Raw genomic sequence first — 144,179 nt, 5'->3', positions numbered from 1 at the left:
TTACTTTAAACATTATAGGCATTTATGAAGTTATTTCATGAAATCAAGCTTGCCTTTTCTAGCTCCCACACGTTCCAATAGTTTGCCTTTAACTTTGATTGATGAAATTTTAATCACCTGTTAGTATCGTAACATGCCTTTGATTTTGATTAACAGAGATACTGGTTACTTATCAGTATCACAGAATGCCTTTAACTTCGATTGATGAAATTTTAATCACCTGTTAGTATCGTAACATGCCTTTGATTTTGATTAACAGAGATACTGGTTACTTATCAGTATCACAGAATGCCTTTAACTTTGATTGATGAAATTTTAATCACCTGTTAGTATCGTAACATGCCTTTGATTTTGATTAACAGAGATACTGGTTACTTATCAGTATCACAGAATGCCTTTAACTTCGATTGAAGGAATATTAATTATTTGTCGGTATCATAAAATTCTTGATGTGTGGCTGTTTGTAAATTGATGTGTGAAGAGTGTATTGCCAAGTACTACGTGATTAGAAGAAAATAAATCATTCAGTTCTTGCTTTTAAACTGAGGGTTTGGGTAAACTTTATTAAGAGCGATTTAGGTATTTGTTTTAGAATTTTTGAACACAGCTTTACATGGGTTATTTACATAAAGCCATCTCTAATTTTGAGCTCATAGACTAGAAGAAAGACAGCTAACCCACAATACCCACTCTTATAGCTTAGGCTATTCTCGTTCACATAAATAGAAAATGAACGTCACTCTTAAGGTATCTCTATCTTTACTGTTAGATTGCGGGCACACTAACTACAAGGTCACGCTGATTCAGTACATTAAGAAAAAGAAATGTTTTTAAGCCTTAAACGTTACTTAAAAAGTACCTTATGTGATACATGAAATCATTATTTATCTATAATAGTTTGACATCTTCCAGTGGATCAGCGGTAAGTTTACAAACTTACATCGCTAAAATCCGGAAAGAATCCATGTGGTGAACAAAGCACATAAAACCTATTGTGTAGATTAGCGCTAAAATTCATAAATAAACGATCATTGAAACAGTATTACTAGTTAACTTCTTTGTGACCTTACACTTTTTCTTTGGTTTGTTTTTAAAGGTGAAATAAGAAGTAGAAGGCAAACGTTAGTCATTTTATCATCACGGCCCGGCATGGCCAGGTGGTTAAGGCACTCCATTCGTAATCCGAAGGTTGCGGGTTCGAATCTCCGTCACACAAAACATACTCGCCCTTTCAGCCGTGGGGGAGTTATAATGTGACGGTCAATCACATTTACTATTCGTTGGTAAAAGAGTAGCTCAAGAGTTGGCGTTGAGTGGTGATGACTAGCTGCCTTCCCTCTAGTCTTACACTGTTAAATTAGGGACGGCTAGCGCAAATAGCCCTCGAGTAGCTTTGCACGGAATTCTAAACAAACAAACCATTTTACCATGTACAAAGTATGCCGTCGTGTAAACTGGTTCACGTTTGGCGCAACTCAAATGTAAACTGAGCGATCCATAGTGTCTTTTGGACACTAAGAAAAATAATCAAAAACCAAGGAAGCCAATAATTTGAAAATTCAGTTCACAAAAATAACTTTTGACTTCCAGCATATGCACGGGATTTGCTAAAATAACTTAACTGTTGAAACCTTCCCGAACTGCCTGCTCTTTGTTGATCAAATGACTTGTTACTGTCGGCTTAAGATGTAATCCATCTTTTTTGTTGAATATTGTTATCTATAAAAAGTCAAAAGTGAGCTTCTTGCGAACATTGTATATTTTGTACAGTTAAGTTAACACTGTAATATTTCCTAAAGTTAGTTTTAGTTAGTTATCACCATTAGATTCCATCAAAAACATAGGGCCGCAATCGCTTGCGGATTCTTCAACAGGTATTTAAGTGAGTAGGTTGTTAGCCCACTGCACCCAGCCGTCCCTAATTTTGTAGTGTAAGACTAGAGGGAAGGCAGCTAGTCATCACCACCCACCGCCAACTCTTGGGCTACTCTTTTACCAATGAATAGTGGGATTGACCGTCACATTATAACGCCACTACGGCTGGGAGGGCGAGTATGTTTGGCGCGACGCGGGCGCGAACCCGCGACCCTCGGATTACAAGTCGCACGCCTTACGCGCTTGGCCATGCCAAGCCCAATATTTCCTAAAACAAGGACTTTAACTTTTTGAAAACTAACTCTTTTTAAAAAAAAAAAAAAAGTTAAGCACAAGGATACACAATGGGTTATTTGTGTTCTGCCCACTACGGATATCGAAACCCGGTTTCTAGAGTTGTAAGTCTGTTGACATACTGCTATGCCATTGGAGGTCTATTAACAAATAATAACATATAAAATATTATTAAACATTTATTCTAGTAAGCTTAATGTCCAGTTTTTGTTTCTTTCTGATTAAATTTGTAAAGTTACATTCAACCATATAAATATACCTTTTTTTCTGTGTAAAATAAATATTTGAACTATGTTCTGTCAGGCGAACTTACAACTTTCAATACCTACTGGCCTGAACGTACGTCTTCAATACGTACTTGAAAGACAGTCACAACAAATTTGTCAAGAGAACAGGGTTTAACGTTAAGGGTTGTGCGTTTTTTTATAGCAAAGTCATATCAGCCTCTCTGCTGAGTTCACCGAGGAAAATTGAACTCCTGATTTTGGCGTTGTAAATCCGTAGACTTACCGCTGTATCAGCCGGGAATTTAAAGTTATGGTACACTTCGTCAAAGGAACATTGTTTAACGTTAGGGTACAAATACACTTCTCCAAAAGAAAAGAGGACACCTCTGACGTTCAGGTTGTACATTGCCTTTTTCTTGTTTATATATGTTTATTAATTTTAGCACAAAGCCAAACATAGGCTATTCACGCTGTGTCTATGCAGGGACCCAACTTCAAGTTTTAGCGTTATATGACCTGAAACTTATCGCTGAACCACTAGGACACTACTTTATTTATTTGTGCAAGGACAACATATTACATTACATGGAAACACTATCCTTTGAAATATAGTAGTCCAGCGACAGACGATATCTAAAGACATCAAGTAAATGAAGATATCAAACCCTACTCAGGACTTGTCAGATGTAAAGCTTATAACATAACAAGTGCACATTTTCCATTTTAACAGAGAGGACTGAAACAAAATGTTATCCATTTCCTTTTAATGTTGAAAATTCATATAAGTATTAAAACATCTCTACTTTGCTACAAAGAAGAAGCAGATAGTTTGTCATTAAAGGATATTTTAAAATAACTGATTACTTTTGAAGCTTTTGAAAGTTTTAGAATAACGTAATAGCAGAGAAAACAAGTACTAACCGAATTCGGATATTCAGTAATAATTAGGAGAGTATAATATAAACTAAGAGTGCTAAACTGTCAAACAGTTCTAGTTATAATCAGTAATGAAACAGCATATTAGCATAAAACGTCGTAATCTGTATAAAAACAGTACTATGTTGATATCGAATTATAAGAGCATAGTTTACATGAAACTTACTGTCACAAAAAGTAATAGTCTTTGTTTGTGCCACACCTCTTTCCAAGAAAGTATGTCTTTATAGTGAAGCTGTCAAAATCTAAGTTGTAAGTTCTATATGTTGTATTGTCAGAGTGAAGTAATAATCGTATTTTATATACAATTATGACAAATAAAAACAATAAATAATTTCAGATTTTTAGTCATAAAATAATTAAAAGATATTCTAAAATATTCAAATGAAAGTCTTAGAAAACTGTAGTGAAATAGTGTAGAAACTAAAATGTTCAGCACATTTCAAAATAATGCAGAATAAAATTCATTCTTGTTGAATGTTTTAGGATACTACAGAATAGAATGTATATTATACTACTGTGTTGGCACTAAAATATTGTAGTTTATTTTAAAATACTATAGAGTACTATTTATTTTATATTACTGTAATAATAAAATATAAACATTTTAGGATAATCCAGTACAGAAGTCATTTTCGCCTACTATGTTGATGGAGTGTTGTAATATGTTTTATACGTTTTAAAGCAATATGCTGTCAAAAATGTAGTAATCAGTTTTATGATATTCAACTAATAGTTATGAAGTGCATCAGTAATTTGTTAAATAACGTATTATTAACATAAAAGAAAACAGAAGAAAAATGTTGTATTCACTATTAAGAAGAGAGTAGTCAACTTTATACTGACTTAAAATAAAGAGTGATAAAACACTGCAGTCACAGGAAACTATAACACAATGTAACAAAAATTTTACTTGTTCTTGTTTTGGGGTAGAAATGTTATTTCTCAATTGCTTATGCCTAAAGTAAATGGAAAAGACTATTTTTCTCTTCAAACTTTGCTTTTGTGACCTGGGTAATGAAAAAAAAATTCAAATTTAACTATTTTCTAGAAAATTACAGGTAGATTTAGTGTTGAATAACTGATAAAGAATTTTCAAGAACTTTCTAGAATGTTGTACAACTTACAAGAATTTTCTAGAATATTGTAGAACTTACGAGAATTTTCTAGAACTTTCCATAGTAATATAGAAACAGGGACTCACCACTTACCACTTCAGTTTAGTTCTAGCTCCCTAAGTGAACACATAGAACTATCTGATTTTATCAGAGATGGCATCAAGAAGCTGCAAGCATTCTTCAGACGCATTTTGCTATGTATGTGGTCATTTTATCAAGACAAGAGCGACAAACTACTCTGTGACAGCATCTGTTGGCATTTCGGCATGCCTGTCAGGGATCAAGACAAACTCTGGGCACCTCATTTTACCTGCGAGCACTGCAAAAAAACTCTAAAAGGTAAGAGGGACAATTTTTGCTTCTTTGAATAGTAAGATTTTATATTATATGCATTTTAGACCTTATAAAATTTAAATAATTTTAATTTATTTATTTTTAACTTCCAATAGTATAGAAAAAATATCACACAATTTTATTTTGCTCTTTTGCAAGATGGTGCAGAGGGGAAAAGAGAGCCATGAAGTTCGCTATTCCAAGAATTTGGCGTGAACCCACTGACCATTCAAGCAATTGCTACTTCTGTATGGTGGACCCTTCCAAACGTCGGGCTGGCAATAATGCATTTACTATCATGTATCCGAACATTCCATCATCCATCGCTTCAGTGTCACACTGCCCTGAGCTCCCTGTACCCACTTCACTATAGAGAAAGCAGCCATCATAAAAGAGAGTAGCAAATCAGAAGAGGAGGTAGACGTTGAAGATCCAGATTACAATTTCAGGGGTGCAGCTGGTGAGAGAAACCCATACTACCCCAACCAAAGAGCCTTCAATGACCTTATGTAAATAAAAATGTGCAAATTTGCTCGTTTTTACATAAAAAATAGGTTAATTTCTAAATTTAATTGTCCAGGTCACAAAAGCAAAGTTTGAAGGGAATAATGGCCATTTTCTGAACTTTTACAACATAAGCAATTGAGAAATAACACATACTATCCAGGAACAAAATTTGTGTTACATAGTATAATGAAGTAGGGTTCTAACAAGATTACGGAACTGACAAAAGAAGAGTTTTAGTCAGAATATTACATTGACCTAAAGAAAATTTTTATTGAGAAAACAGTATTAGTAGTAAATATGGGGTTTAGTATTGATAATGAAAGATGGTTTTAGTTAAAATGCTCTACTGATAATAAAGAATGGTTTTAGTTTGAATGTTGTACTGATAATGAAGGGTGGTTTTAGTAAGAATGCTGTACTTAAAATAAAGTATGTTTTCATTCATATAGTAAAAGTTGATGGTAGTTAGATTCAAAATAGAGTTTTATATAAAAGAAAAAGTTTGTAGTAATACGAATACGGTCGATTATAATGAAGCATTTAACAAACCGTACAAATAAAAAATAGTGTTTTAAGTAAACTTCTTAGAGACAACATTTACTTACCTATGTTTATCTAATGAACTGTCTTAATATATCTATTCGTACGTGTGTGTGTTTGTATTTTTCTATCTATTTATGTTTCTGTTTGTTTATCAAACAAATGTGTGTGTGTGTGTGTGTGTATTTATTTGTTGCAGATTTATTTGTATGCCATGAAAACGCCTGAACTTGTGATTAAAGTTATGTCTCTGTATTAATCTAGCACTAAAATTGATTGATATAGCTTATGATCAGGGACCCGGCATGGCCAGGTGGGTTAAGGCGTTCGACTCATAATCTGAGGGTCGCGTGTTCGAATCACGGTCGCACCAAACATGTTTGCCCTTTCAGTCGTGGGGGCATTATAATGTGACCGTCAATCCCACTATTCGTTGGTAAAAGAGTAGCCCAAGAGTTGGTGGTGATAACTAGCTGACTTCTCTCTGATCTTACACTGCTAAATTAGGGACGGCTAGCGGAGATAGCCCTCGAGTAGTTTTGCGCGAAATTAAAAAAAAAAACAACTTATGATCAGAGTTATGTTCCTAGATTTATTTAGCACTAAAACTGATTGATATATCTTATGATCAGGGCTGTATCCCTGGATTAATCTTACACTATGAGTCATTGATATTACGTATAACCATACCAAACTTATATAGAGGTTAACATGCTAGCGAGTAAGAATAATCAAAATGTGTTTCTGTTAGCTTTTGTTTATCACAAAGTAAAATATCAATATTATGGAAAAGATATCAGACAACCAACAAAATCCTAGAAAGCCCAAAAAAGTGATCGAATACGTTACCGTATAGCATTATGTCTCATCTCATTATAACCAGGCCTGACAAAATAATTTTATAGGTAATATGTAACTCAATAAACATTTCCGTGAACTCACTTGATACAAACAAAACAATGAGTAATGACTGAAGAAATATATTGTACTTAACCAATAGGAGGTCTCAAAGGAGTGTCTTAAACGATCAAGACTATTATCACATCACTGAAAAGCCCAAGTACAAAGATTTAAGGATTATTCCAAATTGTAAAGCCGGTAGTAGAGTTTAGGCTTTCTCTTGATTTCCATGACAACAACAGTCTTGTGTAGAGACACCCTATAAAACGTCACACTAACTACAAGTAGCAAAATATGAGATGTGAGGAAGGGGCTGTTTTGTTGTGTTTCTTTTGATGTTTTTTGTGGCTATCCTAAAAATGCTGCAGAAATACTGGTTTCAATTTACGTAAGGACCTTCACATTATTAGAAAATGTGCTTTGTCTATGCTGTGTAATACAAGGAAGAGATAACAACTGTGAAGATTTCCACTGGTGCAATCTGATGCTCATTCCCACCATGTAAACCTCCTGCTTTGAACAGACAAATACTGTGAGAATCGATTGATCAGTATTATACGTCGACGTAAACCCCATTTATAACAGCAGGGATCTTTTTTTTTCGGGCAGAATTTACATTTACCTCACCCACGGGACACGAGGGATTATTTTGGAAACGCCTTGACTGAGGGCGGGGAACATTTCCAAGATATTCACGAGGTATGAAACGACGTTATAAAACTGTGATGATTGACCTGGTGTATGCTTATTATAAAAAGGGAAAAAAAAACAGTCTGATAACTTTATTGTCGTTTTTTTACTCCCCCGTCAAGGTGGGAGCTTACAGACGCTCCCAAGTTAATATTTCTGACATCTCGGAAGACCATTCCAGAGTTCGATATAATTACGATATTCCTTTAAAAAGATGGTTAACTTCACTATCATTAATAGTTTGTGAACTTGTATATATAAACAATAGCAATACTAGTACAATAAATGTAATTAGTAGAGGAATTTTCTTCACATGCGAAGGAAAATAATTTGTTAAAGCTCAAAATCACACCAATGACTAACCACCTGAGTACGTGTACTATGTTACAATGAAAAACAATCACATGCCTTCGATGTTAAAATTACTGGTGTAAATCTGATTTATAAAGTAGGTTTGCAAAACACATTTGTTCACAAGTATGGAAAGTTACTGACCAACACTGTCATCAATACTTAATACTAATAAAACACTTAGTCATGGGTTTCCAATATAACTAAGATTATCAGTAATCAAACTGTAATATTATTAAGACATGTAGACGTCAGTTTGTACTATCACTAAGATACTTAAATTGCTTAGCCATCAGTTTGTAGTGTTACTGATATAAGTAGTTAGATACTTATTTCTGTGTAATCTGTTTATCATATTTGAAGTTTGTTGTAGTTGTGAGGTATAAGTACATTTTTAACACGGTATGTGATTGTATTAGATACCAGCTCTTCGTGTTATACAGGGTAGCCCAAAATTATCTCTCTTATTTTAAAATTTAGTTGACTAAGATATTACAACTACGCTGTTCTCAACACCTTGTAGCCCAATGCAAACAGTTTTTAATTGACAATTAAGTAGATTACTACGCGTGCACTCTTAGTGGCCCTTAGCATATCAAACCAGGGTATCATTTCAATTCCCGTTCACTGCAACAGATACAGTAGCGATGAAAGCCAAACGGCGTATTGAGCCTTTCCTTGCACGGTTGTCATTTTATAATGGAAATAGTTATCGTTGGTTTTATATAGTTAAGATAATGCAAAATATCTGTTATTTTGTTGAAATGATCAAACAAAATGAATTACTTTTATTGAAGCTGTCTTTGATGGGGAATAAATGCTTTCATTGCAAATTTTTAGTTGTTTTGTTATGAATTTAAATACCTAGAATGTCAAAAAAGATCGGTTTAAGTATTTGTTTTACAGTCGTGATGCGATATGCTACCTAGAAAACATTAAAATACAACTAACTACAGAAGATTTGAGGAGATTGATGGGAGGAAGTTAATTACCAAGGAAAAGTAGAGACCAAACAGCACTTACAATAAAAAAGAACATTTTGTTTATTTAATACAAGCAGCTAGGCTTGACGGAATTGCTTAACACTTGCCTTAAACCCAGACTACAAAACAAAGTGAAGCAACGTTAATTGATGGATTTCGCGGCATTTTGTTTCTTCTGGTTAATGATCGCGCTTGTTCTTTCAATGGAGTCTTGACAGGTTCAAAAACATATAGGATTGGGCATGGCCCAGTTGTTAATGTGTAAGGTACACCTAAAAGTATAGTTGCTACAGCAGCACACCTATTATGTGAGGTATTCGGTTCAAAACTGTAAACTGTACAATACAACAGCACGTATTAGATAAATATATGCTTTGTGATAAAACAGATATAAAACTACAGACGTCAGTGAAATCTTAACAATCTTTCATTCAAAAATGAGTGTATTTTAAACTACCACAGATGAAACCACTTTTTAAATGATCGCAGGCCCCAAATAGTGCTCTTCAGAACACTTCAAACACAGTCTCCCTCAATATTAATAAATGGTGCATAAATGAAACTTATATATATAATAATCACCGTTTCTAATCACTTAATTAGGCCACAACTGCTGGTAATTTTACACCTCTAAATGTTATTCTAATATTGATATGTAATTACGGACATACGTTGCAAAGGTATCTGTTGTCATGGTTTTTGGCACAGTACAATAATGAAAGGTATCTGAGGCTGTTTGTAAAACTAACGTTACCTCAACTGAACGAAGTAAATATCTCATAATATTTGTAGTTTGTTTCAATGGTGTGATCTTCCATTGGTCCTACAGAACGTAAGGCTGGAGTCCAAGTATTACACTAATGATCCTTAAGTCTCTCCGGAAAATGATTCTTTGGAAGTTACAAGACGCAAGGGCTTGAGAAAATAGAAGAATGCCATACATAACATCCAAGCTACCGATGCAGTTCTATAGGCTTTATAATCGATATGATATTGAAAAACACTGCAGAGACTATATTATAGTATTTGTACTAATCAAAGGAAAAGATTGTTGGATCGGGTAAATATGAGACATGAAGTTACTTTAGTAACTGTTGGCGTTTGATGTTGCAAAGTTTAAGAAAAGTAACTGATATGTGTTGGTCATTTCTAGTTATTCATTTAAATGAGCCCAAACATAACCACTTTCAATACTTTATTTGAGTATTCGATACCATCTTTCAGTGTACCTGAAACAATCTAGATGATTTAAGAGCATACTTTAACAGTCTTACATGCTGAGTTATGACAAGTATTTGGTTTGGTAAAAATACTTACTTTACGATATCACTTTCTCTTGAAAGAGCTGTGCAAACACTCAAGTGGATGATTGATTATAAAGCTTTTAAGTCCATACTGAATCAACTTGGATGACCACTAGTTAGCTGTTATGATAGCATATGGAGTTATGGAGCAACAGTTTGGTAGTTATTCACCAAACTTGTTATGTTTCAGAAAAGATGTGAATGTTTAATGTATGACTACCTACCCAAGCCTAGACGTCCTACAGTTTCTGCAGAGACATGTGGAGTAATTGAGATATATCTCAATTGAAACACATAGAAACCAGCTAGGATAAATGAGCATGCATTAGAAAATAGTATCAGATAATGATATGGGATGTCAGTCGAACAACATGATGGTGCTATAATATTCATTGAGGATGGATGTGACCATATCTTGTCATTTGATAGTTCAACCTAACGAAATACGAGCCTAAATAGTCATTGTTTCTGACTAACTCATACCAGTTGGAGAATAGTTCTAGTAGTTTCTTAATTACTTACGATGAACAAAAAAAAACAAGAATTGATACCAATGCAGAATACTCTTATCATGGCAAGTAGACTTGGTTAACGTCGTGAATAAATTCAACAAAAGTTTTACGATGTAAAATCGATAAAAACTTGTGCGAATTTTAAAAGATATCAAACCTATTCCTTATTTACAAATTTGAACAAAAACAATTTGTAACAATTAAACTGTAGAATTTTTCAATTAACCCTATAACAATGATGTGCTTCAAATTTCGTTATTTCTAATATTTAATAATTGTGGGATTGTTAATGAGAATAACTAAGGGCAAACTATACAAAATTTGCTTTCCGAGCGCTGACCTTATATTCCATGTTAAAAATAATAACCGTTATTCAAATAAGGTTTACCTGAAATGTATTTATTTAACGTGTGTACAGTTTTCAATCATATGTACAGGTATGAGAAAAGTGTGAATATTCCTCTTTGATAAATAATATAATAGTCCTCTCAAAGAGCACTAGAAAGAACCAAATTAAATGTGCAAACTGTGCATAGATACATTATATAAAAACACAACTGAATTATATGTATTAGCAGTTGGTCACAATGAATAAGCTTTAACTGCTGTTCTTTCACTCTACTAACGAGCTATGTTATAATGATATACATACTACGGGTGTGCATATGCAGGTGTTTGTGATTTAATTGCACACAAATATAAATATAGAAAGATGCATACACGTAACTTATGTATCAGTCCATATGTTATGTATTTGTATTTGAATATAATTAATGCAACAACAGAACATTGTCAAACTGCAGTAACAACATAGTCAGAAATTACTGTATAACAGTATATACCACTCACTATATTTATCGTAGGTAGTTCAACTCATCTACATATGCAGTCAAATTCTTACCGAGACTTCCTTTGTTCTTCACTAGGTGGAACCATCAATGCAACTATATCTTAAATATTTTTCAATTTATAGCTTTACGGCATCAAATTCTGTACAACCTTGTGTCTAAGTGCTCTCAGTATCAATCTGTAAAAACTGTTTAAGGAAAGAATTCAAGCCCGCTGTTACAGTATCATTGGTTAATCTGTTTATTTCAGAATACCCTGAATGATAACACGTACGTACATTTGCCTTTCCGCCACACTGTCATAACAAACGCATTACCTCGTGGTACCACCTTTTATTTGGCTAAGATACTGTTATAACAAACATATTTCATGATCTTATTGCTTCTCCTCATACAACTTTTGGCTGTACCATGAAAACCTGTCTATTCACAAAAAGACGGATGACTCATTTGGTATGAATCAGCTCCAACTGGTGGAAACCATGCATCATAGAGTTAAATTTGCTTTCTTTCATAAATGGTATGTTCTTCTAGTGGTGCGGGTTTTGTAGTCTAGATTTTGATATTATAGTCATTTTACAGATACTTTCTACAAGTTTTCAGTGCACTGATAAAAATTTTTTCATATTTGAAGCATTTGTTAGAGTCACAATAAAACATCCTGGAAAGTTGAGGTTATAGTTTAATTTTCTTAGTCACACACAAAACAGTAACAATCGTGAAACTTAGTAAAAATATTCTAGAACATATAATATTAAAGAAAGACTTTTCTGGACCTATTATAGGTCTGCTAAGTTTCCCTTCTTTGTTTTACCGAACGTCTCTTATTATTTGTCATAAGTTCTCTTTAGTAGCAAACATTTTAATATAATGAATGGAATGATACGAGAACTTAGAACTTGCCCAGAAATATGTTAAGCTAATGAAAAGTACATAAGCCTCGAATTTTACACAAACTAAGTCCTTGTTACATCATCAGAATTTATCTATTCAACTTAATTCAACAGTATTTCAGATAGAGAAAGCTGACAGATAAATCCGTAGATTCTCAGTTACACATGATAATGATCAGCTGAACTTAATTGAGACTAACTTAGCCTAAATAAAAAAACAGATTTGTTGGCAATCAATAAACTAACCTTTATTTGTTTAACACGAAGAAAAGAAAAAGTAACACAACTGAGCTGGAATGAATTGCTCCACGCTTGACTCAAACACGATATATGTTATACGTACTACAAAACCAATTAAGTAAACATAAACTCCACAGATCCCAATCGCCATAGAAAATGGATGGAAAATAGCTTATGGGTAGCTGAACACTGACTGGATGGGCGTTCTTCCTACCACAGTAGAACATGTACATGCTTTCATTACAACTTAACCTGATGCATGAAAACGTAACAATGAATGCACAAACTAAGATCACTTCCTACTGATGATGATGCTTATGGTGATTGAAGATGAGTGTGTGTGTGTGTTTTCTTACAGCAAAGCCACATTGAGCTATCTGCTAAGTCCACTGAGGGGAATCGAACCATTGATTTTAGCGTTGTAAATCCGTACACTTACCGCTGTACCAGCGGGGGACGACTGAGATGAATAAATATTTCGACACAACCGGAGCAATTTTTTTATGAAATGCCTGAGAATGTTTGAGAATTTATAGTTTTGCATTAAAATGTTATAGGAATATTTACTTGAAATTCACGACATGATGCTTTATCTAAAATACGTTTCAACAGAAGAACTACAAAAATAGAATTTTAATTTAAATTGTTCTTATAGAGGAAATTTTACTCTCTTATTAGCGTGCATGCAAATACTAGTATTCAGTTTTTCCAATAAAAAATTCAAGGCCATTACAATGACTCTCCACTAATCAATCTTTCGCGATAAAGAGAGAGCGTTGGACGTTATGTAGTTATAAAACACACTGTTTCCATTAAAAACGAGAAGGCCTTGTTTATAGTCTAGCTCACGGACTATGTATGATGTCATTATTTTAAAATACTCAACGTTAATAATGTTGCAGTAGGTATTAAGCTAATTTTCACAACAAATTTTATATTACAGTATCACATTTAACTATATAGCTTCAGTCTTCTATACCGAAATTGGTGCTTTCTCTCTACAAAATTATAGCTTGTGTATAATTCTTAATCTACATGTTAAATTGCTTTAATTTCAAATGTCACGTATTGTCATTATTGTTTTGTGAACATAAGTTAGCACATAATTAACGTTTTTACGACATCGTGACTGGGATCACATTACACAATATTTACAAATGAAATATTATTAAGTACTTTGAAAGGTAGCACGTATGAAAATCATCACAGTATGTATTACTTATTAATCCAAACAAATATAATAGTAGCTTACTATATAATTATAAAGAAAGGCCCCAATCTCAATAACACGTTGCCCTGATCAAAAACCTAGACAAACGAATGAACAAGTTGGTCCTCATCATACATTCTTCTCAGGCCAACAAAATCCTTCACATTCTCCTTCTTCAGAATAAGCAAGGTATTCCTTGTCATAACAGACTTCGTTAGGGTTAACAGGATTCACATTTATAGTTCTTACATTCAAGCTTATGAAAGATAACATCTTGTCTGGTGGTTCCGTGCTACACGAACACGCCCAGAGATAACTATTCTTTTTTTCGTTCACTTCTGAACAAACAGTCTCTAGCTACTAGAAACTGCACGAGAGCTTCTTAAAACAATTCTTGTTCTTCACAACTGTTTAGTCGTAACCTAATATACTGAGCTAAATTTTTCTTTATAAATATAGCGTTTCAAACTACTTTGTTTTTACATACATGTGCACTTAAAAATCTAGTGGTAATGCATGTTTCACACTTCACTTATCTTACAGTTTTTAGTATATTTGTGGATATCCTAATCTAGTAATATAATTTGTTCTCCTAATATGCATGCAAGATACCAAAAACGTAATTAAAACTATTTTTTTACTTTAACTATAATTATTTCGACTATGGGAGGGTTTTTGAAGACCAAGTTATCATCAGTTTCACAATTGACGTGTATCACCAATTTTAGAAGGCTCCTTTAGGAGATTGAATGATTCGCGTCTTGTTACTACAATGTCGCGCTCCGCACGTTTTGGCCATGGAGGTGTTATAAGAGTGACTATCAATCCTCACTATTCAATCGAACAAGACAAGTCCAAGAGTTTGTGGTGAGTGTTTTCATCTAGCTGCCTTCCGTTAACCCTATCTGTTCAAAATTATGGATGACTAGTGTTGATATCCTTTGAATAGCTTTGAGTGAATATCTCAGACAAACAAACAGCCGAAACTAGTGAATCAAGAGACCAATTAATTTAATTTGAGTTGAAGCTGTTAACGAACCCGATACAACAAGGTCTATTAATCCATAGATAATGAAGTTGATCTAGAAATAAAATATCTAAGGAAAGTCGATAGTACAAAATGAATAACTCAACCATTAAAATTCATTAAGCCACATAGATTCAAAGTTAATTAATTCCTGATGATCAAGATAAACTGGAGATTAGTATAAGATTGGCCAGACGACAATGAATTTAGCAGAAATAAAAAATTAAGAAAAAATATTTAAATCATTATTAAATAGATTTGTTATTGTATGAGTCCTAAACAATTAATGTAAACTTATACTATTTCAGAAAATCTAGAATTAATTGTAATATTTTTAATGTTTCCACTTATCACTATAAGATAATTTTAGGCAAAAAATAATTACAGGAACTTCTGATATACAGAAGCAAAAAAATTAAAAACTTGTTTTCAGAAGTTTGTAAAATCAACGAAAAAGGTTTAAAAATATATTATTGTATGTAAATAATATGTTTGAAGCTGTAAAATAACCCACTTCTGGGTGCGGTGTAAATAATTATTTTAATATTATAGCCTACTAGATGGCGCTAATAATTTCTTTAACGAGTTAGGACGAACAAATTAAAATTATTACGTAATACGAGTGTACAATCTGGGTGTAGGTTATCGATTCACTGACAGAAAAACGTATATTTAACACTTAAGTATACAGATGATTCACAGACCTTTAGCCTCCATCTTTATAAAAATATCGTCACGCTAGCTTCTGAGTAACTTAATCCTCCATGTCATATTTTCCTTTCATGTGATTTCCAGATGAGAATTTGGCTGAGAACAAAAATAAAATGTTTTGATCAATTAGGGTCAAGATAATAGCGAAAGACATCAAAGAGATTTTGCGTTAAATACAGACTGAAGTTTCAACATCTAGCTCGTCTTTGATATGGATCATAAACTGCAAAACTGTATCACAATTCAATCAGTATTGCTAAAGTTTAATCTGAAATCAGGATGGTGAACTTTGGAACTATAACTAAATACTATGAAGCTTAATAACAGCACAATAAACATATTTTAAATCTGGATCATGAACTATAGAACTATGATACGACTTAATTTAATGAAGCTTAAAAACTACATAGATAACTCTCATCTTTGGAGCTGAAACAAGAACAAAATTATTTAAAGAGTAAGCCTGATAAATATATAAACTGTGTAATCAATACTATTTTGAATATGGATAAAGAAATTGAGAAGGTTCTATTAATAAACAAGCTGAACTATAGAACTATGACAAGACTTAATTTAATGAAGTTTAAAAACTACAGATAACTCCTACCTTTGAAGCTAAAATAGAACAAAAAAACAAATTTATGTAAAGAGTAAGCCTGATAAAAATATAAACTGTGTAATCAATTACCATTTTAAATATGAATAAATAAATTGGGGAGCTTCTATTAATACATAATCTAAGCCTTTAACAGCTGTATTTTTATTTCTAAGTGTTCAGTTTAGAAAATGGAGTGTAGAAGCTACTAAATTATAATTAATTGATTTTAAAAACTGTTTACTCCATATTAGTATCACAGACAGCAAAACTATGTCGAAAATGTTTAGAACTTGTTTTTCATATTCATTATTTCACGTCATTACAAAAGCGAAATAGTTTCAACGATAAGAGCTACTGACAGTGTTTTACTTTTGAAGAAATTACTACAAGCTTAGTTTAAAATATATCTCTCTTTTAGAGCAAAATCTGATGGCTAGTTTTCCCGAATTTGGATCTGCTGGTTTCTCTATCGTCAGAAAAATATATCCACACTCTACACTTTGGTGTCATGGGTCTTTTATAATCTGATAACTAGTGTAAATACCCTTTAGTAGCTTTGGACTAATACGCAAAAACAAACAAAGAAATCAACGTATTTACTATAAACTAAGCTAAATGTTTCAATGCTATGACTAAATATTGTTTGTTTTGAATTTCGCGCAAAGCTACACGAGGGCTATCTGCGCTAGCCGTCTCTAATTTAGTAGTGTAAAATTAGAGGGGAAGCAACTAGTCATCACCACCCACCGCCAACTTTTGGGCTACTCTTTCACCAACAAATAGTGGGATTGACCGTCACATTATAACGCCCCCACGGCTGAAAGGGCAAGCATGTTTAGTGTGACAGGGATTCGAACTCCCGGCTCTCGGATTACGAGTGGAGTGCCTTATCCACCTGGCCATGCCAGGCCCTGGTTATTTGAGACAGTAATACGTAAGATACATAAAGTAATAAATCAGAAACTCTTCCGAAATAAATTATAATACGTAACAATAACTAAAAATTAACTTCTTAGAGTCCCTCGCTGGTACAGCGGTTAAGTCTACAGATTTACAACGCTAAAATCAGGAGTTTGATCCCCTCAATGGACTTAGTAGATAGACCGATGTGGTTTTGCTATAAAAATTATACACACACACACATACATATATACATACTTCGTTGATCATAGAGACTATTAATCATGACAATGACATGCCACTTCATGTTGTGGTATTTGATCTCGGTTTCTATTAGACATGACAAGAATATTTTACTTGGTGTTGTGATATTTGACTTCGACTTCTATTAACCATGGCGAAGAAAGATTATTCTGTGTTGTGATACTTGACCTTGGTTTTTATTAACCACAATAACGACAGATCACTCCACGTCGCGTTATTCTGATCTCGTTTTCTTTTTTAATCACGCATGAACTAAACTGGCATGTCGTTTATCACAGATCTGTATTTGCATTTGCTTAATATCACAACAGAGATTCTTTACTATCTTATGACTGATCTAAGGTAAACTTCCGATCTTTACCTTAACTATACTTGTAAAAAAGAAAACATTTTAAGACAGACTCTTCATTTACTTTCACTATGTTTAGTGCAACGGGGATTCGAATCCGTGACCTTCAGATTACGACTCGACCGCCTTAATCCACATGGCCCTGCAGAGCCACATGACTACCTATAAAAAAGGCTACTAACGGTATATTACACTAATAGAGACTCGCAAAACACTTACGGTCAAGTTAGTATCTACATTGTAACAATGACTCTTCGAATACTATAATTCTAGAATAATATAAAACAATTCCAATTGCTTAACATTTGTTAAGCCTAAGGGCGGCCGAAATTCAGTAAAGAGAAAAAATAACGCTGTGACTTGTGTGCGTTTTTATCTTTGGTTTTCAGTTACGCCTAAAGTTAACCGTGTATATACTATCAATAAATAAGCTTATAATTTTAATTCTACCATTAGAGATTTGGAAAAAGAACTTTGACAAACTTTTAATTTGTTGTTGTATAAAATATCTACTGCGATATATTTACACCCCCTTTTGCTTATTTCCTCTAAAATGAAATGAGTACACACGCGCATTTAGATAATAAGAAGCACTTGTATTTTCAGCACAGATAAAAATAAAAAAGATATTTTATTATACTGGAGCTTGATATATATAGGTCTAAATCTCAGATCTCGGAATCTATTGCAGTAATCATTACCAATCATAACCAGATAACATTTTTATAAAAGAGCAATAAATAAAAAATAATAATTTAATTTTCCACAAAATGACAAGTTTCACAGTTACCCGTACCCTGCTGATACAGGGGTAAGTCTTCGGATTTACAACGCTAAAATTAGGGGTTCGATTCCCTCGGTAAACTCAGCAAGTAGCCCAATGTGGTTTTGCTACAAAAAACACATACCCAATAAAATAATATAAACAAAATAGAATAAGTTTCAGATTTAAGCGCAGATAGCCCTCGTGTAGCTTTGCTCGAAATTAAAAAAAAACAACAAAAACAAGTTTCAGATTTAACCAATACAAATTACAAAAGAGAGTAAGTTTCAAATATAGAACAATCAAAAAACAAGCTTAAAAATTATTTGCCTTTCGTTAATGAAAATCGCATGAGTGTTGCAATAGAAAAGCAATTTAGTTTTATTAATAACTACAAAAAATACTTCAATAAATTCTACTCTGTGATGTAATGCTCTAGTGTATGCTGTAGTGGTGTTTTTCTCTCGTCATAATATCTTCTGTATCATCAATCTTGCTTATTCTGGAAAATAGGAGTGAGAATAATCTATAGAAAAGACATTTACTATATCTAGAGGTTTTCTGTAAGTTTCTGAGTTATTTATCTTCGTAAAAAACACATCTCTTTATGTCATGGATTCTATCACTGAATGTTATCTGTTAAGGTAATTCATGAATTCTTAAGTTTTGTCTGTACAACGTGGGCCATATTTCTGATACATTCTCATCATATCTCAGCCAAACTTTGGATTACAGAGTTGCTGCTTTTAGGACACTATCATTGAAATGTCTTAAACTGAAAAAACTCCGGACTTTCTAATAAAAACAGGACACAGCATGACCAGTTAGTTAAGGTGCTTTTGACTAGCAATCTGAGGGTTGCGGGTTTGAATCCTCGACACACCAAACATGCTCGCCCTTTCAGCTGTGAGGGCGTTATAACGTTACGGCCAATCCCACTGTTTATTGGTAAAAGAGTAGCTCAAGAGTTGGTGGTGGGTGGTGATGACTAGCTGTTTTCCCTCTAGTCTTACACTGCTGAATTAGAGACGGCTAGCGCAGATAACCCTCGTGTAGCTTTGCGCGAAATTTAAAAATAAACAAACAAACAATAACAATAGCCAGGACTTCTCTGGGGACTTAGCTGTTGCATAGGATATAACGTAGGATATAGACTGACAAGTAATTAGTGTTTAGTTTAATAAAATAATAACTAATTAATAATTAGACTAAAGTGATAATATAGGATACTAATCAACGCCCCATTATGGGCACAAGTACTTATTATGTATTATAATTATTTTCGTACGAGTCTTCAATTTATTATGCTACGTATTACGATTTTAAATAGCCGAAAATTTTAATTTAAATTTAGAAGTTATTTGAATGTTGATATGTATCAAATTTGTATTTGCCATCAAGATTGATACACACAAGTTTATTTTTTAACACAAATACATTTTAACATGCAAACAACAATACAATTTACAATAATGGTTATTATAAATATTTACTACGAATAATGATTTATATACAAACAATATTGAGTCTTCTATATGGTCTGGAACTGAATATTTTAAGGACAGTTCACGATAAGCAAACTAGTTTTGAGTTGATACCAGTAGAGTTGACTTAATGTGTAGCTGGCTATCTAGCTCTATTCTTGGCTGGCCTCACGCCTTTTACAAGCTGACTTTTTTCCAACGAAAATATGTAGTATCTTCATAGAAATACTAACGTCCGATGACAATTCACTGATATTTGTAATGTTCAAATTCTATAAACGTTTCTGGTCAAATATCTGTAGTTTTCTCATTAATAAGCGTTTATCACTGTTATAGCTTCCGACGTTTATTATATACTGACAATATTACCAACAATATTAAACTGTCTCCTCTTGCGTCGATTTATGACCTTTAAGGCGAGGTTCTCGAAAGTTCAGTTAGCAATAATGCTGGCAATTATTAGTATTTTAGATACACACATAGTACGTTGTTTATTTTTACCATCAAGAATTTTCTACAAATTTAGAGAATAGACAGGAATTTCGCAACACAGATTTAACATTATAAGTTACATTCATTTCTAAATATATATTTAACTAAACCAAACGTTGATATTAAAATAAATACATAATAGTAAATCCGTTACATTTTTCATAGAGTGATTTCTGTTAAGTTTTACCTCAGGTCAGAACATGGTTTCTTCATATTCGATGTAATGTCTACATTACAATGTTTCACATTAGTTCAAGGGTGGTTACTTAAACGTTATTTTAAAGTATACGGTACTATGTCTGTTTTTTAAATTGAAATGAAACTTTCAATAAGATCTTAATTATATTCATATTGTATGCAAAATCTGTATTTAAATTCGTAAACGTTGAATTATGTGTCTCATGCCTTGACTAGTATTCTCTCAAGCGATTTAATAAATATGTGGTTTTACGTGCAATTATATTTTAAAATGCTTTACTTACTTTGCCTTTTTCTGCGTTTTATGTTTTTATTACCATTCGAGCGTTATGTTATTTATATTTATCCTTCAATTTAAGTTTCCTATTTTCGCGCTAAATGGTTTATCTTTTAAAACAAAAGTTAGTTTGATAAATTCTTCTATTGGAAAATTAGAATGATTGACGTGAAGCATTATTTATGTATATGTATGTGTGTGAAAAGAATATCTTCTAAAACAATTAAATTATGATAATTTATTTGAATTCTCCAATGAGAAACATAAACCATAATTCCTTTCAAAATCATTATACGTTTTTTTAAAAAAACAAAAGGAATCACCAGTCGTGTAATAATTTACGAAAATTTGCGGCAACCTTGTTGATTTTAAACATTTAAATATATATAATAATACATATAACTGTGCGTGTTCACTTTCCAGAGTTTATCAGCGTTGGTTCATCTGAAAGTGAGATGCGCGGGGAAACAGGGACGCTTTGGGGCGTGACTGCTACAGCAACTCCTGAAAACCGTTAAAAACCTTGGCAACTCGACCAGTTAATGGTTAGATGTCAAAGTTGAAAGGAAATACGATATCGCAAGAGGGTATCTTGACGTTTTTAATTGTTTTATTTGACTGGACAAACAAATCAACCAGTAAAAAAATTACCAAAGAAGGGATCGTGTCGTTGTACTCCTGGGGAATTTGTTTTACTGCAAAATGCTACCTGAACATTACAAGAGAGTTTCACAATGTTTGAGAATTGTTTATCGTGATGAACTGTGATTTTAGGAAAAACGTAAATGACGATAAAACCCGATATACATCATGTTTTAACACTCACATTCTGATCTGACAAGACCTCACTCGGTATAACGGATCTTGTTCTGTTTTAGGGGCACTACCCCTTAGCGATTCTCGGATTTACGCCTAGAAATTCAGTGATCACGTGCTTTCAAGGTTATGAGGCTGGACATTTGACCTATATCGCTCTGTTAGAAGTAAAATAACCAACTTACACTGAAGTCTGTGGGTGGACACAATTTATTACGTAATTAAAATTAACATTTATTGTATTTGTTTACTGCTTTTTCGAAAAATTATCTAATTTCGGGAATTAACTGGACTAGCTGACGATGTTTATTCCAATACGAAATCAACGATTTCCTTAGAAAATTCTGTTTGTTGTTGAAAGTGGCACAAGGCTACCTTTGAAACGTCATTGAGCACGTGACCATCTTCTTGGAAGAAGAGTGTTTCCATTCTTTGTACAATAAACAAAAGTTTGAAGATACTTATAAAAATACACGCGTTACATTTTACCTACATTGAATAGAATTAGATCAGATATATCCAAAGTGAGAGATAAGTAGAAAAAAAAAAAGGGTTTCAGTGTATAATATCTTGTTTCATTTTTGACAACATATAAATTTTATCTGTGATCTGCTTTCGCGATTTAAAATTAGGATCATCTCTAGCGTTCGAGTGTGCAAACATTCGTCGTTATTCAATGATTGTTTAGTTGTGAGCAAATCTTCCAAAGTTGTGTAACATTATGTGCAGTAGATGTCAGTACGTTTTTATATGAAATAAATACTAAATAAAATAGTTAATATGAATAAATATATAATTTAAAATTTTTCTTCATCTGTTACATATGGATTTTATCATTCGCTAACCTAATTGTTCTGAAGTGATTTCTGCCTCCATTCCGTTTATTATATTAAAAGAATAATAACAACAGTTGACAACAACGACTATCTGTTTGTCTTAAGTTTTGTTTAACTTTCCAATTTGTGTCAGTTTAGTGACTCAGTAGTTGTATTTCAGCATATCAGTGAAGTGTGCGGGTCCAATATCGCCAGTTCCTTCTTTATTATAATATACACGTATATTCTTTTTCGTTAATAACATGCACATGTTACTTACAAACTCAGAAAGAAACAATGAAACAAAGCACACTAGTGAGACTCACGTTTGAGAGAGTACCGTTCCATGTTCAGAAATTGTACTGTGTATTAATTGTACTAACTTTTCAAGGAAACTTGGCAGTATTTCAGGGTGAGTGACATGGTGACAGGTGACGTCAGGTTATGCCATATTTTATTACATTTACAACATTTGAACGATGAAGAATAAGAAGTTTAATGAGTTTAAATATCACTTGTGGAGTAATTTTAGATTTGAGTTGGGCACGTGGAATAATTAAGGGTGTTTTAATATCAGGTCTGACAAGACGTGTTAACATGGTCGTCTTTCAACGTATTCATTCCACTTAACGTTCGGTTCCACACGTTCAACGTTGCTTTAAAAAAAAAACACATTAAATAACTTATCTTTTCCTTTGCCTTTTAATATTATTACGAAATAATTTTATCAATTAATGTTTAAAAATGAGATAAAACAATTTATATTCTATCCATATTCTATTCTATTCTTTTAGTTAAAGTGTTAATAATTAAGAAATAAGGAAAAGGTTTTCAACAGTGAAGTTTAGGCGACAGCCTTGTATTGAAATTCCTAAAATAATCAGGCAAAGTTTAAGACAACCTAAAATAAATCGTGATTGTTCGCTATTTCAAAGGATGAATTAAGTTTTACATAAAACGTGAAATTTTCAAGACCACATACAAACAGAAAATTTATCACTGTTAGTAATCTTTATGTAGAGGTATATGTTTCAATAAACAATCATCCGAATTATAATTCTATACACTTCTTCATAAGGTTTATAACTCATGAACTTATGAGGCAAAATAGACCAAATTCTATAAGTTTTGCATAAATATTTTAAAATGTAGCAGTTCCACAAAATGATTTTTCATTTTGTTTTTAATACTTTTAATTGTGTGACTAGAAAACAATGTTCATATCTTAAAGAGTTTTTCTGATAACGCATGCAACGTTTTACATACCATTAACATGCGAATGATAACGTTATATATATATATATATATGATACGATGTCACAGCACATAAATAATGTGATAGAGTTGGAAGCTTATATTACGTAATAGATTACGTAATAGAGGCTAAATGTTTGGATGTTTTCGTGGTTGTTTTGAAATATAACGTCAAAAGTGTTTTCTGGTTTATGCTATAATAAGAGTGTGTGTGTTTGCAAAGCCACATCGGACTGTCTGATGAGTCCATACAGGGGAAATGAACACCTGATTTTAGGGGTTCGAAACCGGGCACTTACTACTGTACCAGCGAGTGACTCTAATAAGATGTCTACCGCATGATGATCGTTCGTATCAATCTGTTTAAGTTTTTATTAACTGGAAGTAGAGGAAAACACATGAAAGGGAAGGAGCAGTATAGGGCGTAGTAAGATAAGACCAGTAAATGAGGTATAGATGTAAGAGGTGGGGTCTAGTGTAGTAATGTAATCTGCCTGACAGCAGCCCATCCACCTAAGTCCAGGTCTCTGTGGTAAGAATGTAATGAAGTGGGCTAGACAGTCGTTAATCTAGCAGCATTCAAGGCCAGAAGAGTGATCAGAACACACTATATGGGTATGAGATTTAGTAACCTGCTCACGCTTTGTTACCGGTCCATAATAAGAATACCGGCACATAATGTCCATTTTTAACATTGTTTCTAGTCCATGGTAAGAGTGCTGGCACACAATGTCCATTTTTAATATTGTCTCTTGTTTCTAGTGAGAATGTGGGCACACAGTATCCGATTTTAATATTGCTTCTGGTTCATAGTAAAAATACTGGTGCACAAAGAATATTTTTGTTCGTTTGTTTGTTTTTTAATTTCGCTCAAAGCCATACGAGGGCTGTCTGCGCTAGTCATCCCTAATTTAGCAATGAAAGACTAGAGGGAAAGCAGTTTGTCATCACCGCCAACTCTTGGGCTAATCTTTTACAAATGAAGAGTGGGATTGATCGTAAAATCATAACACACCCACGGCTTAAAGGGCGAGCATATTTGTTGTGACGGTGATTCAAACCCGCAACCCTCAGATTACGAGTCAAGCGCCCTAACCACCTGGCCGTGCCGGGCCTGCCAATTTTTAATATTTTCTCTTGCCAATAGTACACTATGTGTACACACACCATAAAGATAATGCGCGCCACACAAACACCAGTATTTGCAGATACCATAATATTGCGGTGTACACCCACACTGATGATATACATACAGGATATGAACACAAATTAATGAATGATGATAAGGTTATATCATCTTGTACGAAAAAAGTGCATGAATAAGTGGACAAAATTTTTTTTTTTAAATTAAAGTACACCAAAAAGTGAGGAAACAAGGTAGGAATGGGCATTTGGTAATGAAACTTTCCCTGTAGAACCTCAAAAGAGAGCGTGTCCAACATTGAGTCCGAGCCTACTTTATTTTTCCGTATTCATATTATACAAGTTATAGACATCTACAAAAGTGTGTCTATGATTCTTCTATTTTTTATATTAACAGTAAAGAATTCATGACGTTGATACACAGAAACCTTTTAGAATTTTTTTGTCTTTGTATTTTAATCCATTTATATAGCTAATGTACGAAATCCTGCAAAAGAACAGACAAGTTGTAAAGAAACAAAAACATACAGATTATAGGTCCGCACGAGCATCTGATTCTTCTGCTGTCGTATAAACAGACTTTGTAACACATGTGTTGCCTCCAGTAATTCTGCTTAAAGAAATCTCTAGTCTTTACGTGATAAGCATAACTAAATTTGATAAGTTTCGTCCACCTGGATTATTGTACGAATAAAATAATAAACGAAGTAGGCATTGACAAGATGTTGAATATACCCCTTGTGAGGCTATACAGAGGAAGTTTTATTACACCATTCCTATCTTCTTTCTTCTTTCTGATGCACCCACTCGTACACTTTTATTTTTTATAACTATTTTTCCACTTGTACAAAATGCTAGCCACCCAGGGGCACAGCGGGATGTCTGCGGATTTACAACACTAGAAACTAGGTTTAGGTAGACGTGGTGGGAAGAGCACAGCTAGCCCATTGTGTGGCTTTGTGCTTAACTTCAAACAAACAAACTGCGAAGTACACTAATAGATTCACTATAAGTATCAGTCATGTGTTCTTCTTGAAAGAGATTTTTTACTAATTAATTTCCTACATGAATCAGTTTTGTATTTCTTTTTAAAATATATGAAACGCTAACCAATTTTCTTGAAAGAGAAGTATGTTAACCAGTTCACTGTATAAATCATTCTTCTGTTCTTGAATCTCTTGTATGCTAACCAGTTCATTATATAAACCAGTCTCGTGTTCTTCCTGATATAACGTCTATAACAGTAATATAAGAAGAGAATGCTACACACGTTTTGAAACTGTAACTTCAAAAAGTTTTTGTTCACTAATATTATTTCTAGCTCAAAGACACTACTCATTATTATACTGTCACTATTAATCTGTCATTCAAGATTGACCTAGTCTTCATAATGTAGCCTGCTATGTTATATAAAGCTGGTATCATAGTTTTCTTCCGGCAGCAAGCACTGAAACTAATCGCACATATACAGCATCTGTAGTAAATATAGGTCTTACAAAACACGTAATACTTCTTAATTACCTGTTTCCACGTGCTGCGTCCTTCCCCCCCTCACTACGGCATCTGCAATATGAAAAATGACACTTAATCTGACAGATTTCACAGAGTTTCCTTTGTAAACCACTCTTGGCAGCACAATTAACCAAGTTTATCAGCTGGAAAAATTGGGTTGACATGAGGACCAAAACTTTCAATCAGGAATAAAATATGTTTCTTTTTTTCTTTCTTTTTTTTACAGAATTTCAAGTTGAATGTCTGCTAAGATGTGTACTGAGCTATGTTTGTTAACTTAGGTTGACTCTTTGAAGTAATATCTTCACGCTGTGATTCATATTAAATTTGTAGGATGAGAAAAATTAAGCACTGTCGGAGCTAATAAAATAAAAGAGAGCTGAAGCTTATATCTGTAGGTACAGCATTCGCCTTTCTTGAAAACCCAACATAGCATTTTATAAGTAACTTCATTGTACTGAAGTGCTTACTTTGATTGGAACAATTGTATGCTGCAATATGTATCGTGATGAAAGTTAATCGCTGGTTATAATATGAAACCATACATGTGTGTTTTTTGGGTTTTTTCCTAAACTTTTGTCAGAAAACGTACAAAGCAGTTAATTAGAATACTTCAACTTGTTTGAAGAATAATAGAAACTTGTTTCTCAAGAATGAACAAAGCCTCAATTTGTTCTTTTGGACTGAGATGTGTAATGAGGTTGCGTGGTTTTCCAGCTGCGTGAACAGCTCTTGAAAGTTCTATTAGTACTTGGGAGGTAGCACACACAATAGGCTTACTTCTTATTTCTTCTGGCTAAATATAAGCGATTCAAGACGTTTCAACGGTATATTTCGATTCATATTCCTATATATACCTCTCCACCCTTTTAAAATGTTTAATCTTGTCATTATTCTTAGGTATAAAAATCTCTTAAAAACTTTTTATACGTGTGTGTGTGGGAATGGTTTCAGTTTCAGACTTCTCTAATTACAACATACACGTGCATAGTAAAGTATAGAAACAATTCCAAATTTTTCCTGTTAAAATTTATTCTTAAAGAAGTGACTTTCCGTACCAGCCTTTTTAAAGATATCGATAAAGATTTAACTGCTTTTGTATAGTTGAATTTCCACAATTAAACTGGTTGATGAAGGTTTCACCAGTCATTCTACATGAATACATGAGTTGATAATGATTAACTTAAACACATTAACGTAACCTGTTCTCTTTAAACTACATAGTAAAACTTCTCTTGTGTAAATGAGGTTTACGTTCAACAGAGATTGTAGAAAATAATTATCATCACACATTTGTTTAGCCTGTAGAACGTTACAATAAATTAATCCTGCAATACACAGGCCAGCGTACTACATACATATAAAATATGTCTGTAATATCTCTTATATACAGTGAACTGGGAAAAACGTATTTTGAATTAAATTCTCCACACAACATAAACATGACAGAAAATAAAGTTAATATATTCTACAATGGTTTAAAGTTGAGTGTAACGGCAAACAGTGATATATTTGTTTTTCAAACATAACAGTTAAGTACTGTTTCTGTGAATATTAAATATAAGGACTTGGAGGGGGGGGGTAACATAATAACTTACTGTTCTGTGAATATTAAATATAAGGACTTGGAGGGGGGTAACATAATAACTTACTGTTCTGTGAATATTAAATATAAGGACTTGGGGGGTAACATAATAACTTACTGTTCTGTGAATAACATTCTTCCAAGATTTTGACAGTTTCTTGGCTGGCAATATATGGTTTAAGATTTTTTAATTTTACCAGTATATAAACACTGCTGTTTACTGTAAAAACGTTATAACACATTTCATGTATTCATCCATGATTTATAGCAATCACCTAACAAAGCAAGCGGGACACTCACACACTCTACTTTAAATGTCTTGATTAGCTAGTAACACCACAGTATTGTTCTATAGGTACGTGATCCTTATGGCCTGTAGAAATGCCCTGTTGATTGTACAGTTTATGAGATTACTTCAAAAATAATTTTTCTTCAGAAATATTGTTTTCGCCCTCTATATTCACACAAGTCTTTTACTGAATGATAATGGATAATTAATTGTGACAGAGTATCACATGATATCCAAAACCTTAAAGTATTTTTTATTGTAAATGGTGAGCAAAAACTCAAACAAAGTGTTCAAATTGCTTACTTTTTTCGCTCTCCCAATCAGCACTGATTAGCTGTAAATTCAGTGAAACCATGCTGCTGCAGTGGAAATAGTGAATCGCAGAGTAAGTTAGGCCTCTATGTTATGTTTTCTTCACTAAGATTAACGTTTTCATGAGGAAAAGAAATTCACAAATAAATTAATAACCTGTTAGTCCGCTGAATAATAACGGATAATTAATTGTAACTGTGTGTCACATTTTATCCAAACACCTAAGGTATTTTAGATTATAAGAGTAAGTAAAGGACTATACGTCTAAACCAAATAAAGTATTTTGGAAATTGAGTAAATATGAGTTTTGTGACTCAGCTATAATCTACACACTCTACACAACAGTGTGACTAATTCGGTGACTGAAATGTTAAGCACCTTGAACTTGTTTGTGACGTGATCTTGTATTTCTAGAATATGCCCACATGTTTAGTACTGTTTTCTTCTTCCTTATAGCCTACTTATATAATTATTTAAAACAGAGACTCCTTTTAGGACACTATTTAATTTCAGAAGACTCTGATGTAGGCAAATGGAAAGACGAAGATGCTCCTAATACAGATAGAAGTTCTTAGAATATCATAATTTAATCAGATATATATCTATACATAAAACTTCACTAAACAAAGACGCCTTGTTAATGTTCTAGTATCTAAGATAATCTTTAGTTTAAACTTGTTTCCATTAATCATCGCTGAAATTTCAACGATTATTATCAAATCTCCATTCCGAATAGCAAAACCTATTACCTTAGATGCGCAATTAGACTCATTACCAGTTTTTAGGTCCTTAAAAGTGTTATTTCTTTTATAGCTCTAAAATAGCTGAAAACGCCTATACAAAGAACCAAAGCTTAGCCCTAATAAATAATTTGATGATCATCTGACTACCAGATGAACAAGCAACAGATTTCACTGGTTCTAAAGAAACCCCGAATATTACTAGAATTTTTTTATTTGATTATTGTTCATTTGGAATTAAGCGCAAAGCTACACAATTAGTTAGGTGAGTTCTGTCCACCACGGGTATTGAAACCCGGTTCCTATTGGTGTGAGTCCGCAAACATGCCACTGGAGAGCACGAAATATTGATAAGGTAATTATTCATCAATAACACTATTTAACCAACTGTAGAATTGTCACAATATAATGAAATAGGTTGTTGTTTGAAAGGAAAAAATATATTTTACTTTTCTAAGGCTTTAAGTAGCGGAGCAAAGCTTCAATTTTAAAGTATGTTATGTGTGACATAAAACTAAACGTACGCTTGCATCTACAAAAACCTCGAAAATTCTGCGAGACCTTGGTAGAAATTTGTATCGATAAATTATTTTAACGTTTCCACAAAGACTATTGTTTGTTTGTTTGTTTTAATTTCGCGCAAAGCTACACGAGGGTTATCTGCACTAGCTGTCCCTAATTGAGCAGTGTAAGACTGGAGGGAAAGCAGCTAGTCATCACCACCCACCGTCAGCTCTTGGGCTACTTTTTTACCAACAAGTAGTGGACTGACCGTCAAATTATAACACCCTCACGGTTGAAAAGCCAAGCATGTGTGGTGTTACAAGAATTCGAACCTGCGTCCCTCGGATCAAGCGCCCTAATCACCTGGCTATGCCGCTCCTACAAAGGCTGATCACAGTTATTGCAACTAAGTGATATGTAGGTATAGCACATTTTACAAAGTTCTAACTTAAATATAATTTATCATTCAACTATAGTGTTTGTAAGATTTTTGTGAATCTTTTGAAGCCATGGTAATAAAAATGTTGTTTTTAAAATAATAAACTGAAATAGATGGTTTTTTAAACATCTATATTAACCCGATTAGGAAGTGCATTAGCTTTCAGTAGCAGAGGTATATTCAGCACCGCTGAAAGATTATTATTTAGAATTTCGCACAAAGCTACACGAGGGCTACCTGCGCTAGCCATCCTTAATTTAGCAGCGTAAGACTAGAGGGAAGGCAGCCAGTCATCATCATCCACCGCCAAATCTTGGGCTAATGTTTTACCAACAAATAGTGGGGTTTACTGTCACATGATAACGCCTCACAGCTAAAAGGGAGAGCATGCTTGGTGTGAGAGGGATTCGAACCCGCAACTCTCAGATTACGAGTCGAAAGTCCTAATTACCTAGCCATGTTGGGCCCAAATAAAAGGAAGATGGTCCTCCCGAATTATATAGTGGTATATGTTATGTGCAAAGACGCCTAGCGGGTTAGTAGTAAATCAGTGAACTTATAATATTAAAGCCTCGGATTCGACTCCGTGCTGTGGATGTGGTATAGCTAGCCCATCGTGCGAATTTGCACTAGAAAGCAACAACAGCATCTCGTTTAAAAAAAGTTATGGTGTTGGTCACAGTAATCTCGGTGATTGTTGAATGAAGGGTCTCAGTTAGTTGTTAAGAATACAGAAAAGATTACCGTTTTGAAAAGGCTTTCTCACATCACAAGTCTTTGTTTTTACAATGTCGATAAACTCTTGTAGTTATGTGTGATTTATACACGCTTTGTAAAAAGGTACATGAACCACTTTTCTGGAGAACATAACTGTGATAAGTTAGTTTCTTGGAGACTTAATACATATTTTAAGTTTATGTGGACTTGGGTTATTACATGTTGGTTTCTTGGGAACTTGATACTTATCTGTCGATTTTAATTTTACTTGAAAAGACCACGAATACAAACTCAATTTTTTAAATTTATAATTTTACATATCTTCTTCCAAAAATGCAATTTCAACCTTAAAAAACAGTTTTTTATAATTATTTACTACTTTTATTTAATCAACATCGAACAGGATAAATGAATATTTTTAACAACATGCCTCACTCTCTAATATTACTTTTGTTTATTTGAGAGCAAAACCAAACTGGACTATCTGCTGTGTCCACTGCGGGAAATCTATCGTCGGATTTTATCGTTGTGAGTCCGCAGAATTACAACTGTTTAATAGCGAGACTAAACAAGCGAGCCAAATAACAGAAGACGAAACTTTAAACCATTACAAACTAAAGAACGATAACAACGTTGTAAATATAAACTATAGCATTATTCATACTTTAAAACGCTGTTTCCATGCTTAGGTTTAGTAGATATGAGCATTAATGAGCATTTATATTCGCTTAAATTTCTATTTAATTATTCTAATAATTCTAATAATTATTCCACAACATAACTTAAAGTGTATTTTCTTATAGTAAAGCCACATCGGGCTATCTGTTGTACTTCACTTCAAAGGGGAATATTTTGTCTCTCATTCTCCCTCTAATTAAGTCTTCCGATATTTATTTTTATTGTATTGTATACACCTCAGTTAATGATTATATTAGTAAATTATCTATACAAGCAGGAATACCCGCCTTACGGACAGATATAATTGCTAGTTCCTGCAGAAGATTTTTGGACCTGCTGCCTTTTCTAGAATCGTCTGACAGTTTTACAACGTTTTCATGCTTAACATTCAATAATGCTCACTATCCATTAAACAAATATTTTATTGAAACTTTAACTTAAAAATTGTTTGTTTGTTTTGAATTTCGCGCAAAGCTATACGAGGGTTATCTGCGCTAGCCGTCCCCAATTTAGCAGTGTAAGACTAGAGGGAAGGCAACTAGTCATCACCGCCCACCGCCAACTCTTGGGCTACTCTTTTACCAACTAATAGTGGGATTGACCGTCACATTATAACAGCACCACAGCTGAAAGGGCGAGCATGTTTGGTGTGACGGGGATTCGAACTCCCAACCCTCGGATTACGAGTCGAGTGCTTTAACCACCTGGCTATGCTGGGCCTAATTTAAAAATGAGCTATCATTACAGCATTACAGAACAGAGTAGAATGTATTAAAGTATTTCTCTGTAGACACAATTATTAATGAAAGTGCCTCGGTTTTCTATTGCAACACTTATGAGATTTTTTCACTAAGAATAAAACAATTTCTTAAATTTGTTTATCGATTGTTTTATATTTTAAACTTACTCCGTTTTCTTTATAATTTTTATTGGTTAAATCTGGAATATATCATTTTTATGGAAATTTCAATTGTTTTATTTATTGCTATAATATTATCTAGTTATTAAAATATGACCCAGTTATGATTAGTCATGATTGATGCGGAAGTTTTCGAGTTCTGAGTTTTGGGCTTATAGCATAGCAAGCTCCAGTAGAATAAGATTACCAGCAAGGAAAATAAACATATCGAGAGTATAATTATGCGCTTCGTGAAACGTTATATAATAATTAGCATTTTAATTTTTCTGATTGAAAGTATATTTATTTGTGAAATGCCCTGACTTGAAAATACGTGAACATATATTTAATTTTGCGAAGTTCCAGTATTCGTGAGAATATGTTACAAGAAGTGTAACAGCTTTCCACTATTTTCTATATGCTAATTATTACGTCAAGGTGTTTATTATGGTTTTGTTTCATCAATGACTGACTCAAGCAATTACTGGAAAGGTGTCTCAGAAATTCGGATTTTTTAAGAAAGGTATTTCTGGAAGGAAAAGAAGTGTGGACATTCAAGACTGCTTTTCTTTCAGAAACTAAAGAAATATAGTTAAGTAACAAAGATACCTATTAACATTGTATAACAGTGAATACCCTAAAACTTAAAAAAAAACTTTCAATTTTCTAGTCCCTTAGGGTCAGCTTCTTCTCTCGTGTTGATGGTTAAAAAAAAGCGAACATTTTTAATAACTTTTGATAACATCTTGTTCGAGAAATGCGTGATTCACCAAACGTAATTTATTGCACGTGCGCACACACCCACTTCAGCTTTCCGGTACCCTGTTGGCTACTTTTATAGTTGAATACTGCACTTGTGTCTGTTCAATAACGTCAAAGAAAGGTCACTATCACGACGCTCGCTAAACGATGACGAGCGAGCCAAGTCGCATCCAACAGGAACTTGTATATAATGATCGCGGAAAGGCTAGGCATTCGTGCATTCTCTTCAGTGCTTGTCAAGTACATATAATCTCATCGAGCAATAAACCTTTTCCTAGCTTTAGGAAATAAAAAGGGTGAATAACACTTCGGTTACTGTGTATAATGTTCGTGTAATTAATAAAGTGTTTCTAACTAATAATTACATAACTATGACCTCTATATGTGCTTAGAGTTTTACTAACATGTACAAAAAGCAATAGGATGGGTGTGATCTAGTGGTTAGCCTGCTCTTACTTCGGGACCGTGGATGAGTTACAAGAGTGACAGTCAATTCCCACTATTCAGTCATAGGGGCAGCACAAGCGTGAGAGATAAACGTTGTTGTTAGCTTCCTTCTCTTCACTCTGTCAGTGTAAAATTAGTGACGGCTAAACTGTCTACTCGAAGATTCTAAAGAACAGAAAGCAAGTCAACATAGAAACAATATGTACTCAGAATGAGTTCTAATTAAAACTTTTTCTGATGTTCATAACCTCTATATAAAAGAAGTTTTCTCTTAGATTTGATTTGGTTGTTGTTAAATCCAGAACTATACAACTGGCTACCTGTGTTCTACTTACCATGGGTATCGAACCCAATTTTTTAATATGGGAAGCCTGCTGAATTACTGCTTATCCAGTGGAATGCTTCTCTTAGGCATATTAGTTTGTAGTATTTTCATAATGTTTGAATTGCGTCTGGGAATTTATTTTGTGATGGGTTTTAATTAATTTAATTATGTAGTATTCAGAACGTTGTAGTATTTGAGGTTATTTTTCCTCTCTTGTTAGAATAACGACTGAAACTAATTTTAACATTGTGATCAAGATTCAATTTTGAAAAATAACTCTATGTTGTAAACGTATAAATTTTCTGTTATTTATCTAGATATTGAAAATCAAGATTAGATTAAATTATCCTTTCTACAGAATGATAATCCTTTTACCTTCATTTGTGACTTCATATGAACAATGCAAACTAGCTTGGTTCACGATTTTACTACCAGATGGCAATGTAATGCTTATTATTTTCGTCATCAGGCGGGGCTACAAGTTTATATTGTACTTACTTTTATAACATGCTGAGGAACATTTTTGTCCAAATGATATTCTAGTTAATTATTTGACCGAGATATATTTCTAACTAGATATTAATGTTTTAATTATGTGTTTGATTAGGTTTTTTATCTAATCAACTGATAAATTAATGAAGATAAGAAAACAATTTTCGATATTTTTATTTCATACGTTATCATTGTATATATTATTATTGTTACGTATGCTGTATGAAGTATGTGTATGATCCCTTTTGTTGCTAATACTCTTGATATGTTATCGTTTCAGTGAAAGCAAAATAAATTATGTAGTAGCTGCTAATGTGTATCAGTCTATCAGAAGCAATATTTCACGTTGTTATCATATGCTTAATCACACATACCTTACACTCATCTGGGCATGTATTAATGATTGATGTTGTTATTGTAAAAATTGGAACAAACATTCTTTTATACTAAATATTGGTCTGCAATTATAAACTAAGTGTAAAAGTTTCAGTATTAATATCATTTTATCAAATACTGCCTCTACCTGTTGTTGTTTGGTTTTTCCAATTTCACATTATAATTCAAGTAATCAGCAGCAAGAACTTTTTTAAATCAGCTACAATCCAACAACAACAACAAATCATGATTCATACTCATATTTATTTAAAATAATGAGATAACCGGCTAGATTGAACTCCCAGTGAAGCCTCGCTAAGAATTGCTACGAACCTTATCCTTTACATAGTAGAATAAAGTATTCTCTTGACGTTCCAGAGGTACCAAGTATAAACTCGAAAAGTACTAAAAATGGGATTACTGTAAGAAAAAATTGACGTCCAATTAGTGGTCGTCCCACCACACTGAGGTTAAGCCTAAGGACAAGACTTTTAGTTGTTGATGAAAAGATTATGGATACCAGGTAGTTTGGTTTTTAAAAACTAAAGTGCCTAAAGGGCAATTACTAGGAGATATCACTAATGGTAGTTCTTGCGGTTTACATATAAAAGAAAGCAACTTTGATCCTGAAACATACTGAACATTAGTTCATTATAAAAGCTAAGGTAATTTTCAAAACATTTTCAATAATATGAAAACCAGACCAATAAAACTGATTCATTCACATTTAGAACGACCCGCAATTAGAATTGCATAAGTAGCAGAGTTTTAACATATTAGCTGTATCTAAGAGTTTTAACATATTAGCTGTATCTAAGAGTTAACTACATATCTTAGCTATTACATAAACATTCTCATTGTAAACTATATCGACTTATGAGGCTATTAAATTCATTTTCAATAATCCCTGCATGGCCAGGTGGTTAAGGCACTTGCCTCGTAATTCGATGGCCACGGGTTTGAATCTCCGTCACATCAAACATGCTCGCTCCTTCAGCTGTAGGGGCATTATAATGTGACGGTCAATCCCGCTATTCGTTGGTAAAAGAGTAGCCCATGAGTTGGCGGTGGGTGGTAATGACTAACTGCCTTCCCTCTACTAGCCTTATACTGCTAAATTAGGGTCGGTTAGCGCAGATAGCCCTCGTGTAATTTTCTGTGAAATTCAAACAATTTTCGATAAATGTTTCGCAAGATAGCGATATGATACTCCGTAAATAAAAGAAAGTCAAGCGTAATATTTACTGCTGTTTTCGAACTATTTCTTAGATATATAACATTTCTTGGTAAAACAGCATATGATAATAATAATAATAACATAATGTTAATCATACTGAAACCATAGCAAAAAGTTGTTAGCCAGGTAAATAGGTAAATTACATAAGACTTAATACTTATTAATCAAAGTTTTTAATATTTGTTACTTGTGTTTGTGTTTTTTTTTGCTATCCATGTACGAGTTAATCTCTACAGCATTTCCTGAATCCTTGTTTTACGGATATTTTATCTGTTGGATATTAATGTATCTGAATACCACGCACTCGTCTCACATCTTCTGTATATTCGAGTACAGCACAGAAAACTTATTGCGTAGTTTTGTGCTAACAAACCAAACGTACTTGGTTTCTTCGAAATTTCTTCATGGCCATACACAGTTGTTAATAACTTTCTCATCTCATACGTAGAAAATGTGTTTATACAGAAGTTTCTTGGCACGTTTTAGAAACCATACATAGAACATTTCTTTACTTGTAAATTCTTGCCAGACGAAACTTAAGTCTGAAGCTAGTATAATTTTGTCATCTCCTAACAGTAACGTTCTCTGCCACGGATTTGTGTTTTAAAACGTAGCTAGACAGTGGTTATGCTAAACAATTTACCGTTTATTTTTTGTCGTTATAAGATTAAATACCAGAAAATTATTGGGTGGTTAATATGATTAATTAACCAAAAAAACTGTTTATGGCTATCACTCCAGTCCAAAAATAGCAAGAATTGGGTTAACGATTTGCCGCAAAGTCAGTCTCAACGCGAACGTGTTTAACGAACGTTTAGCTGAACAACAATTAATCATAGTTCATGACAGTCTAGCAGCAGCGACACCTACAACAGCACTGAAATGATCTAAAAATGGGTGTAAAACATACCCAAGTGTAGAAATAACTGAGTAATAAAAGTAATAATTGTATCATCACTTATCTATTTCTGTTTTATTTTCGAAAACAAGCAAACTTTTTATTTATTTTTGTTGTTGGTTTTACCCTTGTCGAGTATACATCTTTTAAGCAAAACCTTCTTATTTTGTTTTTAAGTTTTGTGTTCACCCTCTATGGTTCGAAGGTGAACAAATCGCGGTTGGGATTAAACCATCTTCTCGCGACGCTCCTTAAATGTTTTTCCTTGATGTTAAAGTTCATCCTTTAAAATTACTACGTTAAGCAGTGGCAAAACTATGAGGAAGCATATGTTTCTGGTGTTATATTATTAGCACTAAGAAATACAAGCGCCCCCTATTTGTTTCTTTGCATTTTCCTTTAGCGAAACAAATGAAAACAAAGGAAAGAGGACACAAATTAAAGAAAACGAAAAGTATGGCGAATGAACGTTGTGGATGACGTATTGTTGTTTTATTTATCACTAAGTTATAGTTCTCAAAATTCAAAAAAGAAAAATAAAGAACTCAGTGGACGAACCACAAGATAACTGTTCTTGTATAATAAGTGTGTGTTTTTTTTTAAGTAAAACAAGGAGGAAAATAAATAATTGTTAGAAAATATTCATGTTAAAAGTTCGTATTTATTCATCAAACTTTTCCAAGTCAACTCAAAACAAAAGTTAAGCTCAAGGAGATAAACATTAGATTATAAATGTTTTATTTTTTGAGTAATGAACAAAAGAAATGAAAAAAAACATCAAATTTTAACTGGTCTCGTTTATTAAGTCAATGTCTTCCATGAATACAAAAGACAATTTAAACCTGTTTATCTGTTTTAAAGGCTTTTAAAACAACAAACCTTTACTATCATCTAAGCTTTAAAAGAACAAAATTAATAGAACAGAACAAAATAGAGATTTTTACCTCAGCAACCCATTACATATATATAACAAATAGAGTTTTGCAACTTAATTCTACGTTTGTAAACTTAAGAACTGCCACTGAGCTCGAAAATATTGGTAACAGCAACGATAACCAACTAATTATATAATGCTATCTAAGTTAATTACTAAACATTCTTATTTAATGTTATATGGTATTTAAAAGTAAATCGTTTTAGCTTGTTTATTATACACAATTGTGTTCATTAAGTACATCTTATTTTAAGTTTCTTTCAGTTTTGATTTTTACTCTAAACTTACTTTGATTAGAAGTTCTTAACAAAGTAATCCCAACAGATCATTCTTATAATTTAAAAACAGATTTTAAAAAATGATGGCTAAATGAAGGATAAACTTTGATACATGCAGCAGACTTAAACATTATGTTTCTGAAAAGAAAAGTATTCAAAAACAATATTATTGTACCAAAACTTAAGCAGACAACTGTTTGAAGTTTGTATCGCCCTCACGTGGCCTTTGAGTGAAATCAAGGTATAATACCATTATGCTGTTAGATAGCTTGACTCGATCAGTATTTTTATACATTAATTGCTCTAATACATCTTGTTGTTATTTGTTATTGAGCACAAAGCTACACGAAAAGCTATCTGTGCTCTGCCCCCTAAGGGTATCAAATCACGTTTACTAGCAGTATATGACTGTACACATTCCACTGTACCACTGAGGGTGGGCCCTAACACATGTTATCAGGAAGTTTGTTTAACATAACTCCCAAGTTTATCCTTTATTAGAGCTACTCTCTGAAGTTTACTGTATAACTATTAATCATTCGCAATTCCCTAGCTTAGTAGAAATGGAAAGAATTAACAGTTAAACAGTACACTCCAGAGAGTTGCTCTTATAAAGGATAAACTTGGGAGTTATGTTGACCAAACTTCCTAATAGCATGTATTAGAATAAATAATAAGTAAAGTTATTTAACATTCTGTTATGATTTGTTCAGAATTTTGTCCAAAGATACGAATAAGCTAGCTCTGCTAGCCGTTCCTAATCTCGCAATGATAGACACGAGGGAAGGCCCGGCATGGCCAAGCGCGTAAGGCGCGCGACTCGTAATCCGAGGGTCGCGAGTTCGCGCCTGCGTCGCGCTAAACATGCTCGCCCTCCCAGCCGTGGGGGCGTTATAATGTTACGGTCAATCCCACTTTTCGTTGGTAAAAGAGTAGCCCAAGAGTTGGCGGTGGGTGGTGATGACTAGCTGCCTTCCCTCTAGTCTTACACTGCTAAATTAGGGACGGCTAGCACAGATAGCCCTCGAGTAGCTTTGTGCGAAATTCCAAAACAAACAAAGACACGAGGGAAAACGTATAATAAGCAACAACTGTTGACGGATATTCGAACCCGCGAACCGTTTCGTTGTGTGTTATAATAAGAATAAATTATGTTTCAGAATCTTACCCTTATTTCACTGTATTTCTTTTACAAAAAAAGAAACTTAAAGTGTCATTAAGAGGTAAGTAACCCACACTTATATAAATACTTTATTTAAGAAATAATAATAACACAAAGACGCGAGTGGCGTAAAGAAAATTAAAAAATGCTGCATTTTTGTGGAACCAAAAAAAAAAATTTATGAAATAGTTTACGCCATTCTTAAATACCGAATTGATATAATTACGGTGTGTTGGCCTCAAATATATATATATCGGCCCATATACTGTAAAGACATCTTTGTAGCACAGAAACAAGAACCTTGACATGTGTTTAAAAACATAATATCTGTTTTTAAAATACAATTATTACCGTTTATGCCCCCCAGTGACACAGCGGTATATCTGCGGACTCATACAGCTAAAAACCAGGTTTCGATACCTGTGGTGGGCAGATCACAGATAGTCCATTGTGTAACTTTGTGCTTAGTTACAACTACACTAAACCAATTGCCGTTTATTAACCAAAAACTATTCAATACATTTCTAGAAAAAATCATTTGCTAGAAAGGAGTATTCGCATTATTTATTTCTCTACAATTTATTCACAATCTTATTAAAATATCATGTTTACAACTTATATATCATAAACCTCCAATCCTGCAAAACTAGAAGCTCGTGAAATTATACACATTATAGATTAGAAGTTCTTCAAAAATTATAACTAAAACTTGCTTAATAGATTTTAAACTACTTTTAAAACGAATATCTTCAGATGTTTCTTTTCATCTTTTGCTGAGTTATTTGGTTGGATATCAGACCAACAATAACAATTTTTATAAAGGTTCCAAAACATTAAAAAGCGCCAATAACGTTGTGATTATGTTAAAATATTTCTACAAATACTGGTTTTAAAAGGAAAAATGTTGAAAGCCAACTACAAATGTCACATATCAACGTTTGTAATGTTTATTTCATGAAGGATATAGCTTTCCCCGTAGTTTCAAGATTTCTTTTCTGCTGTTGTGGTTCAATAAGATTAACTTGGATATTTTTATTCTAAAGACAGCTGTAATGGATATTAATAATTTAATTAAAATTAAGTACAGAACAACATTCCATCCTTTTAAGGTCATCTTCAGGTCAACAAGGAGAGTTTGATACTGACCATTGCAAACTCTCTTTGTTAACCTGAATATGATCTAAGAAAGTCGAAACATTGTTCTGTACTTTATTTTAATGAAAGTCTTTTAGAGTACATTTTTACTTCAAGTATGTTTCTCGTCATCATGAATAACCTGCATATTCTTGTTTAAAGCCTTTCTCCGTCGCGTTTCGATAAAACTTTAAAGAATGTAGATTAGCTGTGCTGAGTAAATGACAATAGACATTATATACTCCGTCAATACTGTTATGTCTTGTTTTCAGTGAATTAGAGCATTATTATTATTTGCGACTTTTCTCTGTTGTGTTTCGATAAAACCGTTCTCTAACAACACTAACCTTAATAACTGTTTATCTCAGTTTGATTTCACTCAGCAGGTTTCTTTATTATGTCACTTACTGATATATTTCTCGCTCTGATCAAGCTAAGTAGTAAGTAACATAAACGCTCACATCAGACTACATATTAATCATAAGCTTAAGGTAAGCTAAGTCATGGATGTAAAACTGAAGTTTTGATTAAGATCTTCTACACTGAATAAAATACTCGCAAAATAACTTAGAATATTATTATATAACAGTAAAAACAGTTTTAACAGTCAAAGGAAGCTAAACATAATCACTTCGGTGTTAGGAAATGAAACACAACGGATGCTGGATGTTCGCTATCATTCATGTTTATCGATTTGATAATGGCTGCAACTCCATTTTCTTTGAAGTACATTAAACGAACTAAAAACCAGTAATAAATAAGTCCATTATTTGATATAGTCAAACGAGAAGTACTTATCTCTGATATTAGGTTTAGTGAAAACTTTGTCACATTATAATCTCCCAATAAGTCAATTTCGAGAACTGACCAAATGATTATACAATACATTACTGCCTTTACCAACTGTTACTTTTTAAAACTAAGTGACATTTATCACTTACCAATTTCTTGATTTTTATTAAACTTCATTTATTTAATTTACACATAATAACTATTAGATTCATTTAATAGTTTCCCAACTGCTCTAGTAATCTAATATTTATTGACTTTTCCAAATAACTAACTACTAGTATAGATAAAAGTTAGTTCTCCAAATACTGTAATAACTTTAATTGAATTTCTCAACTTTTTTAATTAAGTTCATAAAGTTTAAAGGAAGTACAGTGATTTCATGGGTGTTTCAATTAAGGCAACTTTACAGATAGATAAATAGATGCAAATATCTAACTGCCTAACTTCGTACTTTCATAACCACAACATAAGCACCAACTGTCGGTTTTCTCAACCACCTCAAAGCTACTGTTTCTTTTCCTTGAACCAGTTTCTATCGTCATGTATACGAACCTGGAACTCTGCCAAGTCCTCCATTGCTGCTGTAAATAGAGAGTGAGTCACGAAAAAAGTTGGTTCAGCGAGACAGCTGGGCCACAAAATCAAAACAGGTCTGATCAGAGAAAAAAAATCTCATAATTCTGTCACTTCTCATCCTATTTGGTAATGGAATGACCATAAGTTACGTTCTTTTTCAGGCGGTGCTGCAGCTATAGAGTTTTTTATACAAATTACAATTGCAGTTGGCCTCGTGGTGGCGGCGGTACTAGTGAAGAATCTAAGTCTGCTAAACAGCATCGAAAACCTAAATCAAACAAACTTTAAGAAAAGGCTTGGTGAACTCCTCAGTTGCAAGTAAAATAAATTTATTTCAATAGCAATATTATTTGTAGTTTTTTAAAACAACAGGAAACATTTTGGCTGTTGTTCTAACTAACAGCTAGCCTGCACGTACTCTACGAACACTTAAAATATTTTTTTCTTCTAACAATTAAGATATTAACAACTACTGTTAGGGGAGTAAGAAATTAATAGCTCATATTTTGTGAAATAAAATATCAATATTACCTTCTCGTCTACTAAACGAAGTTAACTTTTTGTTTTATCCAAAGTAAACATTTATCTGTCTACCGATAAAAAATATTAACCGTTTCTCTACTACTAAAAACAACATTAGTTGCTAGTTTCTACTGAAATGTGTTAACTTCTGCATTTCGAAAAACAAACGAGAACGTTTTTCTTTTGTAAAGTAAAAAAGTGAACTACTTGTCTGGAGTGTTTCATTACTGTTAAATAAAGTTTTGGCTACTTACGCAGTGAAAAAGATATTAACTGTTTAGCTTCTGCTAAAATGCATTTGTTGCTTGTTTAAGACTCAAATATATAAAATGTTTCTATACTTCTAAAATATACTTTTTTCGTATTATTACAATGGTGTTAATTTCCTGAATAATACTAAAAATGTTTAATCATCTATACTGCTAAATCAAATTTTAACAAAATAATATATTAAATATTTGAGGATTTCTATAAAAATTGTAGTTGTTTTTATACTTTTGGGGACGAGGGTGACATCGTAGTTAGAGTGTTCGGACGGTGAATCATAGCGTTCATGGTTCGTGTCCGGTTACTGCAAAAACACAACCAGTACTCTGAGGCCGTGAATGATCTATAAGAGTGACTGTCAAACTCCACCATTTGGCCGAACAAGAGTAGCCCCAGAATTTGTGGTAAGTGAATTTACTTGCTGTCGTTTCTCTGGTACATCAATCGTAAATTAGAGATGGCTATACGCATATAGCTCTTTCTGCAGTCCTGTGCACAAAATCTGACACAAACAAACAAAATATACAGCGGAATAAGATATTAACCGCTTGCCTAATGTTACATAAAATATTGCTCTCTAGTTGTTCGGCTATTAGACTGAATGCCGAAATTAGGGATTTTGTCATGCGGTGGGCATTGCTTTGCTCATTACAACAGACAGAAAGGCATAATTTAGTATTAAATGTTTATCTACTGCTAAAAACATGAAATATTGTCTGCAATCGAGTAAAATATTTAATATCAAAGGATAGCCGTTTGCTAAGTAAGATCTCAACTGCCTCTCTTTTGCTAGAGACAGTTTCGAATGCTTATCTACTGCTTACATTATATTAACAGCTTTTCTCTTGTTGAATAACGTATAATCTACTCATGTCTTCTTTTAAGCACACATCGTCTTTCTTCCCTCTGTTAACAACAAAAAATCTGGCATGGCCTGGTGGTCAGGCAATTTGTAGGTGACGAATTCGAATGCCTTCCCCGAATATGCTCACTCTTTCAGCTGTGGAGGCATCAAAATTTCACGGTCAATCTCACATTTTGTTTGTAAAAGAGTTAGCGGTGGGTGCTTTTGACTATCTGCCTTCCTCTAGCCTCTTACATTTACATTAGGACTGGCTAGCTTAACTTTTAAATAGCTTTGATCAAAGTTTCAAAACAAACAAAAGCAAATAGTATATTATCTTCTCTACTGTTTAAAACGTAACATCTTCTTGTCTATTGGTAATATTTATACTATCTTCTTGTCTTCTACTAGAAATATGCTTCTTAACACCTAAAAATGTACTATATTTTTATCTTCTTATCAATATATACTATCTTCATGTCTGCTGATAAAAATATCCTATATTCTTGTCAACTGATAAGATACACTACATTTTTATATACTGTGAAAAACCTACTATCTTTTTGCCTATCGTTAATAATATACATATTATTTTTTTATCCACTGGTAAAATATATTAAACTATTGTTTACATAAGAATAACAAATATATATTTTTTCTAGAGCAACATGAAATACTAGTTGCTTGTTTACTGGTTAATAAAGTATTTCCTACTTACTATAAATAAGTATGATATGAACTGCTTGTACACCACAAGACAAAAAGACGTGTTGAAAGTAAAATAGAAGTTATATGCTTGGTTAAAACTAATCTTATATTAACAGCTCCGCTATTGAAAATAACTCTTTTTATTCTTCCTACTATCAAATAAAGTACCAACTACTATATTACCAGCTCGTGTACTACAAATTAGCTATTTTATTTCTGTCTACTATCAAATAACTCGGTGAACTCAGCAGATAGCCCGATGTGGCTTTGCTATAAAAAAAATAAGAAAACACACACACACTATCAAGTAAAGTACCAACTACTTGTTTGTGATAAATGTAATATTAACATTCTATTTTCTACCAAATAGAGTATCAACCTTTTATCTACCGCTAAGATGCATTGATTGTTTGTCTACTGTAAAAATACCATTTAATTTGTTTTTTATTTCTAAAAATATTAACAAATTGTCCACTGTCGAATAAATTATTTATTGTTTGTCTGCAATGATAAAGATAATAGCTGATCGCCATTAATTAAGATATACTTACTTGTTGCGTACTGTTAAAAATATAGCTTGACTTGTAGAAGATAAGAAAAAGTTTGTTTGTTTAACAATTTTTGTTGTTTCCTCAGTACAAAGCTATCTACATCTTGATTAACGTAAGGAATAGATAAAACTCCATATTTTAGTGTGCTAAAGCTGTAAATATATCGCTGACACACTAAGAAACAAGCACAATGTTACACAAATGGTTATCTGCTCTTCCTATCGTGGGTGTCGAACTCCTATTTTGAGTGCTATTAGCTCTTACACTTACCACTTATGTACTGAGAAGCATAAGAGATCAATTGTTTCTCTCTAAAAATATAAACCTTATTGCTGTTAGAAGTAAGAATTTAACTTGTTACGTATAAAATAATTTATCTCGTACAATTTATAATAACGGTTGTTACAAATATTGGTTTATATACAAGAACTTTACAATCTATATTGAGTCTTCCATCTGGTTTAGAACTGAATATTTTGTCAACGATCCACACCCACTAAAAGCAAATTAATTCTAAGTTGATATTGTTACGTCTATCTTAAACTATTTAACTTGGTTAGCCTCACACTTCTTATAAGTGCACTTTTTATCGACGAAAACATTTAATTTCCTCTTAAAAAACCAATGTCCGAAGTAATTCACTGAAGTTGAACGGTTTGTAATGTTTTAAATCTATAAGCGTTCCTGGTCAATTTTTGTAGTTTTCCGATTAATAATCATTAATCACGATTATAGCTTCCGATGCTTGTAGTACATTCACTGTAGCTGACCAACAATAATAAAACTGTCTCTTGGCGCGTTGGTTTATATAATTTAAGGCGAGATTCTAGAACGTTTACCAACGTTCAAAAACACGCTAGTGTTTTCGTAAAACAAATAATGTTGATACTTACTTTCAAGAATGTTCTACAAATTTAGAGAACAGGCGGGACTTGAGCAATACACAACCAATAATATACAGCACATGCATCAAACTGAAACACACGTAGGTATTAAAATAAATGTATAACAGAAAATATATTAAAATAAATGTATAACAGAAAATATATTACAAACTGTATATATGTTCTTATCAGTTAAAATAAACTACATTTCCTCTCGGAAATAAGATACATATGAATCCTTTGATGTCGTATAAATTAAAAGTTGGTCTTATAGTAAATGAGAAAAAAAATATTTTATCTTCTGATAAATTAGAAATTAATAACTTTTACTTGATAGAATATTAATTGTCTGATTGATGAGAAACTAGAAATTTCTGAAAACTCTACTTTGCTAGATAAAAAAATTGGATTTTACTTCTCATAAATTTTTGAATTAATTACTTTTCTGCTTTAAATAAGTAACAAAGCGTCAGTCTTTTGTTAAAATATAAATAAACAACGTCAAAGCGAAAAATTAATTACATTATTTTATTAGAAATAAATTACTTGTTTTACGCTAAATAAAATGAAATTCGTTTATCCACGTGATATTTGAAACAAACTAATTGTTTTCCTATTTATAAAAAGATAGCTAATTGATAATATTCTAATAAATTAACAGCTAGTTACTCATTATGTAGGAGTTAAGAAATTAATAAATTATTCACTGATCAAACAGAAGTTTTATTTGTTTTGTAATTAATCACAAAGCTACACAATGCATTGTTTGTTATACCCACACCTCGAGAGTATCAAAATCTGATTTTTATCGTCATAAATCCAGAAACGTACCGCTAAGCCACTTGACAGTTTATTCGAAATAAACTTTTATTTTTATTTTTATTTCGAAATTAATTTTGTGTCCCAAGGTAATTCAGAAATTATTTCATTGTTCTTTGTTAAATAAAGAATTAATAGTTTTCCTCTTGGGCAATTAGATTTGCATTTCTTATTTTCTCTAAGTGAGATATAATCGCTTTGAAAAATTTTTTTTATCAAGATATAATCTCGTATTGTGATAAACAGGAAATATTTATAATTAAGCACAAAGCTACACAAAAAGCAATCTGTACTCTGCCTACCACGGGTATCGAAACCCGTTTTTAGCGTTGTAAGTCAGCAAATAGAAAATGAATTACTTGTTCAGTGCTAATTAAAAGCTGAGATAATTGTGTTTCGTTGAATTAAAAGTGAGTTATTGTACTGTGTTAATCAAGAAATTAATCGTTTTTTTTATAATAAACGTGTTTGGAACGATCTATTTATTTTATACTGAATAATAACATTTCTTGCGTTCTAAACAGTTAAATCTATATAATTGGTTTTTGGTTAAGTACGAAATTACACTACGTAACACAAATTTTGTTCCTGGATAGTATGTGTTATTTCTTAATTGCTTATGTTATAAAAGTACAGAAAATGGCGATTATTCTCTTTAAACTATGCTTTTGTGGCATGGATAATGAAATTTAGAAATTAACCTATTTTCTATGTAAAAACGGGCAAATTTGCACATTTTTATTTACATAAGGTCTGAATAAAACAACATTTGAATCAAGATTTACATGTATTTATGCTATAGTTATACAGAAATGAACAAAAATGTTTAGAAGTGAGTAGTTTTTCGAGATTTGCGACTGCAATGTAAATCACTTTCACGTGTCAGCCCCCAAATATAGTCTCCCATCATGTTATCGTTGTACGATCCCAGGTCACAAAAGCAAAGTTTGAAGAGGAAAATACAGTCATGTGAAAAAGTTAGGACACCCTATGAAAGCCTGTGTATTTTTGAAACATCTTTGGATATATAGATATTTAATCTCAATTTTAACAATACTGAGAGATTATAGGAATATAACTAAACAATTAAAACTTAAGAAAAGACTTTTCAAGATCTTTTGTAAATGTAATTCTACAAAAATGTATATTCTAAATGAGGAAAAAGTTAGGACACCCTACCCCCTAATAGTTAGTGTTACTCCCTTTGGCTGAAATAACTGCAGTGAGACGCTTCTTGTAGCCATCTATCAGTCTCTGACATCGGTCTGAAGAAAGTTTGCCTCACTCCTCAATGCAGAATTCTGTCAGCTGTGAGATGTTTGAGGGATTTCTTGCATGTGCAGCCCATTTCAAGTCACCCCACAACATCTCAATGGGAGTAAAATCTGGGCTTTGATTTGGTTATTCCAGGACTCTCCATTTCTTAGTTTTCAGCCAGTCCTTGGTGGATTTACTGGTATGTTTCGGGTCATTGTCGTGTTGCAGGGTCCAGTTCCGCTTCAGCTTTAATTTTCGTACAAATGGTCTCACATGATCCTCAAGCACCCTCTGATACGCAGTAGAATTCATGGTGGGTTCTATGATTGTGAGCTGTTCAGGTCCTGCTGCAGCGAAGCAGCTCCAAGCCATGACACTTCCACCTCCATGCTTCATAGTTGGTATGAGGTTCTTTTCCTGGAATGTTGTATTTGTTTACGCCAAACATGTCCTCTGTTCTGGTGTCCAAATAATTTAATTTTAGACTCATCTGTCCAAAGAACATTATTCCAGAAGTCCTGGTCTTTGCCTACATTCTTTCTGGCAAACTTCAGTCTGGGCTTGATGTTTCTCTTAGAAAGCAAAGGTTTCCTCATTGCACATCTCCCATGCAAGTTAAACTTGTGCAGTCTATTTCTGATTGTAGAGGCATGCACTTTCACGTCAACAGTAGCCAGAGCCTGCTGTAGGTCCCGTGATGACATGATAGAGTGTTTGAAGACCTCTTTTTGCATCTTGCGGTCTCCTATCGGGGTGAACTTGCTTAGACGACCAGACCTGGGCATGTTGGCAGTTGTTTTGAAAGCCCTCCACTTGTTGATTATTTTCCGGACAGTGAAGTAGCTGATTTCAAAATCTTTTGGGATCTTTCTAAATCCCTACCAGACTCATAAGCTGCTACAATTTTCTTTCTGAAGGCCTCAGACAGCTCTTTTGCTCTCACCATGGTGCTCACTCTCACTTCAACAGTCAGGAACACACCAAACTAAATGTCTGAGGTTTAAACAGGGCAAGCCTCATTCAAAATGCTGAGTAACGATTTTCTAATCATGTGCACCTGATGTGATACACCTGTGTGTGAGTTGAGCCATTTTAAGTGGGAATAAATGTGGGGGTGTCCTAACTTTTACCTCAGTTAGAATATGCATTTTTGTAGAATTGCATTTAAAGAAGATCTTGAAAAGTCTTTTCAGTTTTAATTTTTAATTATATTCCTATAACCTCTCAGTATTGTTAAAATTGAGATTAAATATCTATATAACCAAAAATTTTACAAAAATACATAGGCTCTCATAGGGTGTCCTAACTTTTTCACATGACTGTAGGTTTTTCCATTTACTTTAGGCATAAGTAATTGGTAAATAACACTTTCTGCTCAGGAACAAGAAAAAGTAAACATTTTGTTTCATAGTGTTATTCATGTATCATTTGGTAAGTCGTAGATGAATAATTTACCCTGTTCGAGTTAAAATAATATGGACTATTTGTCACTCAGTTAAAAAAGTAAAAGTATGTATTCAGAATAATACTAAATCACTGAGAAGTTATTTTGTAATAAACTAATTAATTATCTATAGTTGAGCAGAAAATGGATTATTTGGTTTCTTTCTGGTCTATGACGCGTTTTTTCTCTTGATGTATTAGAAATGATCTAATTTTCTTTCCTGAATAATTAATTAAGTCTTTGTTTTCTCGTAAAATGGAAATAATCTCTTTATTTTCTTCTAAATAAAGATGTATTTAAATTAATCATCATCATTTTAACAAAGTAGAGATTTATTATGTTGAGATAGCGTGTAATGGAAATTCCTTATTTTTATACTATACCTCTACATCTAGGTCAAGATTAGGCGACTCTCTGTTCAGCTATCCATCACGTATTAAGTTTAACTGAATAAATATTTACAGAAAATTGTTTGTTTGTTTTTGAATTTCGCGCAAAACTACACGAGGGCTATTTGCGTTAGTCGTCCCTAATTTAGCAGTGTAAGACTAGAGGGAAGGCAACTAGTCATCACCACCCACCGCCAACTCTTGGGCTACTCTTTTACCAACGAATAGTGAGATTGACTGTTACATTATAACGCCCCCACGGCTGAAAGGGCAAGCATGTTTGGTGCGACGAGAATTCGAACCCGCGACCCTCGGATTACGACTCGAACGCCTTAACCCACCTGGCCATGCCAAGCCTTTCAGAAAATAAATTGGACATTATCCAAATAAGTATTCATTAGCAGGAATGTGAATTAAAGTTTGAAGCAATATATCGTTGATTTTAACATGAATCTCTACAAATTCATTTCTTTTGCGCTTTTTATATAAAGGCATATTTAATAATGTAAATTAATAGAAAATAAAGTTTCATTCTACTAAAGCGGAACAACAACACCAAGCTTCAACACTTTTGAAATACAGAAAATTGACTGAATAAAACACATGGGAGTGTCGAAGCTTGTATTCATATAAATTAGTTATTGTTCCATAATAGTGGATCTAAACATTAATAAAGAAATATTCATCGGTTTAAATTTCAAACAAATGTACGGCTGTCAGTAAAATTCACATAGTGACACACAAATTACAATCACACACCTTATTTAGAAACTTGTGGAATCGTTATACTGATGAGTGTTTCACTCTGAGCTGAAATTTCTATGTATATCTTCTCCACTCAAAATCAACTGTTCTTTGTTTAAAGTGTTTGTTTCAGAAACTGAATCCAAGGACATACGGGTGTTCTTCAAATATCTATTCCTTTTCACGACAGAGAAACGTTCTTCATTACTGTACCATGTAAATCTATCACAGTGTAATAAACAACACTCTAACATTCCTTTTAAGATTGAATAATGCTACAGCCTGCCTTACGAGTGTTAAAAGATCATTTCGAAATAAAATATGGTTACACGTTTTTGTGGCGCCCTTTGTCGGTCACATTTCTATCAGCTGTAGCTTTCAGTTTATTGGTAATTATTTTGTCGCTAACATTTGTTTGTGCAAGAAAATTAGCATTTTAACGAAAGATTCACAAGCAAAAGCAAAACCAGCACATAAACATGTACATTATTTGCAGTCCAAAAGTTCTTTGGAATTATTTCTTAAAATAAAACAACCTCAGGAATTCTGTGGCGCCCTCATTCGTGACTGCAGTCTGGATGAATGTTCATTCAACTACTTTACAAAAAGCCATATTTCATGAAACGGCATTTCTTTGACAAAGATCTTTAAACGTTTTTGAGGAGAAAAAAACTGATTGGATATTTGATACTAAGAATGTCACAACACGTCATGGGGAGTCTAATCAAGTCACAACACGTCATGGGGAGTTTAATAAATCCTCACATTTTATACATCACACTAGAAATACTCCTGTTTGTAGTTCTTTAATAAATGAGCATTTTGCCTGACATGTAGACACTTCATACTTTAAGGGGTGCAACAGCTTCAAACGTAACGTATGATCTAGAATACAAAAATAAATGACAAAAGGGACAGTATTATGTATCTGTTATAATACATCTAAACTTAGTTCTTGTTTCGACACGTCTCCTGGGCAAGAAGATCACACTATGTAACTTTGTGCTTAACAAAAAAACAACAACATAGTCTCCAGGAACTAAATGTTTAATACGTTAGTTCTCTTGTTGTTGTTATTTAATTATTATTTTCACTTACATTTCTAAGTATACTGAATACTATATTCACTAAGGTGGTGAATATTTGACAAAAGAACAGTGTCGTTTGGAAAATATTTTAGTAGGAGTTTAATTGTATAGGCACACAATGGAGCTTAAGTTGCTCCTCAGCTATTTATCAAAGACAAGTTCACATTTTTAAGCCTATTCCGATCCGCAGTAAAACTCATGACCCTTAAATGTATTTTATTTCAATATTTTCGCGTAAACCTACACAAAGAACTATCTGCGAATAACCGTCCGTCCTTGTGCACTGATCGACTAGAAGGATGTCAACTATAATAGTTTACAGTACCAGTCCTTTTGAACTGTTAGTGTCTGATCAAATAGTAAGATGATCTGTCAATCTCATATGCACCCACAAATCCAAAGTGCGAAGGGCATTTTTGTTGCAATGACCCGAAACTATCGGATTCACAGCTAAGACTTGGGTATTCTAGAATATTTTACGAAAGATGCGTAGAAGCTATATGTGCTTGTCGTTCCTAATTTGAAGAAATAAAACAGACGGAAAGCAGCTAACCAACAACATTACTGCTAGCTGCTGGATTACTCTAATTCAATAGAGGAATTTGATCGTCACTCTTATAACGCCCCCACACCTCAAACGTGAATGTTTTTGTGTGCATTTTTTGTTGTTTTTTTTTCAAAATGGGAGGCGAATCAGGGAGCTCCTTTAGTAAGCAGTTAAGGTATGGTATTAATTATGAAATATTTCAAAAAGAGAGACGAGCATAAATTTATAATTTTCTCAATCGTTACAATAGTTAAGCCTTTTGAAACGGTAAATTAACATTATACTTTTTTTGTAGTTGTTATTGTTGTTGTTTACAAACGAATCAGAAACAATGTAAGTGATTGTGTCAAAACAAGTTTATCAATACGTTTGACAAAGTAATAGTAAGTAAAAACAAACTACGAGCTTTTACAGCAAGCAACAAACATACAAAATTAAGCAATTTATGTATAATCAATTAATAACGACCACTAACTTGTAAATTAATGTGGGTTAAAATTACACAAAGGAAGTACTTAACGTTCGAAGAAAAAGCCAAATGAAAGTACCCTTGAACGTCACAGAAGCTCGTTTCAAGGACAAAAATATAAAAGAGAAAATAATATAATGTTTTATTCTCCAAGGAACTACTTTCTGTTCATTCCTAGAGAGCAAAATCACATAAACGTTCATGACACAAAAAATATTAAATGTAAAAATATTAGTGTAAAACTACAGAAAACATTAATGACACAGAAAAGATTAAAAGAAACAATAAAGTTCTTAGTAAAACTACAGAAAACATTTTTAACACAGAAAAGATTAAAGAAAACTCTAAAGCTCAAGCTTCTGAATCATGCAGGATACAGCAGCAGTCATAAGAATCTAATATATAAACATAGAAGTTGCACAGTGGTATATCTGTGGACTTACACACTAAAAACTGGCTTTCGATACTAGTGGTCGAGAGAGCACAAATAGCCCCTTGTGTAGCTTTGTGCTTAATTCAAAACAAACAAACAATAAACATCGAAATAAACCTGCAATATTATGTTGTAATTTCCTTTCATTCAAAGTTATTTTTCTAAAAGTAATACACAGAAGTTATCCGAGTTAAGTTAGATAATTTTAGTTGAAAATAATATTATTGCTTCCTCTATAAAACTTCAATAAACTGTCTGCGTGTTTGACAGTTGTTGTAAGTAAAAATCTATACAGTGAGCTACCTGGGGTGTGCCAACTCACAGTTCGAACGTTAAATTTTAGAGTTATAAGCCATTAAGCATGACGTGACTATACTCCATAAGAAAAACAACCTCTATAAAAGTCTCCGCATGTTGTGTGATAACTTTAAACAATGTCTTAGTTAGTTATTTTAAACAGAAGGTCACTTCAAACGGTGATGAAATTAAACAGTAAAATATAATAACATTGTAAAAACTAATTAGACTGCACAACAAAATTTTTGCTTCTTGAACACTGTTAGGTGTTCCTTATAAATTTTTGGTTGCTAATCACGAAAATCACATCCAAAGTTGTTCATCACGTACCGTTTCATCGAAATCTTCAGTTTCACCAGGACATTGCTACAATGGAAAAACGATATCAGGGCAACTGAAATCCGGCAATGCTTGCTGACTACTGTTGGACACTGAAACGTGATGCACCAGATATTGAATACAAACGAAAATCAGATGCAAAACACTTTTAATTATGTTGAACTTAATAGTGTATTAGAAACATAAACGCAATTAAATATGTTATTGCCGGTAAACAGTTAACTGTCTATTTCTCAGAGTTCCTACGTGATGAAGCAAAACCAAAACTATATTTGTGCATACCCGCCAGGTACCTGTCACAATCAGCAAACACTTTTCAGGAAGCAAAACTTTTAAAAAAATTGTTGTGCAGTTTTAGAATCAAATTTTATCGCAAAGTGTTAGAAGTAGAAGAGATTGTCTGGTAAAGATGTATTTTTAATGTGGGGCATCGACAAGCGTGTTAAGGTGTGCGACTCGTAATCTGAGGATCGCGGGTTCGCATCCCCGTCGCGCCAAACATGCTCGCCCTTTCAGCCGTGGGGGCGTTATAATGTGACAGTCAATCCCACTATTCGTTGGTAAAAGAGTAGAGTCCAAGAGTTGGCGGTGGGTGGTGATGACTAGCTGCCTTCCTTCTATTCTTACACTGCTAAATTAGGGACGGCTAGCACAGATAGCCCTCGAGTAGTTTCGTGCGAAATTCAGAAACAAACAAAAACAAACTTTTTAATGTATCTCAGTGCTAGTGGTTTTTCTAAACATTCAAACTACCTTTGTGAGTTAAACTATTGTAATTGTACAATCGTTTCTTTGTACTGATTTTTGATAAACTCATGGTACAATGATTTTATTTCATTATGTTGTTTGATGTTGATCCCTATTCACCATGTAATCAACGACTTAAATCCTGATGATCATAATTGAAAATATTTTTCGCTTATATTTTCTTCTCTGAAATTCAATCGTTTCAATACCTTTGATTATTTTTAATATCAGGGCTCTGGAAAAATATCTATGCTTTCGTATAAAGAACAGACGATATTTGATTCATGTTACAACAAAGACTTACCTGTGTTAGTTCGGTAATGTGTCACAAACAACATATTTTGAACCAATATATTTGAATTGTGGCAAATTCCCAATGATACAATTGTGCAGTTACCACAAACAGATTTAGGTCTTGCAAGAAATGAAATAATCACACAGTAATAAAGTTAAATTATAAAGAACCAAAGGGCACAACACTTTGGAAGATGGATCCTCCATGAAAACTGAAAATTCTTCAAGGCAACAAGTGGCTCCAAAATCATACTTTACCCCAATTCAAAACAATGTCCTCTTCTGCAAAGTGAGAACTATAGTTATGAAAAAGACCATTTCCACTTAAGAAAATAATAAACAATAATTTGAAGCTGACGAAAGCTCACGAGCAGAACGTTCACAAACTTAGTCACATTTCGAGATGAACAGTAGTTTTGATGAAAAGATGGCCAAAAACACCGAAATTAGAGCAATCCTTTTAGAAAATATACCTTATGTCTCCTGATGAAGTTCTAAATGCACTTTTGTGCCAATAGTTGGCTTAAATGTAATCTTGGAAGACGATGTTTAAGTACATTAAAAGGTTGTGAAAAGTGTGTCAAGATGTACGATAAAGATTGACTTTGCCTTTCTTCTCAGAAATTTTTGCAATAGAGACTTATCATGACCACTAGATTGAGTAATATTTACAATGGAGAAAATAATTCAAAAGGCAGCACAGGACTCGCAGATGTTCTTATAAAGTGTAATTAACCTTTCGTTAAACCAGGCTTGAAACTTCACGCTGAGAATAGTTGGATGTATCCTCGTGCGAAATGGGTTAATAAATACAGATATACCAGTGAGACCGCTGTATCACTTAAAGGTAAAGAGCACACATTTGTTAGGTTGTCACATAAATGTACTAAACTGATGACCTTTTACATGAAACTTAACCTGTTGACTGCCAAGTATTTCAGCTGCTACAATACAACTCTAATGCTTCTTCATTTTTTCGTGACGCCATTTTGGATCGAAAGTGAAACAATTTGTAAGTAGGTCAAATGCATGTATGGTGCTGACATCTGGAGTTGATCTTAGATATTATTGAGAAAGAAATAACTCGTCCGTGGCACGGTGTTACCGATCGGCTTGGACGAGTTATCTTGTCTAAGGCACTGAACACGTTAGAAAGATAGAGCGGTAGGTAGTTTGACAACAAGGTCGTTGTTGGTGTAAAAGTAGCTTTGAATGTTTTCTTAAGTGGTTACTTCTAGACTTGTTAAAGAAATATAACAAAAATTAATATTTTCTCGGCAAAGCGTTACCTGGTAGCACAGTTTCTTAATAAAAAACAAAATAACTGACCCACATTTTCTTTCAACCTAAGTCTGCCATCTCTTGTTGAGTGAAAAATATGAATTGTGTTTCATAAACACCCTCTCGACTGCTCGTCCTTCTAGCCATGTCTTTCATAACTACTTTGACACCACGCTCCTATACTACTTTTAGTGTATTACAAATAATTCATAGCATTGTGGTGTGCGATTAAATTTAATATATTTAAGAAACATTTTCCAAACAGCTTGTGTTTTTTTTTCGAACTACCCCAAACCATTACTAGCTAAATTTGACCCATCTTCCATAAAGACCTGAAGTCAACCAACATAATTTGATACTGACTAATATATGAAATATTATAAATAAAAAATTATATATTTATTTACACATAAGTGAAATATATCACTTGTTGTTGTAAAATTCATTTCTTGACTTACTATTTGCTTCAAACAGACATGTAGAAGTTGCCATGCACTTACTTCTTCTCCCAGAATAAAAAATAGAATAAAAATATCTGAATCTTTAGATGTAACAATTAACTGTATACTCCTACATAAGCGCTATAAACGATCTCCACTTCCCACATCTTCCTCTGTTAGTTTTTCAGCACCACCTACAGGAAAAGGATCTCCTTGTCTTCTATAGAAACGTCGTTCTTCCTTTTCTCATATCTTCGTGAAGGGACTGTTTAAAGTCTCGAGTTATTCACAAATGCTCCTTATTGGTTCCTGAAGAAACTTGTAATCGCTTTAAAATATTGATTACAAGAATGTACTTTCTTATGTCGTACAGATAGTTTCTTTATACGTTCCTGAAGAGACTTACAATACATTGTTGTGTTAAATACAACATTTTGAGCCTTCGTATTTTACTAGAAACCTTCTCTATTTCTTCATATTATCCTGAGAAGACATCTACTGGTGCTACAGCAGAAATTACGATAACTTTATTTTTTATGACCCACAGTTTGATACAGTCATTAGTGGAATGATTTGATATGTTATAATAGTTCATAATGTCCTGAAATGTTTTGAATTTCTCACATAGTTTCATCTACAAAAGTGTACTTCCTTTTGTTTACCTCAGATATTGACCATTTATGACTCGCTTTAATTTAGTGTAATAAGCTTCCATTGGCCATTTATGACTCGCTTTAATTTAATGTAATAAACTTCTATTGGTCAATTACGACTCGCTTTAATTTAATGTAATCAACTTCTATTGGCCATTTATGACTCACTTTAATTTAATATAATAAACATCTTTCATAGCTTTAAAACATGAATCTTGTAAAGTCAGTCTAAAAATTAGCTAATGAAGTAAATATTTTTAAAACAGTTTATATTTTATTGTAAAGTACTGTCTACTTCCATTGTGTCTTAATAAAAAGTTTTTTACTGATTTTCATACGTTACATTCTACAAAATAAGGCTCCTCCTTGTCTACCACAACTGTTTTTCTCTATACCTGACTAACGTTCGGAACTTTCTTGTTATTACAGGTGTAATTTCAAAGTTGAAATACGTTTATAACTACCACATGCCAATCGTGGTTACGTTTTATCTTTAAAAAACATACTGCTTTTGTCTTCGTTCTTTTTTTAAAGTATCTGTTGGTATTGTTAAGGAATTACAAATAATTATTATGGGAATATCAGTTACTATTCCGAGACACTTAATCTTAGCGGTTTGTTTATGCTTGTAGTATAAATTAACATAAGACTATTATAATAAAGTGATTATTTATGTTAACAGTTCTGTGTTCATCTAATCTCATGTTAACAAGGAGATTTCGGGGCCTGTTACAAAATTTTATCTCTTCTATTCACCAAGATCTAGGTTACTTAGTTTCCGGAAGTACCCTGAAGAAAGCTGTCATCTATGATTTACGAAGCTTGTGCTGAGCAAGACTGTCCTCCGGCCCTAAGGGAGTAACCGTCAGAAAAAAAAACACAGCAGGTGATGGAGGCGTATTGGGCTGAAAAGATTTATAAAACTTGTACGTTAGACATTTTAATGAAGGGTTATTCAGTATATCAGTTGAAAAGGGATTACTGTTCTTGTACATGGGCCAAATCTTTGTCAAGCAAGACTATAATCATGCAAAGCAGAGGCTATATATATAAACACTGTCATCGGTGCGCAAAGATTCTGACACAAGTGTTATGAAGCCAGTTTCTTTTTTGCATTATACTTACTAATTCGTATCATTTATAAATTATAACAGGCTTGGATCACTTAGTTATCCATGTAATTAGGGCATAGCCTTAACTTATGTTTCTAGTTTGTAATTTCTGAAGTACTTCTAACATTATTTTTCAATTATCCAACAAAAGAGCCTGACTAAGTATATGCATACAAAAAGTTAACGAACTGGAAAACAGGTAAATACAACTCAGTGGATTAAAACAACAACATTAAAACACCTTGTCACATAAAAAGTACTAAAAATTTCAAAGGATACAAAATGTTTCATTCAATTTTAACGTAATTTATTACGTGGTAAATAGCTATTATTATCTACTACCTATATGCGACGTACTGAAATTCATGTGTTAATATATACATATATATTTGTGTTCAGTGATTGGTACATAAACGACTATGTATTACTGTTAGTTATATCTAACTAATTCTACTTACTAATATTTTTTATCACTACAGAAATTATCACGTATAATTTTAGCAGAGTGACAGCATAGAGTGTTTGTTTCAGATTTACTTTTTATTTCTTTTATACAGTAGTTTTTTTAACCATTAACACATGCTTCATATATATTTTCAGTGCAGACATCAATATTGAGAGTTGGCTGGAGATGAATCAGATGATTCAATAATCATAATCAAACGAGGCGTAATGTAAGTTGAACATTACCACCAACACGTTTTAGTGCCTAAAAGAGGCAATGATAAATAAGCATTGAAAAACCTTATTGACGGAATAAAGATTGAAGGACAAATAATAAAATGTTGCAGACTTGCAAATTACGAATCAGTGGTGGCTAACACAATAGAAGGGCTTCTGCTTCAGAAAAGAAACTGAACAAAACAGCATAAGATTTCACAATTAAAATAAACGTGAAAACAAAGAGAATTTTAAACAAAAAGGTGGGAAACTAAGGCAAAAAATTGGAAGAGGTAAAAAAATTCACTACATAGGTAGCCTTATCAGATCTGAAAGTCAGTGTTCTAAAGAAATCAGGACTAATAGCTGAAGGACTAAAAAAATCTTTAGACAGAAAAAATAAGTACTAACTTTGTGGAGAGATTGAAGAACAGAATATTAAACAATTATGTGTGGGAACGTATGCTGAACAGTTATGTGTGGGAACGTATGCTTGCGAGATGTGTACAATGCATAAAGAAGACTAGAAGTTTTGATATGTGTATTTGGTGAAGGTTCTTGAAAATAATTTGAACTGAAAGAGAGATAAATGAAGAGGTTCTTCGTTATGCGGAAGAAGAACATGAACTCGTCTCTTTATTCTTGAAGAGAAAGAAAATCTAGATGAAGAAAAGGCTTAAACAAAATCGTTGAAAGGTTACAATATAAAAATATTCCATATTACGTACGTATTACGTGATGCATGTTAACGAAAATATTGTTAGAAAGAACATACTGAAGCATTTGTTTGTAACTTTCTTTTTCATTTTACCATATCTGGCGGTCATTTCTGCTGTATATATTTTTTAAACAGTAAGAAATATGTTTTACTTAGTTATTATTTGGAGAATTTAGTGCACTAAGAAATACACAGGTCTGAATATGTTATCACAAAATTTTGCTTGACGGGCCCGGCATGGCCAGGTGGCTAAAACACTTGATTTATAATCTGAGGGTCGCGGGTTTGAACCCCCGTTGCACCAAACATGCTCCTCTTTCTAGCCTGGGGACGTTATAATGTGACGGCCAATCCCACTATTCGTTGGTAAAAGATTAGCCCAAGAGTTGACGGTTGGTGGTGATGGCTAGCTGTCTTCCCTTTAGTCTTACATTGCTAAATTAGGGACGGTTAGCGCAGATAGCCTTCGTGTAGCTTTGTGCGAATTTTAAAAACAAGCAAACAATCATTAACTGTTAAATAATTATTTTAGTCTAATGTTGCATGATTATTTTAAATCATTCAAGGGAGTTCTCGGATTGACTTGATTATCACCTGAAAGTTTTAGCTCCACAATGAATCTTCATTTTGTAAAAAAATATAATAATGTGGTTTATATTATTAGGTGAAGCTAGTCACTGGTGTGTATGGAGATAAAAAATTATTTGGACTCCAATAGGTGAAATAAACTGAAAAAATATCAATGAGATCGCTTTGTTTTTCCATGTTTTCTATCATAAAACAATTCTACTTTATTTAAAACTATGGCAAAAACATTATTATTGTTTACTCTTAATTCTAAATAAATAAAGCCTCTATAATGTCACTTCTGCCTTTGATTACATATAACTAATAATAATGTTTCTTAAAATCAACATGCACATAATAATTTGTGGACGAAGGAGAGAAATACTAACATCCAAATAAGTCAATAAATTAAGAGAATTGAATAACACTCAGTAACACCATTAATTAACTCAGTTTTGGAACCAGAAACTCTCTAACACTATAACTTTATGTCTTCCAAAGAACATATAACAGGACCAATATAAAGAAAAGCAGCCTGACTTTTATTATATTTGTTTGCTTATGTTTAAATGCAAAGCTACATAATTGGTAATATGTTCTATACCCATCGTGGTTACCGAACCCCAATTTTTAACGTTCAAAGTATTCTTCAAGCTCACTGTAGAACCATCAGGGGTAACTTTGTTGTAATCCACAGCCAACAAAGTCAAAGTGAAAAGCTAAAATTTCAAAGAAAATTCATAGTTAAGAAGAAATAGTATATCTTACGTTTTTATCTTAATATTAATACTATCAAATCCATGGACTCAATTTTACTGGAATACTCAAACAGTTCAAGTAATTTTTTTGCACTACCTTTATCCATAGTCTGAGTTTTACCTATATTTCCTTAAATTAAATTTATCATTGTGTAGCTTTGTGCTGAGCAACAAACAAGCAAACTTGAATTAATTCATCTCATATGGAAAGAGTTATAAAGGAAAATATAAAACAACTCCCACGCTGTTCATTAAAATTAGGATAGCGAAGTTTGGACTCCTAATTCATGCTGAAGTTTACGTTTTAAAAGATTTATATACATGCTTTTTGATACTCGAGTTCTTAAACTGAATTCACTAACTACAAACGAAGTAAATATCCATCTCCTTTATCATATGTTAGACTACAAAAGAGAGTCAAGTTTAGTTTAAACATTAGATAGACTCACGAATTTGTAGGCCTGGAAATGCTCATTATTAAAATCTACACGAAGGAATAAGAAAATCTGGAATACCTAGAGCATTTATTAACAGACATAGTCAATATGTTAAGAGAAATAATATTTTGTTGTTTGCATCATAGACGAGAGAATATTTATAGACTAAGGAATGCAGTTTATAAGTAATGCTGTCGAGGTCACAAAATAAATGCTCACCAACAATAGACATAAGCGAAAGCAATGTGACAACAAGTGCTAAAAAATATGGCAAAGAGGAAATTCATGGGACTGGTAATGAAATAGTGTCCTATACGCCCATGTGTTCATTTTGTGCCAAGAAACACACGCGTGTGTTATATATATATATAGGTATACATACTCGTGGGCTTAACTATATGGAATGGCGCGTGTCGTGCGAATTCATTCTTCATGGAGACAATCATGCCTGTAGATTTTATACAGATACTAGCTTTTGAATAGGTGGCGCCACCTAGAAAGAACGAAGTAACGTGCTAGAAACACACGGTAAAATACCATGCTTAGTTTACTCTCTAACATACAAGCGGACTGTGTGGATGTTGTTCCTCTTTCAGCTACTCGTATTGTGAGGACTATTACCACAGTCGCTTCCCTAGCCACCTAGCGGTGAATATGAAGACAATAATAGAGCAAGAACGTTTGTTGGTGATCTTGATTTTCCTTTTCATAAAGGTTGATGGGAAGGTAAGTCAACAACTTTAGTTGGTCTTATCTCTATAAAATAAATTTTGATATGAAAACAATTTTTAAGGCTATGCTGAATCTTAATTCATGCCACATTTCTGTATCGTGTAGAAAAACTCATGCAACAAGTCTCAAGTCTCGCAGTTTTTACACTGTTTTCGAAATCGCTAACTTTTTTTTTTAATTTGAAAGCATGCCATAACAGAAATTAAGGTTTATTCAAATATAAAAAACGTTTTCAGAAGATATAGAATTATATTTCTAGTTATGAATTTTATTTTCTTACATCAACTACACGAACAAAAGTTGTTACTTAACACTGTATAAAACTCACATTTTTCTTTAGCTTAAAAAATGCATCATTTTACTAAACATAACATTAACTTTATGAAATTATATATAGCTCATTAACCATTTTATTTTTGTATTTGATAGGTTTTCAACAGGTACGTATAAACACGGCCTTAACTGAGAACATTTGAATCTCTGTAGCTGGAAATTACACTTTAAAACTAGATGTCTATTAACTTTGCAATAAAATGCTTTCTGGTGACAAGTGAAAACATGCCAATGTTCTGTATCGTTTTACTGCTCTTCTATTGTTTTGTTTTCTTAAAAATAAATAAATCATTAGCTTTCGTTTAACCTTGCTGAAGAAAAGTTCTGGGTAAAAATGAAACCACACAAGATATGAGATCTTCGTAGAATTTCACAAGTATATTCCCGTACCGCAGTGTTTAAACAACTACTTTAGAATAAGAACAACATAACATACACAAGCTTAAGAGCAGTATTAAATGTCCTTCTACTTGCAGGACATTGCACCAGCTGGTTTCTAAGTGGTTTCACTTTTACCAAATCGAAACTTGATCTATTCACGGCTTGTGTTAAATGAAAGCTTTAGATCGTTAGCAAGAAGTTACAATTCAGTTTTCTTTAGCTGTAAATCATTATTCCTGTATGACTATAACTTGTTTGGATAGCCCCTCCCTTCATTTCGTTTCTTGGTTATACATAAGTTTCTTTCCCTTGAAACACAGTTTTGCAATTAAATTTAATAATGATGACAAGTTGAAACTAAGGAAGCAGTTATTAATTCAAGTTTTTCATGGTTCTCAACTAATTAATATTTTTAATATCCTTGTTTTCCACTTAGAATAAAACAAAATTATTCCCCTCCATACTTGAACTAAGAAAATTTCTTCTAAAATTCGAACGTTTCATTCCAAAAAAAAAAAAAAAACACTCCAGAAAACCGCAACATCTCGCAGATTCTGACTAGTAATATAACTAATTCCGAAATATTATTTGGAGAAAAACATAACACGTAAATTAACTGTATATAATGCCAACAACAACATAAAACAAGAACCATCTGATAACAAATCTTTAGTTGATTAGTTTTGTCTTCAGCTGCTATAAAATATATTATGTAGCTAGTATTACTGAGCAAATAATACACTATAAATCTTCGCTGCCTAACACAACCACGGTGTTCTTGAGGTACTATTGTACTACGAAGTGTATTTACCAAGTGCATTCGTTTTTACTTATTCTATCTACAAAAATTCGCACTATTTTCATGTTTTGTCACTTTCCCTGAACAAGTAACACTCTCTGTTACTGTATCAACAAGGAATATTTAACAATCCTACGTTGTGGGGCGTATTGAATATTAGCGCTCTGTGTGGCTGATACACCTAGCTGTTAACGCTGTGTATTGTCGTGATGTGAGTTTATTGTCTATGACAGCAAAGTAAATGGTTCATTGTCATATTATTTTTTTGTGAAAACTATTTTTAATGTGAATTTATCCTGATATGCATTAAAAGTTCTAATCAGACCTTCATGTAATGTTTCGTTTGCTTACAAAGAAAGAAAACACTATAATACAGAAAAAGTTTACAATGGGTAAATTTAATATTTATTTTTTATAATAAAATATCATTTTGAAATTATTTTTCTGGTTTTATCTTGAGAATAACATCGACTATAGTAAAACTTTGAAAGCTCATATTTACTATCATATAATAACCATAAAAAGAACAGTTTAAGTTTTCTTCTCGCCATAAAAATTATACTTAATGTTATTGGCAAGTTAATTTCTTTGGATTTTTCTATGTATGTATATATATATATATTTTTTCCGTATATTAAATCACAAAACGTTTAATGAAACGTTAGAGATATTCCAAGAGTGCACTGGCTTTAAGACATATTTTGACTTATCTTTAGCATTATCACAAAACCAATATGCATTTCTGTATAGTTATGTTTTAAAATACCCCAAAACCAAAACTATTTTGAATAGTTAATCATTCTTCTTCAAGTATGAAAAAGATTTGTTGTTTTTTTACTCCTGAAAAATAATAGTCAACTATTTGAAATAGCTCGAGCCTTTTGAAATATATCTAACTTTTTTGGTGATCCTTTGTGTTAACTCTTTCATCGTTGCATTTCTAAGTAATATAGCAAAAAAACGTAACAAGAAAAAAGCGCATAGATTAAAGATTATCAATGTACAGTACCAAGGTCAAGACAGTGTCTGAGGTTTAACGAAAATAAACGATTCAGTTCCTTGAACTGGAAAAAAGATCAGATGACAAAATCTATAACCAACTTCAAACTGCGCTTGACGGTAAAAACTAGACCCCAAAGGAGGTTTATAGCTTTTGCGGTCTTGACTTAATGTTCGTTTTGTGTTTGTATTCACCTGTGTGCTCTTTTTATTGCGAAAAAGACTGTTTCAGGCGATTTAGGCTCGACCTGTACATTAAGATTTCTTAAGCATGCGGTTACATGGGTTTGTTATCCACGCTAGATAACAACACTCGTCTATGACCAGTTTGAGTGACCATATTTCATACTTCAACTTACGCAAGCTTAAAGAAACCCCGCACACTAAATCTACCTGTTAGGTTGGACAGCCTCAAGCAATGAAATAACATAATGATGTCTATAGAAACAAAAACCTATACTGTCTAAATCTTATATATTTGAATTTGTTAATATGATTTTGTATTTTATTGATCAAACTAGTATAATTATTATCTCTTTTATCCCTATTTGCAGGGTCGTTTATTCTCTGTAAAAAAAAATGGTCTGCCATGATCAATGCCAAGTATTTCATTCACAGCATAGCTGAGTTTAATCCCAGGTTCTGGCACACTGACAAGCTGACCTTATCACTTTTGTAATAAATAATTCATAATAATCTTTGCGAAGCAGTTCCCACCCTGGTAGTAGCCGACTGCAGTCGATACCTATCAAACCGCATACTTGTACCTCATTATAGATTCTTTCACTAGGCTTAATGTCCCTCCTCCGCCCTCTATCGGTCAGGTTCTAGATTCCTGCATAATAAACGGTATAGGTTTAAAATTAAAATAAGTATAATAAATGTTTTATTAACACACTAATTAAATATATTTGTTTCTGCACCATGACGGGAGAAATATCAGTGTGAGTAGCTGTGAAAGGCATCAACGCTATAGTAAGAGAATGTAGACAAATTAATATATTGCATTTTCTTGTACAGTTAATAATCTAGTTATTTCTAAAGAATTGTTAAACCAATTTATTTATACTGTATTCACTAAACAGTTAAAATCCTTATTACTGATATATAGACGTGGGATTAGTTATTTAGGATAAATACAAACCCGAGACAGCTAAAGCAACATTAAAGCACAATTGATTTAAGAGTAAATGTTATTAATCCGTATATTTTTCAAGTGACATAAATATCTTTTACTAGATGAGGATTTTTCTTTAGTTCCATCAGCAAAACGATAAAATTAGCATCTTCCTTTAATTTTCTTTCTTCTCTTATAAGCAGCTGTCAGAAAAGCTAAAACATCGGTTTGTTTTCTCTGTTGCATATTGCCGCTCTGAAACCAGCCAACTCTTTTTTACTTCATAAGTCTAAATGTATTTTTGCGTAAAAGGGTTACTATAAACAGATTTTTATAGGTATATGGTTCCTAAAACTTATTATGCATTCGGAAAATATTTCTTTTTATACAGTTTTTAACAATAAAAGCAAATTAGCCATGAATTTTCCTTGATTAAAAAAAAACAATTCCTTGTATTAATTTCAGTATAAACCAATCTATCATTACTGAAAACACTGAGGTGACATTTATTTATTTGCTTTCTATTTTAGATTTTAGCGTTGATAAGTGATTAAAAGTCCAGAAACTTATTTTTTTAACCCTTGTATAGTTAACGTGGGAACAAACCGACACGTGCAGCCTTTCAGAAAAAGAGAATTTCTACTCAACTCTTTTCAGCAACACAAGTATCCGACTGGAAATGTGAAGCAAAAAAGAACAAAAAGAGTAAAAAATATATAGAAACATCAAAAAACAAAATAGACAAAATAAAACAAAGTTTGTCTGTTAGGCTGCACAGAACTCGGCTTGGTCTGTCTTTACTTTGTCAGTTGAAACATTTTAAGAGATATATTACCATTAGCTCTATTATGTATACATAAATATTTCTAATTCAGCTGAGCAAACATATTCATTTTCTTCTGCGCGCGGCCGACATTTCAGCTTTAGCTTCCTTGACTCACTCAGTCTTTTCGCTATTGAATTTTACTTTCATGCGAGTAAAAATTGGTAGATGTCGCGATGCTGGCTTTCTTTGGCTACTGGCCAGGGCTATGCACTTTTCTTTTAATACTGACAGAAATAGAATCGGAATGAAAAGGTCTGAATATTTATGCTTAGACTTCCGAATATAAAGTTGGCGACAACATTTGAGAAAGCGAAAACTTTCTTATTTTATTAAGCCTTGGCCTGGCTTCAACTTGCACTTGCCCCACTTGGAAGTTTGTCTTACGCTTCCTGGTTTCTTAACCAGGTGTGATATTAATAACAATGCAATATTAGGTATAAAAACCAAAGCCATATATGTACTACCCTAATCTCATTGTTTTTATAATCAAGAATAGATTTGTTAAATCTTAACTTTATTCTATAGGTTTTCTTCTTAAGTAATACCATATTTAAAAACACATATATAAAGCAAACAATACAGTAATTCCTCTTAGTAGTTTCAGAACTTACATTAGAAGTTTAATAAGCATTAGTTTTAAGTTCTGAAATCATTTAACGATGATTCATTAAAAGGCTGATAAAACTGCTTTTACTCACAATTACATTGTTTAGAATTTAATTATGTTTTAATTTCAATTTTTTTGCACACCCATAAGACATTATTGGGTTAACTGTCGAAAGTGTCGTTAACAGCAACGGTATCCACCTGATGAAACAATGTAATCTATTCCTTATAAGAGAGAAAAGTATATTTAATTAGCTATACTCATTCTCAGGTTAACTTTTAGTTTCGCTATAAATAAAAAGCTTGCTCTGATAGGAAGTTAGTAATAGGTCTGTGTGGTTCCTACTAACCTATCTTTTTATGGTTTACCATGACTCAGGCAGTCTTGAACTTCAAACTGCACTTGAACGTTTTCTTACCTGAATTCTCGGCGTGTATATCAATTCCCTAGCAAAACATTCTCTGTGAAATTCGCGGCATTTCAAACATGGTTTATAGTGATTAACAGTCTTTAAATTCACTCATGAAAGAAAAATTCCACCGTAAGAACCAGTTTACATCAGCTAACAGGGACATATTTAAACGTTGGGAGTTTTTATTTTTCATGGATTTCTTGTTGAAGTGGGCACGGAATGGTCAGGTGGTTAAGGCGCTCAACTCGTAATCTTAGAGTCACGAGTTCGTATCCCAGTCATACCAAACATGCTAGCCCTTTCAACCTTGGGGGCGTTACAATGTGACGGTCTTTCCCACTATTTATTGGTAAAAGAGTAGCCCAAAATTGGTGGTGGTTGGTGATGACTAGCTGCTTTCCCTCTAGTCTTACACTGCTAAATTAGGGACGGCTAGCGTAAATAGCCCTCGTGTACCTTTGTGCGAAATTCAAAAATAAAGAATCTTATTGAAGTTTTTCTTTAATTTGAATAATAATCCTGTTTAATTTTCTCAGTCAAATTTAATAAGTAGTTTTATGTTCAGTTGACTCTCTGTCGGGAGAGACGGTTAACTGTGGTACGTTTATACTATAAACTCTACCTTCCTATAGCTTAGAATTGATTTAACTCTTTTCGTCAAAATGATCGTGTTTGACTTCTACAAATATAATGCTAAAGATTTTTTTGCATCTACACTGGATATCACTCTGAATATATGTTGTCTTCCCATTGGTCTGTCGATCAAGCCATGTAAAGTAAGTTATATGTAGTTGTTTGATACCATTATCAGTATTTGTTGTGTTTAAAAATAAAAAAAAAGCAAGCTTTTCTCTTTTGCTTTTTAATTCTATGTTATTCAGAAAGTTTCCTTATTTTAATTCTATGTTATTCAGAAAGTTTCCTTCGCTTTTACGTATTAATGAAATATTTGTATAACACTGGATAACTTACCACAAAAACAAGGAGATAATTGCAAGTGTCAAGCCAATATAAGAGTTCTTCAAACGAAACCAGACGGGCCCATTCTTTAAAATAAGGTATTCCATAACGTTCTATCAAACCTTCCAAAGAATTACTATCTCTCCTTCAATCAAGTAACAGAACCAAGAACTTGACCTTTCTGAGTCACTGAAAGTTCTATCGCTTATTACATCCAGAAAAGAAGAGAAATCATTAGCTACAGATACTGCGGGAATATTTCTGTAGTGTGGTCAATATTTGATACTGTGGGGGATTTCTGTAGTGTGGCCATACTTGATACTGTAAAAGTATTTCTGTAGTGTGGACATTCTTAATACTGTGAGAGAATTTTTATAGTGTGGTCATACTTGATACTGTGAGCGTATTCCTGTGGTGTGGCTAGATGGTTGACATCAAACGCTCTGAAAAAACATCATTGAAAAAATACATCAATGATTTAGAAGCAGACATAGTCAGTAGATGATCTTCTTAGACCAGAAATGTGCTTTGAACACGCGATGAAGCTATAATAATGCTGATATTACTAATAAATGTTGTTAACCTGTGGTAAGGTTGAAGCGTAATTGGTATTATAAAAGGAACGCTGTGGACGTGTGTTGATTACAAGAAGTTAAAGCAAGTTCCCACTCTCAACGTGTAATGTTAGTAACCAGCCGCTGTAATCGTTTGTTAAATTGAAGCATGACTGGTTTTATTTATCAAAGATGTTGAGGTGTCATAAAGGTAAAATTATTTTCCATTGTGAATGTGCTTGCATAATTATTATTCAACCATCTTGATGTATGATGATGTTTACACATGTCTTGGATTTATAGGTTGCTTGGTATTAGTTACTTGCGAGTTTGTTGTAAAACAGGTTTTGACAGGTACTGCAACGAACGAGCGTGTATTTATCATTTGTAGAATTAACGGCCAATAGGTAATGTTCACAAATCATGCTTTTATTTACAAACGTTAATTGAACGATTTCGTGTGATTGCTTCCTGTTGTTCCAATTTATAATATACCTGTTTTCTCTTCGTTTTATTTTTTAATTACAATGATTTCATTAAATTTTATTATCATTAAACTGCTGTTCTGTAGTTGTTTTTGAAAAAACTTTGAATTCTTATTGATGTGTTTGTTGCTGTCATGATCATTCAAGTCACACTTTAAAACGAAAAGTGCACTGTCTTATTACAAAAACACTATCTAGTATGTTATGCACGAAAACTCAGTGGTTATAAATTTAACGAAAAATATCTCATAAGTGGATTAATAATTAATAATAATCACGATAATAATGATAATAATTTAATAATAATAATGATGATAATAATATAATAATGATAATAATTTAATAATAATAATGATAATAATAATAATAATGATAATAATAATAATAATAATGATAATAATAATAATAATGATAATAATATAATAATGATAATGATAATAATAATAATAGTTCGGGTGCGTAAAATATCAAAATTAAATTGTGGAATTACTTAATTTTAGGAAGAAGCGCTTACACACTGTTGAAACTTGGACATGAAAGTAATTCGTGACACAGTCATAGTGCCTAATCACTTCTTATTTACTCTGAAGGCTCCCAAATAAATGGCGAACTTAATCAGCTGAAAGTGCTGGAGAGAAGTAGCCGCTATTTAGGTTTATAATTATTTTCCAATGATGTTTACCGCATCTAGTGAGGCCATATATGAATAAGGACCATCTGTGAGGTTTTTAAGTAAGACATGATTGTATATAGGTACAATAGATGTTTTTGAATATTACAAAAATATCGACACTACATTCATAGCGTTAAGCCTGTCAGCACTGGGATCTCGAGTATTCGTTATAAGTTTTGTGGATTGATGATAGCCACTTCATACATACTTTAGAAATGAGGTAGGAGTACAGGTTTAGAGACAAGTAAATAAACGTTTTGGTCTGGAATGTGGTAAGATAAGTGTGAAAAATTGTGCAAGGGGTATTATGGTGTAAACTGCATTAGGTGTGGGATATATCTTTACAACTGCACATCTATTTCCATAGAAGTCTTAAAAATATATGCTTCAAGAGTCTTAGTTGTGGTCAGCAAGCTTATGCGTTTCTTCCAGGGTTCGTTGCAGAAAATTCTGGTCACCGAGCTTATGTTTTGTTTAAGGATCCGTTGCAGAATGCTTTGCTCTGCAAACTTATATTTTGTTCCATGATCCGTTGCAAACGTTTTATCAGCAAGCTTATTCTTTGTTCCAGAATCCTTGGCAGAAGATTTGATCAACAAACTTATGTTTTCTTCCAGCAGGTTAATGTTTTCTAAAACAAGGCACTTACGGACCATACTTAGTCTCAAAATAATATCAGGGTGTTGGAGTGGTCCAACATAAACGCAGATTGCAGTTCTTTAGAACCTATTTGAGACCATCATGAAAAAGTAACTTAAAAGGTTAGACCAAAAATTTCAGACTTCATTAACTGATCAAGTCTTTAAAACAATAAGTGAGATAAAGAACATCATGTAGATGTACCAACAAATTGATGGCATTCTTCATAGAATAGGATCACTAAGACCCGCTTTTCTGAGACTACATGTCCAGATTCCTTTGGAAGAACAACATATTTTTAGAATGTCGGAATATCTGCATTAACTTTATGAGCATTAGACCTGCATTATTAAATAGAATTCATAACAGAAACGTTTAAAAACTACCACAGACCTTATGATGACTTGTAAGTCTAAAATGTAGCATTTTATAGACAATAAAAGTTGGGTTACACGTTTTTTAATTTCACATTCATTTGATAATTTCAACGAATAGAAAAATATATTATGCAGTGAATATCTATCAAGCGTGAATCAAAAATTAAAACCTGCCGTCGTAGAGTTTCAGCACTAAGTTTAATCATAGAGAAAACCATATGGTACAAGCATTTTTCATAGTCAAGTACCGCATTCAATAATTGTACTCATGGAAACAAGACTTGAGCTTTCTTAATGAACTCTTTACAGATTCAATATATATGTATACGCTAATTAACTCGCAAATGCTTAATAATTATTAAACAAACTAGATGTAATCATACCAAGGAATTAAAATCACATTAGTCAGTCTTGAAAGAGGTAACTTGTTGTAATTATATGAAAGATGTTACTGATTAGTTTTAACATGAAATATAACAAATAAGCACATTTGTCTACACAAGTGTAATTTTTTTAATTTGTGTATATTTTTTTAAAGTTAGCTGATAACTAAATTATTCATTTGCAATCAATGTTCCTTTAACTAAAATATCTCATTTAATATGGTATTCCTGCAGATGAATGGATAAGTTGTACTATATTGTGAAACTCGGAATTTTTTCTGGTAAAACTCAGGGTTTTCTAGTAAAATTTAGAGCTTTCTGGTAAAACTCAGAGTTTTCTGTTTGAAATTTGTACTAATCACCGACTATAAACATTCACAGAACAATTCAACAGAGATCGACCAAGTCAATTTAAGCGGCGCCACAGAGAATTTCAGTTTACGGAAGTTAGAAAATAGCATCATCACATAAGACGTTACATAAATAGTCTAACACCAGAGGGCCAGCTGCTAGGGTTAATGAGCTAGTAATTACAGTGAAGTACGCGCATACAATTTCGTAAGTAGTAGCACAGGGATCAACTTGAGAGCCGTTAAAGGTTCAACATGAGGTCCGCCTCTGAAAATTAGGCCTATTTTTAAGTGATAAGGAGAGTCGACCAGGCGTTTTTTATATATATATATAACTTTACAGCCCATGCACTTCAAGAGCAACAAACTTTGATAGGCCTAAACTAGGCACCTCAAGGGGCGCTACACACAAATTATTATAAGAAAGAAAACTGGAATGTTATATAAAGTCCAGAACATTGAAAATAACCCCCACCCCACGCTCACTTGAGTATCTTGACCCTAATACATTTACTGTAATCGAAAAAACGTTATACTTTCTTATTTTGATAATTTCGCGGATTTTCTGTAAATGATAAAACATTTTATTCAAATATATCTTTTTTTCTTATCATCTGGTAACATGATGAAAAACCATTAATAAAAACCTCATATTTGTGAATGTAATAATAGTACACGTCATCATATAAAAGTCAAATCACATCTTTGTTGTTCAACAATAGTTTTAAAGACCAACTACTTATATCTTCGTACTCAACATATAGCTCGATGTGGCTTTGATATACGAAAAACACACACTTATATGTTCTACTGTTTATTTACTTTACAACAGTTTTACCAGTTTAAGAACAATTATGTATATCTTTTGTTATGTAATTATTGTTCTTTTTATCCAAGGCAGTAGAGATACACACTTCTCCTTATAGTGCAATGATACTTTGAAAATTCTATAATATTTGATGGTTTCTCAGTTGACGTTAGACTGGTTTCATATATTTTCATAATTTCTTGTCAATAATAATTAAAGTCAGTCATATTAATTGCATCTATATCATTATATCTCATCCAAGACAAATCACATTCATCTTGCTTATTGAACAATAGCTCAAGTCATTGAAGCTTTGTTTCTTGTTGGGATTTTTTCAGACCACTCAATCTTGTTTTCACAACAGTAACGATGGTTTGGTTTTTGAATTTCGCACAAAGCTACTCGAGAGCTATCTGCACTAGCCGTCCATAATTTAGCAGTGTAAGACTAGAGGGAAGGCAGCTAGTCATCACCACCCACCGCCAATTCTTGGGCTACTCTTTTATCAACGAATAGTGGGATTGACCGTCACATTATAACGCCCCCACGGCTGAAAGGGCGAGTATGTTTGGTGCGACATGGGTTCGAATCCGCGACTCTCGGATCACAAGTCGCACGCCTTAACCCACTTGGCCATGCCGGGCCCAAATAGTAACGATACTTAAGTTCATTGTTACCAATACATAAGCCAAAACTGAGAAATTAATTTTTTTGTGCTGGTAGGAAATTTACAAACTATAGATGCCAAGAGCTGTGTACATAAATATCCATTTACGAAGCATAAATTTTATTACTTTTATACAGAAAGCGAGCCGCACCGATTATTTTTTTTTCAAGTTTAAAACTTCTTAACTTTTATGTTGTTTTCTATGTCCAGAATCAGTGTCGGTTAAGCGCAAAACATCGTCACATTTCAAGACTGAAAATTTTATTTGTTATTTTATTGATAAACCAAAAAATTCAGATGGATCGTATAACAAACCCAAAAGTATTTACTACAGAAAACAGGGGGGGGAAAAGATACACATGTTTATATGCTGGTATAAAAGTTTAGGGTTATCTGAAGTAACAGTATAAAGCGTTTAAAATGTGAATATTACTACAGATAGTTAGAAAAGTCACTTTAGGTCCCTCTTACTGACACAACGATATGTCTACGGAATTAGAACACTAGAAACCGGGTTTCGATACCCGTGGTAGAAAAAGCATAAAAAGTCCATTCTACAGATTTGTGCTTAACTGCAAACCAACCAACCAAGTGAATCTAGTGATATTAGATAATGTGATATACGTGATTTTTTTATGATGAACAAACAGTTAAATAGGTGCTTTTAAACTTTTATTGTAACTCGTTACTAAGCAAATATTATAGTAAAATATCGAACCTAGCGAAGAACTAGCTTAAAGTATCGTTATGGAATGATAAGATAATGACATGAGGCAAAGTAATTCGAAACTTATTCGCTCCTCTTTTCCATTGACCGAAGTTTAATGGAATGTCTTCACACACGCTAGGCTAGAGGTTTGGTGTAACATAAGCACAAGTACATTCTAGCGTCTCTCGAGACCTGAAAGCCAGGTCCAGAGAAAAAAACTATTCTTTTACTCTTGTGCGCCACCGCTAAATGCTGATGTTAGGAAAAGCTACCGCTTGTCAACAGTCTTCAAACATGGTAGTATCAGTTGTCTCAAGAAGGTCTGGTCAGTCGAGCGTGCTCTGTCTTCCATCAGTAGTCTTATCGAAGAGCAATCAGATAGGGGAGATGAAGGGATGAAGTTTTTCTTTTGGAGGCGGGTGAAGAAACCTATATCACTGGTCAAAGAGATTTTAATGACCAGCAAGATTTTGGACGTCTGGGTAGTCTTACTAAGAGACGAAGCAAAAACTTCAAGAAACCAATGCCTTTCAAATGCCAATTTTTTAAAATTATATATTCAATACATTACATTTCAGCAGCTGATCTGATTTCTTTGTAATATTTCACTACACTGGCTCCGAGTAGAACTAAAAACTAAGGCAGCGATTAGAGGAGAATGAACGAAGCAATACCTCAGTAAATTATCATATATCACTCAAAAACGTTGTTAATAAATTGTTAGTCCTTCACTTACCAACCTTTGTTTTGCAAGATAAACCGATAAGATAATAATAATACTTAAACTGTGAAAAGGCTTAGTATCCTGTTATTACTGGTCTGAGCTTTGATTCAATTGTTTCAGATTTCAGCTGAAATGTACATGACAAATACACTTGTTTCAAACTATCCTTTGAAATATTTCACTTCTTTTAAACAATAGACTTAACAGTCAAATCACAGACCCCTACTATTCAGGCATAGCTGTCTCAAATTTGACCTGCGAACCGAATGGAAAATAAGAAGGTTGACCGTCACTCGTAATGCACCCACGGCTGAAAAAAACTATGCGTATTCGATAGCATCACGTCTCGAACCTGACACCCTCAAATACCGTGGCATACCTTACCATTGATAAAGTTAGATCACTTGTCAAAAGCGCCAAAGTTTAATGTGATTTATCTGAATACAGCTTTTCAAATTGTTTGTTCTCTTACGAGTTTTATCACTACTCCCCAATCGGATGTGCTGCCACTAGATAACATTTTGCTTTATTGGTTAGTATATCAGACAGTACGAGTGATTCTGGCTATGCTTTCTAGTTTGGGATACATCCGACTGCTTTCCTCGTTCTGTAACTGCTATAGAATGGTATAATTTATTTTTCGTTTTCTATAGTAGGTGAAGGATGAGTCCAGTTGATTTTTCTTATTTTATAACTGATGTAGAATTGCCTGACTGGCTTACATTGCTCATCAGGTGGGGTATTCTGATTGACTAATTGATAAAAGAGTATTTGAATGACTAAATCCTGTAGAAGCACGAGAAGAGTGACTGTAACTGACAGATCATAACTGGTAAAATTAAGTGCTGACTGACAATTTGTCTGAATACTGGTTAAGATTTGATTTACTACATTTCTACATGCTTACTGTTGTTGAATGATTATATCTAACCGTGAGTAGCACAAGATGTCATAGGATAGTTCTTACTGATTTTCATTGAAGTACCAGTTACATAATTTACAGTATGTTGGTAGTGGTATGGTTATTGTTAACCGATTACTTTTATACGATTTGAAAATGTTAATGATTCTTCCAGAAATAACCTGATAAAAACTAAGTGTTGGAAGATACGCCCAAAATGCCAACAGTTGTTCAAAAAGTTTGGAAAGTGTGATGGAAGTGAGTCTGACAAGAATATTAAATTTTGGAATATGTTTCTAAAATGACAATAATCCAGAAAACGTGATAACAGTAAATTTAAAAGAATATTAAATATTGGAAGAAGTGGTGAAAATTTCATTTATCTTTATAAAATCGTAATTTTATGCACTGTACTTTTCACAACGTAATATATATCAATGCAAGCATATTGTAATTCAAGTTATATTCAAGGTTTATTCAACTGACTAATGATTTATAAACACAACGTTCTTCTTTATAAGGTTATTAACCTGTATCATTAATTAAATCACTTTGGATTTTTAAATGGATTAATGAACTGTATTCACTTCATACACTTAACTTGATCATGTTTTTCTGTGTACAAATATGCACACGTGATCTTCTTTAAATAGTAGGTCTTTATACTGATTGACCTTGTTAGTATTGTATCGTAGCACTTCATCTCGGACCTTAGTAATTATCTGTCACTACTTTAACCAATCAAGGAAAATGTGATGAACAACTTCCCCTCGTGGCAGTGCCAAGTCCAAAGAAGAAGGAACTTAATGAAGTTTAGAATTGAATATCCATTAATTAAATCAATCTCGCTGTAGTTGGAGCCGTTGCTACAAGTACAACATTAATATATTTACTTAGTAACGATGTTGACTGGATTCTTCAATTAAACTATTCGGTAGCTCACGATGTGCACTCCTCTTTTTAACAGTTTTATTTCCAAAATTTGCACGAAATAAGCCTTTAAAGCATAACAAAGACGTTCGTGTGTAAAATAATCACTACTTTGGAACTGTTGAATGTATATCTACTTTTATAAGTATTCTTGACTTACTCGTTGAAATGAACACTAGCCAAGGCATTGTTGGAAAACATAGGACATAGAAATAAACCGGCTGTTAATAACTTTTTGACAACCCAAACTGTTAAATATCGACGTTAAGAATGTTTATATGCCTACCAATCAGTCAAGAAGCTGTCTATTTTTGGGTGACTTATTATAATTTGATTTTATGAGTAATTAAACAACGCTAATGTAGTCATCTATTGCCTACAGTTAATTCTTATTACTTTATTCGAGTTAACACTAAAAAAGCTGTTACACCTCATCTAATTTGGTTATAATAACACTGATGCGTTAGGTTTTAGTTAATGTTTTCTTAGCATTCGACATTCAAAGATAAGACGTAAAACTTAATCATAATCAATCATCTGGTAGCGCTAGATGCAATCAGTGATTTGGTAGCTCATAACATAGTCGAAGGTTTGGTAGCCCCTAATACAGTTAAAAATTAAGATGCAGTCAACTGTTAGGTATCTCTCAGTCGTTTGACAACATCTTATACAGTCAACGACTTGGTAGAACTTGTTGACAGTCAATAATTATGCTGCAATCGATACAATAAACCGTTTATAAACATTCGATGATTTTTATTTTAAGAAACTAGTGTATTTTAACCAATATTAAGAAATTAGTATTTCCATAAGTGTTACTTGATTGTCTATGAATGGCGTTATTACGACTAGTCAGCTAATGGCTATCAATTTTTTCGTATCTGTTTTTGTACTTCTTTTCGAATTTTAGATATTTGTATTTTGTTTCAAGGCGTATTGATAAAAGTGTATGTATAACAAGCGACACATAAATATATATGTATGTGTATATTACACACATGTGAAAAAATAATGTGGCTTGCATGATGTATCAACTGATCCATATAGAGACGTGGTAATACTCTGATTTGTCCGCAAGACAATAGGTAAGAGAAAGGACCTTTCAAAGTTTGGAAAAGTATGGAAGTAGGTACTTTCTATCAGGACCATCACTACAAAAGATGGCTTCTTTGAGCAGCCTTTGAAGACATACAGCTATGGTATGCGAATGGGAGCTTGTCTTTACACGTTAAAACCAACAAACATGTATCGCTATATTTATAAGGACTTAACATATACAGTTAAATAAACAAGATAAATTTGCTCTACAATGCAAACCACTAGCAAAAATTAAACAGAATTAAATCTGAAAAGGCAGATGAGTTGAAGATAAGAAATCAAATTTCATACCACATGTATAAAAAATATCCATTCCAGATTATTAACTTCTTATCCACCTAGAATTGTAGGCTTGTTCAAATTAACAGTCTACTTCTTAAAAAATAAAAAATAATTCAAATATAAATGTTAGGAAACATAAAGGAATAGAAACGTCTCAAGGTTAATATCATGAGCCTGGGGTTTGGACTAGTAATCCCTAATACAATACTTTTACACACATCTAGTAAGCTGCATTGATATTAGTTGTAAGGTTTATAAACAGAGAAAAAAAAGTAAACAATCATTATATAGCGTGTAGTCAAAAGTGTCTTGTATAGTGTCAATCACAGTATATTAATGGTCAGTTTATTTCAACAGCAATTTAATGAAACTGTGATAGAATGTTAATAGTCCAATTATCCATTAGGAGATATTAATTATGTTGTTTAAGTATCCAAATACTGCTTCTAACTAATAAGATGTTTTTTCTTTCCCTCTCATGTCTTTTGTTTTTGTTGTTTTTTACGTACTTCTTACCGAACAGATGTATACATTATATGGCACTAAGTAAATAAAATATAATGGATAAAAAACTAATTAGACAGAACAATAATAAACTACAAGGGAAAAAAAATAATTAAAAACGAACCATAACAAACTGAAAATGATTAGGTTAGAGTTAGACGAACCCCACAGTACATAACAAGTATAATGTTAGACGAACCCCACAGTACATAACAAGTATAATGTACATGGTTTATTAGTATATATTTAAAAGAAAAGTATTTTCCAACTCCTAGTAAAATCACGTTAACAGTTATTCTTTCTATCTTAATAATGCTGACATAAGAATTTTATTAAATAGTCTTGCATTTTTTTAAATATGCAACTTTATATTAGTTTATGCTATTTATAAGTAAGTTGTACATTTATTTAGGAACAACACTACAGGTTCGCAAAATGAGAAGAAAACTGATACCTACTTCTTTGTATATCAAAATAGATCCTCATCACTTTGTAAATGATTAGCTAGTTTTGAGAACCATTTCATGTCTTACGTCTCTTTTCTTAGCTTACTAATTTAAAATTAAAACAAACGTCTATTAAACAGAAGAGTTAGTTTATTGTCTTGATCGTTGTCTTGCTTATTTAAAACTAATATATTTTAGACAGGTAAAAAATGTTACTAATAGTGATTCTTATCTTATGATCATCACCACATAAAGAAAATAAAGGTTTATTATGAAGTTTGTTGTAATGTCCATACTTCAAACAGTAATTAACAGAGAATTGGAAAAGGCGTTTTTGCGAAATTCTTACAGCGAACATGTTAAATGATCATTGTAACCACCACTGATGTGTAATATAACCTTCATAAGTTATAGAACGTTAAACAAAGCTGACTGGTCCCACTTTCAACAACTGCAGTTTAATTGGCATTTTATGATATTCTTCAGGAGTGTCAAGACAGCAGACACGTCACAGGAAGAAGTTAGGTTTCCTTACTGCCAAAAATCGGCAACGATAATATATGGAGATTTACTAGATGTACTAAATGTATTAGATGTACCAAATGTACCAGATGTACTAAATGTACTAGATGTACTAAACACGTGTGTGATTATTCGATCCCTGAAAGCATGTCCCCCAGTATCCATACATTGTTAAATGCAGAACCATATTGCGTGGAGATCACTTCATTCAAAACTCGTTTGCGCTGAAGTGTAAAAATGATAACACGTTCCAGGCTACATGAAATACCGATATTCATGTCACACGTTACATTAAATACCGATATTCATGTTACACGTTACATTAAATATTGATATTTATGTTACACGTTACATCAAATACCGATATTCATGTCACACGTTACATCAAATACCGATATTCATGTTACTACAAGTTACATTAAATATGATATTCACGTTACATGTTACATAAAATGCCGATATTCATGTTACACGTTACATTCTTCTTTGTCAACATTTGTTTATAAACTTTTAATAGTTTTTCCATTCTGTACTCAGTTTGTTGCTCCATTGACTTATCATGATTAAAGTAACGCTTTACGTTAAATATGACTGTAATAATGTTGTACACTAACTATAGCTTTAGTAATGTTGTACGAGAATAACTCTAATTAATGTTCAGTGATAAACAGCACATTTCGCACGACAGAACTAATTCTGGCATATTTGATATGGTTTTTATACAGTCACTAGCACCTCTTGAAGATAAAATTTTTTGACACTGGAACCGATCTTTCCATCATCTCATTAAATCACAAACTTAATATTGTAGTTTTAAAACTACCAGTATTCGAGTTACGGGTCGTAGAATAAGCCAAATAACTTGATGATAACCCTGTATATATTTCAAAATCCAGTAAACTTATTAATAGTACCACGAGATGCCATGATTATTTTGACAGTTTGTCAACATTTTAACACCTTATTAGAAACAACTGACCTGAAGTTTCTGTTTGATGTGACAATTATTATTCAGTGAAACCGTAAGACTTAAAATAAATGTGAAAAACGTGAAAATAGTTAATCAAAGTCGAGTATCAGAGTTATATATTACTATAACAAAGCCACATCGGGCTCTGCTGAGTCCCGAAGACCAACAAGAAAAAACGTTTAGAGATGATAAATAGTTTACATAAAACAAATGACTCATATATTTCTAAAATAAATAATGTAACTAATCGCAACCCTAAATTTAAGTAAAATAAAAACGTTCTTTAAGGTATGCGTTTCAGTCACAGCTGTAAGATATTTAGAATAGTTTTATCCATCTGTCTTACTTAATAGTTGTAATGTTCAATCTCTTTGTCTTTCTATATTTACAAATGAGAAGGTGATTTTAAGATTATAAAGCCGTTTACGTTCCATGATAGTTGAAACCCAAAGTTTCAACAACTGTTAGTGACAAACGTATTCTACAAGAAACGAAACAACACAGCTGTTTCACTGTAATTAACAGACTCGTGTGTTACTTTGTCCCAAACAAAAAGCATGACTAAACTAATAAATGATATCTAACAAGCATAATTTATTCATGTATTAAACATGGCTTCTTCTCTATTTATTTCGTTTTCAAGATTCAATGATAACAAGAGTAAAACAGCATCATTAATTATGAAAACTACAATAAGATGTTATATTTTGTTATTCAAGCACCTTTATACTTTTTGCTTGCCAAAGCGTAAAAGATGTATGTATAACTAGTGCTAAATAAAGCCAGTACTACCTATAAAAAGATATATATATAAGTAGTACCACACCAAACCAGTTCTATATATAAAATAGTGTACAGTTTCTGTATCGGTAATATTTTTGTCAGCCACTAACTCACGTTAATGTTGCTGAAAAACTTCTCTTCTCGACTATTCACGTAAATGGAAAGTTAACAAGCATGATCATAACACAGGGAAACACGAACAACGTATAAATGGTTAACGATATCCATGATGTTAACACTGTATAAAGTACTGTGGCTGATGTTTTTTTCCGTCCACTTTATTGCGAACTAAATCTATATAACGGAAGAGAATAAACAATAAGACTTGGGGAATATGATCACAGAATAACAATAAGACTTGGGGAATATGATCACAGAATAACAATAAGACTTGGGGAATATGATCACAGAATAACAATAAGACTTGGGGAATATGATCACAGAATAAACAATAAGACTTGGGGAATATGGTCACAGAATAACAATAAGACTTGGGGAATATGATCACAGAATAAACAATAAGACTTGGGGAATATGATCACAGAATAAACAATAAGACTTGGTGAATATGATCACAGAATAAACAATAAGACTTGGGGAATATGATCACAAAATAAACAATAAGACTTGGGGAATATGATCACAAAATAAACAATAAGACTTGGGGAATATGATCACAAAATTCTCAAAACATAACTTCGCAGTTTATTTAACTTTTGTAACGAAGATAACCATTAAACGTTTAGAATATGAGTTGTAAACAGTACTACATTTCTTAATATTTTGAAGTTCTTTAAGAACATTTAAGGCTGAATAAATAACAAACATTTCACAGTATTCTTATATACCTGTAATGCAAAGACCTGCAGTATCTTGAAAAAGTTTTCATCCCCCTACCAATAATGTCATATTTTGATATAATATGAAAAACGTGAACATTTTTAATGAACTTGTTTTTAATCAAATTTCTAATAATCAAACTTCACACTGTTATGTGTGAAGGATATTGAATGTTAGAATAACCTGTAAAGAAAATACATGAGTTGAAATTTGTTGATTGCATAAGTATTTAGCCCCCCCCCAAGTCAATACTTAAAGGAAGCACCTTTGTCAGTAATTACTACTGTGAGTCTTTTTGGATAGGTCTTTACTAGTGTGACACCATGGGATTGTATATTTTTGCTCAATTGTGATCGTTACTGGACTGCAATTTTCAAGTCTCGCCGTATATTTTTTATTGGATCGAAGTCAGAACTTTGACTAAGTCATTTCAGGACTTTCTTTTTTGACACCACTTCAATGTGACTACGACCTTCTGGTCATTTTCTCTTGAAATGTGATTTTTCGAACCAGTGTTAGATTTTTGGCTGACCCACGCAGGTTTTCTAGGACTCGCCTGTACTTTACACCATCAACCTTTCCCTCAATTCTGAAAATCTTCCCAATCCCTGCTTATGAGTTTCTCCATAACTTGATTCTACCACCACCATGACTGAGAGTTGAGTAAGTGATGTGCTGTGTAATTTAGACCAAAACGCTCGTCTGATTACAAAACTTTTGCTATATGTCTGTCGTATCATTTACATGTTTTGTCGTAAACTCCATACAAGATTTAAAATGATTCATTTTCAGTAATGGCTTATTCCTTGTCACTCGCCCATACAGACTATCTTTGTATAGGGATCGAAATATTGTCAATGTGTGAACGATGACTCGCATCTTAGACATGAAACTTTGCAAACATTTTTAAGTCATTTATAGCTTCACAGTAAAATCCATAATTATTTTTCTGTTTCCCCAGCTGTTTAGCTTGAAAGGGTGGTCTGATGTGGATAGTTACTGGGTTTGAAGCAAATTCCACTTCTTAATTATGGGCTTCACCGTGCTTAGAGAGATAATCAGAAACTTTGAAATTTCCTTGTACCTTCCAATGATCTGTGCTTCTTTAACACTTTATCTTTGACTTGTTTGGAAAACTCCTTGGTATTCATGATTGGTATATCGTATCAATACGTGACTCATGATGGCTTGAACAGATGCATTCACTGTGAAGTCTAGTTAAACCACTTTTATTGCATGCAAACAAAGACCATTAAACTAATTTGTGGCCTTTCAAACTACTATTTTGCACCTGAACTGATTTAAGTGTGCCGTAAAAACAGGTTGAATACTTATGCAATTGAGAACATTCAAATTTTCTTTGAAAATCTAATTTACATAATATCAATGCATGTTTTTTTGTTGGAAATGACTGTGTACGTTTTAAATATAAAGTCCCATTTGACTGCCAACTCAGGCAGCAACAAAATATGGGAACTTTGCGTAGGGGTGAATACTTTTGCAAGGTACTGTATATACTTGTGCAAGGGCCACACCTAATACTATTATACTTTTTGTTATGTGAAAACATTATCAAGTGTATATTTACAGTTTATTATTGAGTTTGCAAAGTGTGTGAAAAGCTAGAAATCAACAAATGACCAAATTAAAAATTCAATAAAATACTATACTACATAAATATTAATGTGATCATTGTTTTTATAAGATATACTACATGGTTGTAATCATTGGTTAGGCGTGATCTAGTGGTTAGTATGTGTGGAATGTAAATTTGAAGATCCGTGATTCGCGACCCGTTGCCATCAAAAACTGAAGTAGTAGGTGTTATATAGGAGTAAGGGTCAAATATATAAAGTGGCCTAAGAACTGGCAATAAATGCTGTTGACCATCTGCCTTCCCTGTACTCTCTCATTCAAAGTTAAGGACATAATTGCGTAGTTTTGAACAAAATCCTGAAGTGAACCAAATACAACTTATAAGTATTACGTGGGGAATAATGATGTAACCTATAATTATGTTAACTATGGCTTACTTGATAATCCAGTTTTTGAATGAACGACGTTTTTCAATACCTTAGTAAATAAACTTCTTGTTCTGTGTATGAAGTGTAGTACATCGTCATAAAGTTTCATCCGTTAGTGGAAGAAATATATATTACATATCAATACTTTCAAACTCAGAATTTTTTAATGCAAGAAAGGGAATATTATTTTTTGCAGGATTTTTTAAAGTTGCACTGGATTATTAGTTCGACATACAAAAAGATACTACACGTTATATTAAAACGATCTTGGGGCCTCATCAAGTTGTTACAGCCAATTTGCCAAGTCCAATCATACTCTATCTCACGATCGCGCATACTGACAATAGACCTGCAGCATCGTTACCATTATAAAAAGCAACGTGATAGAACTGTCGTGTCTGAGGTGCACCCTTTCTCTCTGCAAGCTTATCATAAAATATCCAGGGTACAAGAACGGCAGTTTTTGAGCACCTATTTCATCAGTCTGAATGCACAAAAAACTATATAGGAGCTGTTTGTGGTAACTTAGGTCTGGTATGCCCATATGGTTAGAGCGCTCGACTCGCAAGCTGAGGGTCGCGGGTTCAAATCATCGTTTCACCAAACATGCCCTTCCTTTCAGCTGTGAGAGTGTTATAATATGATGGTCAATCCTACTATTTGTTGGTAAAAGAGTGGCCCAAGAGTTGATGATGGGTAATGACGATTAGCTACCTTCTCTCTAGTTGTTCACTGCTAAATTAGGAACGAATAGCAGCCCTTGTGTAGTTTTGCGCAAAATTCAAAACAAACAGTAATGGTGACTTAATCAATAAGATGATTTTAAGGAATAGCAAATACTTGCTGCATTCTATAATTACTCAAAAAATATCAACATTGAACAAAATTCTCATAGAAAAAAGATGAGCCTTCATGATTATTTGGCATGGGAGTACGTCGAAGGCTTTTGCCACTGACCTTTGTGTTTATGGGTTCTCAACTATTACAAGACGCTTTGTCTGTTCTTTATCACGGCTGAATTTTCCTAATTTCTCAAGTTCGTCTATATTACCTTGTTTTCCAATATTATTAACTACAAACGATATACCTTCTTTTTGTGATCTTAAAGTATGAATGTTTTTCTTCAGAAAGGATAGTTGATGTCATTTCTAAAAGCGGCTAATGTTTGGCGATATCACACAAATTACACAATATCAAAAGTTATTTCTGATAAACACAATTTCTTTGCGACTTTATACCAATTGTATTTGTCACGCGACTTGCTGATTTGCGTATTCAAAATATTTTGAACATAAAGTCTTCAGTCCTCTTTATGTTTCGTTTATCTTTTAGGTAACTGAAAAAGAAAGAAAATTATCTCAAAATTTTTGGATACTATTAAGGGAAACTCTATGGGTAAGATATTATTTAACATACTATTTTTCGAAAATATACTTTGCATATAAGTTAATATTACAAAATAAACATTTCGAAACTTGTATATATCAGAGTGTCCTCAAGATTTATTATATGGAACAATTTGTATGTTCTACTGTTTCTTATGTTGTATATATTTCATTATTTTACAAATACAAACTGCAGATAATCAATTTTATAGAATATAGTGTGGTACTCCTAACATATCTAATTGTTTGTATTTAGTCCAGCATTAACTTAAAAATTACAAAACTAGAGATCAGTCAGCAACTCTGTCAATAGTTAGGTATGGTTAAAATGAAACGTTTTGTGACTTAATATTTTTATTTTTTATTCATTATTTCAAGTTCAATCTGACAGCTTTATTATCAGTCTAAGAGGGTGTTTTTTTTAGTTTGTTTTCTCCAACCTAGTTTTTAAAGTATGTCAAAATTTCTTTTTTAATACTCCATTAATGATGACACCTGGATAACTAAATTCTTTCTTTTAGTAGACCACGAAATAGTAATTCCAGTACAGACTGATGAAAATGGAAATTACGTCAGCCATAATTTGCGCCCTCTACAGCCAACTTTGAATGGTCTCTTGAGAACAAAACGTCAAACAAAACATTTTCCGTCCAAACTTTTCTACTTCATCGAAGGGTTTGGTAAACAATTCAACCTGCTTTTATCCCATTCAACTAAATTTTTAGGTCCACTCTTCAAGGTTTACAGACGTCACAAAAATGGACAGCTCAACAAGACAGCTATAGAAATACCTGGTAGAGAAATCAGAAACTGTTTGTATTCTGGGTTAGTGAAGCATCAGGAAGCAGCATCAACAGTGGCACTCAATATTTGTAAAGGTCTGGTAGGTAGGAAATTATTTATCGTTTTAGAATGAATAGCATATAATTTATAAACTAATTTACGAAATCATCTCTAAATTTCTACAAAATACAGAATGGTTTGTAGTTTTTTAGTGGATATTATTTTGTATAGACGTTGAAGTTATAGTAACGTACGCCTATTACACTGTGAAAAACAAATACTGACAAAACATCTGGTATGTAAGTTATGGTGCACCGATTAAGAAAGACAATGAAATTGCTTAACCAACTACCTCATCTTTGGATCGTTACATTTTGCAAAAATATTATAATTTTTATTCTACATTCACCTAAACAGTTTTCAGCCACGTGTTAATAAATCAAAGTTTTAGAATGAGTAGAAAACTATCGGGTTTTAAATAGTTTCTAGCGGGAAAGTTCGCCATCTAGTGGTGTAAGATATAGCTATTTGAAATACATTTTTTCAAAGGCCTCTCAAATTTCTAAAAGTCTAAGCTCGTTGGTATGTTTATAATTTAAACATTTTATCTCTTAAAATATCTTTTTTAAACAATCGTTTCTAAATTAAGTTTATAATTAATGGAAGGAAAAAATATCTTATCTAACAAATACAGTTTAATTTCAATTACTTTTCAGAAATAATTAAGAAGCTTTCGTTAAACTGAATTATATAGTGATGGACCTAAAAGAAATCATTGTGATAATTAGCATACGTTTTTTGCCTATGTAAACAGCTCCTTTTATTCAATCAAACACATTTTAAATCTAATGTGTATAAACAGTCCAGCGGTTAACAACCAGATAATGACCAGGAAATAGTTATGTTTCACTAGTGAAATTTAAAAAATAAAGAGCTTTAACGCGAATTGTTGTAATTGTTTGCAATTATTTATTACTAAAAATTATAATTATAATTTAATGATTTAAAAGTGAAATATAAATTAATCAATTTATTAATAATTATTAATATAACTGTAATAATTTAAAATACAAATATAACTTTATCATTAATTCTAAAGTTTTTGTCATGTATCAAATTAGAAATCTAATATGCAAAGCACTGTTTGAAGGATACTATATAGCATTGGTTGCTTTGTTTAAATGTAGTTGAGCGTTTTTAGTGTTGTAAGCCTTCAGACTTACTGTGGAGCCACTGGTTTAATTAAACTATCAAACAACTTTGAGTATGAATTTGATGATTATGCAACTTAATTTTTTTACATTATTTTAAAACTACTGTTTGCAACATTAGTATATTATCATAACACTAGTCTAAGCAGTGTTGTTTTATAATATAAACGTATATTGCATAAACTACTATTATAGATAGTGTTAGCTGTTTGTTCTATACAATTAATTTGTATTAAATTATACTAGTATGAGCAAGATTATATATTCTTAACTTGCTTTAACAGTTGGTTTGCTTCTTCCAGAAGAATTAATTAACTAAAATTAATGTAAAACTACTGTAAATGATTTGATATTTAGCGAGGAACCTGCTTAACTGAATAATTAATTCAAAACTGTGATAATAACAACCTTTACAGTAAACGTACTCTAATTATTACGTTGTAATTATGGAAACAAAAGTTTGCCTACTATAAAAAGTTGTTGTTATTATATTTGAATTAATCACTCAAAATGACATTGATAAAGAAAAATAAAAGATGAATTTTTACAAATTTCTTTCATATTTTGCTCTTTATGTCACTTTTTTTGTTTCTTACTCTATTTGTTTACCATAAATTAACTGCGCATACTTTTAATACAACGCTACGTTTTTACTTGGTATTACTGTTACTTTTTGTTTAGTTTTGCTTTCTCTTCATGTTATTTTATTTAATATACAATTGTTTATGTAGTTCTTTTTAAACATAAGATTCAATGTTGTTTTTTTCTTTAACATGTCTAGATTTAAGCACATTTGTAAACTTAAAATAAGTAGTGTTTCTCTTCAGTAGGTCGTGTTAGATAATAAGTCGAACAACTTGCTTTCTTGAATATCTTAAGCAATGGGAACCAAGATAAAAACAGTTTAAAGATAGACCCACTTTAAAGTAATTTGTCAACCATTCATGTGGCGGTAGATCGCTCTGATTAAAACGACTTATGCAAAGAAATAAGGTCACGTATGCGTGCAATGTTGCTATATCAAAGATATGTCTGCATACTTAAAGGCAAGAAAATTACGCATGATTTTTTTTTCTCCGAGCTCGGTAGCAAATAACAAAAAAACAATGGTCTCTATCATGACACGAGTCTAACGGCCTAAAAACATGAACTTCTCTTTGCTTACAATCATTATTATATTGAACACATTTTGTGAAATGTTTTGTGGCGCCATGCTTTAGGAAAGCAGAATTTTTGTAATAACTCTCAGTTTTTGTCTGTCCTGAAATTGCGCGCGTGCCTTACCGTCTAAATGCACATGCGCGCGCACTCATTTCAACGGATGTAAGCAAAAGGCGAATATAAAAATACTTTAGTGGACATTTTGTTTAAGATCATACTAAAAACTTATTAAAACTTTTAAAAAAGATCTAACATTAGGTCGTAGAGTAACATTATAAATGTATTTACTGATTATATTACGTAGGGTAAAACCAAAAAAGTATACATGTTACAGTGTTAATTTACCTTTTTATCGAATACAGGCAACATTTAATAAACTTTTAATTAATATTAGGCTCAAGACAAGTGAGCTTACAGATTTTGGTGTATTCGATGAGAATTATTTTGTATTTTTTATAGAAATCTTGTATTTAAAAAGTACTGTTGCGATAAAGATACTGGTTTGACCGCAAAGGTCTTGCGAGTCTTTGCAAAACACTTAACACTTCACATGGCATGCAGTATTCTTTACACCCAACAAGCAACGTAAGTCGCTTAGCCAGCCTGAATAGGCGTCTAGGTTATCAATACACTTACAACTTTCATCTGCTAATCAGGAAAACAATAAGGCTTATCATGGCCATGCGGTTAGAGCTCTCGAATCGTAAACTGAGGGTCGCGGGATCGAATCCCTGTCACACCATACATGCTTGCCCTTTCAGCCACGGGTACGTTATAATGTGCCGGCCAAACCCACTATTCGTTGATAAAAGAGTAGCCCAAGAGTTGGTAGTGGGTAATGATGACTAGCTGCCTTCTCTCTAGTCTTAAACTGCTAAATTAGGGACGGCTATCGCAGATAGCCCTCGTGTAGCTTTGAGCGAAATTCAAAACAAACCACTTGTTTTTTTAAGAATTTTCTTAGAAAATGAAGGCTGCTGAAAATCTTCGCAGAGATTTTGCTCATTTTTAGCAAATTGTTACGTATTTTCCGCGTTTTCAAAATAAAAACAAAAGACAGAAAAGTACAGTGTCCCTAATACAACCTCCAAAACTCTTACGATAAGATATTTAATGTACATTATATGAGCTTCAAAACAGCTCATTATGGACTGGAAGTTTACTTTAAGTTTTAGATTTTCACCAGGTCTGTCGGGCTTTCTCTAATGGCTGAATTGGATATGCAATTTGCAGCTCAAAACGTTAGTGAAGTTGCATATCTATTTAATTTGTAATTTACCACAACTTTAAATTTTCTTTTAGGATCAAAGCCAAGTACAAAATTAAACAAATTAAAAAACTTGCAATGTATCTCAAGCCAATAAATGTCAATCGTTATTAATCTCAAGTCTAATGTTTTGTTATGCAATTCCACTACGCATAAGATACTGTTTATACCGGTAGCATGAGGTTATACTGGCAATACGTTGAGTTTCAAAACAATTTCCTCACATTTTATGAGCTGATGGTAAGCTTACAAACTTACAACGCTAAAATCTGGTGTTTGATTCTCCACGACAGACGAAAGGTAGATACACTATTGTGGAACTCTGCACTAAACAAATAACATATTTTATAATTGTAACTTTAAAATGTTTGCACTTTATAGTCTGATACGAATGGCCCATTGAGCGTTACTACATGAGCACCTTATGGTTTTTCTTCCTTTGTTTACAGACATTAAAATTTTTCGATTTCAAGAATTTGTTGCAACACGTAAAACATATCATTGTTTATTTTAACATGAAACTACACAATGGACTGCATGCACTCTGTCCACCGCAGGAATCGAACTCCGGATTATAACGTTGTAGTGCTGCAAAATTATTGCCGCTGGAAGATTAATACGATGTATTCCAGTTTCTTCCACAATTTTTTATCATCTATAATATTCCTTGCTCTGTTGGCCAAAGGGTTCATGACTGATTTTAATGTTTTATTGTTGTATTCTGGTAAGAGTTACTGCTATGAAGTAGTTTACTGCCGCTTATAATATCGTCCAACTTTATTTTGACTGAGTGCTAATAAACTGGTTTATAGAATAACTTCAAGAAAAACCTCGCAGGCCTGGCATGGCCTAGCGCGTTAAGGCGTGCGCTTCGTAATCTTAGGGTCGCGGGTTCGCGCCCGAGTCGCGCCAAACATGCTCGCCCCTTTCAGCCATGGGGGCGTCATTATGTGACGATCAATCTCGCTTTTCGTTGGTAAAAGAGTAGCCCAAGAGTTGGCGGTGAGTGGTGATGACTAGTCTTACACTGCTAAATTAGGGACGGCTAGCACAGAAATCCCAAAACGAAAAACCTCGCATTTGTTCCATGAAAACAACACTTCACCAGAGGCGCTTTGAGAATCAGAGGTGAGGAGCGTCTGCACATCGTACATTGAGTATAACAGCCATATTATCCAACATGCCCAAATGCCTGTTTTCGCAAATTATCATCGATACTTTCTTTGTACTTCTTGAATAATATAATATTACAAATTGTAATCAAATGCGTACCACTATGAGGCATATGAATTCTTCCCAGAATATATTATACTTCCAGTTAATATCTTAGGGATAAACTTGATAGGTTGACTGCGGATAACGAAAAGAAAAACAAAACACTAACACCTTTTTTAAAATACTTTAGTTCATAAACTACCCTCTCAATATTTTACTCAATAAAACTTGGGATGCTCAGTGTTTATTTGTCTGTATTTAAGTATAAAGCTACACAACACAGGGTGTTATATTCAGTAGGCTTGCCTTTAAAGCTAGTTTCTCTAAGACAACTAGTTTTTAAAACACCTATCATTTTAAATATAGTCTTGACCAAAATTTTGTATACTGTTCTATATTGGTGCCGTTGTCTACATGCTTGAAGTAGTCTACAAACATGAAGTAGTTATTGATTAAAGGTTCAGGTAGTGATACAGATAGTAATGTATTATTGGACAAACATGTACGAGTTGCTATTCTGGTCTGTATAAGTTATTTTGAGCATTTGTTCGTAAAAACACACATACACACCTGTTTTGTATAAAAGTGTGTGTTTTTTATGTGATCTTTTTTGAAACAGATAAATGCTTGTTTAGACAAGTCCTCTGTACTTGGTGTAGACTCATGCCTTGTCACGTGCCAAAACTTATAGGGTACCAAATTGTTCGACTGTCCAAAAATGGTATGAAGCCGTGTACTGTATCCATATTGGGCATACAAAATTGTTTAGTATAAGCATTGTTATTTAGCTTATTTTGAAACTTAATGTTTAATTATTGTTTAGTTTACGTGACAAGAGCGTTGAAGATGGATCATTTTAAAAGTGTTAGTTATTTATTACAAATTTCGTTACGTTACTCGCTAGGAATCGTACGTTGTTTTTGCAATTACATTGATGTCTAGGCCTTACTAATATTGTTGACGTCATGTTACTGAAATCTCTGGTGTTTTTGTTTTACCTTAACTAGTTATTGTTACATTGTAGCATCGCTCACGTAGTTTGTAGAAAGTTCCAGGCCTCGGTTGGGCAAGATTTATATATATAGATGACCGAATGAAAGTAAGTAATGTTCAGTAAAGTAAAAGCTCAGTGCGAAAAAAAAAAAAAAACGTGTAGCTAGCGTTATGTGAATGCTTAGACATAACAGAAGATATTTTAAAGTTAGTTTCACAGTTAATAGAGATAAAAAGAGTAATTTGTCTTGTCAAAGTGTCTTCTAAAGTAATTGAACCCGTCTGTTTGGCTTTGACGAAAAGGAGACAATTATTTAAAAATCGAGATACGACTATGGTAATCCACGGATTAACATAAGTGAATGTTTCACAGATTGTACTTTAAGACACAGAGTAGAGAAAAACAGTTTTCTTGTCAATTGGATTCTACAGTAATTGAATCAGCCTGTGTGAACTTTTGACAAGAAAGATATTTAAGAGTTTTAGATACAACTGTGACATCCTATACTGTGAAGAATTTTTGTACATATGTGTAACTTGTTTTAAATATATTATTTTAAAATAAATGGATCGTGTGCTGTCCGTTTGTTCTTCGAATTTATTGCTAACAAGTTATAGACATCTACTGTAGAAGAATCAGCAACCTTTACACACTTAAAATCCTGACAATCCAGAATCCTGAAACGTCATTGGATTACAAGAATGTTGTTCCAGGAATGTCTATTGGAAGAGGCTGAAAACTACTTCCCGAGGTGGTCGTGTTTTGACCAGGTTAATACGTCAAAATTGAAGACTTACAACACTTTACCACAAAAATGGCATGAATACATTCATTCCAAGGTATCCAGAAACGACCGATCAAACAAGGTTATTTTGCAAGAAGGGCTGATTGCAAACTGATATTAATCAAAATTCATTGCCTTCATTGTTAGTTGGGTAGACAGCATTACAACTTACAGTTAGAACACTGGCGACATGTCATCTTTTCAGATGAATCCGATTTCCACCTTCTCAAAGCTGATGCTAGGATTCATGTTCATCGTTTACCTGGAGAACATATACGTTTTGGTAGCTATTCATCGTAGTGAAAAACTGCTCTTCATATCTTTGAGGGAAACATCAATGGCGCCTTCTACAGGCATAACAAGGAGACGACATTTCTGCCGTATGCTAGAACAAGGTATGGCACTATCTTTACGCTCCAAAATTACAATGACAATGCCCACAGTGCACGTTCTATACAAGATTATATCAACCAAGATGATTTTACAAGACTGCCATGGCAAGCACAGTCTCCATATTGTAATTCCATTAAGAACTACTGGGCAGAACTGAGCCGGAAAATTGGTAATCACAACCCTTAACAGCGGATCACCTCAATAACCCATTGACAACATGCCATGTCGCTTTGTGGAAGTTATTAAAGTACGAAACGGACCAACCAAGTGTTAAATGTTTAATATGGACTGATATAAGATTAGAGACGCCGTTTATAATAATTTTATCATTATATATGTTTTGGCAAAATTCTGTTGTTGTAAGTAAAATGCTCAATCACAATATTTCTACAGGTGTCTGATAAAATTGTTTGCTGTTCTAATAAATCGTAACTTGTGTTAATAAATCGATCATCATGTCTATAGAACCTGTCTTATTAAACAAATTATAAACAATTAATATAATAAGAATTTCTCAGTTTGACAGCGCTGAGTACATTTGTATTCCGTCTTAATAATAACGAGCTTATTTGTTACACAATATTTAACGATTTTGACCAATCATATTTTGTAAATTCTGACTGAATGCACAAAATAACACATAAACAGGTGCTTAAAGCAACATAAGCTTTTATCTGTAATACACAACAGCTTATATTATTCTAAGGTATTATGAATTGACAAAAAATCATATTATATAGATATTTGATATATATGTATATAAATTCAATAGTTCGACATGCTTTAGTATTTTACTTTTTAGGATGCTTCATAAAACAGGCCCGGCATGGCCAGATGGTTAAGATACTCGACTCGTAATCCGAGGGTCGCGGGTTCGAATCCTAGTCACACCAAACATGCTTGCCCTTTCAGCCGTGGGGGCGTTATAATGTGACGGTCAATCCCACTATTCGTTGTTAAAAGAGTAGACCAAGAGTTGTCGATGGGTGATGATGACTAGCTGCCTTCCCTTTAGTCTTACACTACTAAATGAGGGACGGCTAGCGCAGATTGCTCTCGAGTAGTTTTATGCGAAATTCAAAAACAAACAAAGCTTCGTAAAACTTATATTTAAATTGTTGAAAAAGTTATATTTGATTCCTTCAAGAAATCATAAAAGAAATTTAATCTCACACGTGCTATCTACAACACTTGTCTGTTCAGTAACTTGACTGGATTTTAAGGAAACATCTTTTTAAGACGTTAGTCATTTTGTAACAGGTCTGTTTTATTTGAGTTGCATACTGAAACATAATTTTTTGTCTGTTTTAGCGAGGCATGATCAAAACAAATGACGAGGAATTTCTAATTGAACCGTTATCAGAAATCGATCGTGACCAACAGGAAGCACCGATGTCACATAAGTTGTATCGAAGGTCAACAGTGAGTCACGTTGCATTCTCAAGAGGAGTAGTCGAACTTCCAATTAACCACACAAATTCAGTTCATCATCAGGCCTACTACTGTGGCAAGAAGCGAAGGTGTACGTTACCTTACATTTCTCTTGCAAAGTTTCAGTAATACATATCTGTTAAGTTGCGTGATGACGAGAAACCCACTTGAAACAAAAACGTATCTGGAGACATTAACACTCTTACTAATAAAGCACAGAACAACGTTTCGATCTCCTTTGGTCATCTTCACGTTAACAAAGAGAAGGTCAAAACGTTGTTCTCTGCTTTATTAGTAAAAGCGTTAATACCCATACCAGCCGTTGTGAGATACGTAAGTTGTATATGCGTATTGTATTTAAAGCTTTTTTGTTTTTGACAGTTTGAAACTATTAACGAGAGGAATTCCGACCAATCAGCAGCACACTGTCATCAGCAATTAACGCTAAAAAAATTACTATTGTGTTCATAACACGCACACAGCTTACAGTGTAGGGAATACTTTTTCAGTATCGCACGGATTCGATTGGATTCATCAGCTATAAAATCCAGACCTATACTACAGGGTGAACGCGCTTCACCATTGAAAAACAAAATTATTTTTCAGCCACAAAATTTATCTTTTATTTAAACCTATCATGTTTCGTTCTTAACTTTATACATCGATGTTAAAGAGAAATGTTCCAATTTTCATCGACTTTTTTATTTCGTTTTTCGTCCTGATTGTTAATTTCACACAGACAAAAATAAATAATTTTGCGTATGGGTTGTGTCAAACAAATCATCTTGACAAGGCTAAAAGTAAAGATGCCAATGAAAGTAGATCTGTTTAAAATTCTGATAGTAGTTTTCGCTCAGTCAGAGCTATAGTCGTAAAATCCTGGTTCCGTGACGTGGTTCATGAAGCGAATATTAATACAGAATAGCGTCATAGCTAAGCACGTAAAGTGTGATACGCGAAATATTTAACAGCTGAAAAGCCGTTTTCTGAAATATTTTGTTGTTGAGTTAAAGTCATCTTGTTTTCCACAGGCGATGTTTAAGTTTAACATTTTTAATTTTTAATTGAATAACACTTTTTTATCGTATTAAACTAGAAATTAAAATGAAATCATACAGACTTAAAATAATAAAAATTCGTCGATTATGGTAAATACAAGAATGAATCGTATACTTTAATGCAATAGTTCATTGCGTATAAGGTCCGGCATGGCCAGGTGGGTTAAGGCGTTCGACTCGTAATCTGAGGGTCACGGGTTCAAATCCCCGTCACACAAAACATGCTCACTCTTTCAGCCGTGGAGGCGTTATAATGTGACAGTCAATCCCTAAGAGTTAACGATGGATCGTGATGACTAGCTGCCTTCCCTCTAGTCTTACACTGCTAAATTAAGGACGGCTAGCGCAGATAGCTCTTGAGCAGCTTTGTGCGAAATTCAAAAACAAACAAACAATCATTGAGTATAACTTTTCACTACGTAAAATATCTGTATTAAAAAGAAAAACCTAATAACTGGGTGAATTGGGAACAAGCAAATAGTACATATTACTTATGATCTTCTATGACATCGTGAGTGTTAAAGATGGTACACACTGATAAGACATAATTGTTTAGGTTTAACTGGAAAGTGAATTAGTAAGTGTAAGAAGAGCTTCCAATGTATAGAAGACAAGAAAAAAAGAGGGATATACAAAACAAATACACAGAGTAATAGAGAAAGAATTAGAGTAATTATTTTAAAAGCAACCTGGGAACTAAAATTCATCAGAAGGTTTTTGTTCTTGAATTTTCAAAGTTACATACCGGGTTTTTTTGCGCTCCTGTACACAACGGGAAATCGAACCACGAATTTCAGCGTTTTAAGTCTGGAAACTTACCGCTGGCTCACCTGGAGGGGACTAAACAGAGTGTACAAATATTAGGTGCTATCTTAGGAAAAAAAAACTGTAAAATTGCGAACTTGGAAACGCTATGCTGATGCTATTTTATATATTTGCAAAACTAGGGTTAAGTCACTTCAAGCTTTTTCACACTATCCTATCATAAAACTGTTAACATTAACCTTAATCATTCATTTACTCGTGCTGATAAGCGTTTTTATGTCACAGTTAAGAAAATTGTCATTATTGAAATACATTTCCTTGTTAGACTTGCAAGTTCACGAAACTATCAAATAGATGACAGCGAATAAACACTATAATACTTAACGTAACATTTAAAAACCTCAGTCAATGGTGAATAAGACAATCTGGCGATTAACAAGTATATATTGCTCAGAAAACTCCAAATAATGGCAAGTAAAACATTCTGACATTTAACTTGTATAACACTCAAAACACCCCGATTTTTAACCTCTGAAACACAATATTTAAAAAAACTGAAATTTAATCAATATATCCCTTTAAAGCTACATAAAATTGTTTGTTTGTTTTGAATTTCGCGCAAAGCTACTCGAGGGCTATCTGCGTTAGCCGTCCCTAATTTAGCAGTGTGAGATTAGAGATAAGGCAACTAGTCATCACCACCCACTGCCAACTCTTGGGCTATTCTTTTACCAACGAATAGTAGGATTTACCGTAACATTATAACACGTCACGGCTGACAGGGCGAAAATGTTGGGTATGACAGAAATTCGAACCCGCGACCGTCGGATTACGAGTCAAGTGTGTTAACCACCTTGCCATGTCGGCCCAGAAAGTGGTGATTTGAAGAGTCCAACTGTTGACTCATTAGTGATGTTAAAAATCAAAAGCTTTAAAGCGGCTCAATGTATTTGTTTGTAACTATTTATTACTGAAAATTATAACTATACTTGGAATGAGTTAAAATTAAAGGTAATTTATATTTTTTATCAAAAATTATTAACATGTTGTAACGATTTAAAATAAAAACATAATCTTTTTATTGTTTATTAAATTTTTGCCATGTAAAAAGAATTATACTCTGCAAGCAAACGTTGGTCGTTTTTGATAGAATGATATTGTTCGATCACTTGAGTAAAGGTCTCTAGTAAATGAATTCACGAGAGCGTTAAAAAAAATATAACAGCTGTGTCCTAACTTTTATTATTTTTAGCAAATATTTAATCCCTTTATCTTTAATCGTAAAGTTTATTATCCACAGATGTCTTCCAGCAATCATTTTAATACATCTTTGTTGTTTTATTTCTGCAGACATGCCACACAAACCAAAGACGAAACAACACTGGTTACCTGACGAATTTCCTAAGCCAATCCGTCAAAAGAGGGCGTTGCAATCACCAGAAGAATTTAATCTTGACCGTAATCGTCGACGAAATGTAGAAACTCTTGTCGTTGTAGACAAAGATATGGTAAAAAAACATGGCGCCGAAAATGTTACAACGTATGTGCTTACTGTGTTTAATATGGTAAGTTTTCTGACCTGTCGATAAGCATATCTCAACTGTTTGCTTCAAAACATATTTTATTTCAAAATATATTTTGTTTACAAGGAAAAGGAATTTGGGAATTCTCTGAGATAATGACCAGAAATTGAAAAACAAAATGCATAAGTAACACATTATCAAAATTCCAAGTAACGTAATAGTGTTAGGCTTATGGTGTCAGAGACTTAAATCGTCTGTTGTTAAACAACGAGTGATGCTGCTGAGCCACCAGAAGATATATAAACTTCGCACTAGTTTTATACCAATATTATCATACATTCATACTTTACGTCCTCAGTAGGCTTTTATATAAATTTTATTTTAAGTATTTTAAATACATTTTTATTTACTTTTTTCATTTGCCTATAAAATTAATTGAAATGATATTTCGTAAATATCTGTTAAACATCATTGATTAATATATCATGTAATATTTGTTATTCTGAATTTCTACCATTAGAATCAAGAACCGGTGATTATGAACGTTTCTTAAATTACTGTGTGTTTCTCGTGTTTTTTTAATAATTCATTTTTACGCTAGCTTTCGCAAAAGGTATATATATATATATCTTTTTTCTTGTAACTTACTACCAGGTGGCAATGTTGTACCAAGATTCTTCAATAGGAAATAACATCAGCGTGGTACTAGTGGGCCTTGTGCTACTCGAGGGTGATGAGGTTAGTACCTTTATTATATGTCTTGCGAGTTTTAACAAACTGTAATCGTTAAGTATATTTAAGTTTGTTATACCTAAAGAACCATAAAATGGAAATTAATTGAATTATATATCTGTCCTGTTCTATATATAATTATCTATTCAGGCAGATGCTGAGTGCGTTATATTAATACAAAATCAGAGTCTTATCGCATCGTTAAATTACGTGGTGCAACTATTAGTCATGTTCTGTATGACGATCTTGCATCCTGGCAATAACCCTACACCGTAGTTTTCATCCAAAAGGTTCTGTCATAAGGTTATCATTCTATAGCACAACCATTCACCTTGCAGGCCTTTCATAAACTATTTAGTTCACGAGAATGACGATTCACAACTTCCGTTGTCACGGAAGTAGTTTGTGTTGATTTTCCAGAGGTGGTTCTACTTTATTACGTTGCGTACTGTTGCCTGTGGCATGTGGATAGCTTTTATCACTGATTTCTGTGTTTGTGAGTTCTCACATGTTCCAGAACGCCTCACTTCCCTTACTACACACGAGGTATTACTTGTTATCTTATTGTGGGTGGTTCTGGCGCCTGAGTTGACACTTTTTTGTTGTTGTTTTGCATCCCAAAGCTATGAAATACAAGGGATATACCTATCTTCAAAATTTTAAATCTCAGGCCATAGCATATCTTTATGATCTGAAAGTGTAACTGTTTTATGTCACAAAGAGAAATTACATCTCTTCCCAAAAGCGATAAATTTTTGGTAGCATCACACTACGAAAAATATATGTATAATTCTGATACATTCGATTCCACGCAAATTTAAAGTAACAGTGGTTGCAATGTGGCTTGCTGATTTCCAGATTCAAATTTGTTTTCATATAACGTAATCAACTGTTTGTGTATATGTATGTATATAAACCACAAAACGAAGACCAAGCTTTATTTGGAGAGATATACTTAATTTAGTATTTATATTTGATCTGTTATTCTTATCACTATGCAATATGACATTAAACAACTACCGTGCTTTAATACACTCCTACAGACAGCATCATAGAGTATTTAATGCGAAATAAGAGTGAATTCTTAATAGTCGCGACACTTGAAATTATTTTAAGCAAGGTTAAAGTACATTAATGTATGAGGCCTTTTTGTGTTTTCCTTTTTATTATCCATATTTTTGTGCGCCAACAATACCAAACGTGGAGCGAACGTATAGACAATTTGATTTCATTACTCATCAGAAGGTTTTTATACTTCCCCCCAAATTGAAATTCATTTAAGCAAGATTAGAGTACATTAATCTATGAGTCTTTGGGAGTTCTCAAATACACCAATCAAAAGGGTGTGACCTCCTGAGTCCAAAATTGTAATTGAATCTCAAATTTATCAGTGATGGCGGAGTTACGAGCTAAAAGTTTTTACTCAAAGAAACATCTCAGAGCCATTGTATGAGCCGCTATGTCGCGGCTAAAAAATACATTAAAATTAGAGTAGCATCCTTCTTTAGATTAGATAAATAGATGAATATTTCAACTTTATTAATTACTTTGTTAAATATACGTTTAAATAAATAGTTCCGAGATAATCATTTTGAAATTATTAAATGTTCTGTTGTGCATATTTATACATTTAGAGTGATTTTCTATTTAAATAACACTTTCAAAATTGAAATATTGTGTTGTAGTTTTCGTAAAGGAATTAAAGCTGTTTTATTATACAAATATATAAACTGAGATGAACTTTCCAAAATGTTTAGTTATTTAGTTGCGCAAGCACATTCCTCTCTCTGAAACGTAAAAAAAAAAAAAAAAAAAAATTTATAATATAAACAGTACTTACCACGTAAAACCAAAAATAAAATTGTGTCCAAGTCAGTAATTGGTATTAAAACATTGTAACAGTGGCTTTTAACTATGAAGGACGTTTATAGAATATCATAAATCCTTAGCTATTTTTTTTTTGTCAGCTTAATAAAAATATTGACTTCGGTAGGACGTTGATACTGTGTTGATCCAAACAAGCACGACTTCAGTATAAACGCAGCGTGAAAGATTTTTTCGTGATTTTTTTTTCCTTTTGATAGAAACATCTGAACATATTTTTGAAACTGATCCTTGGTTGAGTATTCTTCTGAAGTATCAGTGTTTTTCATCCTGTCAATCAATGTCGTTCGGAACGAAGCTGTGATTTGTAAGCGCTTCTGTACGAATGTCAGACAAACATATTGAATGGCTTTTAATCAAAATAAATAACGATATAAATGTTAGATCTCAACCGAAAGCCTTCAGCCCTCATCCCCGCCCACCCATTCCCGTGTTGGCATACATAAGTTAGGGGTGTATATTAAATTGAACGTAACTTAAGCAGTTTACATAAACAAGCACGATACAGAAAAAATATCTGTTACAATATTTATTCTAATGCGCAAGGGCACAAGACCGGGAAACATTACCCATCACACAGAAGTGTGACTCTTTTGTTGACAAATGTCATAAAAGTCAAATCTGGAATATGTAATGGCATTTTAATGTCGTAAATTTTACTCAGCTGTTGTTTATTGTGCGTAAAATTTTTTTTTTTTTTACCTTTTAGGGCTCGATCGTAGGAGGAAATGTAAAATTAAACTTATTTGTTTGGTTATTTCAGTGCCAGATCAGTTGGGTTTTAAGTTAAATTTCAACACGAAAGTAGATATTTCTAGGTAACCCGAAATATCTTCTTAGAATTTTATTGATCCAAATGTGGCAACTGACACTTTAAATGAAACGTTTCCAAGGTTTCTGTTCACATTTTAAGAACTAAATGTAACTATGATGTCTTCTTAATAACTTAATAAACCATTTATGAAGTTCAAATTTTAGCGCCAGTATATTAAGAAATCACTATAACTACGCCTTATGAATTGAAACGAACCATAATATCTATTATCGAATTAAATACACCTGCACAAACTGAAACTAAGTGTAAAAACATTTGAAGATCACCATACGTACTAAGACAAACAACAGTATCTGGGAAGACTGGGTAGTCACTGTATGAAATAGAGAAAACTGCGGTGAGAAATAGATACCTTCTTTTTGTCACTGGCTTAGAACCTAGAATTAATTAGGATATACTGGTATGTGCAGGTATACATATCTTTATGAGAAAATTAGAAATAATTGCTTAGATATTTTAATGTTATACAATAGGTACTGAAACATATCATTAGAACATGCACAGAGCTAATGCTAATCACAATTACAGTTCTTTAAATGATTAAATATCTGTGTTGTATATCACAGATTCTCTTTCCAATTTCACCATTGACGGAAACAATAACAGAATTCTGCAACACACATACGTATAATAATTTAAAAGTTGGTCCACTGTATAATATCAAACAGGATAACTAATAATTGTTAATTTAAAGGGAAAATAAGAATCTTCAAAGAAGTACAGAAACAAGAAAGGTATCTTAAAGTGAAAATGTAATAACAAAAACAGTAAACAAAGAAGCCTAAGATTTAAGTCAGTGTTGACATTATTTTCTCATATTACAAATCCTCATTTTGACTCTCGTAAATATATATTACAGCTTTAAGACATGGTTTAAATCCTATATCAACATTTACATATTTAATTAATAACAATTCATTATAATTTCCTGTCTTGAACATACTTTTAAAGCTCTGTAGGCGTGTGTGTAAAATACAGATTTTTTTTGCGTTTTTGTATGACATGATTCCTAATATTTTTGAAGTGGAAGTCGTTGATTTTACGGCTTCAATTAAGTTTTTAAAACTGGGTACATATGAAACGTTGGTTTTAATTATTTATTAAATTTTAGACAACACATAGGTGCTGATCATTCATATTTACACCGTGAAGACTTGCTGTTTGTATGTAAACATTTTTTTTTTTATTTCTTATATAGTTTCCTTCACGGTTAAGGACATTTTTCATTTTCTGGAACACAGCCTTCTTTCAGTTAACTCTACAAAAAAAATCCACCACATCACTTGAAAGATATAACGTAATAAGTAATGCCATATTCAAAGACTAGAACATTCTACTAGACATCACTAAAATGTTCATAATCCACTGTCTTTCTTTTCTTCTTACTCTTAATATTTTTAGTGTATCCACATGTGAGGCCCTATCATGTATACGTTATTAATTATCTATATGAAATTTCCAATACAGCCTGGACTTTCATTATCCCACAATGCTGAAAAATCTTTGTCCAGTTTCTGTCAATGGCAGTCGACGTTAGAGGACACGAAAGGATCTCATCACGATCACGCTGTTTTGTTAACAGGACTGGACATCTGTGCTTGGAAGGACGAACCTTGTGACACTCTAGGTAGGTAACATTGTGGTTGTTAACTTTATGACACAAGGTAGAAAACACAGTTTATCCTACATTTGTAAACTGTTTGCTAACCTTATGATACGAGGTACTTAACTTAGTGCAACCCTTAGATCAACCATTGATCTAAATTCCTAAGATCGTTTATCTGATTATAGTGTAAGTAAAATAACTAACATAGTACGTTGCCACTTTACGTTAATAGCCTATACTAATGAAGTTAGTAACCTGGTGGTTTGTTCACTTAACGATGTAGTTAAATACATAACATAGTGATACTCTGCACTAGTAACTTGGCGCTACCGTACATTGTTAACCTAGTGATTGGTTAACTTGATTATACAACAAACAGGTAACATGGTTATTATTCAATGTTAGTAACCAAGCGCAATTCTAGGTTAATAACTAGGCGGTTTGTCAGTCTGATGATACAGGAGGTACGTAACATGGTATTTCTCTCCATTTGTAACCAGGCGCTACTGTATGATAGTAATGGTTTTTTAGTCTGATGGTACAGGAGGTACGTAACATGGTGTTTCTCTCCGTTTATAACGTGGCGCTACTGTAAGATAGTAATGGATTGTTATCTTGATGATACAGGAGGTACGTAACATGGTCTTTCTCTCCGTTTGTAACCAGGCGCTAAGCTAATGTATGATAGTAATGGTTTTTTAGTCTGATGGTACAGGAGGTACGTAACATGGTGTTTCTCTCCGTTTGTAACCAGGCGCTACTGTATGATAGTAATGGTTTTTAAGTCTGATGGTACAGGAGGTACGTAACATGGTGTTTCTCTCCGTTTGTAACCAGGCGCTACTGTATGATAGTAATGGTTTATTAGCCTGATGATATAAGAGGTACGTAACATGATGTTTCTCTCTGTTTGCAACCTGGCGCTACTGTATAGTGATAGTATACTGGAAACCTGGTGTATACTGGTGGTTAGTAAATTGATATCTCTTGGCCTGTTGATATCTTACATAAGTAACCTAGTAATATTGTTTATTGAGAAAGACCTAGTCATAGTCGTGCTTCGACGTGTATACAACAATGGCTGCATGCACTGAATATTTCACCTACTTTTGAAAAACAATAACGTTTTTAACGTCTTAACACTCACTTTATTCATCAAATGAAAGTTTAATTTGTTAGATCTCATATCAAATTTGTTTTAGTTGAGATATAGTATTTTAGGTGAACCTATACATGATAGGTTTCTATATTTGTATACCTTTATAAAGATGTTTTATCAAATATACTATCATAAAACAAAGACAAACAGTAAATCTCGGACTGCAGTTATTCGTTTTGACCTCATTTCTACAAGTGTTTGATTTCTACGCTGAATAAACGTGTAGTTAGGAACTGCTAATCCGATTACCGTCAGTTACCCGTATTTATCAGTTTCGCTCTTATAGTTTCAATTTAATACAGAACTTGCATTTTATGTATTACACTTATGATAATGTAAGCATTGCTTTGTGGTGCTATATTTTCCTAAACTGAATTATGAAACCATAGAGGTGTATGTAATCAAAGCCTTCAATGAAACTAAAGCTCTCGGCAAAAACGACTTAGAAACCATTTAAGTAATAATCGGATGGTAAAAATTAATATTATTGAATTAAATTTACATTCACTACATGGGGAAACGTGTACTAAAACTTCAATTACTGTTTTTAGACATTTATTTGTTTTTAGTTCTTACTTTCTTCAATAGGTTCAGAGTCGTAGGTTTTACACTAACCAAAATATGAAGGTTATTTCTTAATGAATTTATAGTTATTACAGTCTTAGAACAAAAACTAAATAAATGAATATATTACAAACGTAAAAATCATCATATATCAAAAATTCATACTGATTAGTAAAGTTTGTTTGTTTTTAAATTTCGTGCAAAGCTACACGAGGGCTATCTGCGCTAGTCGTCCGTAATTTTGCAGTGCTTATAAGATTAGAGGGAAACAGTTCGTCATCAACACCCACCGCCAACTCTTGGGCTACTCTTTTATCAACGAATTGTGGGAGTGACTGTCACATTATAACACCCCCACGGCTGAAAGGGTGAACATGTTTGGCGCGACAGGGAATCGAATCCGCAACCCTCACATTGCGAATCAAGCGCTTAACCCATCTGGACAATTAGTAAACTATAGGACATCTTTGGAATCTTTTGTTTTTATCACAAGTATTTTTATTCTCTGTTCTAGGTTACGCTCCTGTTAGTGGCATGTGTAGTAAGTACAGAAGTTGTACAGTCAATGAGGACACTGGCTTAGCACTGGCTTTTACTGTTGCACACGAGGTGGGACATAAGTAAGTTGACAGAAGAATGAGAAATTTGATTTTCGCGCTGATTTAGGATGGAACAAAAAATTGAGTAAATCAGAATTTTCAGCTTTTTTCTTCCCAGATAAGTTTATTGATTTATGTAAAGGATCAATGTTATCTCATAATAAAAAAAACCTAAAAGTTTCTTTTTTCCTTCCACAACTAGAAACCGTCAAAACAATTGCTTTTTTCATTCTTTTACAGTTTTGGTATGGTGCACGACGGAAAAGGATCAAAGTGTACTGACGCACGAGGAAGCATCATGTCACCCGTTTTGGCCGGACTGGACGGAACATTCAAGTGGACAACTTGTAGCCGGAAGGAGCTCACCAACTTCCTGGAGTAGGGAGACATCTTGGAACTGGGGTGAATGGGCTAGCTAGACTACTTCGTCAGACACAGGTTTTAGATGGACTTTGCGCATGCGTGCGCTAGACTACTTTGTCAGACACATAGGCACATAGGTTTGAGGCAGACTTGGCGAATGCTACGAGTGCGTGTCGATTTAAATTATCTTTCACATAAGTTTTAGACGGAATCGATGGATGTAATTACTGGACTACTTCCTCAGGCACACGGGTTTAAAATGAGCTTGGTAAATGTGATAACTAAAACACTTTGTCAGGTACATAGATTTGAAACAGACTTGACGAATCCAACTGTTATACTACTTTTCAGACACATAGACTTGAGACAGTCTTACTGAATAAGATTGTTAGACTGTTATATGAAATCATAGAGGCGTATGTAATCAAAGCCTTCAATGAAACTAAAGCTATCGGCAAAAACGACTTAAAAAACACTTAAGTATTACATTTATGATAGTGTAAGGTAGACTTCGTAATTGTGACAGCTAGACTGTTTTTTTGAGATACAACCTGAGCCTGGGCATCGTTTTACGTTTGTCCTTAGACACAACGGTTTGATAGGTTTCCGGGTAAATAAGTCAGTCACACTACTTTGTCCCATACATAAAATATTGGAAATAATCATGGAAACGATGAGAAAAAAGGTTGTAAACCATATATATCTGTATCACGTGAAAATAAACTATACCAGTGTACAATGGGACATTGATAATTTGCACTAAGATTGGTTGTTGTCCAATCAATCATAAAGTGCCACACCAGTATTAATTCTAAAGAGACACATTTGGTCATACTACGTCTAGTAGAATAATATGATTCTAATCATGATTCACAGGAACTTAAATACCATTTGGCAAAAGGTTTTGGCTGGTCAAAGATATACCATGCAAAACAACAAAATGCAGCAAGACTTCATATTTCAACAGAAGCTGAATGCAAGTTTCAGGGTATTTTAGTTAAATTGACACTGTTAATGATGGGATAAAAAACCTAAGCTATCCAAAAGGAATGCTATGTGTCTCAAGTTGTATTTTATATAAGATAGATGACAGCCGAATACAGACAGATCTTGCCAACTACCTTGCTGTCAATACAGGAGTTAGTGGATCGAGTATGATAAGCATTAGCGCAGGGTGGTCTCACGAGACATGTACCTGTTCGAAAACCGTTCTTGAGAAGAAAAAACTAAGCGAAAAATTTGAAACGGAAATCAAACTACAAACAGTGAAACGAACAAAACTAGAAGGCGTACTCTTTAAAAATTAATCCAAATTTCGACGGAAGAAACGGGTAATGGTATCATACCCAACGTACAACATCCACAGCGAAACTTGGCGGTGGATCAGAGCTAACGGTGTCTCGGTGATTCACAAAAAAACTTAAAACACCTTGACTGCAGAAAAGTACAAGCAGGCTTTATCTCATTATGACATTCCTTCGCGATAATTTTCTCAAGCTTTCAATAAATGTGGTGCAGCATTATGTTGACATTAAAGAAGCCAAAGTAACACTTTGCCTGCGTAGCATCCCAACATGAACATTCTTGAAACTGTACGCATTTAGAGAATTAAAATGGTAAAAGGAAACTGAATTGTGGATAGTAATATGAAACATTTAGAACGTGTAATGTCCTGTTTAAAGCGAAAGGTTCACATATAAACTGTTAGTGCATTGTACAAAGATTATTTATTTAGCTTTTACATTTCTCATGATAATGTCTCGTAATATTAATAATGTGTACCATCTAGTTGCAGTTACTCCTTGTTTGTGACTCCTCAAGATGTATCGCCAGTGTGTTCCATAATTATTTTTGATATTTTTATTATATAGCCCTCGTTAACTAGATTTGTAAGGACAATTTTATAGATATAAAAGTTTGAGAGAAGCCTTAGTAAATTAATTCAACTTTACCCTCACACATTCTTCCAGAGCTGGATAAACGGATTAGTTTGATATCAATATAATCTTCACAGAGTTGAGGTAGAAGCGCGTGAATGAGTTCATCTGATAAATTACTTAGCTACACCTGATTCTCCCGGTTTACGTATTGCAGGCATACATGGAAGGCCAGACTACTTTATAGGAACGGTATCTAATGATACAGTTAATATTTCTCCTAATAGTCGAATTACAGACGGGCCGAGAAGGTCAGGTCAGTTTATCATAATAACATTTAATTACTTAATTAAACCGATTCTATAGATACATCTCTTCAATTGAACCTGGGAGATAAGCTAGTTTATAGAATAGTATATCGTGTTCTTATAAACTGATTATTCAGGTACACGGAAAATAAGTAAACTTAATAAGATATTCTATCAGAACATTTTAACTGGTGTCCAGCCAAATGATATCGTTATTCTATCAGAACATTTTAACTGGTGTCCAGCCAAATGATATGGTGTCATCAGAACATATACTTCAGGTATTCCTGGAGGAGATTGCATATTTGTTGCCCCCCTGTGGCTCAGCGGTATGTTTGCGGACTTACAACGCTAAAATCCGCGTTTCGATACCCGTGGTGGGCAGACAACAAATAGCCCATTGTGTAGCTTTGTGCTTAATTCAAAACAACAACAACAACATATTTGTATAATGTTCCTTAATCATCTTATTAAAATATTCCTCGACATAGATGAAAAGAAGGTAGATTTTGTAGAGAAGGCTAGTTTATCGAAACAAAATATGGAAGTTAAACTTATGATAAAGTGTTTTTGTGACAACTGAAGACCGTTAATCTGGAACCAGAAGACAGATTAAAACATTTAACAAACAGGTGAAGACTGTAGAATTGGATTTGTATTTACTGATCTTCAAAGGAGATATATCACCGGACATTCAGTATGTTACTATTAGGACGAAAGTAAGAATCACTAGATTTACATTTTGTCTTAGCCCTGAAATGTGATATTGAGCTTAACACTAAGCTATGAAACACAATTAAAACTAGTGATTTATTAAAAACATATTGGGCAATAGCGTTAAGTTCCGACAACACCTGAAATTTTATTTCCAAAAATACAATATTAATTTTGGTGACTTTCAGCGTAAGGGTTTATGTGTGTGTGTGTGTATGTGTGCGTGTCAATACAGTATTTTTTGTACGCCAGTTTAGATTAATATATGCACTCGATTTCAATAAATTTTAAGAAAACTTCTTTAATTTTTGCATTTCATTCGAAGTCATGAAGCTGATTTCATTAAGATGTGCTCTTTAATTGAAGTATTAAGATGATTCCAGTAGATTGTTCTATTTTTCTTAGATCTTCCCGTTCTTTCTGTCTGAATAACGAGCCTCAGCAGAAAGGAGATCTTCAGTTTCCAGATACGCTTCCTGGAGAGATGTACGATGCAGATATGCAGTGTAAACTTCAATTTGGAACCAAATCTAAACTCTGCAAACTTTACCACGAAAAGGTTGAAAAAAAATTTTTTTTTCATTTTTCATTGTTAATTTACATATATATATTTTTCTCTACAAGTGGGTTTTCTCGAAATCACTGACTAATATTCTTTTACTGTCTTTTGGCATCTTGTGATGGCTTGCTTTTATAACTCATCAGGCGAAATTCTAGAACGTTCAACAATATTCGAAGTTACGCTAGTGTTTTAGTAAAGCATATATCGTTTAATCTTATTTTTGAGAATCTTGATGAGACTTGCGTAGTGTACATCCAACAGTATACGTCAAATGCATTAAATTGAAACAAACGCAAATATTAAAATATATGTATCCGTAAATTCATTAACTGACGTTGGACAATTTTAACTAAGCTATTTCATATATGAAATCATGACAATACATAACGAAATCAATACACACAAATAATCTTACGCTTATAAAATTACATAATTTACATAGTACGTGAAAGTTGAAGAATGAGTGTTATCTTTTCTGCTTAACATAATCAATAATCACAGAATTAAGGGGTTCTTAGAAAGCTCGGATATGTTTCAAGAGTAATTTTCTGGTTAGGCGTTCTGACCACTTGACAAGTTTTACAAAACTGAGAAACATCTTGCCTAATTTTTAGCCAAAAGAAGTGTCTCATTATTTTGTCACATGTCTTGTTTACAACTAAGTGATCTGCCATGGGAAGTTTATGGGTACTTTCAATACTTTAGAATCAAATGCTTTTGGAACAACAATTTGATAAACTGCAGCCCGATTCTCTAAAGCTGGTACATTCTGTGGTCTCCATTTTCTCATGAGCACACCATTTTTGAAAAATATTGCTATTTAGAACATTCTCCAGTTCAACCTTTGGGAGTGCATATCTAAATAGTGAATGGATCTACGACTCTTTTTCCTTGCTCATACATCAGTTTGATTCTAGGAAACAAAACTTCCTCACGTTCATTATTGTCACTAACCAAAGAATTGTCAGTAGGCAATTATTCATAAGATCCCCGTCGGGTTCAAAAAATGTCCGGGATAAATATATAATATCATTCTCTAAACAGGTGTCTATCATATCTTTTTTACTTAATTTCTTAGCCTGAGCTCTAGTCACAGTACATGAGAGAAACATGTCTGAAGTACCCTCAACAACAACATCATCTTTACATGAAACAGTCATCTGGGGTTCTGCAAGAAACTTTTTTCCAAGCCAAATTGTTTCTCAACAATAATAATATACCCTTATTAGAGCCACCTAACAGAGCCACCCTTAATACCCTGAGCAAAGACAGACTCATTAGTGACAGAACTAGTGACAAATGGTCTTAATCCCTCTCTAATTACATCAGCCTATTCATCAGTGGCCATATCAACTGGACACGAATGCACCTGATGTTGCCTCCTTTTCTTTTTTTCTATTTCAAACACAAATAATCAGACATAAACTGACCAAACTTTTAACAAAAATGACGAATAGGTCTTAATGATTCTGATGAAGCTTTTTCCTGACTGTCTGAAGAATTCGAACTAGAGGAACTGGAATTTTTATAAGAATCCTCAACTTTAGTGGATTGAAGATTTACAGGATTTTTCTGAGATGTCAAGAATTTTTTTAAATATGAAATGTAGTTTTATATGTTAAACTATAATCATCGGAAAGAGCAACGGCTTTCTGAAATGTTTCAACTTTAAGTAAGTTTTAAGATCGTTACTTGTACAACGTTTAAATTCCTCAATTAAAAATAACTGTCTCAGTTTTTTGAAACTTTTGTCAATATGAATAGAAGGACACCATCGATTAAAATAAACTTGAATAAATTCAATATACGCAATACCTTCAAACGTTTAGAGATAAGCCTCTGATATTAAATCATATGCTTTGAAAATAGATGCTTTAAACTTATCATTCTCCGTATAATCTTCTGGAGAGAAAGAGTAACATACAGTCACGACAGAAAGTGTTCGTACCCCTGCGACCCGAGTAGTTTTTTGCTCATAACTTAAAACGTATCACGATTAGGTTAATAGACGTAAAATATATTATAAATATTATACTAACACACGTCTACATAAATTTTATATAAATTAAACGACAAATAAACTGTTTATAAACAAATAACCAAAAATAGGAGGAGCAGGAAGTGTTCGTACATTTCAGGACGTGTGAAAAAACTGATATTCCCGTAAACATTTTGTTTAGTTTGGAGAAAAACTAGATAATACCATTCCAGAGCTAGACACTGGGTTCATAATTATTGGAATTTAGCCAGCAAAAAATTTACTTCCGGCAGTTTAGCGCCGTCTCCGTCATTATCTGCTATTCATAATGGCGAACAGGAAACAACTGTCCAGCGATTTCGAAAACTGAATTATTGTAAAATACAAGTCTTGTGTGTCTCTTTCCAGTATTGCTACACAGCTTAATGTGCCGAAATCTACTGTTCAAAGCATAATTGCCAAGTTTAAGCTTACAGGATCAACTGCTAACCTCCCTCGTTGCTGACGCCCCACCAAATTCCAGAGAGAACCAAGAGGAAGGTTCTCAGAGAAGCTAATAGGAACCCTCATTTAACACGTAATGACATACAGAAACTGGTAAGAAAACTGGGGTTGAAGTAAGCATTTCTACAGTTACGAAAATGCTACGTTCTTCTGGGTTCAAAGCATGCCGTCCTCGTAGAACTCCATATTTAAAGCCTGTTCATTTAGAAGCACGATTGAGGTATGCAAGAAAGTATGTAGATAAACCATTTACCTATTGTAAGAGTATTCTTTGATCAGACGAGACTAAAATCGAGCTTTTCGGCCACAATGATGTTCGCAATATTTTCATTAAGAAGGGGGGAACGAAATCTTCCAAAGAACGTCGTCCCTACAATTAAACACGGAGGTGGCTCGATCATGCTATGGGATTCCTTCAGCTCTTCTGGTGTAGGCAGCCTTCACCGTGTCAACGGAATCATGAAAAAAGAAGAGTACGTTGATATATTAGGCACTTATATCAAGAATGATGCTCGGAACTTGCAGCTTGGGCGTCGTTGGATCTTCCAGCACGACAATGACCCTAAGCACACATCGAAATATGTGCAATCCTGGTTGCAGATGAACTATATAAGCGTTCTGGAGTGGCCCGATCTCAACCCAATTGAAAACGTTTGGCATGAGTTGAAGACCATGGTTCATCAGCGTCATCCGAAAAACTTGGAAGAGTTGGATGCCTTCTGTAAAGAAGAATGGAAGAAAATACCAGTCGAGTACTGTCAAACGATCATGGAGGTCTGTGAGGAGAGATTACGCTGAGTAATTCACCTGAAAGGCTACACAACTGACCCTTAAAGTAGACGCACAAACACTTTCTGCCCCTCCTATGTTTGGTTATTTGTTTATAAACAGTTTATTTGTCGTTTCATTTACATATAAGTTTATGTAGATGTGTGTTAGTATAATATTTATAATATACCCTACTTTCATTATGCTAATCATGATACTTTTTAAGTTATGAAAAAAAAAACTACTCACGACGCAGGGGTACTTTCTGTCGTATGTGTAAGCTTTTTGTGCTTAATCAATTAAAACACTTTATAATAACAGCAACCATTTTTCAGTGGGCAATTCCATTGTTTGGGCAACATCCTCAAAATATTGGAAGTATTTATTAACTTTATTGTCATTAAATAGCGATATTAATATATCGATTGAGTTCAAAGTTGTCATTTTGCCTTGGTCGATCAGAGTTAAGTCGAATTTACACTTTTTTTAGCCTAATTTTTTTCTCGGCTTCGATACAGGCTTGCTTTATCTCGACTGTGACACAGGCTTGTTTGGTCTCGAAACGTTTATTTTCTGTTTCCCTTTCGATGCGTGCTCGGTCGTTCTCTACTTCTATACGGGCTTGTTCGGCCTCGAGATATTTACTTTCTCTTTTTGTTTCGATATACACTTGCTCTTTCTATTTTTCGGCTTCAATACGGACTTGTTCTTTTTGGGCTTTAATGTGGGCTTGTTTGAGATCGGTTTATTTGAGTTTTAACTAGATTTCTAACTTATCTTTCAACTCTGATGGGGTAGTGGAGAAACTACAGTAGTCTCCTAATGCTTTCTCAGACAACAAATCATCATTCACTAATATCTCAATAATACCCTTTTTTAGTAATTTTTCTCATTGATTTTTAACCTCTAATTCTAAGATTTTGGAAATTTCAAGCAATTCATTGCTTTATTATACTTTTCTAGTTGTTTGAGGGAATGTGATACATGAAAACCTTGATAATCTGACATGATCAAATCTTGTTGGTACTGAAAAATATAAATTCAATTAAGATTTGTCTTCTAAATGCAAAATTGGCTATCTGTGCTCTACCACCACAGGTATGCAGACTCACCACTGTGCCACTGGGGAGCATTTCTGTTCATTATAACCGTTACTATAAATTGTATTGTTAATTGTATTTTAAAATTTATTCGTGTTATAAAAAATTGTATGTATCAATCCTGTTGGCAAACTTCATAAATTTATTACATATTAATGTTTAATTATATTCTAAATTGAAATTAAAATTTGCAACTATTTAAATTATAGAGTATGTAAAATTATGAAAAACTACATAATACCATTCCAGTATTACACTCTTGTCTGCATACCTGTGGTGGTAGAGCACAGATAGCCAATTTTGCATTTTTGTGACTAATTACACACAAAAAGCAAACAAATAAATAATTATTACAAATAATAGCTTATGTACAGGAGTTTTACAAACTATAATGAGTCTTCCATCTGGTCTAGAACTAAATATTTTATCGACAGTCCAGGTCCAAGACGAGCAAATTAATTCTAAGTTGATGTTGTTACATCTCGCTTAAGATAGATAAAAATTTATGCTCGGCTGACCTCATATCACTTACGAGTTAACTTTTTTTTTTTACCGATGAAATATTTAATGTCCTTCTTGAAATACTAACGTCCGAAGTTAATTCATTTTAGATAAACGATTTATAATGCTCGAAATCTGTAAACGTTCTTAGTCTGATATCTACAGATTTCCGATTAATAACCTTTTTTTCACAGTTTTAGTTTCCGAGGTTTATATTACACTGACTGTAGCAAACCAACAGTATTAAAGTGTCTCCTCGCCCGTCGATTTATAAACATTAAGGCGAGGTTCTCAAAAGTTCACTTGGTAAAAATCCTGGCAATCACTATTATTTTACATACATTGTACGTTGTTGAATCTTACACTCAAGAATCTTCTACAAATTCAGAGAACAGGCGGAATTTGCGCAACATATCCAACAATATGCGTCCCATGCATAAACTGAAATAAGCGAAGGTGTTAAAATAAATGTATAGCAATAAACCTGTTACACTTTTTACATTAAAAAGTGGTATTTTGACCTTTCTTATCTTGTCTGTTTCAAGAACAATTATATGAAAAATTTATTTACGCACTGTATGCACCCTAACATATTTGTTGATTCTGATTTCACACAAAACTATTTGAGTGCTGTCTGCACTAGTGGTTCCTCGATTTGAAGTATTGAACTAGAGAGAAGACAGCTAGACAACACCACCTACCGTCAAATCTGTGGTTACTATTTACCAACGAATAGTGAGATTTATAGTCACATTATAACGGTCCACCAGGTGTAAGAACAACTATGTTCAGCGACGGAATTCAATTCTGCAATCCGTAGATTGTGAGTGAAGCGTCCTAACTGTCAAGTCAAGCCAGACACTTAAAGGTTAACAGTACATAACACCCTTGTTGTTACTATAATTTATGTATACATAACATAAAAAGTTGTTGTTTATAAACTAATTGTGATTAATCAGGCAATTTCTCTTGTTTTACCTTTAGGGTAAAGTTTTAATGAAACACGACATCTGTAAATCTTTATGGTGCCATAGACGAGGACGAGAGTGTGTCACAAAATTCATGCCGGCAGCAGAAGGAACATCATGCGGGAATAATAAGGTAATAAATGTATTATGGTATACCGTACAAGGCCTAAGAACGCAAAGTATAAATTATAATGCACAATACTACAGTACTTTTCTGATTTCATTGAGATATGCAGATAAAATGTTAAAATTTATATATACAAGAAACAATTAAAATATCACACAGGCACTTTTGAGACGTCCATACTATACCGGTTTTCAACGGTTCTTTTGAAAAATTAAGATTTCAAGCAATAAACTGCTGTATAAAGGTTCAAATAATGTTAGATTCTTATAGAAATCGAAGGGAAAACATCTTTATACGTATATACTACAAGATACACAATACAAAAAGGGGAAAGTTTACAGTGAATAAGTATTATACGATTAATTTATAATGTCGTTATTCAAGATTTTATATTAGTTTAATATATACCGTTGTTTAAGGAAAACATAGCCTCGTGATAGTTGCTCACGTTATTCAAAGTAAAGCTCAACAGATTGTTCAAAATGTTCTAAATATAGCCGTAGAATGGAATTTACTCAGGTTATGCGAGGTAAAATTCTATATAAACAAAATTGATATGTTGAATATTATCAATAAGTTATTATTCGTTACGAATATGGCTCTTAAAAATGTTCTTCAAATAGATTGTCTTGTTAACAATGAAATATTTGTTTGTAAAAATGTTCTACAAATATCTTGTGAACAATGAAACATATTGCTTGTAAAAACGTTTTGCAAATAGATTATATCTTGTTAATAATGAAACATTATTTGTAAAAATGTTCTACAAGTAGTTACATTATATCTTTTAACAATTGTCGCGTATTATACTTCATCTCGGACGATTTTCCGATTTCTTACGTTACGTATTATAATTTCAAATAGCAGGAAATTTTAATTTTAATTTAGTAGTTAATTAAATGTCAATATATATTAAAGTTATGATATTTGCTAACAAGATAGTTACACAAAATTCTTTTCTTAACACAAATATATTTTAATATGTAAATACCACAATTTACAGTAATGGTTATTACAAATAGTTATTTGTATAGAAAAATGTTACAAATTCAAAAACAATATTTAGTCTTTTATTTAATCTAGAACTGAATATTTTATCGACGAGCGAATTAATTTTATGTTGATATACAAATATACTTCACTTGACGTAAGATGGTTTATAAGCTTACTTTTCACAGAGAAAGATAGATATATAATGTTCTCGTAGAAATACTAACTTCCAAAGTTAATTATCTGAAGTTGAACGGTTCGTGATGTTTGAAACCTCTAAACGTTTCTGGTGAAATATCTGTAGTTTTCCGATTAATACACATTAATCACAATTATAGCTTCCGAAGCTTATACAGTATACTGACCGTAGCAGACTAACAATATTGTAAAACTGTCTCTTGGTGAGTCGATTTACAATTTTAGGCGAAGTTCTAAAAAGTTCAGTTTGTCCAACAAGATACACTAGTGCTTTCCTGAAACATACATTGTTGATTTTTATTCTCGAGAATATTCTACAAATTTAGAGAACAGACGAGATTTGAGCAATACACATTCGACAAGATAAGTTACATACATATCTAAATGTACATTAAACCGAAACAAACATAGATATTAAAATAATATTAAGTCCGTTACACAACGAAACATATTTTTTATAAAAATGTTATACATACATACAGCTTACGTATAAGTGAAACTTTTTACTAGCTTTCTAAGTTTAAAATATTTTTGCTGCTGTTTTGTTTTCTTATCGGGGAATCCCCTTAGTGGTGTCGTAGGGGGAAATGTGTTGAGAAAAACGAAGAAGGTCCTAAACCTGTGGATGGTGGATGGGGTGCATTTTCGGACTGGACATCCTGTTCCAAGTCTTGTGATGGTGGTATAGCTTACAAAGAACGAAAGTGTAACAACCCACGGTACGTGTACATTAGTTTTTAGTAACGTCTTAAAGCATAGTTTAGAAAGGCTTACTGTGTAACAATCCATGATATGTGTACACTTTTATATAATGTGCATTAAGTATTTACTAATTATACATTCCAATAGACGGTAACTATATGTTATTTGATATTTTTGTGCCACGTCATTTACATGTAAAATGTTGTTGTGTAGCAGTTAGTGGTAGCTAAACTAAACTAAACTAACGTGGCAGGGGTTCAGTTTAGAGAGAGAGAAATCAGAAGAGTTCTCTCTCCAACTGGGGTGTTCAGGAACTTTGTAGTTCCTCTTCGTCCCCTTACGTGAGAAATGTTTTAAAATATCCATGGAATTTTTACTTTATTTTTAACATTTCAAAAATATTTGTGAGTGAGAGGAAGGACGGGAGAACTGGACGAAAGCAGCGAAAGTGAAGTGAGCCAGACTTTGGCTCGAGGATGGAGAACCCTGGCGGCTGGCGAATTGTTTTTAAAATTTACTGTAATTGATTAGATACCCTTGACTGGGTAAACGGCCCTTTTCAGAATGAGGCTGGGACCTACAGGTCCGATGCCAGAGATTTTGCTGTGGGGAAACGGGAGTACCCCGAGAAAACCCACTTTCATGGCCTGGGCGCCAAATAGTCTACCCAGACCGTGCCCGGAAGTAGCTGGGAAAGAAAAAAACACAAAATTAAAAAAAAAACAAAAACTGATGAACTACGTTGATGGTGTACGTGAAAACTGTTAGCTGCAGTCTTGTAGATCGGGTGGCAACTTCATCATGAACTTGTTTCCACACTTGAAGCCCATTGGTGCAACTGAGAAACGTGGTCTTGGTGGTGGAACTACTGGCTGTTCTTCGGTGAGTTGTTCTTCGCTGGTCTGTGATTCTTTGTTTCTTCTCGAGATTTTGGTTTGAGTTTTCTGCGTGGAGGTAGATTGTTTTTCAGTTTGTGCTGTCGCGTCGATGGTTATCTTCGTAATGGTTTGAGTCTGGCTGGTTGTTGAGTTCTGTGGAACTGGGATTGAAGTCTGGCAGGAACTGTCCTTTTTCTTTCTTGAACTACTGCAACTTGGCGTGTTGCCAACAATGGGTGTTGTCTTCTTCTGAGTCGGGTTGTCTGAATCCTTCTTCGTGTTTCTTCTAATACGGTCTGGAATCGGCGGTATTTTGCTATTTTCCTGTTGGAAGATTTCCGTTGGTTGTTTACGATATCTGGGTGCTTGGTTTGAACCATTCTTGAGTGGTCGTCGATGTGGGCGTTCGGCTCTAAAATGAAATATATGATAATAGCAGCCATCTCGTAAAATACAGTCGGCACTGTACTTCGATGTTGTCACTATCTTCATGAAGTGTGTGGGATGATTACTGTTCTTAGAATAAATTCGATGAACTGCGTATACCTTGGCTTGTATTTGGGGTTCTATGGTTTGTCTAATTTCTTCTGGTTGAATTGATGGGTCGACGCCCCTGAGGAATACAGAATAAAGATTGACTGGACTTTTCGTTGGGGAACAACTTACTTTAAATTCAGTGTTCCATGGCTGGCACAGATAGGTTTGGTCTGCAGTAGTGGCTGGTTGGATGAGGATTCCTCCCCGGCGTAAATTTAGTGGTAACTAAATATGTATACATGTCTTATATAACCCGTAAGGACTTACTGCGTCGTGTTATTCGGCTGATAGACAGCGATGTCTCGTAACATGGGTTAAAACACAACTTGTAAAGATTTTTGGAAAAAAGAAATATCGAAAAGTGAATGTTGATGTCTTATCTTGTGATAAAAACCAACGAAGTCTGAAGTTTGGGCCAGAGAGAAGATAAATTATTGTTTCAAAACTTTGACACAATCGCTGTTTTTCTTTACTTTTCTTTCCCCTATTATTTTTAAGAAATTGTAACTGTAAGTAAATAGTGAGTATTTCTGGACGTTGTTTTAGATGGCAGTAAAGCAGGTCAGTCTCTCGTTGTCATCACTTGAAGCTAAACGATTAACGGTTGCTAGTTAAGACGCTAATGAACTAAATCAGTCTTTCATTATAGCCGTTTTAAATTATGAAAAGTTGTGGACTTTATTTTATATTTCAGTGATGCAAAGTTGTATCTCATCACCACTAGTTTGATTTATAATAAAAGCCATCTTACCTGAAATGGTAAATATTTTTGTTTTTTTAGAATAATCAATTTTTATTGCATAAGACATTTTTACTTCTGGAAAGTTACAATTCTAAATCGATAGATTAGAAAAGATCAGGATAATAACATAAAATTAATATTTTTAATCAAAAATTTCCTTATAATTTACTTTTATAGATGGCGCGAGCCTCCCCCAATTCTTCAATTTCTCTTTTGTTTTATTATCTTTTCAATTTTATTACTTATACGTTTTGAGAAAAAAATGAAGCCCTCTTCAGAATGCTTAAAGAACGTTTCTGTTTTTCTTTAATGGTGAGTAATCATTATAACAAAAATTAGCATTTAGCATGAATTATAATATTTCTTATAAAACACTACACGTTCGGTATTTACTTGTTGTGATATGATGAATTATAAGGTACGATATCACACCTAAACACAACAGATCGTATACCTATAACAACTTATAAAACAAAAACAATACCTTACAGTAGTACTGAAACGGAATTATGTGGGAAGAATAAAGTTTGTTGAGAAATGTTAATGACTAACGTTATATGTTTATATATGCATGTATGAGGCCCAGCATGATCAGTTAATTAGGGCACTCGAGTCGTAATCTTAGGTTCGGGAATTCGAATTCCCATTACACCAAACATGCTCACCCTTTCAGCCGAGGGAGCGTTATAAGTTACAGTCAATATCACTATTCGTTGGTAAAATATCAGCCCAAGAGTTGGTGATGGGTGATGATGACAAGCTGCCTTAATGATGTTACACTGCTAAATTAGGGACGGTTAGCGCAGATAGCCCTCGTGTAGCTTTGCGTGAAAATTCAAAACAAACAAACCAGTTGTATATATGATATAAGACAGCAACAAGTGACAGTTAAAGAAAGAAATGTAATCTTGAATATTACACGCATACTGAATATCTTCGTAACTATAACATCGTATGCTATTTTACCTTTTAATATATAACCTATATAGAATAATTGTAATACAAGAATAAAATACATGATCTTATACACTGGAAGAAATCTAGGAGCTATAGAGAAAGCTTGAGGATTTCGTTTGGTGTGTTTTGAATTTCGCACAAAGGTACACGAGGGCTATCTGCGCTAGCCGTCCCTAATTTAGCAGTGTAAGACTAGAGGGAAGGCAGCTATTCAGCACCGCCCACCGCCAACTTTTGGGCTTCTCTTTTACCAACGAATAGTGGGATTGACCGCACATTATAACGCCCCCACGACTGAAAGGGCAAGCATGTTTGGTATGACGAAGATTCGAACCCGCGACCCTCGGATTACGAGTCGAGTGCCTTAGCTACAGGGAAAGTCGTTTTCGAACAAAGGATTTTGAGTTGGTTAAATGTAAGGAATATATTTGATCTCATAAACATTAAAGATCTATTGAATTCACCCAGTTAACATTTACTAATACACGAAATATTTTGATTTTATTTTCTGATTTTAACTTGAACTTCATTACAGCCCTCGAAATGGCGGCAAGGACTGTGAAGGCCAAACTCGAGTCTATAAGATATGTAACACTGAGGTAAATAAACCTTCTTTTCAAAATTTTGTCAAGAAATTTTGCGACATTACTTAACTTAAGGTTTAATAGTCTCAACTAAACTTTTTACAGAAAACGTAAATCTACTAACGTCAATGTTATTCTATTGCTGTTTGTTTGCTTAACAGTGTTTTTTTTTCAAGACAGAGATCAAAAAACGGTAAACGTTTCAGTTTGTTTTAATAACAGTAACAAGAACTGAAAATCAAATTTACATAATTGTGGTAATAATTCTTCTCTGATATAGGATTTAAATTTTCTTACATAGGATTTTATGTTTGTATGTGTTTTTAATAATTTAAGATTTAATAATACCAGTAATTGGGACCACAGATTTTCTGTCTCGTTCACCAGTTCATAATTAAGTGTAATTTTTAATTCGTGAGTTCTTTTTTCGTACGTCATATATTTGTGCTTTTACTGAGTATGAATGTTTTTTTCTGTATTCTTAAATCTGTAATGAGTTAAAGAGTACTATGAATTTCATTCTCCATTTCAGCTTTGTCACCATGCCAACACCGATATACGGATGGAACAGTGCGAAACCTTCAACAACAAGACCTTCAGAGGCAATAGGTTTCTGTGGAAACCGTACGAGAAAGACCTCGGAGGTATTTCTTTAGTGATTTTGTTTTATGTTTAGAGTGTTGTGCTTTGAATTTGTATCTATTCATTCTTTTCGTAATAGGAATGAAAACAAAGTGAGATGTGTTTTTGTTTTAACGCTTCTTTCCTGGCATTACAGTCTGTAAGCTTTCATTTTAAGTCTTTATTAAGAGTTTTGTCGTTCTGTTCTGTACTTACCAAACTAAAACACATCGTTATGGATGCAAAATATGATACTTATAACGGACATTAGTTAAGTACCTTTAAAGTGTGTTTTTTGGATTGCAGCTCTCTCCCGCTGTAGAGTTTACTGTACGCCTCAGAAAACAGAAATATTCCTGGTGTTATCAACTAAACTACCTGATGGTGTGGCTTGTAAACCTAGGTTTTCAGCTGTATGTGTAGAAGGAGAATGTAGGGTAAGTAGTTTAAGCAAAGGTTGTGCCGTAAGTCTGTATTCTGTGTTGAATGTGTGAAAGGAAAATATAGAGTGAAAATTTCAATAAAGGTTCGGCCGTAAAGCTGAATTATAAGCCGTATGTGGAAAATGAAAATATATGACAAATAACCAAGAAAACGAGTGGACTTTATAGTAATATTATAGGATGAGAAACTGAGACAAATATGTAGAATAGTTTAGTATGAGTAGGAAAGACAACGATGGTGTTTATATCTAGAAACTCTACTGTGTATGTTTCAGACAACTGTAGTGACAAATTTATCTATATTCTCAGCTGTATGTGTAGAAGGAGAATACAATGCGACTAGAATAACACACCTCAACTTTATACCTGAGTTCTTACCTGTGTTAGTTGCAAGGTGTTGAGAAGGAAAATGAGTGTAACTTGAAGTTCATATTTCAATTCTCAACTGTACAAGTTGTAAGATATTGAGAGAATAGGTGAATCCAAACTTGAAGTTATGCCTGAGATGAAATTACTTTTTGTAGCAGTTGTGAGTGAATATGCAGAAATGTTTTTAACTATGTATATCTCAAGCACATACTTGAATTAATTACATCATGAGTCTCAATTTAACAATGATTAATAGTACTGATAAAATCACACTAGATTGCAACTTTTGGTTACATTGTTTTTCAGTTGATAACTCACGGATCTGAACTTAAAGTTCTATAAAAATAGCATTTTAAATCCATTGTTGTTTGCCATACATTGCTTCACCAGTTGCCTTTTATTTAATATCATTAGCTTGCCTTATTACGATGACACAAAAAGCATATTTACTGGGACATTTATTACCGGTATTAGACATATTGCTTTTATTGTTTTGCTGGTTTTGAAACTATAACATTAAAACTTTTCATGTATCCATTTCGTCGTGATTGTGTTTTTTACTAACACTTCCTTACACATTCCTTACCCTCTCTTTGAATAAAGCTTTTTTATTGGTTGTTTGTAGTAAAGCACAAAGTCACACAATAAGCTATTTATATGCTCTGCCAACCAGATATTGAAACCCGGTTTCTAGCATTATAAATCTGCATCCTTATCCAGTAGCAACTGGAAGGGCATTTTAAAAAAGAGATAAATTCGAATTTGATTGTGATAAAAAGTTAGAAAGTAACCTCTGAACTTTCGCTATCTTAAAAAACTACTTTCTAGGAAAAGACCACACTTCAAAGTGACAGAACACTGTGGTGATTATTCTACAGACTATGCAACAATGAGAATAATACTTGTATCATAATTCGAGATCAGCTATATAACCTATATAACCTTCTGTCTTCACAGGAGGGACAGATTAAAAATTATCCCTTACTTCCTACGTCATAGCATCATTATTCATTTTGTTTCCACTTAATTACATTTCTATAACAGATGCTAATGTTTGAGAAGTCAGCTCGTCTTGCAAGAGATGTAGGTAATATCCATTCTCAAGACTTTCATGGCGCTTAAAGATTACATCTTACCTGTATATGTACTTCCCTATCATGTGATCTGTTCAGGAAGTCAGAAAGTAAACAATCAGATTCTCAAAATACACTTAAATTTAGAAATCTGAATATGACCTTATCGATACCTTAAAGTAATTCTTTCTTTGTTGTTAAGTGTAAATCTGCACAGTTGGCTATCTGTGCTATTCCCATTACAGGTATCAAAACCCAGATTTTAGTGTTATAAGTCTTCAGACTTACCACTGTGCCACAGTGGGGTCAATTAATTCTCAAACACTGGAAATGTCCGCCTTAAGAAGAAAAAAAAAAGTCAAAACCATTCCTCGCGTTAAAATATTCTTTCCAAGATTTTAAGGCACTTTTTAATTGTATTATATCGTTCTTTGGTTTATTAGATAAATAAAGGTACAAAACTTGTTATACCTTCCACGATAATTAATGAAAATTAGGCACTATACATTTTGTGAACTCTTACACTTACATAGAAAGTTACACTACTTTTGCTTTCAGTGTATTATCCACTGATAGGACTGTGTTTCATCGGTTAACTATAAGTAACATTGCACTAAATTATACATTACTTTTAAGAGCGTTAACTTTGTGTAGATAGATTGATTTTGTACATACTATGCAGTTACACTTAGGCTTATATTGACATATCTTTATATGATTAAAGAAACTTTTGTATTGTTTTCTAGGCTCTACATGCACTTTAAGTATAGAACGTACATGGGCATGTTCATCGTGTGTGCATAATTATACGGATATATCTTAGGATTTATTTATAATATTTACTTGTGTTCAAAAGTCGTTAACAAATCTGCTTTAAAACATATAATAATGTATAAAAATGGGTACATCATTTAATTATTCCTTCATGAACGTCTACAGATAATTGATTGAAATTATTACAGTTTTTGTATTTGTATCTTTGTAGTTATAGTTCATTAACTGAATAGCGGTTATCTTTTAGAACGTCGGCTGTGATGGTGTTATAGATTCTACTGTTAACCCTGATATATGTGGAGTATGTGATGGAGACAACACAACTTGTCACGTTGTCTCTGGGCAAGAAACAATATATGGGAATATATCTGGTAAGCGGCGCCCATGATTATGATAAAAAGATTCCATTTATCTTTGATTTTATTTATCTAATTTTTGCCGATAGTTTGGTAGCCCCTAACAAAAACAACACTAAAAACGCATGTTTTTTTATTTGTACTTAAACTGCAGCTGTCTTGTTTTCAGAAAAATAGAAAAAAAATCTAAATGTAAAATTTAAATTAATGAATGTAATTGACCCTTGCTCTTTTCAAGACTGTGACAGTTGTGTGCATATAACTTCTATTCACTTAATCGATTTTAACACTAACTTGTGGTATTGTCAAGACTGTTTGTGTGAGTGTGACCGGCACATACATTCGCTAATGATCTTATATAACCTTGTCACAGTGTAACAGCAATAGTTTGTAAAAATTAAATGAAAAATTCCTTACGGATAAGATAGAGTTAGGACATTAAAAGTAATATAGCAATGTTTTTATTATTACTTGCTGTAATACTTATAATAAATATTATAAAATTATAAATATAATAAAAATTGTTTGCTAATTTTTTACCGCTTATTTACATATTATTTTCAACAACTAAGTAGAAAATCTACTCATTTTTGAGTTAATATTTATTAATTTTCATTAAGGTTATTATCACATTGTTAAAATACCACAAAAGTCGAGAAAAATAGCAGTCCGCGAGGTCGACGAATCTCCATCTTTTCTTGCCTTACGAAACGTGAGTGGTCATTACTACATCACTGGGCACTGGACAGTGGACTGGCCTGGGCGGTACCTGGTAGCTGGAACAGAGTTTCTTTACAGAAGGTGGTACAAGAAACCCGAGTCGTTTCAGGCCGAAGGTCCTACCAACAAGGACCTTATTGTGGAAGTGAGTCCATACCTTATATTTAAAAACGGGTTTAAATCCCGTTTCTTATGAACCATATTTTTTAGAGAATATTAATCTTTTTGAAGAAAAGTCCACCAAACTTCACGACTTATAATGAATTTCAAATTGATTGAAGTTCATCAAGAGGAGCCCACTTTGGGAATAATAAGGTTTTGAAACAGCTTGAATCTGTAACGAAGAACACTTTATTAGAAATGAAACACAGTAACGTACTGCTCGAAACATTAATCAGTTACTCAAAACAATTTAAAATAGACCTAAACGACCGAAGCTATACGAGTGAAAGTTTCATAAGAGCGCTTCGCTTGCTTCCTTGAAGGTTTTGAAGGTAACATTTTAGTTCCCTTGAAATATGGTAATAAAATGTTGATGACAAAGTTGCCGGTACCTTTGTCAACCGTGTGACAAATTTTAAAATAACTTTCACTAATTAAGAATATTTTTTTTCAACAACCTTACAACATAGTTATCATGTCAAAATTTCAAAACACATCTCCTTAAAAACTAAATTTATATTTTTTTTATCAGTTTTGTTTGTTTAAGGCCTGGCATGGCCAAGCGCGTAAGGCGTGCGACTCGTAATCCGAGGGTCGCGGGTTCGCGCCCGCGTCGCGCTAAACATGCTCACCCTCCCAGCCGTGGGGGCGTTATAATGTGACGGTCAATCCCACTATTCGTTGGTAAAAGAGTAGACCAAGAATTGGCGGTGGGTGGTGATGACTAGCTGCCTTCCCTCTAGTCTTACACTGCTAAATTAGGGACGGCTAGCGCAGATAGCCCTCGTGTACCTTTGTGCGAAATTCAAAACACACCAAACGAAATCCTCAAGCTTTCTCTATAGCTCCTAGATTTCTTCCAGTGTATAAGATCATGTATTTTATTCTTGTATTACAATTATTCTATATAGGTTATATATTAAAAGGTAAAATAGCATACGGTGTTATAGTTACGAAGATATTCAGTATGCGTGTAATATTCAACAAACAATTTGTTTGTTTGTTTTTTAATTTCACGCATGGCTACTCGAGGGCTATCTGCGCTAGTCGTTCCTAATTTAGCAGTGTAAGACTAGAGGGAAGGCAGATAGTCATCACCACCCACCGCCAACTCTTGGGTTACTTTTTTACCAACTAATAGTGGGATTGATCGCCACATTATAACGCCCCCACGGCTGAGAGGGCGAGCATATTTGGTGCGACCAGGATTCGAACCCGTGACACTCAGATTACGAGTCGAACGCCTTAACCCACCTTGCCATGCCGGGCCATCTAATAATTATATACATATGAAATTATTTTATTTGCCCCTAACATTTGGTTTTAACTCCAGTAGGACTTTCACTTATAACACAACAAATAAGCTTGAATGGCATGTGCTTAAACAGAAACAGGGGCTATGTGTGGTTGACTTCCATCTATAAAGCCCCAAATTTTGACTCGATCCTTGTGTGATAGTTAGGTAGTCTGACTCATTATAAAACAATTCACTTTAACTGTTTAAGCTGCTTGTTGTCATAAGTAGATTTTATATCCCATTTATCTTAGTTATACGTTATAGAGTTAGCCAGATCTGACGTGATAAGTAAAGTATTTGCATTTTTCAGAGACTTTAATATAAACAAGGTTTGTATAAATTGTTTGTTTCGAATAAAAGCACAAGATACATAAGTTTAAAATATATATTTGCTATTAACAATAAGTTGACCAATGTTGTTTTTAAAGCGTACAACATTTGGATATTATGAATAGGTCAAACTATTTTTCATAAAGGAAAACAAACCTTTTTTTGAGTTGACAACTGGTCCTCGGTATTTGACGTTATACTTTTAATATACAGGTCTTGCTCCAAAAGAAAGAAACAACAATACATTACGAGTTTGTAGTAAACAACAACTCTACTGAACCTACACATTCAGTGGTCAGTAAGCCGGTCAGGAAGCGTTACGAGTGGAGGTTAATTCCTTCTGACTGTTCTGTGACATGTGGAAGAGGTAACGTGTCTCCCAGTTTGTGATAGTATTCAATGTTTAACTTTTAATATTAATTCACAAACTCATTTCGAATCAAATAAAACGATATTTTGGTGTTAATTTGTCTTGCAGAAAAATATTGTAAAAAATTCAGAAGCATGTTTGTTAAAAAATCTATAGTACAATTTTCGAGATATTGAAATTTTTCGTCAGAAAATGAATCTAAATAGCAAAAGCTAGTAAATGTTAAGAATCCTAAAAAAAAATCGAAATTAATGGGACTTCCACACACTACAACATGTCAGTAATGAGGTATAGATGCGGTATAATAAAAGCAATTATACTATGATGAAACAGCACATAAGTGTATATCAGTTTTATTTGTTATTTATAACGTCATAAAGGGCCTGGATATAAAACTGATAGATAAAATATGAGTGGGAAGATATGTTGCAAAGTAGATAATAGTAAATGTATTACTTAATCAATAAGTTTCAAAACGAAGTAAGCTTGTTTGTATTTGTTTTGTTTTTGTTTGTTTGTTTTTTTCATTCACTACTATATATGAGACTGAACCTTTCTTGAAGAACGCAAGTTATCCGCGTTGTATAGAAGAACATGCCATTGTTCTCTCTTTCTGTTTTGTGTGTTGTTTGTTATATAATTATATCTTTGTGTTTATCGTAGAGCAACCGGATGTTTCTTTGTTGTCAGTTTTGTTACCGATTTTTTTATGCATTATTTGCTTTTGTTTCGTGAAGTCTGTGAGTTGATCAGTCAGGAGTTGATATACTCTCATTTACTGTGTAATTGAATATTTCGTATCAACTAATAACTTTCACAGCTGTACAATTTCTGTGCAGCTGATTATTCTACATTATCAATAAACGATACTTTTATCGTACCTTGATGTGACAGACACTTATTCTGAACAAATAATTAGTGGAATTTCTTCATGTAAAGTACCATCAATATAAGTTCTTACATGACTTTTACTTTGGTCTAAGCTGTTTCAGAATATTTCCTATTCTCTAGGTTCTGGAAACAATTTTTGTTGAAAATGCATTGAGATTTCAAAATTTCATACGTACACTTAAAGGTGAACGTGTAATCAGAGAATTTTAGTTCAGGGGAGGGTAAGCAAAATGTTAGGTCCCTAGCTAGGGCACATTTATAGGGTTCACTGAGTACAATGTCACTAAAGTTAAAAATCACCTTGTAATGATCTGTTGGTATTTTTGTGTGGAATTAATTTATTCAGTTTAACATGTTGCTTGTGTTCCAGGCGAATTGCAATTTTTGTGTTAATATTGTTAATCAGGTTGATCAAATGGTTGTAGGCGATCCATGATAGGATATTTCTCAGTTCATTTCTCGCTGATTCATTCTAAATGCTATGTTTCTTATGTATGGATTTTATCTTCAACTCATCATCCAAAAGACAACGTTCACATAAGAAACAGGCATGGGATTTTTGTAGATAAAGATTTGTAATTATGAAAAATTGGGATTTAGGGAATAATTTGATGGTGTTTTCAAACTCCGTAAATTATCATTGGACATTCATTTCATGCCTGAAACACAAGCAGAACTTTAAGTTGAATTAATTAATTTCACATAAAAATACGAAGACACCAATAGAGAAGCGCATTTACACTCTTTTGGTTGTCGAGGTTACTTATATGGTGGGCATGACCTTAACTGGATCACAATTCTGAATTTTATGGATGTGTTTAGCTAGAATCCGAGTTCCTATACCCATGTGCTGCTTTGTAATTAACTTCAAATAAATAAACAAACAAATGGATGTGCTTACGTGATCGTCCTGAGAATATCCGACCTTTTTCTCTTACATATAGTTGTACACCTTATAAAGAAATGATGTAACAAACTCATCATTTGGATATACAAGTCATCGCGATTTTTCGACTATATAAGTAATGTTGAATCTAAATACTGGTGTTGTAAAGGAATGTGTTGTATCGTGAACGTAACAGCGGCTTGTACCACATGTACAAGGAGTAACTTCTTTTGATATCTTCAATCATTTTTAATTTTAAGGGTCGATACAAACTTATTGCTTACATATAAACGTAGCTTCCAAATTTCTATCGCTTGAAGTGTCTCAACACATTAAATTATTTACAAGTAAAAGGAATACAACGATAAAATCATAACACAATAAATATTTATTAAAAACAGGAACTCGCCCTAAAAAAAACCATGTTTAGATGTCCAATGACACTATCTTCAGGAGTAAAAGTTGTATTTCTTTTAACTGCAAATATATATATATATATATCAACATTGTTCACTAGGTGGTTTGAAACGTTGCTTGCAAAGTAAAGAGTCGAATGATAGTTTTTCACAAAAATTAATAAAAACTATGGCGCCATTAGATTCCATCTAAGGACATAGGGCCGCAATCGCTTGCGGATTCTTCAACAAGTATTTAAGTGAGCAGGTTGCTAGTCCATTGCACCGAGCCGTCCCTAATTTAGCAGTGTAAGACTAGAGGGAAGGCAGCTAGTCATCACCACCCACCGCCAACTCTTGGGCTACTCTTGTACCAACGAATAGTGGGATTGACCGTAACATTGTAACGCTTCCACGGCTGGGAGGGCGAGCATGTTTGGCGCGAACCCGCGACCCTCGGATTACGAGTCGCACGCCTTACGCGCTAGGCCATGCCAGGCCCTTGGCGCCATTCTTTATCTGTAATTGAAATTCCAATTATGTAGTCATTGTATTGTCGGTATAAAACAGGCATATATTGATCATAAATTTTTAAAGTTTTGTACTTCATGTAGACCCTAAAAAATTAACAAGTAACTATTCCATTTAGTACCAATGGCTACACCCTTGTATTGTTTTTTGAAATAATCATTGAAAGATAGCACATTTGATGTCAAGATGAATTCATCTAGTTTACTAGTGTTGTTGATGCCTCTAACACTTGTCGCTGGTTCAAAACTTCCACTCTCTTAATATGTGATTATGACAGCATATAAGGACTTAATGTCAACTATGAATAGTAGGATTAGAAATAGCTAATAACTTTGCATTAAACACCTGAAGACCTTCGATACTATATTTGATACAGGTTGGAAGAGTATGTAGTAAGTGGTTTTGTCCAACAAGCTAAATTAACTCTGATGGGACAGTTACATGTAGAAATTATAGGTCTTCCACGGTGTTCAGGTTTATGCATCTTAGGTAAGATGTAAAACAAGAATATTTCTATTCCTCCTACGATTAGGTCTCGTGCCTCTTTTGGTAGTTTTTGGACGTCAGTTGACTTATTTCGGTGACGTTTGCATTGGTTTGATATTCTTCGAAATTACTGGTTTGAATTTTAATATAGTATTAATCCTTATAGCTTTTTGTTCTGTTTCATACAAGTTCTTACCTCATTCGACTATAGCACCACATCTCTCAGTGGTTTTGACAACGATGTCAAGTCTCTCTTTAAATGTTTTCGCAGATCTTTTTCTCATCTGTGACAAAGTTGTGTTTAAATGTGCGTTTAGAGAAATCTATTTTGTTGATCTCTTGACTAGACATTTTTACCGATCTATATGGTGATATTTGATCTATATGGTGATATTTCTCACCCTTTTTTATTTTATACTTTAAATATTTAAATTTTAGGTTTTTCTTATATTTTAATCAAATTCTTGTTTAAATGTCATTATTGTTTATGATTTATTACTATTTTTTGAATTGCATCAGGTCATCAGTACTTAAATCCTCGTTGTGTTGACGACAAAGGACTATTGGTGGACAACGAATTTTGTTCTGCTGTATTGCGACCGTCAGCAGACATTACTAGGTGTAACCGAGATTCATGTCCAGCCAGGTAAGTTCTACTTAGCACATAGGTTGGCTAGGCTTCTGTTCTAACTGAATATTGTACCTGTCTTAATAAATACGATACTTCAAGTGTTGGGATGACTAAATTACTTATATAACCAATAGGGTACTTGCTTAGGTGGGTGGGCGTTGGAATATCCTACCAAAATCAAATTAAGTCTCAAATTAGGTACGAAAACTGTTTTTACAAAGGGTTAATATCAATACCTGCTGTGCGCGGAAGTAGGGAGTGACGAGATGAGTCAAGACCCTGCCTTCCTATCTTTATGACCTCAAAGCGCCCTTTTTCTCAGTAATAATAAAAAAAGTCAACAACTACTAAGATTTATTTGCTTCTTATGGTTTTTAACCTGCGTATTCCAGAGATCATCCACAGTTCACATATTTTTTTACTAACACCCCAAATCCTAAAAAAAAGAGGTTTTGTGACATTAAGCTCCTTCTCTTTTAACATCCTCTGCATATTGTTTTTTATTTATTCAAAATAGCGCAAGATTTCAAGAACTCTTGTTTAGTCCTAAAACCGTCGTCGAGTGAGACAGACAATCTTATATAAACAAATGATCTTCAGTTAGACGTTCTTGTCTTATTACATTAGGCAGCTAGACTTTTCTTGTAAATGTGTCTGATTGTTTTCACTTAATTGCTAAGTAGGATTCACACTTCAGACACGTTACTACTTTGCCACGCTCGACCCACGATAATGATATTTTGTTGTTCTACTAAAGAATCTGACAGAAAACGCTAATTTGGTTAACAAAATAAACAAGAAAGGTTTACATAACTGTACAGTTACAGTTCATTTTACCGTGTCAGGTCAAACTCTATCTGACGACAGTAGATCTTGACAATAGCACTGCAGCTTTGTTTCTATGGCAAAAAATCTCCGTCGTAAGGCCGTCACGTCCACAACATGCTGTTTCTTTCAATTGCTTTTCATAACCTATCTAGTGTACGAGAACGACAGTTTCTTTTCCCGTTTTTTAACAATCAGATCGCATACGAATCCATAACCTCTGAATACATACATCATATCTTTATGTATAATAGCATTAATACCTGTTCCATTCTCCAACTGTTTAAGATAAACAACAGTTTAACTGATATTTCATGCAAACTTGTATCACTTTTCTAAATAAACATCCTTCTTTATTAAGTTACTTTGGACATACAGACAGTTTTTGCTACAGACGTTTGTGTTCGTGGATTCTCAACTGTTACATGACGTCTTATGTAGTTTTACACGACTAGTGTACGACCTGTTGCAGATCTCTTTCTAGATGATAATGGAACCCTAAGTTGATCCATATTCCTTTGTTTTCTAATTATCTTAAGTACAGCGGATGTCCTTTTCTTGGAATATCAAAGTCTTAGATATAAAAACAACTATATCATCTAAGTGTATTAATGTTTTGCGTCAGAAAGAACTATCAATTACAATTTAAAAAACGATACATTTTCGGTGGCATCAAACTATACTCTCGTAACACCAAACAGTGTCAAAATATAGTTCTGATACATTCCTTTCCACTGTGGCTTTATATTACTGTGTTTGTCAGGTGATTTGCTGATTTGTATATTCAAAATAATTCAATAGAACATAATGAACCCTCCTAATTAAAGTAGAAGGTGAAGAACCAAAATGTATTGTGGTTTTGAGTGCAACAGAAATTCAAGTGATAGAAATTATTTGTTGAAAAGAACCAATTCTTTTTATAAACTTGGAAAGTAGCGATAAGGTTAGAGAGCTGACAAAAAGTTAAATGTGCTAACCCTAGATATACCACACACGTTTGAAGACGTTGAGAAGACTAAACCTTTTCTAACGAGATTTACATAAGGAACATGACGATATATAAAATATTGTTATGTGCAAATGTGTGTTTTTATTACAAAGCCACATCGAGCCATCTGTTGTATCCACTAAGGAAAACTGAACCCTTGATTTTAGCATTGTAAATCCAAAGACTTACCACTGTCTCACCGGGGGACATATTGTTATCATTACATGTATGACATCCGGATTCAAGAGTCTTATCGATTGAAAAACTAATTGTGATGAAGTTACTAACATGATAAACAGAACTGTTTACAAATCACTTCAGAGCTTCGTTTCGAACTGTCAAGAAAGTGTTTCAACGTTTAATTAAACTCAACCAAATGTGGAAGCGTATTTTCTGGAATAGGTAGATGCAACTCTAACAAGAGCTGTAGTAAGATTTGTTATTTTGAATTTCGCGCAATGCTACTCAAGGGCTATCTGCGCTAGCCGTCCCTAATTTAGTAGTGTAAGACTAGAGGGAAAGCAGCTAGTCATCATTACCCACCGCCAACTCTTGGGCTACTCTTTTGCCAACGAATAGTGGGATTGACCGTAACATTATAACGCCCCCACGGCTGAAAGGGCGAGTATGTTTGGTGCGACCGGGATTCGAACCCGCGACCCTCGGGTTACGAGTCGAACACCTTAACCCACCTGGCCATGCCGGGTGATTAAAGGTTATTATTTTTAGAAGCTAAAAATCTTATGAGCCAACGGTTAGATATGAAAATAAGGATTCCACACAGTTTCACAATGGGTGTTTATATTTGGAAAATTTTATTAAAGATATTGGAGTATTGTAAATAAGCATTTAAATTATTGTCACAACAGTAATAATTGACTCTGAGAAAGGCAATATGACCAGATTGGCTAGTTGTGTTTCTCATTGTTTTTAGTTGAGTCATTTTATGTCTTCACAAATCTGACTTGTTTATGAATAAACCAGTATACCTTATATTTTTTAAAAAAATTGTGCTCCTTTTGATAGAACTATAGTTTTCGGATCTCGCGAAGCGTATATGACGCCATGCGATACTATAAAATATTCCCTTTCATCTTACACTGTGGATGAATTATAAGAGCAACAGTTAATCCCTTAGTGTAGATAGTAGGTTGTGTGGTACTACTCACTAGCTGTCTTTCCTCTAGTCAAATACATTTGGTAATTTTGCCGTAAATGCAAAATAAAAAGATATACAAACAAATGTTGTTCCTGTCTAAAACACATGACGTAACTTAGAGAAATACAATGATATAGATTTCCCTGAAAATGTAAAAGAAAGATTTAAACGATTACAGACTCGAGTAAGACAAGTAATTGTAGCTTGTTTAGTGTCTGTTACAGTAGTTGCTTTGATTAGGTAATTAGTAAGTTAATTCTCAAGGGTCAAGCGAGGCCCAGTAGATAGTGTGACAGTATGTGAAGTTGAGATTTAATGTTTAGCAGCCTTACTGAAGGGACCGGTATGACCAGATGATAAAGGCATTCAACTCTCAGTCTGAGGGTGACGGGTTCGAATCCCCGTCACACCAAACATGATCGCCCTTTCAGCCGTGGGGCGTTATAATGTGACGGTCAATCTCACTATTCGTTGGTAAAAGAGTAGCTCAAGAGTTCGCGGTGGGTGGTAATGACTACCTGCCTTCCCTCTAATCTTACACTGCAAAATTAGGGACGGCTAGCGCAGATAGCCCTCGTGTAGCTTTGCGCGAAATTCAAAACAAAACAAACAAACCCCTTACTGTAGAGAAAAGCAAATCGTGCCCTGCACTTTTGACTTTAGGGTAATTAAGGGTCATATTGAATCCTGCTATGTGATCTGACAACAGTAAGTTAAGGTTTAGTTCTGGGAATACTGAGTTCGTGTTTCGCAGAGTACTATATATACACGAAGAAGTATTGTACGAAAGAGAGATAATGTACCCCGCAAGTACAGCGGTATGTGTTAGGATTTACAACGTTAAAATCAGGAGTTTGATTACTCTCAGTGGACTCAGCAGATAGCCCCATGTGGTTTTGCTATAAGAAAACACACACGCACACAAGGAGAAATAATTATCAAGTTGAGTACCTTGTCAGCTTTATTTATGAAGTTATTCCTATCAACAATAGTTTACTAAATCTTGTAAGTTATACCTGAATTAGTTTCAGTAAGACTGTAGAAAGTATTGGTTGAAAAAAAACAACTAACAATAAAGGAATGGATTTTATTTATGCGAATTAAACTTTTGGTTTAAGTTTAATTAATATAGAATAAGATATTACACATTTCTACAACGTGCGCGCTACTGTTTGAATTTTTGAGATGTCGAAATTCAACCACAAAACGCAATAATTTTTAATTGTCGCTTTGTTTTGTTTGTTTATTTATAAGCAGAAAACTACAAAAAGCAGAAAATATTCCAAAACACACTTCTGTGTGTTTATTTATTTCATAATTTTACCAACCCACGCTAGTACAGCGGTATGTCTCCGGATTTACAATGCTAAAATCAGGGGTTCGTTTCCCCTCGGTGGTCTGAGCAGATAGCCTGATGTGGCTTTCCGATAAGAATAAACCCACTCATAATTTTACCATAAGAAACAAGAGCTGTCTTTACGTAAATCTATTCCTAATTGTGAACTGGGCTAGAAAGAGAAAGAAGCTTTTCAATAGCACCCACCGCCAACTTTTTGGTCTACTTTTATCTGGTTGAATATTGCGGTTTGACCGTCATTATTATAGCGCACCTACTGCCACAAAATGCGAATCCCGAGAATAAGTTTATTCAGATGTTCCTGTGTGGTAAAGCAGTTTTGGAAAGAACTGACTTTTTTGTCCATTTGTAACCTTTGTAACTGCCAACGGTTGATGTGTCTATATCTTGATTGATAACATAAGTGTTTTATAAATCACGGTCTAATCCAAGATAAAAATCTTTATATAGCACTGTAAGTCATAGTATTCTTACTTACATACAACAACGTATAAGTTTAATTAACGGTGAGAACCACATCCTACATAAAAATAAAATAATTATATGAAAATAAGTAGTCAATCGTTTGTTTGTAATGGAATTTCAAGCAAAGTTACTCGAGGGCTAACTGCGCTAAGCGTTCTTAATTTTGAAGTAATGGACTATAGGAAAGCCCGTTCGTTATACAACACCGTCAATAAATAGTAAGATTGATCGTCACTTTACAACGCCCCCACGACTGGAAGAGCATGTTTGGGGATGGGTTAGAATCTACGATCTTCACATCGCGAGTCGAATGCCCTAACTACCACGTCACATCAGACTAATAAATGGTCAAACTGAAAATATACTGTAGCGTTATGAAATAATGGTAACTTACTTTAAACCATTTGTTATTGAAGAATCTGGTTAGCGTTTTGGGGTTTTACTTGTCTACTTTGAATATTTTGAGTGCGTGTATTTATTTTTTATTCTCTTTTTAGTATGTTTGTGTTTCAAATAATTCATTCTGTAAATTACAGTTTATTTCTTATCAAAACAAGTACTATAGTTTTGTAAATACGTTTGCAGTTCTCTACTTAGTGAAAACAAAATTATATTCCTAAGAGTTGTAATAAATAAACTCTGTGAATGAGAAAATATTGTCGTAATTAATATTCGTTTGTTTGCTGAGTTACTTTACAGAATGTCTATTGGCTTATTGACTCGTCTCTGGTTTGTGTTAACAGATGGGAAGTTGGACACTGGACTAGATGCACCAAAGGTTGTGGAACAGGATATCAACACAGGAGTGTCCGCTGTGTTCAGGATAAAAAAACAAAAGGAACGAGGGTCGTGGCTAGGCGACGTTGTCATGGATTGACCTTTCCAATCAGGAAGCAGAAATGTAACGAACATAAATGCCCATTATCATGGGTGACAGGACCATGGACAAAGGTAGACTAATTTATTTCTTTTAGCTCTCTCTGTTGATCTTTTCTTCTATCACTGCCTACCAGTAACATCATTTTAACTAAAATTATACCCTAAGCAACAATACCATTAATATATCTATATTATCGCTGTATTACAGATTTTACAAAATAATTACACTACGAACATTGTTATCAAGCGTATAAAATACTTTCACTGAGGAATCAAAGAGACTTCTTAAGCCTATTGTTAGAAGATGGAAAGAAAACATGGTATTGACTCCGCCAGTTTAGACTTTTTACAACTGTTATTGAAAACATTAATATCGCGTGTAAATTACGTAGTGGTTGCATTAGTTTAACACAGTTTATGAGTTTTCAACTTACGAGCAGCAACTTAAAGTATGTCGAACATGTATCTCAAACATTGTTTTACACACTCTCCAAGGAGAACGAAAGTAATACTGAATATCTGTAAAGGAATGTAACAGTTTGTTACATCAGAGCTGTTTATAATGTTCTCACACTCTTCCAGCTGGTATATGTTTTTACTATAACATTAACAATCCCATTGTGATGTTTGGTCACAGTTGTTAGTTACATAATAATTAATTTGTTTATTTGTTTTTGAATTTCGCGCATAGCTACACGAGGGCTATCTGCGCTAGCCGTCCCTAATTTAGCAGTGTAGGACTAGAGGAAAGGCAGCTAGTTATTACCACCCACCGACGAATAGTGGGAATGACCATTACTTTTTAACGCCCCCACGGCTGAAAAGACAAGCATTTTTAGTATGACAAGGATTTGAACCCGCGACCCTCAGATTACGAGTCGAGTGCATAATAATTGACGTATATATTTTTATCCGTGTTAGTATTTGTGCACTTTTCGTATTTTCTATGTCTAGTAAGTTGTTTGGTAAAATTGACTTTATTGTGTTAGTATTTTAGAAAGAACAAGATACAACAGGAGAAACTAGGACATCAGCTAGTTTAATTTAATAGGAATTATCTAGAAGGCGTTTCGGATGAACGTATGTATTCTATTAGAGTGACTTTAATTTGTATTATTATTATCAACTTTCTAGTGTCAAGGCGGCTGTAACTGGGGTATTCAAACAAGGACAGTAACTTGTCATGAATCTGGTTTAAGAAATTCTCCACGAGTCAATCCAAAGGAGTGTAGTCAAAGTGTAGCACCGCCTTCCTCACGTAGATGTAAGAATACTGACTGTCGGCAGTTCCGCTTGGCAAGTGATTATGACGAGTGGGTTACAGGAAACTGGCTTCAGGTAAAGAACACATCTAAATTATACACAACCTTCAGAGTCATTAAATAAAACACACTTGAAAATTAATTTATCGTTCTAGGAATAATGTTGAAGCACATTAAACACTCTTAGTTACCGAAACAGCTAGCACGATAATTGAACATCAAACCTAAAACAAGAATAAGCTATAAAACTTTTGTTTTTTTATAAAAATTGCTTAATTTTAGCTAGTACTAACCTGTAACAACCAGTTTTTTTTCAAGTTTCGGCAAAGTTTCTGTGCCGTTCTCGTGATATTGGTCATATTCTGACTAGCCAGTTTATTAGATCACTCAACCACATATCTAAGTCTATAGAATGCTTTATTTATTTACACGTACAAAGGCAACTGCTCATCTTGTACGCCATGTAAGTACCTGAACATTGTAAGTGCAAAACGTATAGTCCTGTCATGGTTAGTCTCCGAAACATTGCACAATAGAAAGAAGTTTTCTCTTTTTTAAATGAACGTGAAAGTAGATGCTCTTATAACACGAGCAGTAACAGTTGAAAGAGAATATGTCTGCTTCCAGGGAAAATAAAATGTGACTAGTAAGTAATCAAGGTGACTGGTCAATGGCAAAATCGACTTGGTAAACTTGTTAAGTGTAGCAGACGTCAAATTGTGTCTCAGTTTATTGAGACATTCTGAACTATTAATATAAAAAAGAACATTGCCAGTGTCGTAAGATTGCCAACACCCAGCTTCAAGATACTTGAATGGAAACAAGAAATCAAGATTATGTTAGTGGTTAGAGTACAAACTGTGGACAATAAATAAGTGGAAATATTAACGTCGTTGACGAATTTTGTTTAGTTATATTCTCTAGTTAGGATAAAGTAAAAACACAGAGAACGTTACAAAAGATACTTGAATGGAAACAAGAAATCAAGATTATGTTAGTGGTTAGAGTACAAACTGTGGACAATAAATAAGTGGAAATATTAACGTCGTTGACGAATTTTGTTTAGTTATATTCTCTAGTTAGGATAAAGTAAAAACACAGAGAACGTTACAAAAACCATTGTCCTTGCTGAAATTAATGTAATGGTGTAGGAAAGGATTTCTTAAAAACAGTTGAATCCTTTGACTTTGTTAAAAGGACGAATAACTTTTGGAGTGTAAAATCCACAATAATGTACGTTGATGTTATTACACAAAGATTTTTTCAAACCAGTGAGATAACAATATACCAGTTGTACTATTTTAAATTAGTTTGAAAAGAATGAAAATGTCTGTAGTCACCTTTCTTCATCAGCACAATTGCAAAATCTAAATACAATTGAGTATCTTTGGATTAGATTTGAATGTCATATTCTCCAGCACAATTATTTACCAATTCCGTAAACCCAGTGTAGATCATAGTTCTCGAATAATAAGCTATTATCCATTAAGGTATTTTCCATAATTTTATAAAGTCTACGCCACACCAATTTCAAGCTGTTATTGCAGTAAAGATGGCTTAATCCGATACTATGGTAACAAGTCATAGTATATTTATGTTAACACCTGCATATATACTGCTACTGGTGTCCGCAAAAACGTCGGAAAAACTAGAGATATATTTTAGACTTAAATATAATTTAAATATTTTTAAAAAACATTTTTCGTTTGTTTATTTAGTGCAGCGCCACCTGCGGAAGCGGGCAGCAGACAAGAATTGTCAAGTGTGTGCGCCGTGAAAATCAACTGGACAGCAGCGATTTCAAAAAAATTTGGAATCTTAGAAAAGGATACAATACTGCTCCAAAATGTGATCCTCAGACTAGACCTGCTGGTGTCAAACCTTGTAATAAACAAGCATGCAAGCCGACTGTACCCAAAGGTAAAACGACTTATGAAGAAATTTATGCAAAAGTAACGAAACAAACTAAAGAATGTGGAGAAATTTAGCGTAACTTAGACTTCCCTTGTCAACTGTTACAAAATAGTTTTTTATTGTGAATTTGTTGTTTATTGAAAATAATGGTTAATTATTTTCTCTTTTTCCAGGATGAATGTCATAATTTTTATTTTGTTTCTTTGCTTTTTAGTATTTAAAAATTGCTCAATTATTTACCTTTTATTTTTTAAATCTAAGAAAAACTTAAATTTTATCTTTAATTGTTAGCAGTTTTATTTTATAGGTATTCTTTTTTCTTTAGGAGCTAAGTATTACTCTCCTGTTTGGATTTCGTTTCTAAAGATGTAATATGATTCATTATTTGATTATTCTTTATAAAGATTAAAAGCAAAACAAGACTCAATGTTTTTCTTTTTGTTCTAAATACTTTTCATCCTTTACTTTTACAACGTTAAAATCAGGGGTTCGATTCCCCTTGATGGACTCGGCAGATATCCCGATGTGGCTTTGCTATAAGAAAAACCACACACACTCCTTTACTTTTTTAATGGTGGTTTAAATATTTGGTATTAATTTTAAATATCATGTTCTGTTACACTGTTTCTACTGAAAAGAAATTTTTCGTGATATAAATGTTCGCCCAAAATATGAAGTTAACTTAGTGACTTTAGTCAATGTGGCGATCCAAAGTTCGCATTCAGTTGCCACATGATCGTGCTCTGTACTATGGGATCGTGGGCGCGTTTTAAGAGTGACGGTAAAATCGCGTTATTTGATTAGAGTAACCCAAGAGACAGCGATCGGTGATATTGACTAGTTTTGTTCCTCCTAGTCTATCACTTCAAACTAAGAGTGGTTAGTAGGGACAGCCCTCGAATAGCTTTGCGCGAGTCCCCTGGTGACTCAGTAGAAAGTCTGATAACTTATAACGATACTAATCAGGATTAAGTACCCACAGTGACCATAGCACAGACACCAAATTATATAGCTTTGTACTTAATGACAAATAAACAACGAAAGACTTGTAAGGAATGCCACAAACAACAACAACTTAATTCTGGTTTCCTGTGGCACAGCAGATGAAAACAGTAAGATATTCATTAGATGGTACACCAATCCATAGCACTCTAACCCTAAACTACCTGTAGATGCTTACTTTATATCTGGGTAGACTGTAATTAAAATGTCTGACTCAAGAACCCAAAAATATGTCTCGGATAATCCTCGAAACTGCCACTTTTCGACTAGGAGTCCAAACTAATAGACAATGCTGCTTGCTCTAACAATAATCTCTTTAATTCAAGTACAGTTTCTTACAACAACGTTTGGCATTTATAAGAAAAAATGCAGGTTGAAATGTTTTAAAGGAAGAAACCATGTATACATATATATTGATAATTTTAGGTATAGAAACGTTCTTGTGACAGAAATCCTATTTGTACTACTTAACCCGACACATATTTACTGATTTTGCTTTGAAATGTATGTTACAAGTAATTTCGAAGTCATACAAGTTTATAATATATATTTTGGCACGTATTATCATAACGGTTACAGTTACTTTTACTCAAGCCCCGGCATGGCCAGGTGGTTAAGGAACTCGACTCGTAACCTGAGGGTCGCGAGTTTGAATCCCTCTCACACCAAACATACTTGCGCTTTCAGCCGTAGGGGTTTTATAAAGTGATGGTAAGTCCCACCATTCGTTAAAAAAAGAGTAGCCCAAGAGTTAGCGGTGGGTGGTGATGAATAGCTGCCTTCCCTGTAGTCTTACACTGCAAAATTAGGGACGGCTAGCGCTGGTAGTCCTCGTGCAGCTTTGCGCAAAAAAAACAACAACAAACACTCTTAAATCTCAGTTTAAGAATATTTCTTTATTCTTATACGTATCTAATTGACTATAATTATGTCTCTGCAGGTCCCAATTGCTTTGACCTCTTCAGCTGGTGTGACATAGTGGTCAAACACAAAGTTTGTGGTCATCAATTCTACGCCAAGAAATGCTGCAACTCCTGCGCCAAAACTTAGCCATGTCAGTGAGCGCTTTACAATCAAAGCTCAAATATATTTAACTGCCATCTATATTTGTGATGTTATTACGCATGTTTATGTATGTGTGTTTGTTGAGCCATGTGACTTTTGCTGTACTCGATGATTTTATCTTGTTTTACATCGTTGTTTTCTCTAACTTTTAGAGAAAGTCTAGATCAGAAAAGTGCAGATTATTAAATAAACAAAATTTCAAATCACACTGTGTTTGTTTAAGTTGCTCATTAAGCCTATAATAAATCGTACAAAGTGGATTTTAAGAAAGCGACTAATTATTGCTCGCTTACTGTCGTAACAATTTTTGACCTCTTAGATGGGGAATTGATGATATTTTGTAATGGAAGCTGAAACATAAGATAGAAGTGGAGATGGGAATGCGTGTAATGTATCATGATGCTAGCAAGTCTTTCTCACAATAACGTGTAATGTATCATGATGCTAACAACGTCTCTCTCACAATAACGATTTGTATAATTTCCTAAAAGCTGTGTGTAACAATTATTTATAGCTTGAAAGTAATTTATCAGTTATGTTTACGAGCTTAATAGGTATACTAACTTAAAAGTCTTGAGTTCCTTAATCAAAAATACAATCGTGTTTAAAGATATTGTATTCATAAGTAATAGATTGTGTCAAAATAAAAAGAATTGATATTCAAAAAGGTCTAGGTAATACTCTATATTTGTTCTTAAACACAGAAATGGTTCGTAACTAATTTTTGAATGCATGTTCTTGGCAACTTCTGTAAGTTCGATACTGTTTACTTCGTAAAGCATTAGAAATGTAACTACCACGATTCTAGAAAAAACCAACCTTACTTTGAAAGAGCGATTTAAGAACCATACTTTTTTCCGATTATTCGAGATCATTTTCTTAGATATTGAAGCTGGTTTTAAAAGTAAACTAGATACAACAATAAAACAAGCATGGATAAAACCATATTTTTCTTTGATATCGAAGCTAGGTTTAGTACAAAGCTAGATGTATGTTGATTTCCTTAGGTATTGAAGACGAGTTTAGAATTAAAGCAGATATAGTAGTGAAACAAGCATAGGATTAACCATGATTTTATTAGGTATTGAAGATGATGATTAGGACATCCTACTCGCAATCTGATGATTGCTAGTTCGATTTCCTGGTACCATATACGTTTACCCTTTGACTGTCGCCGTCATGGCCAACCAACTACGTATAAAAAGTATTGGCTTATAGTTTGGATTAAGACACAAACAAATGGATATCAACTATTCCATATATATTCCCATAAGGTGTTGGAAAGAAACAGAAACAAAAGTGAAGCTGGCTTTATAATAAGCAAGCATACGATTAATTAATCAAAATATTTTGAACCAATGACCGTTGACCTTTAACTTGTCTCTGAAAAAAACATATATTTTTAGTGATTTTAGCTATTTCTCCATGGGATAAGTTTTTTATTTATAATCTATTTTATTAACTATGCAGTTTTACTTTATTATTGCTATTTCAAATTACTTTGTCTTGTTTTAATAATAACTTTATTTATTATAAAGTTTCCTTCTATTTAATCAGGATTAAGAACTATATTTAAACAGTACCCAAACCTCTAGCGTTTTTGAATGGTTCGGTACTACTCTACAGGTGGACAAATATCCTTTATTCTCGTGAAGAAAAACAATTCATTGCACCCTTTATGTGTGTGACCCTGCGTGCTAACTCTTATCAGAAGAACGTGTTTTAATGTTTATTATTTTCGATCTTACGCTATTTGTAGTTCATTTTAGGTTTGATTTAGTTTAAAACATCCTACTAGCATCATTTCTTGTCTCCCTGTGAGTCAGCAATAAGTTTATAGCTAAGATTTGACAACTTAGATGAAACAATGTGTGTTGTTGTTTTTCATTAAAACAAACAAAAAACATTTCTTTAGTTCTCCCTCTCCTACTTTACTAAAAACATTTCTTTAGTTCTCTCTCTCCTACTTTACTAAAAACATTTCTTTAGTTCTCCCTCTCCTACTTTACTAAAAACATTTCTTTAGTTCTCCCTCTCCTACTTTACTAAAAACATTTCTTTAGTTCTCCTCTCCTACTTTACTAAAACATTTCTTTAGTTCTCCTCTCCTACTTTACTAAAACATTTCTTTAGTTCTCCTCTCCTACTTTACTAAAACATTTCTTTAGTTCTCCTCTCC

At 33.3% G+C, this 144,179-nt stretch overlaps 1 protein-coding gene and 1 long non-coding RNA gene across 5 annotated transcripts; both read left to right on the top strand.

Annotated features, from left to right (window-relative positions):
* The first annotated feature begins 41,960 nt into the window (after positions 1-41,960).
* LOC143258166 (uncharacterized) lies at positions 41,961-58,308 on the top strand. Its single transcript, XR_013032171.1, has 3 exons — positions 41,961-42,256; positions 42,944-43,131; positions 57,716-58,308. It is a non-coding gene; the product is annotated as an uncharacterized LOC143258166 (long non-coding RNA).
* A 3,285-nt stretch (positions 58,309-61,593) lies between these two features.
* LOC143256904 (A disintegrin and metalloproteinase with thrombospondin motifs 16-like) lies at positions 61,594-142,208 on the top strand. 4 transcript variants are annotated; one of them, XM_076514745.1, is made up of 23 exons: positions 61,594-61,933; positions 85,375-85,437; positions 85,949-86,310; positions 94,547-94,757; positions 97,840-98,054; positions 98,667-98,750; positions 102,931-103,090; positions 105,307-105,412; positions 105,632-105,769; positions 109,059-109,212; positions 115,051-115,167; positions 116,920-117,068; positions 120,701-120,764; positions 121,282-121,393; positions 121,677-121,807; positions 124,277-124,400; positions 125,006-125,250; positions 127,108-127,261; positions 130,973-131,099; positions 136,622-136,829; positions 137,892-138,095; positions 139,738-139,939; positions 141,876-142,208. In XM_076514745.1, the coding sequence occupies exons 2-23, from the start codon at positions 85,434-85,436 to the stop codon at positions 141,983-141,985; spliced, it is 3,381 nt and encodes a 1,126-aa protein (XP_076370860.1). In that variant the 5' UTR covers positions 61,594-61,933; positions 85,375-85,433; the 3' UTR covers positions 141,986-142,208. The 4 variants fall into 4 exon arrangements, with proteins under 4 accessions (XP_076370860.1, XP_076370862.1, XP_076370861.1 ...); XM_076514747.1 differs by having other exon boundaries at positions 61,746-61,933; positions 85,949-86,314; XM_076514746.1 differs by having other exon boundaries at positions 61,749-61,933; positions 85,952-86,310.
* Positions 142,209-144,179: the final 1,971 nt, after the last annotated feature.

This window comes from Tachypleus tridentatus, chromosome 7 (assembly GCF_004210375.1).
Source record: "Tachypleus tridentatus isolate NWPU-2018 chromosome 7, ASM421037v1, whole genome shotgun sequence".
NCBI lineage: Eukaryota > Metazoa > Arthropoda > Merostomata > Xiphosura > Limulidae > Tachypleus > Tachypleus tridentatus.
This window is presented reverse-complemented; position numbering and strand designations above follow the sequence as displayed.

Bases quoted from the DNA above. Each gene is read 5' to 3' on its own strand.
- LOC143256904 (XM_076514745.1), top strand. The intron at 109,213-115,050 runs GTTGAAAAAAAA...TTTTACCTTTAG, and splicing joins GCAAACTTTACCACGAAAAG to GGTAAAGTTTTAATGAAACA. The intron at 136,830-137,891 runs GTAGACTAATTT...TCAACTTTCTAG, and splicing joins TGACAGGACCATGGACAAAG to TGTCAAGGCGGCTGTAACTG.